Source organism: Hypanus sabinus, chromosome 6 (genome assembly GCF_030144855.1).
Source record: "Hypanus sabinus isolate sHypSab1 chromosome 6, sHypSab1.hap1, whole genome shotgun sequence".
NCBI lineage: Eukaryota > Metazoa > Chordata > Chondrichthyes > Myliobatiformes > Dasyatidae > Hypanus > Hypanus sabinus.
The window spans coordinates 169457526-169601704 of record NC_082711.1 but is presented as its reverse complement, the minus strand read 5'-3'; the positions used below and the strand labels follow the sequence as shown (position 1 = coordinate 169601704).

The window sequence follows — 144179 nt, the reverse complement described above, 5'->3', positions numbered from 1 at the left end:
TGGGACTGCCTGTGCTAGTATAACAGAATACTGCAAATAGTCTAACCTCTAATAACTACAACAAATAAGATTTAAGTTCTTATAAAATACATTTGAAGAAATTTAAGTAGAAACAAGACATCCATACCAAGTGCTGTGTCTGTTATCATTATCACTTCACTTAATTCCAAAACTGAATTACATTTGAGACTAAAAAGTCTGGCTTGTCTGCAGTACTGTTAGAGATCCTGTGAAATTCATGAAGAGATTGCATCATCTCAGAAATGCTTGAATGAGAAGCAAAATCCTTATTTACACAACAATTTTAAGGTCGCAAGATACATGAATATTATCATTATCATCATGTGCCATGTTGTATGGCATGGGCAATCGTGGACTTTCCAAGTCCATGATTGTTCTTGGCAATTTGTTTTACAGAAGTGGTCTACCATTGCCTTCTTCTGGGCAGTGTCTTTACAAGACTGGTGACACCAGCCATTATCAATACTCTTCGGAGATTGTCTGCCTGGTGTCAGTGGTCGCATAACCAGGTCTTGCGATATGCACCACCTGCTCCCATGGCTTCACATGACCCTGATCGGGTGCAACAGATGCTACACCTTGCCCAAGGGTGACCTAAAGGCTAGTGGAGGGAATGAGCATCTTGCATCTCCTTCGGTAGAGACCCATCTCCACCCTGCCACCCATAAATGTTTCAGAATTTAGCTTTGAGGGTGTTTCTCCTGTAATAGTCAACCCAAAACTAATAAAAATGTGTAAAAGTGATTGAAACCAAAGTTCTACATGAGAGAAATATTTTAACATGAATATAAGGTGACACAACAAGGAGTTTCCAAGTCTTTGATCTCTTATTACACAACTTGAGATCATCAGCCATTAATAGTAACAAATATTTTCCTTTCTGTCATGAAGCACACTGCTAGTTCTAGCATATTTCTTGCACTTTCAGAAACGGGAGGTGGTTAAAGGAAATTAGCAGAAATTCTGTTCTAAAATAGAAGAACTATATTAATTTCCTTGAGGGAAATATTAAAATGGAATTAGATATTCGCACACATGAAGTCAGTTGGGTGTAACTGTTCTGTTGGTTGAAACCCTGACTAATACAAATCTGTACATAAACAAGTTTGTTAATTAATCAATCACACAGTGCTTTAGTTCAACTGGAAGTGTGTTTACAGTGTTACGTACCCCGTAACTGGGTCACTTACCAGCAAAGATAGAGAGGTCCATTGAAGACTGATGGTACTACTTTTAACAATATTTATTGATAAAAATACACAAAAATAATATCAATGCAAACATACAGATAATATATGTCGTCAATACTAAAAGCGCGGGTACAATAATAATCAATAAGAACTAGCTCTGTCGTTGTCTAGGGGATAATGTATTGTCCGATGGAAATATAAGTCACTCAAGTTCATTCAAGCTGCAGCTTTTTAGTTGGAGAGAAAGACGGAGGTTTAACTTGCCCATTCCTTTTATGATGTCAATCCTTCGAGAGTCGTTGGGGACTGGTTTCCCCTTTGTGGTTAGCTAAAGCCGTGCTTCCGTGGTAAAGGCCCACCAATTCCGAGGCAAATGGAAAAGGATACACGTGGGCTTTCCACCGGCTTTCGCTATTTCGCTGTTACAGGAGTTCTAGCATTTCTTCTGGTGCGTCTGAAGGGGCTGTTCCCCAGACCCTCTTTTATCCTGACTCACAGGGTCTCAGATGTCAATCAGGTTGGGATGATGCAATCCCTCCACCAACCCCCCTCGGTTCATTGCCTGGGGGCTTCGATGCATCTTACAGTATTCAATACACAATTCCGTCTCCAAGAGACAATAGGCGTTATCAATGGTTCTGCCTTTCGGAGGCCAGGACACATTCCAAACTCTTTGTGGATTCTGCATGTCTTTCTCTCATTTCCTGGGTCTCCTGAACTGACTTAATAGTGATCTTATGATTCTCAAAAAGGAGGGGGCCACGGACATAACAACAGACATTTATTATCTCTCCCGCTCCCAGTGTAGAATGCCCTCCTGCTTCAAAACATTCACCATAGTTCCTGTACATGTCTGAATGATTAGCGGCCTGTCACACTCACCTCAATAATAAGCAAATGCTTTGACGGGCTGGTCAAGGACTACATCTGCAGTATGCTACACCCACACTGGACCCCCTATAATTCGCCAACTGACACAACCAATCGACAGATGATACAATAGCCACAGCTCTACACACCGTCCTTACACATCTGGAGAAGGGAATGCTGGTCTTGGACTACAGTTCAGTCTTCAACACCATAGTTCCCTCCAGACTCGACAAGAATCTCAGAGACTTTGGCCTTCATCCTGCCTTGTGTAGCTGGATCCTGGACTTCCTGCCAGATCGCTGGTATGTGGTAAGAGTGGGCTCCCTCACTGCCCCTCTGACCCTCAACACAGGTCCTAAGCCTACTCCTTTACTCTCTGTATAGCCATGTCTGTGTCGTCACCCACAGCTCCAATCTGCTAATTAAATTTGCTGACAACACTACATTGATTGGCCTTATCTCAAATAATAGTGAGGCCGCCTACAGAGAAGAAGTCATCATCCTAACACAGTGGTGTCAAGAAAACAACCTCTGCCTCAATGTTGCAGAAACAAAGCAGCTGGGTGTGGATTACAGGAGGAATGGAGACAGGCTAACCCCTATTGACATCAATGGATCTGGGGTTGAGAGGGTAAACAGCTTTAAGTTCCTTGGCATACACATCACCGAGGATCTCACGTCATCTGTGCATACAGGCTGTGTGGTGTAAAAGGCACAACAGCGCCTCTTTTACCTCAGGCGGTTGAAGAAGTTTGGTATGAGCCCCTAAATCCTAAGAACTTTCTACAGCGGCACAACTGAGAGCATCCTGACTGGCTGCATCACTGCCTGGTATGGGAACTGTACTTCCCTCAGTTCTGCAGTGAGTGGTACGGACAGCCCAGCGCATCTGTAGATGTGAACTTCCCACTATTCAGGACATTAACAAAAGCAGGTGTGTAAAAAGGGCCCAAAGGATCATTGGGGATCCGAGTCACCCCAACCACAAACTGTTCCAGCTGCTACCATCTGGAAAACAGTACCGCAGCATAAAATCCAGGACCACCTGGCTCTGTGACAGCTTCTTCCACCAGGCCATCAGACTGATTAATTCATGCTGATACAACTGTATTTCTATGTTATATTGACGGTTCTGTTGTACATACTATTTATTATAAATTACTATAAATTGCAGATTGCACATTTAGATGGTGATGTAACATAAAGATTTTTACTCTTCATGTATATGAGGGGTGTAAGTAATAAAGCCAATTCGATTCAATTCAACTCCTGGAAAGACTTTAATCGGATTCTAAACTATTTTGATAAATACTTACCTTTAGGTGAAGACAACCATCCTTTCTACTTCTTAAAGTTCAAAGTAAATTTATTACCAAAATATTACCGTATGCAACTTTGAGATCCATTTTCTTGAAGGCATTTACAGTAGAGCAGACAAATACAACAGAATCAATGAAAACTACACACAAAGACTCCTTTCAATTTTAGTTGTGGTTCACTTATTTACACTCCAGCTTCTGAATTGCAAGATTGTGGGTTCACGTACCATTCCAAAAAGGTCAACTCAGTGATCTAAAGGTTACAAAATTAGCTCAGCATAATTTCTTGCAGTTAAATGCCTGCATTATTCTTTTCTAACTTCATATCCTTCAGAGTTGACCCCATCTTAATTGTTTTGGAGATGCATTTTCCTTTAGTTTTAATTTTACTTATTGTCCTTATTCAACCGTGATCTTTCATAATTAGCTGGCATTCTTCCAACCCATCCATCCTTGTTATCTCTCAGACAAATATATTCCAGCTAAACTCTTATATATTCTTTCAATTCTTTCCCCTTACTGATCTACCACATTGACCTCTTGTATTCTCCATGCAATGAATTTCATTTTGATCATACATCTCACATTGCCTTTCTTGTTTTGCTCTCCCCATCAGTTGGGTTAGCATGACATTCTTACAGCTTGGGGCGCCAGAGTTTAGAGTTCAATCCCAGCGTCCTCTGTAAGGAGTCTCTGTACGTCCTCCCCTATGGAATGTGTGGGTTTGCCCTGAGTCCTTTCGGTTTCTTCCCACAGTCTGAAGACCTGGGTAGGTCCCCAGTTATGGGTCATTGTAAAAGTCCCGTAATTTGGTTTAGGCTAAATCGAGGTTGATGGGGGTTACAAGGCATTGCAGCTTAAATGGCCAGAAGGGCCTCTACCACACTGCATCACTAAATAAAATAAATAATGTCAGTAAGTGATTCCATTTGTAAATCAAAATTTGGTTAACTTCTATTATTTATAGAACATAGAATATTACAGCACATGATGTTGTTCCTATCCTTTCACCTACTCTAAGAACAATCTAATCCTAGTTTGTCCTCCATTTTCTTATCATCCAAGTGCCTATCTAAGAGTTCCTTACTTGTACCTGCTTCTATCACCACTCCAGGCAGTGCACTCTGCCCATTCACCACTCTCTATGTAAAAAAAAAATTACTTCAGACATCTCCACTAAACTTTCCTCCAATCACCTTAAAATGATGCCATCTCCTATCAGCAGTTTCTTCCCTGAGAAAAAAGTCTCTGGCTGTCCACCTGATCTAGGCTTCTTATCATTTTTACACCTCTCTCTCATTACCTCTCATCTTCCTTTGCTCCATAGAGAAAAGTACTAGATTTCTCAACCTATCCTCATAAGACAGCACCCTCTCTAAAGTTTCCACATTCGTCCTATAATGAGATAACCAGAAATGAGTCAGTTGTTTTTTAGTCAGACTATGTGTCAGCATGGACCCTGATAACTGAACCTTCTTCCCGTTCTCATTTTAAATTCAAAGTTCAAAGTAAAATTATTATCAAAGTAAAACCCTGAGATTCATTTTTATTAATAATAGAATTTATTAATGATAATAATAACCATAATAGATTCAATGAAAGAACACATCACTTTAAATTTCAGCCTGTAGGCCTATATTGTTCCCTGTTTCCAATCATTTCCAATCATACAGAGAATTTCAATCATTTCTCTTATTCAACGTTGATTACACATTTTATTTATTTAAACACTCCACCTCTTCTTTCATCTACCTTCTACTGTCATATAATCTGCAGGATTAACTCAGTTTCCTCAAACCAGATATATTTTATTTTTAGTTTAATACCAGACATCACTCAGTTGCTACTACCACAACATTATTATTTCTATTATAGTCCCATCCACCCACCCATTTTTTTCCCATCATTTCCTGATACTTTCTTCCTTGCAATAGTTAACTGCTTGTTTTGTACTTTCTGTAGATAAGTATCAGTTATCCTGACTGCATCTCATTCCTTTCTGTGAATTATTACCTTCAGGTCCCTGTTTCATCTGAATGTTGTGCACAAAAGATGTGATGCATCTAATATGGTAGTGCTTGTCGCTCTCACTTTCAGCTTCCACCACTGGCTAGCAATCTTGCGAAAAGGAGAGCTGAGTGTGTAAGTCTCTCCCTGCCAGTACACGGCCTCTCCAACAGCAAGCCTCATGTAGTGCCTCCTCACTGGCGACACATGGGAACTGAACTCCTTTTGGACTCAGGCTGAACTACAAAGGACAGGGAGGAGGTCTGGCCCCTGCACACGTAGCATGCAGGTCCACCGGCATGTGGACTTGCCCCGGTGTTTGTGAACCAGATCCCCGGTTATGGGGAAATAGCTCCATTGCTCTGTGGGCAGCCTCGGGAGAGATGAAGGCTACGAGAGTAAACCCAGACAGCAAATCTGCAGTGGAGCCCCTGAGGCGGCTGGACATCATTGAAATCCTTCCGTCAATTCCTGTAGCCACTGGAGCCAAACATATGGCTGCATAAGCTTTCTTTTGGACTACACTGGTGAAGTCGAGAGGGGGATCTTGACAACTAGGCATCTCAGGATTTCTATACCTTCTGTCCAAGTTTGTGATGATGATCATGACCCATTGTCCTTTGAGACCGATGGATGCCAATCTGTGCACATTAATATAGTCAAGTTAATACAAGTTCAAGTTTAGGATTGTTGTCATTCGAGTACACAAGCGTAAAGGAGAATTAAATAATTGTTACTTCAGATTGGATGCAGCACAAAAACAGATAATAAGATAAAGGACACAACAATAAAAGGTACAATTAATATAAATACATTGGCTAACTTATATCCATAGGTTGACTGTATGTCCATAAAGTGACGCTAAGCACAGGAGTGTCTGTACATAAGGTGACTGACAGGAAATGATAAAGTAGTGGAGCTGGGGGCTATGCAGGGGTGGGTTTATGGGAGGAGATGCTGATCAGCCTTACTGCTTGGGGAAAGTAACTGTCTTTGAGTCTGGTTGACTTCGAACTCTGTAATAAATTACTTTGATCTTTGGTGGCCCAGGATTGGATGCTAAGTAGTCAGCTCCCTAATGGGAGTAGGACAAAGAGTCCATGTGCAGGGTGGGTCGGATCCTTCATAATATTGCTGGCCTTTTCCCAGCACCTTTCTGTATAAATGTCCCTGATGATGGGTCGGTTTGACTACCTGTCTTTCTGCCCACTGCCTGCCGTTTCCATACCATGCAATACTACAGTATGTTAGGATGCTCTCAACTACGCATTTATAATGATGTGAGTTTAGATGTGTATAGTTCATCTCCCTTCAACCTTCTCAGAAGGTAGTAGCATTGAAGGGCCTTCTTGATTGATTTATTTATTTATTTGTTTGTTTGTTCTATCAATTACAGTGGTGGTCAAAAGTTTGTGAACCCTGTAGAATTTTCTTTATTTCTACATAAATATGACCTAAAGTGTGATCAGATCTTCACATAAGACCTAAAACTTGATGAAGTGGCTCCAATTATTAACATAAAAACATTATGTCTGTTTATTTATTTTATTGAGTAAAATGATCCAATATTACATGTATTTGTTGGAAGAAGTATCTGGACCTCAAGGATAATGCCTTCTACAAAAGTTATTTGGAGTCAGGTATTCCAGTGAAAGAGATGAGATTGGAGGTGTGGGTTGCAGAGCTGCCCTGCCCTATGAAAAAGATACACAAAGTCAGGTTACTGACAGATCCTGCTCTTCTCATGAAAGATCTGTTTATGTGCACTATGCCTCAATCAAAACAACTTTCAGGGGACCTTAGAAGAATTGTAGGGAGCCATCAATCTGGAAAAGGCTGCAAAACCGTTCCTGAAGGCCTGAGTGTTCATCAGCCCACTGTAAGAGAAATTGTCTACAAATGGAGGAAACTCAGTACTGTTGCTACTTTTCCTAGGAGTGCACATTGTGCACAGATCACACCAAGAGCACAACGTGCATTGCTGAAGGAAGTGAAAAAGAACCCAAGATTACAGTAAAAGACCTGCAGAAATCTCTAGAACTTGTTAAATCCCTGTTCATGTGTCTACTATAAGAAAAATACTGAACAAAAACGATGTTCATGGAAGGACACCATGGAGGAAAACCACTGTTCTCCAAAAAAAAAAAACCATTGCTGAACATCTCTTGCTTGCAAAAGAACACCTACAATGCTTCTGGGGCAATGTTCTGTGGACAGATGAGACAAAAGTTGAACTTTCTGGCAGAAATGCACGTGAGTATGTTTGGAAGGAAAAGGTCACTGCACAGCAACATCAAAGCCTCGTCGCAACTGTGAAAGAGCATCATGGTTTGGAGCTGCTTTTTGACAGAAATGCACAGTGCTGTGCTTAGAGGGAAAGAACACAGCACACCAACACTAAAACCTCATCTCAGCTGAGAAGCTTGGTGGAAAGGTCACATGGTTTGAGACTGTTATGCTACTTCAGGGCCTGGACAGCTTGCAATCATTGAGGGAACAATGAATTCAAAACTCTATCAAGGTATTTTACGGGAGAATGTCAGGGTAGCAGTCTATCACCTGAAGATTAATGTAAGTTGGATAATGCAACAAGACAATGATCCAAAAGACAAGAGTAAATCAAAAACCGAATGGTTTAAAAAGAAGAAAAGTCGTGTTTTGGAATGGCCTAGTCAAAGTCCTAAACTTAGTCCTATAGAAATGTTGTGGAAGGACCTGAAGCAAGCGGTTCTTGCAAGGAAGCCCACCCAACAACCCAGAGTTGAAGCAGTTTTGTAAGGAGGAATGGCCTCGAATTCTTCCAAGCTGATGTAAGGAATGATCAACATTTACCGGAAATGTCTGGTTGAAGTTATTGCTGTACAAGGGGGTCACACCAGTTACTGAAAGCAAAGGTTCACATACTTTTTCCAATAAGTATATGTAACATTGAATCATTTTTTCTCAATAAATAACTGAACAAGTAGAATGTTTGTTTGTGTTACTTATTTAATTGGGTTCTCTTTATCTAGTTTTAGGACTTGTGTGAAGATCTAATCACATTTTAGGTTATACTTATGCAGAAATAGAGAAAAGTCTACAGGGTTCATAAACTTTCTAGCACCATTGCATGTCCCCCATGTTTTTTGTCCACTGTTATTACATTTTATCACCGTTTTTGTTGCCAGTGAACCATGACAATGTTCTGTGGTTTACAAGCAATACTTCTAAATATATCTCTTATGAATTACTCTCACTGCAACCTGCAGCATGTAATTTCCCCTTAAGCAATGTACTTTCAAATCAATTTAATAAACTACAGATTTCACGATTTTCTGAAGGACTTGGGACACTTAGCTCAAGCAGGTACGGCATCTTTAAGTGGATGAAGGTTCATCACCATAGCTGAGGCAGGAGAGGTTGGGGGGTGGGGGGGGGGAACTCCAATTCAGGCTGAAAAACTGAGGAACGAGACCGCCACCTCACCCAGGATCTTGTTAACAAATGTGCAGTTTCTGGAGAACAAAACTGAGGATCTGAGGTCAAGATTGCTGCATTGGAGGGAAATGAGAGATTGTTGTGTTCTATGTCTGATCGGGACATGGCTTACTCCCAGCGTGCCAGATACAGCGATCAGACCTGAAGGCTTCTTGATTCACAGGATGGACCAAACTGCTGATTCAGAAAAAGGAAAAGGTGGAGGTGAGTGTTCATGATAAGCTCTCAGTGGTGCTCTGGTGTGGTGGTTTTGTGAAATCTGTGTTCCTTTGACCTTGAACACCTGATGATCAAATGCTGTCCATTCTACTTACCTAGCAAGTTGTCATCGATGATCCTCACCAGAGTTTACTTATCATCAGCAGCCAATTACAATCAAGTGCTTGAGATACTGCATGATACAGTCTCCAAACAAGAAAAATGTCCGTCATGATGCATTTCAAACCGTAGTTGGGGAATTCAGCCAGGCTTGCTTGAAGAAATCCCTGCCCAATTACTATCGGCATATAACCTGTAGCACCAGAGGTCCCAATACACTAGACCATTATTATATTAAGATAAGAAATGTCTACCATCCCATGCCTGGACCTCTCTCAAGTCACCTCTCATCTTCCTTTGCTCCAGAGAGAAAAGTGCTAGATTTATCCACCTATCCTCAGAAGGCATGCTCTCCAATTCAGGCAGCAGTCTGGTAAATCTCCTTTGCACCCCCTCTAAAGCTTCCACGTTTGTTCTATATTGAGATGATCAGAAATGAGTCAGTCATTCTTGAGTCAGACTTCTTGTATCTACGCTCAGTGTCAGCATGGATCCTGACAACTGAACCTTATCTCCTTACCTATATAACCATATAACAATCACAGCACGGAAACAGGCCATCTTGGCCCTCCTAGTCCGTGCCGAACCCTTAATCTCACCTAGTCCCACCTACCTGCACTCAGCCCATAACCCTCCACTCCTTTCCTGTCCATATACCTATCCAATTTTACCTTAAATGACACAACTGAACTGGCCTCTACTACTTCTACAGGAAGCTCATTCCACACAGCTATCACTCTTTGAGTAAAGAAATACCCCCTCGTGTTTCCCTTAAACTTCTGCCCCCTAACTCTCAAATCATGTCCTCTAGTTTGAATCTCCCCTACTCTCAAAGGAAACAGCCTGTTCACGTCAACTCTATCTATACCTGCCAGTCACCCAGTCCAAACGCACAAATGCGTTGGAGCTCATCTTGAAGTTATCTTTTTACGCACGTGCTGGACCCATAGTCTGTGTGAAAACACGCATCATATTCTGAACACTCAAAATCCATCTCAAACCATGGGCTCTCTTCTCAGGAATATTGGCCCTTCCTCCTTGGAACCAATCCTCTGCACAAAGCACCTCATGCAACAGGATGCTCTTTCCCATGGCATCCTCAGCCACCTTTCTTCCTGTCCTCCCCGCAGCTCCTGCTAAAAATAAACCGCAAACCACACTGTCCGTCACAACTCTCTCTCTGCCCAGCTTTCTCTAGCACCTTCTCCCAATTCCACCATCCTGACTGGCTGACACAACATTCCTAAAGTGAATGTTATAGCACTTATTTTGTAGCCAAAACCAAAACATTCTAAAAGCAGAAAACACCACTTTTACAGAACTACTAAAATGAAATACTTACAGCATAGCAGTAAAAATCTTAACCAGGGCTTGTGTTAAAGGCCAGCTGCTCATATGACCCTTCACCACCTGCTCCCATGGCTTCACGTGACCATGGTTGTGGAGCTAAGCTGGTGCTACACCTTATCCAAAGGTGACCTGCAGTCTAGTGGAGGGAAGGAGCACCTTACACCACTTTTGGTAGAGATACATCTCCACCCCACCACCCAAATCCTGTTATAACAGAAAAAAATCCTGGTCTATTCTTTTAAACTATTTTCTAGATGCAAAGAACACAAAGCCATTTTATTTAAGATTTATTATTTGGAAATAAATGCCTACCAGTGGGTTTTTGATGTGAATTGTTTCAACAACAATCAAGGCTAAGCAGGAAACCTCAGAGTAAAACATAAATGCCAAGAGACCCCAGAAAAAATCCTGTATTTTTGGTAGCATAATGTCATCACCTTATGGAAATGCAAGTCTTTTGTTTAGACGTGGATTTCAAATACTGATTAAAGATGAGAGAAAATAAATTTATGAAAGGATTTCTGGAGTTTTTGAGTCATAGGGCCCTACCGAACAGAAACAGGCCCTTTGGCCCATCTAGTCTGGGCCACGCCATTAATCTCCCCAGTCCCATTGTCTTGTATCCGGTCCATACCCGTCATCCACGTAACCATCAAAATTTCTCTTAAGGGTTGAAATCGACCCCGCATCCACTACTTGCGCTGACAGCTCGTTCCACACTCTCTCCATCCCTCTGAGTGAACAAGTTTCCTTTCATGTTTCCCTTAAACATTTCCCCTTTCACCCTCAACATCGAGTTGTCCTCACCCAACTTCAGTGGAAAAAGTCTGTTTGCATTTACCCTATATATAGCCCTCATAATTTTGTATATCCCTGTCAAACCTTCCCTTAATCTTCTATGTTCCAGGAAATAAAGTCCTAACCTATCCAACCTTTCCCTAGAACTCAGGTTATTAAGTCCTGGCAACACCTTTGTAAATTTTCTCTGCACACTTTCAATCATATTGGTATCTTTCCTGTTGGTAGGTGAACAAATCTGCACACAACACTTCAAATCAGGCCTCACCAACATCTTATACCATTTCAACATCATATTCCAACTCGTGTTCTCAATACATGGATTTATGAAGGCCAGTGTACCATAAGCTTTCTTTACAACCTATCTATATGTGATTCCACTTTCAAGGAATTATAGACCTGTATTCCCAGATCCCTCTGTTGTACTGCACTCCTCAGTGCCCTACTGTTCACTGGTTTACCACATTATCATCCTGATTGTTGATAAAGATGACAAACAACAAGGGACCCAGCACTGATCCCTGTGCCACACCATTAGTCATAGGCCTCGAGTCAGAGAGGCAACCATCTTCAACAAATGTCTGGCTTCTTCTGTGAAGCCAATGTTTAATCCAATTTACTACCACATCTTGAATGCCAAGTGACTGACCAACCTTCTTGACCAATCTCCCATGCAGGACCTTGTCAAATGCCTTACTCAAGTCCATGTAGAAAACATCCACAGCCTTGCCTTCATCAGCTTTCTTGGTAACTTCTTCAAAAAACTCTATAAGATGGGTTAGACACGACTTACCACACACAAAACCATGTTGATTATCCCTGTTCAGAGCCTATCTATCCAAATACTTATATATCTAGTCCCTTAGAATACCTTCCAATAGTTTTCCCACTACTGATATAAGACTCACCAGCCTATAACTTCCTGGCTTATTCTTAGAGCTTTTCTTATAGAACAGAACAACATTAGCTATCCTCCAATCCTCTGGCACCTCACCTGTGGCTAAGGATGTTTTAAATATCTCTGTTAGGGCCCCTGCAATTTCTGCAATAATCTCCCACAGGTTCCAAGGGAACACGTTGTCAGGCCCTGCAGATCTATCTAACTTAATTTGCCTCAAAACAGCAAAAACCTCCTATTCTGTAACCTATATCATGCCCATAACCTCACGGCTGCATTTCCTCACATCTGTAGACTCTGTATCCATCTCCAGAGTAAACATAGATGCAAAATAAAAAAAATTAAGATCTCCCCCACCTCTTTCAGATCTCCTCTGTTTCTTTTGGGTTGTGTAACATACAAATTTGTGAGATTAATACTAACACCAAGTGTGTAACAAGAACTACAACATGGAGAGTCAAAGATTGACACTGAAAATGCATACAAAAATAAAATCTGTAATCTATTATAGGAAAATGCCATTTAATTCCAAGTTTGTTCGGTAGTCATTCACTGGCTAAATGCAATGCTTTGCAGCTCCAGTGATCAGCAATCAGGATTCAATTCCTGTCTGTTCTCTCCGTGACTGCATAGGTGTCCTCTCGGAGCTCCATTTTCCTTCCACATACACAAGACATACAGATGAGGGGCTATGCTATACTTGTGCTGGAAGCCTGGCAACATTTGCAGGCTCCCCCCTGCACTTATTTGGACGGTGTTGGTTGTTGACTCAAACAATGCATGTCACCACATGCTTTGATGTACGTGACAAATTTTTTGAACAAATCTTCCTTTGTTAAAATGCGTAAGTATCACCTCGATTTTTTGGAGATCTGCCTAGCCAATTACGTAATATTTCCTGTGATTATACCTCTACGACTTTAAACTCTTTTGGTTTATCTTATGGGTTTTCTGGATAATTGGAGAAAAATGCGGATGTCCACGATCCTCTTTAAACCCTTCATTTCACCACTAAAAGTTCTGTTTTTATTTGGTCTGTGCCCCTTTGTACATGGTACAGAGTTACAAAGGTGGGGCAAAGTATGGATGGAAAATCTTCACAGAATAATGCCTATGTGCAACTGACAGAAACCCAACTTAGTCTTCTCTTAGTCATGTGGTGCCTGTGGAAGAGTTATTTTACCATTAGTACGCTATGCAAACAGGGTTTGACTAAATTGCAAGATAATCATAGGTCACAATTTTTAAAAGACACTAACTTAAACAATTAAACATCCCATTAAAAATCCAGTAAAAACTATTTGTGTACATTAATAGTTCAACTATTCACTACTTTACTGCTTTTTCAGCTTTCAATGAGATGAGTGGGCTTGGTGCAGTGATATCAGCTTCTCAACGTCAGGCTGAATGTCAGTCAGGAGTCTCAGATCCCCGTGTTCAGTAATTTGCAGTCTGTTTTGTTACCTTGAAAGAAGTTGGATGACTGCACCAAAACCACGTTCCACAAAACATGTTGTTGGAAGAGCAGTAAAGAACATCTTGACCTTTTTCCACAGTGCAAGATAGCATTCAGAGATTTCTTCCTGCAACCAAAAGTCTGATATGACTTTTTTTGGAACTCAGCTTCAGCTCAAAGTCATTTCGTAGTAAGATCAGTTCGACCTCCATGTTTTCTGATAATTCCTCATTACAAGTGTTCAGGAAGGGAATTATCATCCAAACTGGAACTTGGATTGAGAGAAGATCCTGAAATCTCTCTGACGTGTCTTTACGCAGCTCATCCAGGTAGACATGGTATACTTGAAGATCATCATCTTGTGTTCTTTCTCTTTCAACTCAAGGAGACTTGGTAGATGGCAAAGATTGTGAAGGCCAGTGTTGCACTTAAATACGGTTAACTTGGATAGAAATATTTGACTCTGGTAAGATTCACATCATTTTCTTGAAATTGAAGACTGATTTCATTAAACTTTGTGAATAATTCTGACAAATAAGCAATGCCATGCATAATATTCTTGAGATGATTACTGAATGAAGAATTTGAGTCTTCGAAGAATTTTATCACTCTCAAAACTCATAAAAGTATCTCAAGCAGCTTCCTTTTGAGAGCTTTCTGACCTCTGTGCAACAACAAGCATTCAAACTGCTTATCATTCTCATACAAAGCTCTCAAAATAGTTGAGAATTGAGAACATGGTTTGTGCAGCTGATCACTTGGGTTTTTTTGCAACAAAATGTTGTCTGTGAATGGCAAATATATTAGATACAGCTTTTGCCAAGAAATTAATGACACATGGTGTCCTGTCACTGTGGTGTCCCCTCTATTGCACAAGCAAGATTGCTGGTAAGCAGAATGTCTTTCTCTTTGAAAAACTGCTTATCAACCCAAAAATATTGACTACCCTTCACATCTGTTTCTAGTTCCTTTGCAAACACAACTCTTGAACCATGCTTTCATCTTTTATGAAGCAACCATAACCAAGCAGCAAAGGTTTGTTGCCTGACAAAGTTGACTCAAGCAACCGCAGAACAAATTTTGTTGTCCTGAGTATGTTGCACAATACATTTTCCACATTCTCAGACATTTTATCTATTCGTCTTTGAACAGAGTGGTCACTGCATGGAATCACATTAGTTATTTGGTCTGGTAATCTATGCAAAACTGCACTCATAACCTCCCTTACTGCTGGCAGAATCAGTCCTTCTCCAATTGTATAGAGAGTTCTGAATTTAGCAATGAGCAATGAAATGTTAAATGAAGCATGCAAACCTTCACTGTTTTGTTGTGAAGTGCTGGCAAACGTTTTGAAGTGTTTTCCATTTCTGAAAGTTTTCACAAAATGAGTGAAAATTAGCTAAATTATTGTTTTCTTTATCAGAGTGTATTCTCTTCAAGATGCTCAAGGAGCTGGACAATTTCCATATAACCATATAACAATTACAGCACGGAAACAGGCCATCTCGGCCCTTCTAGTCCATGCCGACGCTTACACTCACCTAGTCCCACTGGCCCGCACTCAGCCATTAACCCTCCATTCCTTTCCTATCCATATACCTATCCAATTTTACTTTAAATGACAATACCGAACCTGCCTCAATCACTTCTACTGGAAGCTCATTCCACACAGCTACCACTCTCCGAGTAAAGAAATTCCCCCTCGTGTTACCCTTAAACTTTTGCCCCCTAACTCTCAAATCATGTCCTCTTGTTTGAATCTCCCCTACTCTCAATGGAAAAAGCCTATCCACGTCAACTCGATCTATCCCCCTCATTTTAAATACCTCTATCAAGTCCCCCCTCAATCTTCTACTCTCCAAAGAATAAAGACCGAACTTGTTCAGCCTTTCCCTGTAAGTTAGGTGCTGAAACCCAGGTAACATTCTAGTAAATCTTCTCTGTACACTATTTTGTGATACTTTTCCTATAATTCGGTGACCAGAACTGTACACAATACTCCAAATCCGGCCTTAACAATGCCTTGTACAATTTTAACATTACATCCCAACTCCTATACTCAATGCTCTGATTTATAAAGGCCAGCATACCAAAAGCTTTTTTCACCACCCTATCCACATGAGATTCCACCTTCAGGGAACTATGCACCATTATTCCTAGATCACTCTGTTCTACTGCATTCTTCAATGCCCTACCATTTACCATGTATGTCCTATTTGGACTATTCCTACCAAAATGTAGCACCTCACACTTATCAGCATTAATCTCCATCTGCCATCGTTCAGCCCACTCTTCTAACTGGCCTAAATCTCTCTGCAAGCTTTGAAAACCTACTTCATTATCCACAATGCCTCTTACCTTAGTATCATCTGCATACTTACTAATTCAATTTACCACCCCATCATCCAGATCATTAATGTATATGACAAACAACACTGGACCCAATACAGATCCCTGAGGCACACCACTAGTCACCAGCCTCCAACTTGACAAACAGTTATCCACCACTACTCTCTGGCATCTCCTATCTAGCCACTGTTCAATCCATTTTACTACTTCAATATTAATACCTAACGATTGAACCTTCCTAACTAACCTTCCATGCGGAACCTTGTCAAAGGCGAGGTTTTTCAGTGTCTCATTTGAAAAAAAACCTCTTCACACAACAGGCACATTGGCTGCTGTTAGTTGCTTGGTGTTGAAATAAATTCACATTTCAGATACTCCACACTTCACTGTCTGCACTTCTTTTTCATTTGATCTGCATCTGCAATTTTGCTTATGGACCACGGTCAATCACCTATTGTTTAAGTCCAACATCAAATGCTGCAACCAATAAAGGGGTTAAGTTATGATGTCATCATAGCTCAGGCAAAACTTGACTCTCTGCCTGAAGGTACTTAGGCAGGGCAACTATATCTCCGTTGAGCCATGGACTAGAGAAATGCGGTCAAGACCATTTGAAAGGGTAGATTCTGAACTTTACCCTGTTGAATGCCATACATTAATCCACAGGAATTGCGTCATTGTATCATTAGGGCATGGAAATTGTACTAACACTATACTGCAGTACAGAATGACAATAATGCGCAGGCCAGACCCAGAAATAACACGATTTCTTCAGTCCAGATTTCTCATGATATGCCAAATACAGAAGTGTCACATTGCTTTTCAACAACTATAATGTGCTTCAAGCGAAGTCTTGGAGAATATTGAGTGATTTATTTAGAAATACAGCATAGAATAGGCCCTTCCAGCTCTTTGAACCACATTGCCAAGCAACACCCAACATTCTACAACAGCCCTGATTTAACTCTAATCAAATCATGGAACAATTTACAATGGCCATTTGCCCTACCCAGTACATCTTTGGATCAGGGGAGGAAACCGGAGCACCTGGACAAAACCTAAACATTCCATGGGAAGGACATACAAAGATTCCTCACAGAGGATACCGGGATCGAACTTTGAACTCTGACACCCCGAGTTGTAATAGCGCTACACTAACGTGGCGCACAAATAATAACAGGTTGGTAACAGGCCTATCTGGGCCAACAAACCCAATTACACCCATGCAGCCAATTAACCTACTAACCTGTGTGCCTTTGAAATGTGGGAGGAAATCTGAGCACCCAGAGGAAACCCATGAGGTCACACGGAGAATGTCAAATTACATTAACATTATTTATTATTATATTGTAATTTGGCCTTTACTGTGCCTATTGCCTTGCTTATTAATTATTGTACACTCTTGCACTTTATGTAGTCCTGTGTAGGTCTGAAATCTAATGTAGTTTTGTTTTGTTTCATGTAGCACCATGGACCTGAAGGAATGTTGTTTCATTTTTACTGTGTACTGTAAGCAGTTATGGTTGAAATGACAGTAAAAGCGACTTGACTTGAAATCACTTTACAGACAGTGGCAGTAATCAAACCCATTGGTGCTGTAATAGCATTACGCTACCGGATTAGCAATAGATGGGGTGATTATGAGGCACTGAGCACCAATTCCTTATAATAAGTAATCCATTTCTTAAATTAGTCCTGTTATCCCTTAGGTGCTCCCCGCCCTCGGTTGATATCACCCATTTTGGAAACCTCTGATCTAGAGGCACAGCAAAGGGACAGACCATTCAGCTCACAACAACCAGGCTGAGGAGTGAGGACCTAGCCGGATTATTTACATCCTCTTGCACTTGGCCCATAGCCTACTGTGTTGAGGTGATACAAGTGTTTGTCCACACACCTCTCAAATTCTGTCAGTGTCTTTGTGACTCTCTGGCAGTGTATTCCAGAAACTCACCACTTTTAGGGTGAAAGAAAGGTCTCCCTCAGATCCCCTTTAAGTTTCTTACCCGCTGTTGTTGTTGTTTCTCTCCGCACCTTATGGCGCATCGGGTGGAAACCTTGCCGTTTCTATAGCATTTTACTGTTTTTTACAAGGCCAAGATGCTAGCTCAATGCTCAACCCAGCACAGATGGAAAGTGTGCAAGGGACCAGCCAGACTCAAACACATTATTCTACATTTGCGCCCTTTCGTGTTTTCTACCTCTTACATAAGGTAATGTTTCTTGCAGTTTAACCTATAATTTATATATCTCAATCACAAGTCTTTTTGACCTCTTAGAAAACTGGACCTAACCCTCCGTCTCAGGCAATGCCGTGGGGAACTGCCTCTGCACCTTCGCTTTTTCTATCACTTCCTGCCAACCATATTGTGATCACAACCAGAACGCAGCACTCAACTGATGTCCCACCAAAGTTCTGAAGTTGAAGCATCACCTCTCTGCTCTTATATTCAGTGCTGCCTTATGAAGACCAATATCCCATATGCCCTCCTAACTGTGTTATCCACCTGTGCTGCAACCTTCAAGGACTTTAAGCCTGCGCACAAAATCTATTCGAAGTTCGAGACACAAATGATTCCTACAACAGTGCTGATTAAGGATCTTGGCCCAAAACGTCATTTGTTTACTTCCCTCGTAGATGCTGCCTGACCTGCAGAGTTCCTCCAGCATTTTGTGTATGTAGATCTGTTCAAGGTTGCCTGGCAGCTCACTTAATCCATCATAAGCAACTGCAGCTATACGTTACACCTAGTGGTCCCTTTATTAGATACCTCCTGTACCTAATAAAGTGGCCACTGAGTGGATATTCACGGTCTTTGTTGCTGTAGCTCATACTGTGTTGTCTTTATGACAGTTATTTAGTTTATAATATTTTCGCTTAGTAATTCATTTGTTAGTATTTTCTAGTTAGAATTAGAAGTGTTTAAAGTATATTCATTGCCTGTAAAATATATCGGCGTGCGATTACGTCACATCCGGTTTCGCCGCGTCTTGTGGGAAAATACCGGTTTGAGATTAACGCAAGGGTGGGGGCTCACCACGAGGCGGACCCGAGCAGAAGTTGTTTTGCAAGCATTAGAAATCACAGTGAGAGCAAAGCTTTTTCACCATATGTTGATGTGAAGAGTGAACAGTAAATGGTTAATCTTACTGCGACCTTGTTTCATTGACTGTGGTTTATCTCGGCGTTTAATTCGGCGTTATCAGTTACACCCGAAGGAGAACGCTACACATACACTTCAAGGTTTGATGTGTTTTGCATTCATGGTGCTCTTCTGTGACACGTGATTGGCTTACTATCACCTTCCTGTCTGCTTGAAAGAGTTTGGCCATTCCCCTCTTACCTCCCTTATAGGCAAGGCATGTTCACCCTGAGAAATGCCACTCACCAGATGTTTTTTGGGTTTTTTTTGCATCATTCTCCGTAAGCTCTGGAGATTGCTATGTACGAAAATCCCAGGAGATTAGCAGTTTCTGAAATACTGAACCCATCCTGTCTAGCTCCAACAATCATTCCACGGTCAAAGTCAGTTAGAACACATTTCCTCCCCTTTCTGATATCTGGCCCGAACAACAGCTGAATCTCTTGCCCATGTCTGCATGCTTTTATGCACTGAGTTGCTGCCACGTGATTGGCTGATTAGATATTAGCATTAATAAACAGTTGTACCTAATAAAGCGGCCACTGAGTGTACATTTTATGGCCAGTCTCTCCCGAAGGTTGACTACTGGGTGATTATCCTCTCCTACAATGGTTTACCATTCTTCTGTGAGCTTATTGCTGGAGATGAGCACCGCTATAATGAAAGCCCAGCTAATACAAGGAGTTTACAATTGGCGTCTTTAAAGTGAGATCTTACTGTCTGCACAACTCTGGCATTTGAGATGGAGACACTAGGAGCTGCAGATGCTGGAATCTGGAGAAACCCATGAGATGCTGGAGCAACTCAGTGGTTCAGGCTGCATCTGGGAAGAGAAATGGATGGCTAGACGTTTTGGTTCGAGACCCTTCAGCTGGATTGAAAGATGAGGGGAGATAGCCAATATAAAAGGGTAGAGCAAGGGATGAGTTTTAAAAGGAACCTTGTGTGACCACAAGGCACAGTTTTATTGCCTGTGGTTGTAGGAAGCCTTTGATACCTACAAATTCCCAACTCCTACACCGCCTCATTCTGCCCGGCTGAAGGAAAAGTAGGTCTGTCTCGGGTTAGAGAACTGTTTGTGTGTATGTGGGTCGGTGGATGGGAGGGAGCTACGCAGCTTGTTTTACTGTTACCTCTGCTCGAGTGTTCTGTGAACACGATGGGTATGCTATATGTGGCGAAGCTTGCAACCTTAGGTTGTATTGGTTGTTACTCAAATGAAGCATTTCACTGTATGTTTTGGTGAGCTTGTAATAAATAACTGAATCTGAATTTAAATGTGGACAGTCACGGCAGTAATCGCTGACTGACTCACCGTTGTCTTACATATGGTATCTATTTTTTTAAAGAAAGTATTGTCCCCTTGTATGATCTGAGGGAAATCACCAAAATTACTTTCAATTCAGAACTGCAGGGAAAAAAATGAAAATCTTTAATTAACCAATCAAACATTTCTTTTTACTTCTGCATTCACCCAAGAGAGATTGATAAAAGGAGTCTTGCTAAACTTCATCAGACCACAGCAGAATGTTTATCATTGGGGTGGTGGCAAGATGGGTTAAGGCAGCCGTCAATTCTGGGTTTATTGAGGAGTGTGTTCTTAACACTGGGATATTATGAACCAAGAAATCGAGGTCAAGGTCAGCAAAGCTGGTTCTGGTATCTCTGTATGTAAATAGGCAATGAGTAATTAACCAGCAGAGTTTAATACAGATTGTCCAGCTAGGATTGCAGCAGTTAGGGCATTATTTTGCTAGACTGTCTTAAGTATTGATAATTAAGCCCCAATTTCCAGTATAATATACAAAAGAGCTTTTTGGGCTGAGACCCTTCATCCTGACTAGAAAGAAAGGGCCAAGAAGCTAGAATAAGATGGGGGAAAGAGAAGGAGTACAAGGTAGAAAGTGATAGGTAAAGCCAGGTGAAGGGAAAGATAGGTGGTTGGGGTAGGGAGGATGAATTGAGAAGCTGGGTGGTGATTGCAGAACAGGGTGAAGGAGAGGGAATCTGATAGGAGAGGAGAGTGGACCATGGGAGAAAGGGAAAGCAGAGAGCAGCAGAGTGAGTAAATAGGCAACTGAGGGGAGAAGAGGTAAGGGGGAGCCAGAATGGAGAATGGAAAATGAGAGAAAGGAAAGGAGGGAGAAATTAGCAGAAGTTAGAATAATTGATGTTCATGCTACCCAGACAGAATATGAGGTATTACTCCTCCAAGCTGACTCCATGAACCATAATCTCCAGTTATCTCTTCAAGTTTCAATCAATGTATCATACTAATTGATAATCTATCAGAAACTGTGTCCTCCGTCACTACTGATATTCCTTATCACCTGTCAGATTAAAGCATTCCAATATTTCTGATGACTCATCCTTCAACATGACCAGGTACTTCTGGTTCGTACTCTGGTAAACAGCAGAGCTCACCGGTAAATGTGTGGATACATTGCTACCATCTCCTTAATCATTGCACTACACATGATAGTTGTTTATCTGTACCATCTGGTGGAAGTGGGGAGTTGTTTGTGTCTATGCAACCTTATCCAAGTAAGGACTGGACTTGAACGAATTTTTGTATGTCCAATCCCCTGGTAACATCCTCCAGTACCAATCACCCAGGGCAGGCAAGTTCCATCAGCTATGATGAGTCACAACAGGAGGACAAATGGCACAATAGCAACATGCAATCTAGCCTAAAGATTTAAATGTTCATATCTACAGATGCCAAATTTACTCAGTATTATCTGTTTAATCCAAGTTCTTCGGTCATGGTTACTTACAAAAAAAGAAGAAAATCTGAGCTCTCCTTCCATCTACCCTATTGATTTATCTGAGACTTTAGCGCCAAATATCGCAACGGTCTCCGAATATTTCCTCATCTAAAAGTAAATCTATTTACCTCCATTTAATATGAAACTTAAAATAAAATTCTCAGTACTGGCTGGCACATATTCTCCATTACTAATTGTTGCAACACTTATCTCAGGTTGAACCAGTGTCAACAGACTGTACAAATGTAAACAAAAGCCCAAGTTTTAAAAAGGAGGCAGCTCTGCATAAACTACAATGGGCAAGCAGAAAACTTTATCAGCTTTATCCACTTCTATGCACAAAAGCACGTTCATCTAAGTTGCTAAGCACGTTTCTGCACCTCGGGCATCCAAGATAAGAGGGGAGTTCATGGAAAACTGGTAAACCCCATCCCTGAAATTAAATACCATTCCCCTTTACAGTTGGTCAACACTAAAATTCTTTGCAACACACTCATAATGCTGGAAGAACTCAGCAGATCAGGCAGCATCTATGGAAAAGAGTAAACAGTTGCCACTTTGGGCTGAGACCCTGCTTCAGGACTGGAAGGGAAGGGGAGAAGTCAGATTAAAAAGGTGAGGGAAGGGGAGGACGAAGTACAAGGTGGCAGGTGAAATCAGGGGAGAGGGAGGAGTGCACCTGCCACTTTCTACTTCTTCCTCCCCTCACCTTCTTATTCCAGAAGGCATCTGATAAGGTGCCGCATAAAAAAAACTTACCCATCAGATAAGGATGCAGAGAGTTGGGGGTGGTGTATTAGCATGGGTAGAGGATTGGTTAACTGATAGGAAGCAGGGTGTAGGTGTACGTGGGTGTTTCTCTGGTTGGCGGTGTTCTGCAGAATTTGTTGCAGAGCCCACAGCTGTTCACGATATACATTAACAATTTGGAAGAGGGGACCAAGTGTAGTGTATCTAAGTTTGCTGATGACACTAAATTGAGTCGAAAAGCAAATTATGCAGAAGATATGGAGAGTCTGCAGTGAGATATAGATAGGTTAACCGTGTGGGCAGATGGAGTACAATGTTGGTAAATGCGAGGTCATCCACTGGAAGGAAAAATGGAAGAGCTGATTTTTAAATTTTTTTTTTGCTCAACATAACAACTTACAATTTCCAGATACACTTACATTTACATTTCTTCCCCTCACAGATATCAGAACACTTCCATCAAAATATAGACATCACCACAACATCCTATACAAAAGCCCTTATTAGTATAGCATACAGGTTTACATCCACACACTGCAGATAAAGTTGCCATGTTTTGTGAAAACTATTTGTTTTTAAGTGTACCATACATGTCAAAAAGTCCAAAGGAATGTATTTCATGATTAATTTACGCCAACCAAAAAGTTCAGGGGCCTTATCAGATATCCAAAAAAGTAAAATGTTCTTCCTCATACAAAAAGTCAGGATGTTAAAAAGTTTTTTTCTGATGTGCATTAATAATACGACAGCTGGGTAAGCCTAAGAGAAAAGACACTCTGTCCAGTTCAAGCTTCATCTTCAGAGTCTTTTCCATTTCACCCAAAGTATCACTCCAGCATGTGTGAAGTTTGGGACAAGTCCAAAATCAGTGGGTGAAAGTTCCAGTGTTTACTTTACATTTAGAACACATTGGAGAAACCCCCGTCTTAAATTTCGAGAGACGATCTGGAGTCAGATGGGCTCTATGCAGAAATTTGAGTTGCAATGCTTTAGTTCTATTACAAACTGAAATTTTATTTGCATTATCACAGATGTCTTCCCATGTTTCAGCTGTAATTTCTACTCCCAGCTCTTCCATCCCAGACCCTTCCCAGCTGTTCAGCCTCTACAAGAACATTCCCTCAGGATGCTGCAAAAAGTCTTCACCCTTAGAACAAAACACCCTCTTTTCTATGTGGTAGAGATGATTATTGAAACGGTATAAAATTGCAGAAAGCTGCCATGCAGAGGTTGGTTTGCAGGTGCAGCAGGCTGTCAAGAAGGCAAACGGAATGTTGGTCTTCATTGCTAGAGGTATTGAATTTAAGAGCAGGGAGGTTATGCTGCAACTGTACAGGGTGAGGCTGCATCTGGAGTACTGTGTGCAGTTCTGGTCTCCTTCCTTGAGGAAGGATTATATTGGCTTTGGAGACAGTGTAGTGTAGGTTCATCAGGTTGATCCCAGAGATGAGGGGGTTATCATCTCTGGAGTCACTGGGGTCTGCACTCTCTGGAATTCAGAAGAATGAGAGGAATAGAAACATAAAATTATGAAAGGTACAGATAGAGGAAGGAAAATTGTTTCCATTGGCAGGCAAGACTAGAACTAGCGGACATAGCATCAAGATTTAGGGGAGTAGATTCAGGACGGAGATGAAGAGGAGCTGCTTTTCCCAATGAGTGGTGAATCTGTGGCATTCTCTGCCCAATGAAGCAGTGGAGGCTACCTCAGTAAATATATTTAAGACAAGGTTAGATAGATGTTTGCATAGTAGGGGAATTAAGGGCTATGGGGAAGGTAGGTGGAGATGAGTCCATGGTCAGATCAGCCAAAATCTCATTGAGTGGCAGAGCAGGCTCAATGGGCCAGATGGCCTACTCCTGCTTCTATTTCATATGTTCTTATGTAGTCTGACTGCTCCCCTTCCTTTCCAGTCCTGAAGAAGGATCTCAGCCCGAAACGTTGACTGTTTATTCTTTTCCATAGATGCTACCTGACCTGCTGTGTTCCTCCAGTATTTTATGTGTGTTGCAAAGAATTTCCAGCATTTGCAGATTTTCTTGTGTTTGTGATTCTATTAAAATTCTTTCCACTGTATTATTAGAAACTACACCCGAGGCTCATGACTGATAAAACTATCCCTACTTGAATTGCAAACTAATTATTTCCATTTTGAAAACATTTTTAAAAAGGAATCAGAACTTTACCCAATCTCTGGTTATTTATCTTAAGATTTATACCAAATTGAAATTTTATGCTGTATCACAATGGAAGTGAAATGAACAGGCATGATCACATGAAAAATACATAAGTATTAAGAGGAAGTAGCTAACTTATCTGGGTAACAGTTTGAGTTGGTGAGCAGTACCAGGCTTGCCCACACCCACATTGGATCTCATGACATTTTGACACAACTGATATATGATAAATATACACTTTGCAACTCAGCAGAGATTTATAAAAATGCAGAACTAATTAGCTTTTAGCTACCAGAAACAAGGATCATCAAAGAAAAAGACAAAAAAAATCTGTCCAAAAAGTTCATCATAAAATCATTTCACTGCATGGAAAGAGGCCAGACAACTGTAGCTCTAATTGTGCAACTGTATCTCCAGTTGTAGCTGTAGGCTGCGGAGCGTGGCAGACCCAGCCTGCTCCATGGGCACAAGCCATCCCACCATCAAGGACATTTTCAAAAGGCAATGCCTCAAGAAGGTGGCATGCATCATTAAGTACCCTCACCAACTGGGATATTACTACCAGCAAGAAGATGCAAGAGCCTGAATGTTTTCGGAACAGCTTCTTTCCTTCCACCATCAGACTAATCCATAAACACCACCTCGCTATTCCCTTTTTGCATTAATTTTTTTTGCAACTTGTAATTTTTTCATGACAGGTACTATCTTCATCATCATTAGGTGGCATGTTGTATGACGTAGGTGATCATTGTCTTGACCATGATTATTCTTGGCATTTTTTTCTACAGAAGTGCTTTGAAATTGCCTGCTTCTGGGCATTGTCTGCCTGGCGTCAGTGGTAACATAACCAGGACTTTTGATATTCGCCAGCTGCTCATACAACCATCCACCACCTGTTCCCATGGCTTCACGTGACCCTGATCAGGTGGGTTGGGGGCTAAGCAGGGGAGAGAAGGAGCGCCTTACACCTCCTTTGGTAGAGATATATTTCCACACTATCACCCTGTCAGGCACTATACCTCTGCCATAAAACAACAAATTTCACAATGTACAGTACTGTGCAAAAATATTTGGTGCATATACTGTATATAGCTAGGGTGCCCAAGACTTTTGCACAGTACTGTAGTAATTTTATGTATTGCACTGTATTGCTGCTGCAAAAAAGAAACAAAATTTCATGACAGATGCGAGAGATGACAAACCTGATTCTGATGTGGGTCTCTATTGTGGACTGAGAGTGGGAAGGGGGCTGGGAGAGGAGAATCATGGTTGAGAAAAGGGGAAGGGAGAGGGGAGGGTGCAGAAAACACCAGAGAGACATTCTGTAATGATCAATAAACCAATTGTTCAGAATCAAATCACCTTGCCTGGTGTCTCTGGGCTGGGTGTGTCTGCACCCACATGCCCTCCCCCACCCCGGCATTCCTTCTCTGCCAATTGTCCCACACCCTCCCATGGCACTCCACCCTCACCATTCTCAATCTCCTTTGCTCTCGCTAGATTTACAAACTCTCTTCTCCACTCCATGTTGACAAATAGAGTACTGTGCAAAAGCTATATATATATCCCTAAAACTATTGCACAGTACTGTAACAGCTAATATTATCTATAAAATACAGCTGTTCTAATAATATTTATACAATGTGGCAGGAATGGAAGCCCAATCTTATATATCTGGTGCTGTAAATCAATTGTACTAATCGCTACGCTATTGTGTCGTAACTGACAGAGACGCAGAGATTTCAAACCAGGATCTCTGCAGCTCCAACACCAACCGCAACTCACCCTCCGCTATCTCAGACTAAGGAAAAACGGAATCAGGACCTTTGCAGCCTGGTGAAATGCACCCTGCATTACCAGCTGCAGGAAGAGTGGAGGTGAACCCCAGTCGCCTGATTTTAAAAGGATATTGACCCCAAATCAGATAACTTCATGGTTGCACTGCACATTCACACAGAGGAGAGAGGGAGAGTTTAAACAGCAAGGGTTGAAATTTCCCGTTGCAGCAGAATGAAATCCCACAGGAGCCCTTCAGTATTTGTTGCTTTAAATACTCATAGATAATAAGGGACACTATTCCTTTAACTGCCACCCACATGCAAGGAAAGAAATTATTCCACATGACAGAGGCAACCCATAGCAAAATAATTAATTCACTTTTCACTCATCACATTCTATAGGGGTTGTATTGAGAGCGTCTTGAGCAGCTGTATCACTGCCTGCTACAAAAACTGCACCATCTCAGATCACAAGACCCTGCAGCGGATAGTGAGGTCAGCTGAGAAGATCATTGGGGTCTCTCTTCTCACCATCACAGACATTTACACTACACGCTGCATCCGCAAAGGAAACAGCATTATGAAGGACCCCATGCACCCCTCATACGATCTCTTCTCCCTCCTGCCGTCTGGGAAAAGGCTCTGAAGCATTCAGGCTCTCACAACCAGACTATGTAACAGTTTCTTCCCCCAAGCTATCAGACTCCTCAATACACAGAGCCTGGACTGACACCTTGCCCTATTGTCCTGTTTATTATTTATTGTAATGCCTGCACTGTTTTTGTGCACTTTATGCAGTCCTGTGTAGGTCTGTAGTCTAGTGGAGCTTTCTCTGTGTTGTTGTTGTTTTTTTTTTACGTAGTTCAGTACGTATCCCTGGTGGGGTGAGGGCAGACATACATGAAATGGAAGAGATGAAGTTGAAGGCAGCATTGATTGTGGAGGAAGGAAAGCCCCTTTCTTTGAAGGAAAGACATCTCCTTAGTTCTAGAAATTGGAAGCATACAGGTTCAGGAGGATTTATGGGGGTAACTATAACAGAACAATCAAGATACTGCAAATGGGTGTTCAGAAAGCAAACTGATAATCACTAAAATATTTTTGTATCTCTTGTAACATTGATTGAAGAATAGGTATTCGTGCTAGGACACTGGAGAATAACGTCCTAGCGCTTTTTCAAAATCAAGTTTGCCATGGAATCTCTCCATTCACCAGGCACTACTTCAATTTAATGAGCAAACAATGACTGGCACTTCTAATACTATGGCATTCCTTCCAGAATGCAGGACTCCACACAATTGCAGAAAGACACATATAATAAGCAAAGGCACCACAGTATACACAACACACACGTACTCAAATTTAACTCACTGATTAATATTGTTAGTTGCATTTCCAATCTCCCTCCTTATACCAACCCCCATATTACCGTTGATAATTCCCACTGAGTGGGAGTAAAAGGAGCCTTTTCTGGTTGGCTGCCCGTGACTAGTGGTGTTCCACAGGAGTCAGTGTTGGGAGCGATTTTGAGGAAGTGGAGAAGCTACAGAATGACTTGGGTAGATAAGGAGAATGTGCAAAGAAGTGGCAGATGGAATACAGTGTCAGGAGGTGCAAGGTTATGCACTTAGGTAGAAGAAATGAAATGGTTGGCTGTTTTCCAAATGGAGAGAAAATACAAAATTCTGATTTGCAGGTTGAGTCTGTGATGAGGAAGGCAAATGCGATGTTAGCATTCATTTCAAGAGGACTAGAATATAAAAGCAAGGATGTAATGTTGAGACTTTATAAAACACCAGTGAGGCCTCACTTGGGGTACTGTGAGCAGTTTTGGGCCCCTCATCTTAGAAAGGATGTGCTGAAACTGCAGAGGGGTCAAAGGAGATTCATAGAGACAATTCCAGATTTGAACGGCTTGTCATATGACGAGTGTTTGATGGCTCTGGGTCTGTATTCACTGGAATTCAGAAGGATGAGGGGTGACCTCATTGAAACCTATCGAATGGTGAAAGGACTTGATAGAGTGAAGAGCATGTTTTCTATGGTAGGAAAGTCTAAGTCCAGGGAACACTGCCTCAGAATAAAGGGTCGTCCTTTTGGAATGGAGATGAGGAGGAATTTCCTCCTCACCAAAGGGTGGCGAATCTATGGAATTCTTTGCCACAGGCAGCTGTGGAGGCCAAGTTTGTATGTATAGTTAAGGCAGAAGTTGATGGATTCTTGATTGGTCACAGCATGACAGGATATGGGGAGAGTGCAAGAGATTGGGACTGAGAGGAAAAATGGATCAGCCATGATGAAATGGTGGAACAGACTCGACAAGTCAAATGGCCTAATTCTGCTCCTATGTCTTATGGTCTTACATTTCCTATCCCTTACTGCTTCTTAGCTCCAGCCAGAGTGATACTACATCTTGAATTTCTGAGTCAATATCTTTTCACATCAGTTTTCATCCTAAAACCCATCAAACCCAAATCTCCGCAACACACACAAAATACTGGAGGAACTCAGCAGGCCAACAGCATCTATGGAAAAGAGTACAGTTGATGTTTTGGGCCATGATCCTTTATCAGGACTGGAAAAAATAGATGAGGATACCCAACTCTCTTTGCTGTTGGTTAGCCACTCTCCATCCAAGCCCTACCCTCAATTTTGTGTGCTTATCTTGTACTGTGTCTTCTTACATAACATTTTATCAAGTGGATTCTGAAAATCCACACACTGACTCATTCCACTGGTTTTTCTTTAACCAAGCTGTATGTTCCATCCTCAAAAAGCTCCCACAAGTTTCTCAACTATCATTTCTCTTTCGCAAAACTATGCTGACTTTACTTGATTGAATTAAGACATTTCCAAATGTCCTGTGATTACCTCCTAAGTAATATATTCCAGTATTTACCCAATGACAAATGTTAGATTAATTGGTCTACTGCTTGTTGATTTGTCTTGTTCATTTCCTGTGGTGAGCCAGTGTCAATTGCCACCTCGCTGATGGGATGAGGGCTTCGGGCCACTGCTCTACTCTCTCTTCAACCATGGCTAGGCATAGCTCAAGTGCCATCTATAAATTTGCTGATGATACAACCATTGTTGGCAGAATTTCGAACGAAAGGGCATGCAGGAGCAAGATACACCAGTTATTTGAGAGGTGTGGCAACAATAAACCTGCACTCAACATCAGCAAAACCAAAGAACTGATTGTGGACTTCAGGTAGGGAGAGACAAGGGAACAGAAACCAACCCTCAGAGAGATCAGAAGTGGAGAGAGTGAGCAATTTCAAGTTCCTGGGTGTCAATATCACTGAGGACCTAACTCGGTCTTTTTTCTCTATATTTATTTATCATGTATTTCATTGTGCTGCTGCCATAAAGTCAATAAATATCATGACAGAAGCCACTGATATTAAATCTGATTCTGATTGAATAGAGATACAGATTCACACGAACAGTGCAAATGTGTACACGCACACACAAGCAGTCCATCCAAGGACTCAAATTCATGTTAACATCGATATTAGAGGAAAAGAATTTTTAACTCTTAGTCACAACTAATTTGGGAATTTGAACATTAGAAGTTAATATTACACACAGACAACTACTAATTTCCATACAAGCACAATCCTTTAAATATCAATGAAGGATTCCAATTCTGGTGGTATGACTGAATGCTGAATTTTGACTAAGTCAGCAACCAAGCTTGTACATGGCCCTAACTGTGGATGATCCTGGTAAGTATATAATTTTTTTTTAAACTGAGAAAGTGAAGTGCGAAGTTTTAATCTAGGATCAGCTGCTGTCAAGAAACCATGATGGAGATGAGGTGAAGTTTTAAATTAGTCAACTTTTTGGAATCTTCTGGCTCAAAGGGCAGTGTGAGAAAAGATTTTGAATATTCTTAAGGTGGAGGTAACTAGATTCTTGATAAGGAAGAGGGTGAAATATTACCAGAGATAGATAAGACTGTACATCTCATTAAGTCAGCCATAAACTTTTAAGATTGCAGAGCTGGCTCACGGGGCCCCAGCATCTGCAGGTTTTCTCTTGTTTCTCATGGGGTCCCAGAACTTATCACTGCTTTACATTGGTTTATACATCCTGGTAAAGCAAAAGAAAACGACTGCATGCAAACTGTATGAAATAAAACAGGTTATTATTATCATTATGGGAAATTAGCAGAATTTAATTATTTCAAAAAGACTGTACAATTCCCTGCATTGATCCACAAACCAAAACATTCTAAATTTTAAAAATAGAAAAAGAAGGATATGACACCTTCTCAGTACACGGATAACTTTTTTTTCCATTTTAGATCTTTGCTATTTTGTCTCACACAAATATTATGCAAATTACATCATAAATGTGCATACTTTTGAAATGGGGTCAAGGGTACTTGGCCCTCCAGAAATGATAAGACTGCATACAAATACTCTTCAAAGAAAAAGTGAAAAGAACTTCAGTAAGGTAGAGTGTATAACATTTAAAAATATGTGGCACATTGCTTTATACATAAATGGCACACAACGTATTTTGTCAAGAGTTTATCCATTAACTTATCTAATAAATCAACACGATTGACTGCTGTATATCTTGTACCTGTTTTAAATTAAAAATCTTTCGATGAATTCAGCTGAATAGAAATTAACTTAAAGATACCTCTGAATCTCTTGTCTCCCCACTGAGCCTCTTGTCAAGGTTAGAAGAGATCTGAAAACAAACTGTATTTTGATGTGAACATGGCTATCAGTTGTAACACCACAATTCAAAAAAAAAGTTGAAATACAAATATCCTAAATTGAAAATAAAAATTTATAAATAAAATGTGCCTCATTAATGTCTGAAACAGACTACATTCCAAGGATGAATCATCTGTCCTTTCTCAATTTCACATTAGTTCTCCATTTACATTCTTGTATGTTTACAGTGACAGAGTTGCTACTGATCTTGAGTGTTCAATGTTAAATAACTAATTGAATATTTAGGCACTGCATGCTATTAATTTTAAACATTTGGTACCAGCCAACATCTAGTCTTCCTCAGTATTTTGCTTGTAGTGTGGGTCTTAGTCTTATTTTCCTTTGGTCTTCACTACTTCTGTTTCATATTTTTATACTGTAAAAATATAATGTACAAGATTAACCCAAATAAGGATTGAACCAAACAAAAACAATTTCTTCAGAGACAAGAGACTGTAGATACATGGATCTAGAACAGAATAAAACTTCTGGAGGAGCTCAACGAGTCAAACAGCATCAATGGAGGTAAAGGGTTTGCATTTCAGGTTGAGACCCTGTATCAGGACATCCCCTTTTAGAATGGAAATGAAGAGGAATTTCTTTAGCCAGAGAAAGTGATTCTGAGGAATCCTTTGCCACAAGATCTGTGGAGGCCAAGTCTTTATGTATTTTTAAGCCAGAAGTTGATAGATTCTTGATTGGTCAGGGCATGAAGGAATACAGGGAGAAGGCAGGAGATTGGGGCTGAGAGGAATATTGGATTTGCCATGATGAAATGGTGGAGCAGACTCGATGGGCCAAATGGCCTAATTCTGTTCCTATATCTTATGGTCTTATCTCATTTCCTTGATGCATACAGAATTACCAAATTACCAAAAACACCATTTATCTCCATTTGTTGTCTAGATAATACATTGATTTTCATGTCTTCAACTTTAGACAGTAAGCCATCATCAGGATCTTGTGCAGAGGAAGTTATTCATAGTCCTGTTTTTTTTTGACATCACCTCCCAGCTTCTCACTTCATCTTCCCACCCCTACCTTTCCCCTCACCTGCTTTCATCTATCACTTGGCAGCTCATACTCCTTACATTCTCTCCCATCTTCTTCCGCCTTCCTTTCCAGTCCTGATGAAGGGCCCCGGGCTGAAATGTTGACTGTTTATTCTTGTCCATAGATGCTGCCTGACCTGCTGAGTTCCTCCAGTACTGTGTGTGTTGCTCTGAATTTCCAGCATCTGCAGAATCTCATGTGTTTATTGGCTATACATTAGCCCAAATCTCTTAAGTTGTATATTAGTCCAGATTTTGTAGTCTTTAACTTAGATCAATGCTGATTGCACAATGAATTTATAGCATTTATGTACCTCACAGCTCCAGAAATCCTGAATTCAGATGCTGTGTGGAGTTTGCATGTTCTCCTTGTGACTGTGTGCATTTCCTTGGGTGGCTCTAGTTTCATTGTACATCTCAGGTTTGCTGGTGGGTTAACTGGCTGCTGCAAACTGTCCCTGCAGTCAAGGGGTGGTAGGAAAATTGGGAAGGAGTTGATGAGCAAGATGGTTATAGAGTATAGGTTACATGGAAGTGGAGGATAGGATCTAGTGGCTGGCAGACTTGATGGGCCGAATATTCTCCAATGAGAACTATGAACACAAAATGCTGGAAGAACTGAGAAAGCCAGGCAGCATCTATAGAGAGGAATAAACAATTGAAATTCTGGACCAAAACCCTTCATCAGGACTGGAAAGGAGTGGGCCAGGAGCCAAAATAAGGAATTGAATTGAATTTATTTAAATCTTATTTAAATCTTTAAATCCCACAACATGAGGGAGTAAAAATACTTGTGTTATGACTCTGTTGCAATGTACATACAAGTGAGGGGAGGGGAAGAAGTACAAGCTAGCAGCTGATGGGTGAGACCCAGTGAATGGGAGGTGGTATAAATGAGCAAGACATCTCAATAAGCATTTGTTTCTAGCTTACATTTAATATATGTGCTGATAAAGAGACCAACCTTTCTGTGCTGGCACTTTGTCATGGTTATTCACCAACTAAATCATTATGCTACACAAGCTGCAAAGTGGCTGACAGTGGCCAGACATTCCTCCTGTACCACGCCTTCAGTCTAAGCACCAAAATATTGGTACATCCAATCACCTGTTCTGCTGAGAAAACTTACTAAGGTCACTTGCATGGGAGAGCTGATGTTAATATTATGACTTTTTCTATTGAAATGAGGAAACAACCTTGAGTTACAACCTTTGTGATTAATTTCTTGAATTCTATTTCCTTTAATAATTCTATTAGTTTTAAATTAGCTATGGAAAGGGGAAGTACTAGTACAGGAGTTCAAGTTCTAAACTGGGGCAAGGTGAATTTTGATGGTATAAGACAGGAGCTTGCAAGAGCTGATTGGAGTAGTGGCATGGGTCAGGTACAGTCAGTTGGGATCAAGTGAATGTCTGGAGGAGTACCAGGGTTGCATGAGTGTACTCAGGAAGGAAATCAGGAGGGTAATAAAGGGGTCATGAGTGGTAGCTTTGGCTGAGAAGATCTATAAGAACCCAAAGAGATTTTATAAGCATACTAAGGGGAAAAGGGTAATTAGAAAGAGTAAGCAGGATCCTTCAAAGACCAAAAGGGTCATCCTTATGTGGAGCGGCAAGAAATGGTCAAAGTCCTTAATGAATATTTCTGCTGTTTTGTCTTGTCCATACTGCACCAACCGCTGCCACTGGGCTATAAATGTGCAGTGTGTGGTTAGGTGCCTTGGTCAAGGACACACACACTGCCTCCGCTGACGCTCGAACTAACAATCTTCAGATCACCAGCCCAAAGCCATAACTACTTGGCCACTCGCCATTTTAAACATGGATAAAGACATGAAGGCCAGAACTAGGACATGTAGATGAGGAGGTCATGGAGATAGTTCACATTACAGTAGAGGTGATGTTAGATGTCTTAAGAGGTATGCAGGTAGACAATTCTTCACAGCCTAACCAAGTATATTCAAGAAGTCTGTGGGAGACTATAGAAGTTGCAGGAGCCCTGCCTGAGATATTTGCATTATTGTTAGCCACAGCTGAGGTACCGGTAGACTAGAGGGTAGTGAATGTTGAGACTTCATTAAATGAGACAAAACCTGGGAACTGTAGACCAATAAATTCAACATCTATACTAAGTTCCCAGAGAGGATTCTGAAGAAAAATGTGCATCTGGAAATATAGGAGATGATGACTGATAGTCACCAAGACTTGTTCATGGAAGACCACATCTTATGAACTTGATTCAAGTATGTGATTACAAAAGTGGACAGAGGCAGCATAGTAAATATGTTTTATATGAACTTCAGTCAGAGTTCTGATAAGTTTCCACATGGTAGGCTGCTCTGGAAGGTTAGATCACATAGCATCCAAGGAGAGCTGACTAAATACACAATTAGATTGATGGCAGAAAGCAGCGGGTGGTAGTGGAAGGTCATTCCTTGGGCTGGGGGCCCAATACCAGTGGTGTGACTTGGGTACAGTGCTAGGCCTATCGCTGTCATTTATAACAATGATTTGGGTAGGAATGTACAAGACATGATTGGTAAGTTTTTAGGTATCTCCAAAATAGGATAATGAAGAAGGTTATCAAACATTGCAGGAGATCACGATCAGCTGAGTAAGTGAGCTGAGCAAGGACAAAAAGAGGTCAACTCGGATGAGCGTGAGGTATTACATATTGGGAAGTCACATCCGGGTAGAAATTTCACAGTACACAGCAGTGCCTAGGGAGTACTGTCAAACAGAATTAATTTGGAGTACAAATAAAGTCAGGGGTAGACAGGGTGCTGAAGGCTTCTGACATGTTGGATTTCGTAAGTCAGGGCAATAAATATAAAAATCAGGAAGTCATAATGAGGGTGTACAGGACACTGTTGAGATTGCACATGGAATATTTGTTCAGTTTTGGTTGCCCTGCTGTAGGCAATATGTAATTAACTGTAAAAGGGCACAAGGATTTACAAAGATGTTGTCAGGACTTAAGGGTCTGAGTTATAGCCCATTATTCTCCCCTCTAGGGGAGAATGCCACTATGACCGGGTTACAGGCACTGAACATGGGTCTGTGGTGCAGAAGGGAAAGAGGGAGAAGAAGGGAACGGTAGTGATAGGCGATTCAATAGTCAGAGGAACGAACAGACAGGAGATTCTGTGGACATGAATGGGTCACCCAGATGGTATGTTGCCTCCCAGGTGCCAGGTCAGGGATGTCTCAGATCACGTCCACAACATTTTGGAAAGGGAGGGGGTGCAGCCAGATGTCTTGGTACATATTGGTACCAATGACATATGAAGGAAAAGCAATGAGGTCCTGAAAAGAGAATTGAGAGAGCTAGGTAGAAAGCTGCGAAGCAGGACCTCCCAGATAGTAATTTCTGGATTGCTGCCCGTGCCACGCACCAGTGAGGGCAGAAACAGGATGATGTGGCAGATAAATGTGTGGCTGAGGAACTGGTGCAAGGGCCAAGGCTTCAGGTTCTTGGATCATTGGGATCTCTTCTGGGGGAGGTATGACCTGTTCAAAAGTGACGGGTTGCACCTGAACCCGAGGGGGACCGATATTCTCACAGGCAAGATAGTTAGAGCTGTTGGGGACGGTTTAAACTAACTTGGCAGAGGGATAGGAACCAGAGTGAAGGGACTCAGGAAAGGAAGGATGACAAAAAAGTAAAGATAATGTGCAGTCAGATTGTCAGGAAGAGCAGTCAGGTGATGGGAATTAGTTGCAGACAACAGTCTGAGTATCAAATCATTAGGGAAAGGACACCATTTATGGTACAAGGTGTTTTATCTAAATTCAGGTAGTATAAGAAATAAGGTGGATGATCTTGTTGCAATATTACAGATTGCCAGGAATGATGTTGTGGCCATCACTGAATCGTGGTTGAAGGATGGTTGTAGTTGGGAACTGAATATCCAAGGTGACACGTTATATCGGAGGGATGGGAAGATAGGCAGAGGGAGTGGTGTGGCTCTACTGTAAATAATGGCATTAAATCAGTAGAAAGATGTGACATAGGATCGGAAGATGGTGAATCCTTGTGGGTTGAGTTAAGAAACTGCAAGGGTAAAAGGACGTTGATGTCAGTTATATACAGGCCTCCCAACAGTGGCTGGACGGTGGACCACATTACAACGGGAAATTGAAAAGGTGGGTCAATAGGACAATGTTATGGTAGTCATGGGAGATTTTAACATGCAGGTTGATTGGGAAAATCAGGATGGTAATGGATCTTGAGAGTGAGTTTGTTAAATGCTGAAGAGAAGGCTTTTTAGAGCAGTTTGTCATTGAGCCTACCAGGGGATCGGCTATACTGGATTGGGTGTTATGTAAAAAATCAGAGGCGATTAGGGAGCTTAAGGTAAAAGAACCCTTAGGAACCAGTGATCACAATATGATTGTGTTCAGCTTGAAATTTGATAGGGAGAAAGTAAAGCCTGATGTAGCAGTATTTCAGTGCAGTCATGGAAATTAGTGGTATGAGAGAGGAGTTGACCAAAGTAAATTGGAAGGAGCTGCTGACAGGGATGTCAGCAGAGCAGCAATGGCATGTGATTTTGGGAGAAAGAGGAAGGTAAACCACTGAATACATGTTGGGGAGGGTGAACAGATTTGGGCCCCTCGTCTTAGAAAAGATGTGCTGACATTGGAGAGGGTCCAGAGGAGGTTCACAAGGATGATTCCAGGAATGAAAGGGTTATCAAATGAGGAATGTTTGATGGCTCTGGGTCTGTACTCGCTGGAATTCAGAAGGATGAGGCGGGATCTCATTGAAACCTTTCCAATGTTGAAAGGCCTAGACAGTAGATATGGAAAGGATGTTTCCCATGGAGGGAGAGTCTAGGACTAGAGGGCACAACCTCAGGATAGAGGGGCGCCCTTTCAAAGCAGAGATGGGGAGAAATTTCTTCAGCCAAAGGATAGTGAATTTGTGGAATTTGTTGCCACGTGCAGCTGTGGAGGCCAGGTTGCTGGGTGTATTTAAGGCAGAGATTGATAGGTTCTTGATTGGACATGGCATCAAAGGTTATGGGGAGAAGGCCGGGAACTGAGGTTGAGGAGGAGATTTTTAAAAAAAAAGGATCAGCCATGATTGATTGGCAGAGCAGACTCAATGGGCCAAATGGCCTAATTCTGTTCCTATGTATTATAGGGAGAGATTAGACAGGCCTGGACTTTATTCCTTGTATTGTAGGAAACTGAAGAGTTAATCTTATAAAAGCATAAAAAACCATGAGAGGCATAGATAGGATGAATGCAGTCTTTTTTTCCAGGGTTATGGAATTAAGAACTAGGGCACAGACGTTTAATGGGAGAGGAGAAAGATTTAATAGGAATTTGAGGAGCATCTTTTTGTTTTACATCGAAGGTGGTATGTATGCGGAATGAACTGCCTGTGGAAGTGGTTGAGTGAGAAACAAAAACAACTTTAAAAAGACAGTTAGACAGGCACATGGATTATAAATATTTGTAAGGTTACGGGACAAACAGTGGTTAATGAGATTAGCTTGAAGGGGACATCAAGATCAGATGGGACATGCTCCATTCCATGAGTATGAAAATAAAAACAGGAACACTGAATTCTTTACTAACAATCTATAATGCTTTAAACTACCCTTGATAAGACATTTAACAAGTATATAAAAAAAAACATCTTTTGACAGCAGCATGTCGTCAGGTCTAGTTGCTGCTGACAGCTCACTCTGCCTTCTGGGGCAGCCACATCAACCTGCTTAACAGTTAGATATAAACTTTTAAAGAGAGGCTGTCCTGTCCTGGAAGGGTTCAGCTGGTTCCTCTTGGACACAGCCAGGTGTGATAGCATTTAGACTGTGGTGTTTGCTTTGTGAGCTTGGTATCAACAAGTTGGGTCTCATGACCCACCTAACAGAGCTTGTGATTGCAATCAGAGCCTTGATATTGGGTACGTTGGCCTGGGAGTAGATGCTAACATCTGTTCACTACACAGCTAGTGGATATGGAGGATATTATTAAAAATAGTGCCAGTGCTACTTCTCTTGTGCTTTGCAATAACATTATTCTAGATGTAATGATTCTAAAGTATACAAAAATACAGGGATCACTGTTGCTCAGTAGACTGTGAGCTTGGTGCTGGGACTTGTACACCATTTTGGATACTGGCAGAACTGAATGAACACAAGTTTATGCAGTGGAAATGCAAGGCCAGTTTGAAGTGCAATAAAAATGTAATGCCTTAGAAAAAGTGAATAAGACTTGCACATCTGTGACACCTTGCACATCCGAATTCCCCAACAGCGAACTTGCTCTGATTAACATAGGAAAAGGGTCTCGGCTCGAAATGTCGGCTTGTTATTCCTCGCCAAAGATGTTGCCTGATCTGCTGAGTTCCTTCAACACTTTGCCTGTGTTACATAGGGGAAAAAGGCAGCCAATTTATTTCCAGCGAAGTGATAATAACAAAAGGTTCAGTATTGATGTGATAATCACCAAGTGATCATTATCCAGGATTCTCAAAGTTCTTACTATTGTACCTCAGGATCTTTTATATCCACCGAAGTAGTGACATTTATTTATTTATTGAGATACAGTGGAGAACAGGTTCCACTGGCCCTTTGAGTCATGCTGCCTAGCAATTCCCTGATTTAATCCTAGCCTAATCATAGGACCATTTACAATGACCAATTAACCTACCAACCTATACTTCTTTGGACTTACATACAGAAAGTGGGTCGTACAGTAAGTAAAAGCACAGAGGAAACCACGCAGTACCAGAGGGAACACACAAGCTCCTTACAGGCAGAAGCAGGAATTGAACCTGGGCCTCTGGTACTGTAAAGCGTTGTGCTAACTGCTATGCTACCATCACACCCCAATATAAAAGCATATCCACCTCTGACAGTTTAGCAGGCACTTCATAATTGGGAGTATTTCAATAAATGAAGGGGAGAGTATCAATTTACATGGTTTTACGTTCAGAACTTATGTATCAGAACAATTATCTTCAAGCTATTTTGTTTGGGAGAACAGCCTTTCCGAAAAAAAACTTTCAAATAACAGTATGTTTTCCGGATTAGCCCTTGAATTGCTTCAAATAAAGGTAATTTATGCTATTTATTTATATCAAGGAACAAGAAATGATAAAAGCTCAGGTAGCGAAACTCCACCAGACATACAAAAAAAAATGTTTAATGTAAATATGCTAGTGAGAAAATTGCCTGTGAATTCTGATGGCTAAAGGATTCAAGTTCAAATGGCTGTATTGATCCAGAATCATAATCAAGTTTAATATCACCGGCATGGCCTGGATGATGGACGTTGCCTTTTGAGGCACTGAACCTTCAAGAATGTCTTCAATACTGCAAAGGTTAATACCCATGATTCAGCTGACTTATTTTACAGATTCATGTTGTCGTTATAACAACCAATTACATCTTGACCAGACAATGAAGTAAATATAATGATAAATATTGACAAAAGTGCAACAATAGAAATACTTAGGTCATATGATTACATAATTTACTAATGGACTCCCTATTTCACTTGTAAATATTTTCTTTATCTGTAACATAGAAACATAGAAAACCTACAGCACAATACAGGCCATTTGGTCCACAAAGTTGTGCCGAATAAGTTCCCACCTTAGAAATTATGGGCTTACCTATCGCCCTCTATTCCACTTCACACATATCTGGGTTGAACTCCATTTGCCACTTCTCAGCCCAGTTTTGCATCCTATCAATGTCCCGCTGAAACCTCTGACAGTCCTCCACACTATCCACAACTCCCCCAACCTTTGTGTCATCAGCAAATTTACTAACCTATCCCTCCACTTCCTCATCCAGGTCATTTATAAAAATCACGAAGAGTAAGGGCCCCAGAACAGATCCCCGAGGCACTCCACTGGTGACCGACCTTCATGCAAAATATGACCCATCTACAACCACCCTTTGCCTTCTGTAGGCAATCCAGTCTGGATCCACAAAGTAATGTCCCCTTGGATCCCATGCCTCTTTACTTTCTCAATAAGCCTTACATGGGGTACCTTATCAAATGTCTTGCTGAAATCCATATACACTACATCTACTACTCTTCCTTCATCAATGTGTTTATTCACATCCTCAAAAAATTCAATCAGGCTTGTAAGGCATGACCTGCCCTTGAGAAAGCCATGCTGACTGCTCCTAATCATATTATGCCTCTCCAAATGTTCATAAATCCTGCCTCTCAGGATCTTCTCCATCAACTTACCAACCACTGAGGTAAGATTCACTGGTCTATAATTTCCTGGGCTATCTATACACCCTTTCTTAAATAAAGGAACAACATTCACAACCCTCTAATCCTCTGGAACCTCTCCCATCCCATTGATGATGCAAAGATCATCGCCAGAGGCTCAGCAATCTCCTCCCTCACCTCCCACAGTAGCCTGGGGTACATCTCATCCGGTCCCAGCGACTTATCCAACTTGATGCTTTCCAAAAGCTCCAGCACATCCTCTTTCTTAATATCTACATGCTCAAGCTTTTCAGTTTGCTGCAAGTCATCACTACAATCACCAAGATCCTTTCCCATAGGGAATATTGAAGTATTCATTAAGTACCTCTGCTATTTCCTCTGGTTCCATACACACTTTCTACTGTCACACTTGATTGGTCCTATTCTTTCACATCTTATCCTCTTGCTCATCACATAATTGTAGAATGCCTTGGGGTTTTCCTTAATCCTGCCCGCCAAAGCCTTCTCATGACTCCCTCTGACGCATGGATTAATTATTTGATAGTGGGATATATTGGGTGATGGGCAGGAAGGGAGAGCTGAGGCTTTACAAGGCATTGGTCAGACCACAACTGGAATTTGGTGAACAGTTTTGGGCCCCTTTTCCAGGAAAAGAGGTGCTTGCACTGGAGAAGGTCCAGAAGAGCTTTATGGGAGCATTTCCAGGAATGAAAAGAGTTAATGTACAAGGAGCATTTGATAACTCTGGGCCTGTACTTGCTGGAATTTAGTCTCACTGAAACCTATCGAATATTGAAGGGCCAATATAGAATAAATATGGAGAGGATGTTTCCTGTAGTGGAGGAGTCTAGGACCAGAGGGCATGGCCTCAGAATACAAGAAAATACCTTTAGAACAGAGATGAGGAGGAATTTCCTTAACCAGATAGTCATGGATCTGTGGAATTCATTGCCATAGACAGCTGTACAGACAAAATCATAGGGTATATTTCAAGCAGAGGTTGATGGGTTCTTGATTAGTAAGGGTATCAAAGGTGATGGGGAGAAGGCAGGAAAATAGGGTTAAGAGGGATAATAAATCAGCCATGATGGAATGACGGAGCAGATTTAATGAGTCAAAAGGCCCAATTCTGCTCCTACGTCTCATGGTCCTGTAGAGGTCAGGGGTTGGAGTGAAAAAATAATGCTTCTCAATTCTGATGGCACATGAGCTGGGAATCGTACAATCCAACAACACTCACTTTTGACAGAATCCAGTCAGCATCTTCAATTGCCCTTCTGATTATCTGCTGAATTCGTTCTGGATCATCTTCATCTGAATGAACCTTAAAATTCTGCAAGGTACAAAATGTCTGAAGTCATCCAACATTAACACCATTTTCAGAACTCACAACAGTTACATAAATTCTGTGACTGAAAGGACAGTTTGGCAGGTTTACGAATGGGAAAGGTCCAGAAGAATATAAAAGATTTTTCTCTTTTACTTTCTTTTTACAATATTTTTATTCAGAAGAAAAAAAGATTTACAGAGTGCAACACATAGATACATCTCAACATAACTTGGGTACATTCATATATTGTAATAAAATTGATCAAAATGTTATAGCATAACACATAAAGGTATACCACTCTGTAATCAAAAATTTAAAGATAGGTCATACATCATAAAAGAAATTTTTTATATATAAGTCAACCCCCCCCTACCAACTACCAAAGAAAAAAGCTGATGGATGACAATGGATAATTAGGGAAAAAAACATATTCACTTAAGAAGAGAAAATAAAAATATACATAAAAGTCTGTGCACTGTTAAACTTTATAAAATGGAAAAGTAATTTAGGAAAGGTCCCCAAATATCATAAAAAGATTGTTTTGAATTTAAGACTGAGCAGCGGATCTTTTCTAGATTTAAATACGACATAATATCACGTAGCCATTGAAGATGTGTAGGAGGGGTAGACTCCTTCCACTTAAGCAAGATTGCTCTTCTTGCTAATAGAGAGGTAAAAACTAAAACCTGTAGGTTAGGAGTATTTAAAGTTATATCTTCATTTGCAATAATACCAAACAAGGCAGTAAGGGGATTTGGGTCAAATTGGAACCTAAAAAGTTGTGAAAAGGTATGGAATACTTCCCGCTAAAACTTTTCAATTGTAGGGCAAAACCAAAACATATGAATTAAAGAGGCATCAGCAGAGTTGCATTTATTACAAAGTGGAGAAATATTCAGGTAAAAACTGGAGAGCTTCTGTTTAGAAATGTAAGCTTTATGAACCACTTTAAGTTGTAGAAGAGAATGACGAGCACAGAAAGATGATTTATTAACCCGTTTAAGAATTTTATTCTGTCGTCAGAAATCTAACAATTTAGGTCATCCTCCCAAGCTTTTTTATTTTATCTAAAAAGTCTTGTCTAGAATCAATCAACAAGTTATAGATACCAGTAATAGAACCATTAACAAAAGGTTTTAAATTTAAAAGATCATCCAGTAAATTTTTATCAGGACCTATAGGAAAAGTAGCAAATTGGAAACGTAGAAAATCTCTAATTTGAAGATATCTGTAAAAATGTGATTTTGGGAGTGCAAATTTATTTGACAATTGGTCAAATGAAGCAAGAGATCCTGAGATAAACAGGTCCCAAGAACACTTAATACCCAATTCAACCCAATCTTTAAAGACTTTATCAGTCATGGAAGGGATAAAAAATTAAGGAGAATGGAAGATGATAATGAAAAATTCGCTAAACCAAAAAATTTTCTAAGTTGAGACCAGATCTTTAAAGTTTGCTTAACAATTATGTTATCTGTTGTTTTATTTGCTGAAAAAGAGTATGATCCAAGAAGAGAGACAATAGAGGATTTTTTTTTTAATAAACAGAATTAACTTCTAAGGAGACCCATGATGGGCAATCTTTACAATAAATATAATAGGACCAGAAAGTAATATTCCTTATATTGACAGCCCAATAGTAAAACCTAAAATTGGGTAGGGCTAGTTCACCCATCTCTTTATTTCTTTGTAAGTAAACTTTACTTAAACAAGCTTGTTTATTATTCCAAATATAAGAGGTTAAAATTGAATCTAAAGAATCAAAGTACGTCTTAGGAATAAAAATAGGTAAGGCCTGAAAAAGATAAAAATTTAGGAAGAATCTTCATTTTAATCGAATTAATTCAGCCAATTAGGGATAAAGAAAGAGGGGACCATTTAGAAAGCATCTTTTTCACATAATTCAATAAGGGGTTTAAGTTTTCTTTGAATAAATTCTTGAAGTTTTTAGTAATTGTTACACCTAGATATGTAAATTGACTTGTAACAAGTTTGAACGGAAATTTGGCATTTGATGATATTAGGTCATTTAAAGGAAATAACTCACTTTTATGTAGGTTCAGCTTATATCCTGAAAAACAACTAAACTGGGAGATTAAAGAAAGAACCAAAGGTAAAGAAGTTTCAGTGTTAGAGATAAAAAGTAAAATATCAGCGTATAATGAAATTTTTTGAGACATACCTTCCCTTAGTATACCAGAAATGTCCTTAGATTCTCGAAGTGCTATTGCTAAAGCAAAGAGGACTAAGAGGACATTCTTGTCTAGTTCCCCACTGTAATTTAAAGGGCTTAGAAATTTGGGAGTTAGTAATAACCTGAGCAGTAGGAGACACGTAGATTAATTTAACCCAATGAATAAAATTAGGCCCAAATTTAACTTTTCTAAGGTCTTAAAAAGATAATTCCACTCAATCCTATCAAAGGCTTTTTCTGCATCTAAGGATTATATACACTGATTTTTTTGGATGGTGAATATATCACATTCAATAACTGACGTATATTAAAATGTGAGTAACAATTTTTAATAAATCCTGTCTGGTCATGTGATATAATAGATGGTAGAATATTTTCAAGTCTTCGAGCTAAGATTTTGGATAAAATTTTTGCATCAACATTTAATAAAGAAATCGGTCTGTATGAAGAATATTCAGCTGGATATTTTTTTTTAAGAATAAGAAATAAAAGCTTCATAAAAAGATTGAGGGAGTTTACCTGATTTAAAGGACTCTGATAAAACAGAGGATAAATAAGGTGTAAGTAACGTAGTGAAAGTTTTATAAAACTCCCCAGGAAAGCCATCAGGTCCTGGGGTCTTACCAGTATGTAAAGCACGTATAGCCTCAGCCACTTCTTCAATGGAAATAGGCTGATCTAACTGTGTTAGACTATCAGCAGACAATGTAGGAATGTCAACAAGGGACAGCTGACTAATTCATTTAGGGAGAGGCAGGGGCATACTGAGCCATTTTCCAATACAACTATGCACATTCTTGGGCTAGAAACAAACAAAAAAACATTTAACTTTCCCCTCAGCTGCTCAGGAATGTTGAAACACCACACTTTATTTCCATGTAATTATATTTCTTCCAGCAGGCACCTTGCCCAAAATTTAGCTTTATTACATCAAGATTGTAGGAGATAAAGTGTGTGGCTGCCAACTTCCTTCCATGAAAGGATGAATTTAAAGCTTATCAATAAAATGCTTTGGGAAACAAATCTGAAAGTCGATTAAAATTAAAATTCAACGTACAAAATAATGAAGCAGTCTTAAACAGATACAGACAGGATTGCTGAAACTCTGGAGGAACACTCCGGGAGATTATTAACATCTGATGCAAGAAATTTTCTTAAATGTAAGCACTTCCAGTAATTTAAGATAGTATCTATAACTCAATCATTGAAAAGCTTATCCTTCGAAGTGACAAAACCTTACATGCTAATAGGGTTTCATTGCTGAAGTTGGAACAATTACTTAGGCCAATTCTGAGTCATCCAAGTTTCATAGCCTACTGTGAAACTTGTTCAATATATTAATAATTTCACTGCCTGTTTAGTTAATTCTGAGGCAATCATACTTACAAATTCGGCCAATCTGATTCATTGCAATCAACTTAGTTATCTGCATTGTTATACACTCAATGATCACTTTATTAGGTACTTCCTGTAACTAATAAAGTGGCCACTGAGTGTATGTCCATGGTCTTCTGCTGCTGTAGCCCATTCATTTCAGGCTTCAGTTCAGAGACGCTCTTTGCACACCATCTTGACTGTCACCTTCCTGTCAACTGGAACCAGTCTGGCCATTCTCCTCTCATCTCTCTCATTAACCAGGCCTTTTCACCCACAGAACTGCAGCTCACTGAATGTTTTTTTTTGTTTTTGCACCATTCTCTGTGAACACTAGCAACTGTTATATGTGAAAATCCCAGGAGATCAGCAGTTCCCAAGATGCTCAAACCTCCCCATCTGGCACCAACAATCATTCCACAGTCAAAGTCACTCAGATCACATTTCTTCACCATTCTGATATTTGAACTGAACATCTTGGCTACGTCTGCATGGTTTTATACACTGAGTTGCTGCCACGATTGGCTGATTAGATATTTGCATTAACGAGCAGGTGTACCTAATAAAGTAGCCACTGAGTGTAGTTATATGTCCACTCTGTCTGAATGCCCTGTCACCCACCCCACCACTCTCAACTTACAGATGCACTCTCATCCTGCACGGTCACTCTTCATCTTTCAATGCTGCTTTTTCACATACCTATACAAACTGCTTGTTTTATTATGGCAGCGCCAGTGACAGTGTGCGTGTGTGAGCGCACACAAATTTGAACTTGAATATCCAGACCAATCCATGCAACCTCCTTATGATTAAATCTTAAATCAGAACAGCTTAAGACAAACTTAAGTTAATAGCAGATGTGATCTTTATGCTGCTTCACCCCATTGTGAAAAAATCCTAAAGTATTTGAATTCTGTCACTAAGTACTTTCTGATTTTTTCCATTACAACATTGTTCTATTTGTTTTCTAAACAGAATGCTGTTCCTTGGTCTAACTTCCTCAGTCTATCAGATCCTTGTATTATACCAATTCCAAACCTACAATTATTCTGTCACCTCTGGTCTTACTGGATATGGTCATTAGTCATACCCATGCAAATATTTCAAATTAAAATGCGAACATTAATGTGATTTAGTCTGTTATGGTGTTCCTATTAATGGGGATTAAAAAAACAATTTCAACAGGAACCAGCAACTCAAAAGTCACCTTTAAAAGGGGAAGGTTAAAAATAAATAAAATGATTGATGGACAAGAAACTTAGAATCTGCCAATTAAAAAAATACTTTCTGTACAGTCCATCCTACAATTAACCCAGGTGCTAACAAGGTTGAACATTCCTTCTCCGAGGCTATTTGAAAGAGAATGAAAACAGTGTATTCTGCCAAATTTAATTTGAACAATCTCCAAAACTGAGGTGCAAGCAATATAGCTTTCAAATATTGACAGCTACCCAGTTATCAGGTATTTAATTAAAAGAACATTGTATAATAAATTTCTTTCTTCCTGGGGAAATTCTTCAAATTCTATGATGACTTGCTTCCACTCTGGTTCAATAGGTTCCGAGACAGACTCTGCTACCATTATGCAGGAGTGCTGGTTGGGGCATTTGAGCCAGTTTGGAAGACAGTGGTTGGGGGAGGGTCTTAATTCAAGTCAAATTCTTTGCTTACATAAAGCATACCATTGGAACAATAGTGGAGACAATCTTTATCAGTCCATTAAAATAGCCACCACATTTAAGTCAATCCTATTAGCATAAAATGATTTTATGTAGCTCACTTAGCAAGAACATCAGAGTGAGAACACCATGGGCTAAGAATTTCCTGTACCAAGAAAACAGAAATAAATTTTGATTTTAAATCCACCAAAGTTGATAGCACAATGTCAAAAATGGAAAAGTAAGGCTCTTGATTCATGGCCCAATTACTGCTACAGGTCTCGATTAGGTTATTGCAGTTGGTTCTGAGTGTGCAATATTGCAAAAGATGTCAAAAAGGAAAAGATTTACTGAGTTAAAGTTCTTCAGATTTAGGTAGGTACAGGATCCTTCACTTGAGTGGATAACTAGAAAAACTGTAGACTTCTGATGTAGATTGTTAAAAGTCAAATTGTGGGTAAAAAGAAGCAAAACGTTTCATTAATGTCAATCAGCATCAAGGGTTAAGAACAACTGTTTGGAGTACCCACAATTTGACAATGGTTCTAATGAAAACTCATTAATATAAACATTATCTGTTTTATTTTAATTAACGTTGGTACATGTGACAATAATAAACAGATACCAATACTAAGTTACTCAAATCCCTGACTACTTCCAACATTTCTAACTTCGATTCTACAGCATCCAGACATTAACTTCCATAATATGGCTCAAGATCACCAAAAATTTGGAATACAATTTTTAAAAAAGGTAATTTAGAATATAGAATGCCAGAAAGAGCTATGGAAGCAAAAGCAATTACAGTGTTTTTGTAGCTAACTATGCCACATGTAGGAAAATAAACATAAGGAGTTCTACAGATACTGTATATCTTGAGCAACACACACAAAATACTGGAGGAACCAGCAAGTCCGGCAGCATTTATGGTGCAGCATAAAACAATCGATGTTTTGGGCAGAAACCCTTCTTCCAGTATTTTCTGAATGGACGAAAGGATGTTTATTTTTAGTGGGAAAATGTAGTAGTGGTGGACACTGGTTATAAAAGGGTGGTCCGTTTAAAATCAAAGACGTAGCTTTTTCTTTGAAAGTGTCGTAGTCTTTGAAACTATTTCTTGAAGAGCTTGAAATATATAAGGCAGAGATATAAAGGATAAATATTTGAAAGAGAACGGAGGAGAAAGCTTATTATGGGTTATTGGGAATGTGGGGATGAAATTGCAATCAGATTATTAATGGTCTTATGAAACAGTGCAGCAGGCTTGAAAAACCAAATAGCCAACTCCTCATTAGTATTTTATTTGTGCTGAAGTATTCTATGTACCAAGATGAGGCCACCCTCGAGGTGGAGGAGCAACACCTTATATTCCATCTAAGTGACCTCCAACCTGAAGGCATGAATATCAATTTCTCCTTCCAGAAAACAAACTACCCCCCACAACTCTTCTTCTATACCCACTCTGATCTATTATCTCTTCTCACCTGCCTGGGTTCCCTCCTCCTTCCATTTCTCTAATAATCCACTCTCCTCTCTTATCAAATTCCTCCTTCTCAAGACTCTGACTTTCCCCACCCACCTGGCTTGACCCGTCACCTTCCACCTATCCTCCTTCCCCTCCCCCCACCTTTTTCTTCTGGCATCTTCCACCTTCCCTCCCAGTCCTGAAGAAGGGACTCGGCCTGAAACATCCACTGCTTATTCATTTCCAGAGATACTGCCTGATCTACTGAGTTTCTCCAGCATCTTGTGTGTGGTGGTGCTTTGGATTTCCAGCATCTGCAGACTTTCTCATGTTTAATATTCCATGATCCTCTTCCAATATCTTAATGGATTAATTTAGTATTTTAAAACATGCAGGAAAAACAGTAACAAGCTCAAAGACTTAACAGTAATAAGGAATTGCTGCAAAATATTTAAGCATCTTGGTTTTCGACATGACACAAACCTGTCTTATTGCATGCATGTAATGCTGCTGAATGCTTTCTGTGGGAAGAAGTTTACAACACCGAAAGAGATATCGGTACAGCTGGAGAGGTGTCCGCACTAGTTCTGCACCTGGCAAAGGGGCCATTCCATATGCGTACAATCTCCTTCATCAGCCAATAACCAAACCTGAAATACACATTTACATGTATTAACTTAGGAACCCAACGATACCGAGCCAAATGTCTATCAGCCAATTATTTTTAGATCAGAGAGCTTGTACAAGCTTAGTCATAGGTACAGTACATTATTGTAGTCCAACTTCTTTGAAGTTCAAGAATATCTATGTAATATATAATATACACTCAGTGGCCACTTTATTAGTACCTTGTGGTCCGCTGCTGCTGTGACCCAACCACTTCAAGATTCAATTGGTTCAGAGATTCTCTTCTGCACACCACCGTTGTTACATATGGTTATTTGTGTTACTGTCACCTTCCTGCCAGCTTGAACAAATCTGGCCATTCTCCTCGCCTTCTCTCATTAACGAGGCACTTTTCCTACAAAAATGTAACTCACCTGATGTTCTTGTTTCTCACACCTTTCTCCGTAAACTCCAGAGACTGTTGTGGGTGAAAATCCCAGGGCATCAGCAGTTTCTGAGATACTCAAACCACCCCATCTGGCACCAAGAATCTTTCCACAGCCAAAGTCACTTAGATCACATTTCTTCCCTGTTCTGATGTTTGGTCTGAACAACTGAACCTCTTGATCATGTAGGCATGCTTTTATGTATTGAATTGATGCGACATGATTGGCTGATTAAATATTTACACTAACAAGCAGGTATGCAGGTATACCTAATAAAGTGGCCACTGAGTGTATATAAATGTAACTATAACAATGTAAAAGAATCTTGCTGCACAAGTCGGTTAAGGCCAGCGAATGGTACATTGGCCTTCATTAGTCATGGAACTGAGTTCAAGAGCTAGGAGGTAATGTTGCAGCTTTGGTTAGACCACATTTGGAATATTGTATTCAGTTCAGATCATGTCATTATAGGATGTAGAAGCATTAGAGGGTGCAGAGATTTACCAGGATGCTACTTGGATTAGAGAGCATGTTTAATGAGGATAGGTTGAGTGAGCTAGGGCTTTTTTCTTTGGAGCGAAGGAAGGTGAATTGATACAGGTGTACAAGATGTTAAGCGGTATAGATTGAGTGAATAAACAGACCTTGCCCCCAGGCAGAAATGGCCACTATCAGGGGGACATAATTTTAAGGAGATTGGAAGAAAGTATAGAGGGGATATCAGTTAAGTTTCTCTTACAGCGTGATGAGTATGTAGAACATGCTGTCATGGGTGGCAGTAGAAGTAGATACTTTATGGACGTTTAATTCTTAGGTAGGCTGCCGGAGAAATTAGGTCCTATGTAGGAGGGAAGGATTTGATTGACCTTAGAGTAGGTCAGCCCCACATCATAGGCCAAAGGAACCATATTGTGCTGTAGTGTTCTATGTTCTAAAATCTTAGTTTCTGCAACACTAAGCGAGTTTTGCAATTTCTATACTCCCCCACCCATTACTATCACTTAACCTGAATGTACTGAAATCATATACCAGATGGTCAATGATACTTTCATTTTCAGATTCCATTTCAGTAATCAACCTTCCACTTTTAGAAAGCAAGGGAATGATTTACCATCAATGCTTCCAATTTTAAAAACTAATGCTGGAACCACAGATTCTTGTTTGAATAGGATAAGACACTACTAGCTGGGATCTGATGACAGATCATGGACCAGCAAAATGAACCACTTCTCTTATCACACGTGGATGCTTCCTAGCCTGACGGGTATTTAGAATAATTTTTGCCATGCGTCAGCATCCAGAATATTCACATTTGATAGCAACAACTGTAGCAAACACATTGCTACTTAATCTCATTAACATGCAGAAGTGTTAAAGGTCCAAATAGTAACTTATTTACAGAGCACTTTTCATACAGATAATGTAGTTCAAAGTGTTTTAAAATGGAATAAAGAGCAAATGTGTAAATAAAATAAAAAATAAATAAAACAAACATGAAAAGACAAAAAAGTTAGTTAAAAGCAGGGTTAAATAAATAGGTTTTGAGTTGGTGTTTAAAAGTGTCAATTGAGTTTGCATCTCTTGTAGTTTTAGACATTGAGTTCAACAATTTTTAGGAGCATAACTCAAAAGCTGACCTGTCAAATATTTTTTGAGGGAGGATCATTTAAATTTAAGAGACCAGCAGAAGACCCGAGAGCTTGAGCAAGATAATAAACCAAAAAAGTTTTAAAACCAACGACAGATCCAAACTTTTCTAACAGATTTATCTTTTTGGTGGCAAAAACAGAATATGTTTCTTTCAAGATCAATGGCGGGCTATGTAGGAGGAAGTGGCAGATTGACCTTTGAGTAGGTCAAAAGCCCAGCACAACATCAGGGGCTGAAGGGCCATTATGTTCTATGTAAGAATTTACTTCAGATACTAGAACAAAAATTAAACCAAAGCTACAGTGATGTAGTATGAGAGAAGTCAGAATTCCAGTCAGATATTAAATCCAAGATACGTTCTCTCATGACATTATTATGAAGTGTTGAGAAGTTGTCCTAATGGCCTGGCATTTTGTTTTTGTCTAAATTAATACATTAAGAGATTACCACCATTAATGCTTGAGAAATGTGGGTATACATTAACGAACTGTAGTTCTGCTGACTTCCAATACCAACGATACTGTTAAAACAAGTCGCAGAATTATAGAAGACTGCAGAGAGGGCATTCACACCAGTGTCCACAAAGGAAATTATCCCCGCTTCCCTGCTCTTGACCCAAGTCCTTGGAGGTTACATCTCTAAGTACTCATTCCAATACATTTTAACTGTGATAAAGGCTTCTGGCTCTATCACCAAGGAGTTTGAGATTCTGGCTTTATCAGCAAAGTTTGAGATTCTTTAAACTGCAAAAAAAAATCCTCAATTTCCTCTGATCCTTTCACCAATTAACTAGGCCCCATGTCCCCGAGTTAAAGACTTGTCTCCCAAGAGAAAGCAGTCTTTTCATCCTGCATAGGACTTCCATCATTTTATAAAGCTCTGCCTGATCAATCCTCAATATTCTTGGTTACAAAGAAAACAATCACAACATGATCAGATTCTCCTCATAAATGCAGTTCCCCCTCCAAGGCAACATTCAATTAACACCTACAGCCCATTAAAAATTTCATTGCCTGTAAACAACTTGGTTTTAATGGCACCTTTGAACATTTGATGTTGTAGAAATGCAATAAAAATATATTCATGAATATTGAATTGAAAAATCTCTAAGACTTAATGAGTGGAACATGCAACTCAGAGCCCACAGCTAATACAAAAAAAACACCTATTGTTCCTTGCAAGAGATTGTTGTTTGGCCCATTGAATCCAGGCTGCATTTCAGAGGGAACCCCCCCCCCCAACCCTCCCCATCATGTTACCCCACTCATTTCTCTGTACCTCTTTCTCTCTCATGTGTCCATCCTCTCTCCCCCCCTCCCCCAATTCTACTTTCCAGGTGGCCAACTTGCCCACCAAACAGCACATTTTTGGGATGTGAGAAGAATCTCACAGTCAAAGGGGGTACTAAACTGCACCAGATATACAGATCAAAGCTGCCAAGTGCTAATATTTTCTGTGCCACCTCTAATACCAACAAATTGCACTTACATAAGCGATATAAGGAAGCTTTGGCGAGGTTTATCAAGGTGCTTCCTGGGTTAGAGGTAATTTACTATCAGGAAGGGTCCGCAGCTGAGGCTGAGGAGAGATCTGAAAACAAGTTTATAAGATTATGGGAGGCATAGTATACAAACAACCAATATCTTTTTCCCAGGGTTCAAATGCCCAGTGTGTTTCAGATGAGAGATAAACTATGGCAAGTTTATTTATAAGTGCTGGGTGTCTGGAATGTACTGCCACGAGTAATGAGTTAATTTACTAGTTTACTAATTTACTAGCCACACTTAATTACTAGTTTGACGCAACATCATGGTCTGTCGGGCCTGTTCCTGTGCTATATAGAGTTCTATGTTCCAGCACCGATATTGAGACATTCCAACAATTAGCAGCAATATTGGCCAAAGAATTCACAAAGTGCAGACCAAGCTATTGGAAGTCATGGGTCCGATGCTCAAAGAAAACCAGGGGTAGGTTTAAGGAGCATCTTAACGAAGATGGTTAGGAAGGGTTTCCCCATGGACGTTGCACCCGGGCAAACATCCCCCATGGTTAATGCCGCTGCAGGCAGCCTTCGTTGTTCCTCCGCAGCGGGCTGGCCGGGCCTCGGCCACCGGGAGAACCCAATCCCGGGGGCACAGTCAGCACACACAGACCTGCCCCCCCCCCCCCCAGCAGGCCTACGGTGGCGCTGAACCCTCGCTTCCCCGGGCTCAGGCCCAGGCCCAGCCTCGGCCTCTCCTCACCTTTCCGCGGCGGCCGCGCAGTTGCTGCGGATTTAAAGGAGCCGCGCCTTCACCGCCACTCGCGAGTTCAAAGCTGCACATGCGCCTGCAGCATCGTCCCTCCTTTCCGATAACGGAGGGCGCTTACTTGTAGCCAGTTCGTTTTATAACTTTGAGGATTTGAAATAAAAGTCCTCACTGGAGAGGGATAAAAAGTTGATGTTTCGGGCTGAGACCCTTCATCAGAACCTGGATCAAAATCCCGATGAGGGGTTGTGGTGAACTATGTGTATACCTGTCGGGACACGCCCCTGCTGACTGCTCCTGTGGCTCCTCCCACAGGCCCCTGTATAAAGGAGACCTGCGGCCTGAAGATCGGCCTCAGTCTCCAGGACCTTGTATGATAGACACTCACTCCTGGTTCCTTCTTCCAGTCAATAAAAGCCGATATCTCGCCTACGTCTCAGTGTGAGTTATTGATGGTGCATCAGGGGTCTGGGCCGGAAACATCGACTCTTTAATCCCTCTCCACACTTGCTGCCTGACCTGCTGAGTTCCTCCAGCATTTTGTTTGTGTTACTCTGTATTTACAGCATCTGTAGAGTCTCTATTTTTAATCTACCTCCCATGGTCACTTCCAGTGCTGCAGGCTTATTCTCCCCCTAGGCCAGGGGTCGGCAACGTTTACCACTAAAAGAGCCAATATGGACCCATTTCCCACAGAAAAGAAAACACTGGGAGCCACAAAACGAAATAACACTGCATACAACGGGTTTTTTTTGCCTTTATGCTATGTATAAACAAACTATAATGTGTTGCATTTTTGAAATTGATGAACTCCTGCAGAAAAAACGAAATTACATTTCTGCATGCAACAAAAACATTTTGAACTCCGAAAAAAAGACGTTGGGTTGAAGGTTACTACATAGGTAGCCTACCTTGGATCGAAGAATTAAAAGAAAGCGCGCACTGGCGGGTGTCAGGCATTGGCAGTTGTGATGTATATTAATAGCGATAAAAAACACGTTGTAGCGATGTAGCGCTACACGCAGCGCTAAAATAAAGACTGCAGTCAAAGGTAACTTTATTCGAACAGCCTTGCTTTAAAGCCTCCCTCAACCCGTCCCCATGGGCGCGGATGCTCCAAAAGACACGTACTCACAAACCCCCGTAGGCTATCTCCCTTAGTCGGAACGGTGGCTAATTGTTCGGATGTGCCAGGAAACGGTGTCTCCGCAAAGTACAAGATCACCATAATCTTCAAATTTCGAATTACATTTCAAAAGCTAACAAACCACGGGGAGCCGCATCACAGAGATCAAAGAGCCGCATGTGGCTCTGGAGCCACAGGTTGCCGACCTCTGCCCTAGGCACTGTGCAATAATCAGATCTGTAGGTACAGCATGTGAGACCAGCTTTGTACTGTACCTCGGTACATGTGACAATTCCAATTCCTATTTCAAAAATGTTCGTTCTCTCGCTTCTACCTACCTATCACAGCTCCATGCCCTGAAACTCAGGCAAATACAGTACACTATGAAAACTAGCTCTCCAGTCCAATGACTTTGCAAAGACCTCCGAGCATCTATTTACACTAATTCCATTTTTATACTCCCCACTTCCTCAGCAAATGTCCAGATTCCATACTTCTCTACACACTAGGCGTAATTAAACTAAGAACCTGCACGTCTTTGGCTGTGAGAGGAACACAGAGCACCGGGAGGAAAACTATGCAGTCACATGGAGAACCTGCAGATTCCACACAAGCACCATTTCGGGTCAGGACTGAACTTGGGTCTGGAATGACTGTGGAGGAGATTTACCAGGATGTTGCCAGAACTGTGTTCTGAAATGTTCAGGAGGTTGGGAATTCATTCATTGGAGTATCGGGGGATGAGAGGTGTATAAAGTCATGAAGGGCTAGATAGGGTGAATGTGTGGGTTGGGAAAACAAGAACTAGAGGATGTAGATTTAGAGTGAGAGGGCAGAGATTTTAAAGGAATCTGAAGGATACCTTCTCACCCAGAAGATGGTCCGTATTTGGAAGGAGCTGTCAGAAGAATTGAGGCGGGTACATTAACAAAGTTTAATAGGCAATAGGATAGGCACATGGATAGAAAATATTTAGTGGGATATGGAACTGCAGCACCTCTAGTTCCTTAGGAGCTTGCAAAGATTCGGCATGACATCTAAAACTTTGACAAACTTCTATGGATGTGTGATGGAGAGTATATTGACTGGCTGCATCACAACCTGGCATGGAAACACCAATGCCCTTGAATGGAAAAACCTACAAAAAGTGGATATGGCCCAGTCTATCATGGGTAAAGGCTTTCCCAACATTGAGCGTTTCTACTCAAAGCATTGTTGCAGAAAAGTATCATCCATCATCAGGGACACCCACCATCCAGGACATGCTCTCTTCTCACTGCTGACATAGGAAGAAGGTACAGGAGCCTCAGGACTCACACCACCAGGTTCAAGAACAGTTCTTACCCCTCAATAATCAGGCTTTTTAACCAAAAGGGATAACTTCACTCAACTTCATTTGCCCCATTACTGAAATATTCCACAACCTATGGACTCAGTCAAGGGCACTTCATCTCATGTTTTTGATATTTATTGCTTATTTATTATTATTTCTTTCTTTTTCTACTTGCATAGTTTGTTGTCTTTTGCACATTGGTTGGAAGCCCAAGTTGGTGTGGTCTCTCATTAGTCCTGATGAAGGGTCTCAGCCCGAAATGTCAACAGTGCTTCTCCCTATAGATGCTACCTGGCCTGCTGTGTTCCACCAGCATTTGTGTGTGTTGCTTGAATTTCCAGCATCTATAGATTTCCTCTTGTGTGGTCTCTCATTGATTCTATTGCGGTTATTATTCTATTATGGATTTATTGATTATGCCCACAAGAAAATGAATATCAGGGATGAACATATATGGTGGCATATATTACTTTGAACCTTGAAGCACTGCCAAATGGGTCTAGCTAAGATGAAAATCTTGGTTGGAATGGACTAATTGGGCTAAAGGGTTAATTTCTAAGTTGTATGGCACGATGACCCTGTGACTCTGGCACAAAGAGAGAGTGCAGCTCCATCAGCTGTGCCACTGGGCCAGCCAAAGTACCTTTGCAATCCAGTTTGAGAGAACTCCACTCCTGTGCAGCAATACCTGCAGGAGCGTAGTGCTTAGCACAATGTTATTTCTGCTTGGGGTGTTGGAGTCCAGAGTTCAATTCTGGTGTCGTCTGTAAGGGTTTTGTATGTTCTCCGCATGACTGTGTGGGTTTCCTCTCATGGTCCACATATGTACCAATCAGGAGATTAATTGGTCATTGTAAATTGTCCTGTGTTTACGCTAGGGTTAATTGGGTGGGTGTGGTAGAAATGGTTAAAACTAGTATATGATGGGATTCTTGACCATTCTGGAGCAGCTGGACTTAAGACTGCTCATGAGAGTCAAGAATAACTTTGGATGGTAAGTGCAGTACCAGGGACTCCAATAAACAAGATACTAGGCCCCTGGAACTAGGAGGATGCATCTGGTGGTAAATTATGAGTCCTGATAACAGGGAGCAGAAAGAACTGTTAGACTCACATTCTGAGGTAAATCATGAGTCTTGAGAACAGAGAACAAAGACTCACACTGAGAGATAATTGACATGTCTTTTAAATGATTGATCAAGTTCTGACTGTGGGATGCTAAACAAAGTTACGTGAAGTTGTTTGTCTTGCTATGTAAATATGAGCTCTGTTTAACCTAAAAATCAGGGTTCTGGTGGTGGTGGAGACTGCTGCAGATTCTGCATGATGTTATGTTAATAAACCCTTGAAATGAAACTCAAAGTCACTCTGGTGTTCTTAGTGTTTCCATGACAGTGGGTAACTGGGTGGTGTGGCTCATTGAACCAGAAGGTTTCTTTACATCGTGATCACCCACGATGTATTACTAAATAAACAAACAAACAAATGAAATGTGACAATTAAATGCAGGAATGAGGAAATCTTATTACAATAATACAGGGTCTTTGTGAGACCAGACCCAGAATACTGTGTACAGTTTTCTTTCCTTATCTTCGAAAGAATGCACTGCTCCTAGCATGACTGCAGGGAAGATTCATATGCCAAGTCCAAGAATGGTGGGTTTCCTGTTGGAAAAGAAATTGAGCAGACAGGAACAGAATTTTTCTAAAATTTAACAAGAATCAGCTGAGATTATGGTGAAACAAAGGAAATTGTTAAACGCCTTCACAGGCTAACTTCAAGGAGGCTGTTACTCTTGGCTGAGGAATGTAGGACCTGGGGTAAGGGGAACTTTATCACAGAGTGGGTGTTCAGTCTTTAGAATTCTTTACTTCAGGAGGCTTTGGAGGGTCAGTAATAGTACTTTTTCAAAATACAGATTGCTAGATTTCTGGATGTGAAGGAAATCTAAAGGTATGGAGATAGTGCTGAGAAATGACAGTCAGATGGAAATCAACACGATCTTACTGAATGATGGTGATGTCTCAAAGGGTCATTGGCCAACTCCAATCATATTTTATCATATTTTTATGTAGAATTGTCTTCAGAAGTACAACAGTAGCATGTTAAATACACAAAAGGGATTTCTCAGACTATTGCATTCATGATCCTTTTCTGAAAATTAGGTGGAACATTGTGGGATATCTTTTTACATCCACATTGCTCAAGCATTCAGTCATTTACTCTGTTGACAGTTTCCAGTAATCTCCTTAGAAATATTATTAATCTGAGAAATTTGTAGTTACCTGTGCAGGAATTTTGTGTGTAATACCCAATGGAACATTAAAGTTCTGGGAGTGCTACTCAAAAATCTTCATTTCTGAGAGACACCAGTAAAAGAGTAGATAATTGCCTTTAAGCATTGAGTTCAGGTGTTGGTGGACAAGGGTGGGTCAATCATTGAGAAGCACTTGTGCGGAAGTGATCACCAACTACAGAAAGAGCCAGAGGTCTGGGCACTGGACTCTTATGCACTGAAAGGTAATAGATTTTGTATTCTGGAGGGTGAAGTCAAATGGACTAATGGGCTTTCTCTACATATTGATATTGAGATTTTAAGTTCAATATTCAAAGTAAATTTATTATTCAAGTAAATATATGCCACCATATACAACCCTGAGATTAATTTTCTTGCAGGCAAACTCAATAAGTCCAATAACCATAATAGAATCAATGAAAGACCACACCAACAGGGCAGACAACCAATGGGCAAAAGACAACAAACTACAAATATAAAAATAAAGAACAAAACAAATAATAATGATAAAAACAACAACAATAATAAAGCAATAAATATCTCAAGCATGACATGAAGACTCATTGAAAGTGAGTCCATAGGTTGTGAGAACAGTTTAGTGAAGGGGCAAGTGAAGCTGGTTGACGTTATCCTTTTGGTTCAAGAGCCTGATGAAATGAAAGTAAGCAACACTGAAGACTCTAAGACTCTATAAGCATAACTTATTTTGCTAATCTTTTAATTGAGATGGTAGAAAGCCAATATTCCACATTGATTGCCTTCAATAATCGCATTAATACAGAAAACAGAAAGGTTTCAGATCTATGAACACAAAAATTCTGCAGATGCCTGAAATCCAAGGAACATACATACACAAGGCCACTCCCATATTGGAGGCGCAACATCTTATATTCCATCTGTGTAGTCTCCAAGGTGATGGCATGAACATTAACTTCTCTAACATCTTGTAATTCCTCCCCTCTTCCTTCTCTCTTTTTCCATTCCCCATTCTGACTCCCACCTACCCCTTCCCTCATCTTCAGCTGCCTGCCACAACCCTCCTCCTCACCTTTCTCCCACAGTCCAGTCTCCTCTCTTATCAGGTTCTTTCATCTGCGGCCCTTTACATTTTTCACCTATCACCTCTCAGCTTCTCACTTCATTCCCCACCTCCTCCAGCCAAACTACCTTCCCCCTTTCATCTTTCTTCACCTAACACCTTCTAATCTTGCACTCTTTCTGCTCCCCCACCTTCTTACTCTGTCTTCAGCCCCTTACCTTTTCAGTCCTGATGAAGGGTCTTGGCCCAAAACGTAGACTTTTTATTTCTTTACATAGATGCTGAACTGCTGAGTTCCTCCAGCATTTTGTGCGTGTTGCTCTCAAAGCTTCAGAGTTGCATTTACAAATTTGATGATGTCTGATTGGGTCCAAATGAGTTTTCTGTCCTTTTCAGAAAATAATACACACTTTCTATGTCATGTGGATAGGGTGGGGTGCCATTAAAGGGTATGGTTATCGTTAGCAGATGGCAACCTGAAGAAATCAGAACAATATGTATCAGATTTTCATATCAAATACCAAATGTCAGTCATCTCATGAGATTTTTGGCATTAAGGGGAAATTCATTCTACTCTGGGATGCCTCTGACACAGTGACTACTTCCTGATAGCTTAGACAAATGCTTACTGTTTAGTTTTCAGCCTTAACAGAATGGTAAGGACATTCCATGTTTCCTGACCCTGCTGTCATAGGATCTCTGATTAACTCTTCTCTCCCATTTCTTAGTATGAAAGGGTTTGGGTACAAGTTATAAAGCCCTGTCTGTGGTTCCAGAGCAAGTGTTTAATCAGTTTGCTAGCTCTTTGATAATGCTATTAGTTCATTATTATCACATGTATCAAGATACAGTGAATAGCACGTCTTACATACTCTTTACACAAATTACACAATGCATTGAGCTAGTACAAGGACACAACAATGACAAAGCAGAACAAAATGTAAAAGCCATCGAAAAAGAGCAATGCAGGTAAACAAAAAAGTGCAAAATCATAATGAGGTAAATCGTGGGTTCAAGGGTTCATCTTATCGTACAAGAAGTTTGGTCAAGCGTCTAATAATTGGTTTGGTGATGCTGGTTGCTTTACTGAGGTAGTAGGAAATATAGACAGAGTCCACAGAGGAGAGGGTGGATCTTGTGATGTGCTGGGCACCTGGGAGCTTGAAGCTCTTGTGTGTTTCTGCCAGTAAAAGCAGGATATCCCGGCGGCCACCCACTTAAATTCCACTTCACGTTCCCATTCCAACATGTCATGCCACGACCTCCTCTACTGCCGCAAGGAGACCACACTCAAGACAGAGGAGCTTGTATTATATCTGAGTAGCCTCCAACATGATGGCTACATTGATTTCTCGAAATTCCGGTAACTGCCGCTTCTTCACCATTCCCGTTTCCCTCTCTCATCTCATCTCCTTACCTGCCCTTCTTCTGCCCCTACTTCTTCCTCCCCTCCCCCCACCTTCTTGCTCTAACTCCTTGTCTTTTTTCTCATCCTGATGTAGGATCTCGACCTTCATTTTAGGGGTTTTTCGAGGATAATCGAGTATATATGGGGTGGGGGTTCCAAAAAAATTTTATGTTTTTTTTTCTTCACCCGTAAAACTTCCAGGTTATTGAGTATTACAAATTCATTTACTTCCCAATTTATCAAAGGTTGTCCTTATAATGCTATGAATAAAATTTTTATGTCTTTCTTAAATTAATATTCAATTAATTAGAGGATTGAAGTTACAACTATTTACCTAACACTGTGATATTTACATATATAGCTTCTCTTGACCGAGAAGAGACCAGTAAATGAGAGAAGGTTAGATAACATCGTATTCGAGGGTGGTACCAGCTTGACTACGAGGCCTGGTCACAACCCTCCCGGGTTAGTGGAAGCATGATAACCCTATAAAATCCTTACAGGGCTGGAAATCTTGATACGATCAAGGGTTCATATGTCATTAAAGGGAGCTAGAGGGAGAGGAGTTCTGGTGCAATTAAGGATGAAATACGTGTCAAAAGAGCAAAGTGTCATGTTTGAGCAATTAGTGGGGATAAACCAATGACTGTGCCCAAACCAAACAAAGGTGTCCTATTTTAGGGTGATGGTGATTTCTTACCAACCCAGGAATCTTTGGATTATAAGTTGAGTGTTGAATAGTTGAATGGGATGTAATGGCATAGGGGAATCTACTAATGAGGATTAAGTATAGATATGTAATGAAATAGGGGAATGAAACATCGACTGTTCATTCTTTTCATAGACGCTGCCCAGCCTGCCTGGTTCCTCCAGCATTTTGTGTGGGTTGTTTTGGATTTCCAGTAACTACAGACTTTGTCTTTGTGCCTTACAGCTGCTGCCTGTGCCATGCAACAGCAAGGATAGGAATAGGATGAGGTGGCAGATAAATGTGTGGCTGAAGAGTTAGAGTGGGGACAGGGGATTCAGATTTCTGGATAATTGTGACCTCTTCAGGGGCAAATGGGACCTGTATGAAAGGGATGGTTTGCACTTGAATATGAGGGGGACCAATATTCTTGCTCGCAGATTTACTAGAGCTGATGAGAGTGGTTTAAACTAATATGGCGGGGGGATAGGAACCCCCTGATAGAGCCGAGGATGAGCTAGCGGGTTTACAGGTAGATGATGGATGTAACATGAATGTAAGGAAGGAAAAGCTGATGATTGGGTACAAATGCAGACAGGGAAAAGAGTTAAGTTGTATCACAGAGGCAAAATTCAAAAGGTTGAAGAATGTAGAGTGAAGGTGCTGTATTTAAATGCACATCGCATTCGGAATAGTGTGCACGAACTCTTGGTGCAGTTACAGATTGATCAGTTTGACGTTGTGGGCATCACTGAGTCGTGGCTGAAAGAAGGCCATAATTGGGAGCTTAACATAATAATAATTGGGAGCTTAACATCAAAGCGGTGGTGTGGCTCTGTTGGTAAGAGATGGAATTACATCTTTAGAAAGAGGTGACATAGGGTCAGAGAATGCTGAATTTTTGTGGGTGGAGTTAAGAAATTGCAAGGGTAAAAAAATCATTAAGGGAATCACTTATAGGCCTCCAAATAGTAGTCAACTTGTGAGGTTGAGATTGCAAAGGGAGCTGGAAAAGGCATGCAATAAAGGTAATGACACAATTGTAATGTGAGACTTCAATATGCAAGGGGATTGGGATTGGGAAAATCAGGTTGGTGTTGGATCACAAGAGTGGGAAATTGTTGAGTTCCTATGAGATGACTTTTTAGAGCAGCTTGTGCTCGAGTCTACTTGGTGAAAGGCTATCTTAGATTGGATGTTGTGTAATAACCTAGAACTTATTAGGGAGCTCAACATAAAGAAACCCTTAGGAGGCAGTGATCATAATATGATAGTTCTTAATGCAATTTGGGAAGGAGAAGCATAACTCACATGTATCAGTATTGCAATGGAATAAAGGGAAATACAGAACTATGAGAGCGGAGCTTGCCCAGGTGGACTGGAGGTGGATACTGGGAGGATGACAGCAGAGATGGCTGAAGTTTCTGGGAATAGTTCACACCACACAGGATGGGTATATCCCACAGAGGAAGAAGTTCTTAAATGGCAGGGATAGGCAACTGAGGTTGACAAAGGAAGTTAAGGACTGCGATGAAAGGGCATATAAGGTAGCAAAAGTGAATGGGAAGTAGAGTGATTGAGAAGCTTTTAAAATCCAACAAAAGGCAATTATACGCTATAAGAAGGGAGAAGATTAAATATGAAGGCAGGCTAGCCAATAATATAAAGCAGGTTACCAGAAGTTTTTTTTCAGTTATATAAAGAGTAAAAGGGAGGTGAGAGTTGATATTGGACCACTGGAAAATGATGATGGTGAGGTAGTAATGCTGGTGATGCTAGTGAGGGACAAAGAAATGGCCGATGAACTTAATGGGTACTTTGCATCTGTCTTCATTGTGGAAGACACTAGCAGTGTTCCAGAGGTCTTTGAGTGTCTGGGAGCAGGACTGAGTGCCATTGCTATTCCAAAGGAAAAAGTGCTAGGCAAACTCGAAGGTCTTAAGGTGGATAAGTCACTCGGACCAGATGGACGACATCCCAGAGACCTGAGACAGGTTGCTGAAGAGGTAATGGATGCATTAGTCATGATTCTTTCAAGAATCACTTAATTCTGGCATGGTCCCTGAGGACTGGAAGATTTCAAATGTCACTCCACTCTGTAAGAAGGGAGGAAGCCAAAAGAAAGGAAATGATAGGCCAGCTAGTCTAACCTCAGTGGTTGGGAAAGTGTTGGAGTCTATTATTAAGGATGAGGCTTTAAGGTACTTGGAGATTAATAATAAAATAAGTCAAAGTCAGCATGGTTTCTGTGAAGGGAAACCTTACCTTACCTGACAAATTTGCTAGGTTCTTCGACAAAGTAGCAAGCAGGGTGGACAAAGGAGAGCATTTACTTGGATTTTCAGAAGGCATTTGATAAGGTGCCACACACGAGGGTGCTTATCAACATAAAATCCTATGGCATGATGGGAAAGATACTGGCATAGGTAGTGGAATGGCTGACAGGCTGGAGACAACGAGTAGGAATAAAAAGGGCCTTTTCTGATTGGCTGCTGGTAATTACTTGCATTCCTCAGGGGAGAGTATTGGGACCACTACATTTCACATTGTTTGCCAAAGATTTAGATAATGGAATTGATGGCTTCGTGGCAAAGCTTGCAGATGAAACAAAGATAGGTGAAGGGGTAGATCGTGCTGAGGAAGCAATGTGAAGAATGGGCAAAAAGGTGGCAGATGGAATACAGTGTTGGGAAATGTATGATAATGCATTTTGGTAAAAGGAATGATAGTGCAGACTATTATTAAAATGGGAAGAAAATTCAAACATCAGATGTGCAGAGGGACTAAGGAGCCCTTATGCAAGACTTGCAGGTTAATTTAAAGGTTAATTTACCGGATGAATCTGTGGTGAAGAAGGCAAAAGCACTGTTGGCATTTATTTCAAGGAGACTAGAATATAAAAACAAGGAGATAATGCTGAGCCTTTATATGACACTAGCTGGGCCTCACTTGGAGTAGTGTCAGCAGTTTTGGGTCCCTGTATCTCAGTAAGGATGTGTTGTCAATGGAGAGAATCCAGAGGAGGTTCATGAGGATGATTTCAGGAATGAAGGTGTTAATGTATGAGGAGTGTTTGGCAGCTTTGGGCCTGTACTCACTGGAATTTAGAAGAATGCAGGGGTATCCCACTGAAATCCACCAGACGTTGATAGGTCTAGATAGGTGGATGTGGAGAGGATGTTTCCTATGGTAGGGGTATCCAGGATTAGAGGGCACAGCCTCAAAATTGAGGGGTGGCCCTTCAGAAAAGAGGCAAGGAGGAATTTTTATTAGCCAGAGAGTAGTGAATCTGTGGAATGCTCTGCCACAGACTGCAGTGCAGGCCAAGTCCATGGGCATATTTAAGGCAGAAGTCGATCATTTCCTGATCAGTCAGGGCATCAAAGGATATGGTGAGAAGGCAGCTGTATGGGGTTGAGTGGGAATCAGGATCGGCCATGATGGAATGGCAGAGTAGACTCGATGGGCTGAATGGCCTGGTTCTGCTCCTATGTCTTATGGCCTTGTTTGCTTACATTAGCAATTTTAAAACAATACCCTTCCTTACCTTCTAATGCTGTTTCACTTGAATCAGATTGAATTTAATGGAATCAAATTTCCTTCCACAGGTGAAGTGAGCCACATACTGTCAGTGCATAAGCCCATAAGTCACCATTTTGAAGAAGGTCAGAGGACTTATCTTTAGTAAGTTCAGCTGATATTTTTTCCCTAAATGAGCACGGCCTGTTGTGTAGTGACATCAGCACTGGACTATGAGGCAGACGGTCCTGAGTTTCTCCGAGGAGGTGAGGTGAGAGAGGGAAACGGGAATGGGAATGGTGAAGAGAGGGCAATTACTGGAAGTTCGGCCAGGTCCCAACCTGGGCAGCAGGAGTATCCGCACGGAAGAAAGACTGCCAAGCTATTTCTGTACCTTGCCACAAAAGCCCTATGGATGATGACTCAAAGGCACTCAACAGCAAAATAAACTGCGCTATCTGACTGTTATCACAAGTGAAAACAAAAGAGAAAAGACAGGCACAGGATACTCATTTGATTATCCTTATCTCTTTATCCACAATTTTTATAATATGAAGGTGTCAACACCAATGGGTTAAACTGAGTTCAAACGTATCTAAATAACACTCTAAAATATTGCACACTATCACTTGGTGTCAAAGTGGCACACCCATTGTCAAGTTTTAAAATGGTCTGAACTGGAAAGTCAGATCTGCTTAATCAGAGCAGTTGTTAAACTAATTCTGGCTCCCACCAACACCCTCCTTCCCATCTTGTCTACTCCCCTCCCCTCATGTATACTCCAACTTCAAGGGCTGGGCAGGAAATTTCTTTCCCAGCCTCTTCATAGTGGTTAGCGTCACACTTTATGGCGCCAACGGTCAGAGTTCAATTCTCGCCACTGTCTTTAAGGAGTTCGTAGGTCTCCCCGCGACTGCGTGGGTTTCCTTTGGGTGCTTCCGCTTCCCCCCACATTCCACAAGGCGTATGGGTTTAGTAAGGGTTAGTAAGTTGTGGGCATGCCACGTTGGCACCGTAAGCATGACAACACTTGCAGGCTGCCCCTAGCACATCTTCAGACTATACTGGTCATTGACTCATTTCAATGTATGTTTCGATGTTTTAATGTATATGTGACAAATAAAGCTAACCTTTATCTTAGCCCAAAGCATGCAAGCGTCCGTTCTATACGGTGGCTAACTGAATTAGATTCCATGAGATCAAATCACAGCTATAATAGTTACTGATAACAACAACCGTTTCTAGCACAAAGATAGAGTCATACAATAAGGTAGCACGGAAACAGGCCCTTTGGCCCAACATATCTGTTGTGATGGAAAATAACTGGTTCTTTGAGTCTCAACAGTGGAGGCCTGGACACACACAGTTTTAATAATAAGGAATTTATTTACAAGGGGAAGTCGGGTCAACACAAGCAACTACAATACACAGGAAGTGGTGTGGGGACAGGGTACGGTTACACAAACAAAGAACAAGGGAAAAGCACTACAACAGCTATCCCCCTTGACCTTGGATAGCCGCAGCTCCCTTACCAGGACAAACGATAGACCTTCCCAAACATAAATCAATGCACTTACCTTCAATGTGGTGGTCTGTAAGAGAGGGCTAGCCAAGGGCAAGTCTCACCTTTTAAAGCATGGGGCTGGGTGCGATAATCCATTTAAGGTGACCAATAATTTAGGTGTGTATTGATTAGTTGGAAGGGACCAAATGTTGATTGGCATGTGGTGTGTCCTCCGACCAGCCAGGTGGCAGTGCGTCTGTCATGTGGTCAGTATCTCTGGATACAATATCCATGCCAGCCAAGGTGCTCTCCTCAACTGGTCCCTTTGCCTGTGTTTGGCACATATCCATACAAACCTTTCCTTTCTGTCCATGTATTCCTAGCACTGAACATCCTAGATCTCTGTTTTCAATGAAAATTGTGAGACTGAGCAAAAGGTTTTGCTGGTGTAATTCCATCCTTAGTTCTCCAGCATTAGAGCAAATCACGGAACCTATTCAGCAGTAGAATATCGGGAAAACTAAAGCCATCTGCTTTGTTACCTGTGATGAACTACATTTCAGAGCCATCATCTCTCCTTCTCTCTCCAACTTTTCCTAGCTTCTGTCTGGAGCCGAAGAAAGTTTAGCGCCATTTGTGTTGAGCTTTTCTTTCTTGTTCCATTCTGTTACTAATTTCTCTCGGCAGAATTTTCATGCAGACATTCATGCCTTTGTGACATGCACACTTGGGTTTCCAACATACTCCTGCCTAATGACACACAATATTAATAAAGTTATCCAGAATTCTGCTGCCTGTGCTAACCTATTCGCCTACCACATCAGAAATCACTGATTTACCAGGTTTCCTCCTAGGTTTCAGATTCATCTATGCCATCAGAAAGTCCTAACCCTAAAACATAGTTGTCAGAGGTGATGATTTTAACTTTCCACAAATTGACTGGGGCTCCTACAATGAAGGAGGTCTAGGTGAGACGGAGTTTGTCAAATATGCTTTGGAAAGTTTCCTTCATCAGTACACAGAGGTCCCAATGACGGCGTGTGTGATACTTCATCTGCTGTTAGGGAATGAGACAGGGCAGGTGGCAGAAGTTTGTGTAGGAGAACACTTTGTATCCAGTGACCACAAAGCCATTAGTTTCAAAGTAAATGTGCAAGAAGATAGGTCTAGTTCACAGGTTGAAATTCTGTATCGGAGACGGGCCAATTTTAATGATTTCAGAAAGGATCTGCCAAGTGTGGACTAGGACAGTCTGTTTTCTAGCCAAGGTTTTACTTTGTAAGTAGGAGGCCTTCAAAAGTGAATTTTTTAGAATACAAAGCTTGTATGTGCCTATCAAAATAAAAGCTAAAAATAACAGGTTTAGGGAACCTTTGTTTTTAAAGGATATTGAGGCTCTGGTTAAGAAAGAAAAAGAAGTACATAACTGGTAGGAACAAATGAGGTACCTATGGAGTATAAGAAATGCAAGAGAGCCCTTGGGAAAGAAATCAAGAGGGCTAAACAGAAGGCATGACGTTGCCATAGCAGACAAAGTGAAGGAGAATCTGAGGAATTCTACAGATATGCTAAGGGCTAAAGGATTGCGAGGGACAAAACTAGTCCTCTGGAAGATCAGAATGGTAACCTAAGCATGGAGCCAAAAGAGATGGAGGAGATCTTAAAGAGATTTTGCATCAGTATTTACTCAGGAGACAGACCCAGAGTCCATAGAAGTGAGGCAAAGTAGCATGGACTTTATGGACTCTATGCGCATTACAGTTTGCTGTCGAGGCAAATTAGGGTGGATAAATCCCCAGGGCCTGACGAGGTGTTCCCTTGGACCCTGTGGGAGGCAGAAATTGCAGGGGCCCTAGCAGAGATATTTAAATCATTCTTAGCAACAGGTGAGGTACCAGTGAATTGGTGATAGATAGTGTTGTCCCGTTGTTTGAAAAAGGCTCTAAAAATAAACTAGGAAATTACAGGCCAGTGAGCCTGATATCAGATGTGGGAAAGTTATTGGAAAGTATAAGTATTTGGATAGACATGGACTGATAAGGTATAGTTAGCAAGGCTTTGTGCATGGTAGGTTATGTCTAACCAATCTTACAGAGTATTTTCAGGAAGTTGATGAAGGCAAGGCATTGGATATTGCCTACATGGACTTTAGCAAGGCATTTGGCTAGGTCCCGCACTGGACATTGGTCAAGAAGGTTAAATTGCTTGGATGAGGTAGTAAATTGGATAAGACATTGGCTTTGTGGGAGAATCCAGAAAGAGGCAGCAGAAGGTTGCCTCTCTGACTGGAGGCTCGTGTCTAGCGGAGAGTCACAGGGATTGTTCCTGGTTCCATTGTTGTTTGTCGTTTATATCGATGATCTGGATGGCAATATGGTTAATTGGATCAGCAGATTTGCAGATGATGCCAAGATTAGGGGTGTAGGTGTAGTGGGCAGCGAGGAAGGCAGCTTGTGGCAGGATCTGGACCATCTGGAAATTGGGCTGAAATATGGCAGATGGAACTTTATGCAGACAAGTGCAAAGTTTTGCACTTTGGTATGACCAACCTGGGTAGAGCTAATATCAACTGAAAGGTAGGGCTGTGGACAAAGGGATCTGAGACCATAATTCATTGAAAGTGGCAGCATAGGTAGATATGGTTGTAAAGAAAGCTTTTGTCACATTGACCTTTATTAATTATAGTACTGAGTAGAGGAGTCCTTACCTACCACCCCACCAGCCTCCAGGTCCAACGTATAATTCTCCGTAACTTCCGCCACCTCCAACGGGATCCCACTACCAAGCACATTTTTCCCTCCCCCACTCTTTCTGCTTTTCGCAGTGATCGCTCCCTACGCGACTCCCTTGTCCACTCGTCCCCCCCCCATCCCTTCCCACCGATCTCCCTCCTGGCTCTTATCCTTGTAAACGGAACAAGTGCTACACCTGCCCTTACACTTCCTCCCTCACCACCATTCAGGGCCCCAGACAGTCCTTCCAGGTGAGGCGACACTTCACCTGTGAGTCGGCTGGTGTGGTATACTGCGTCCGATGCTCCCGGTGCGGCCTTTTATGTATTGGTGAGACCCGACACAGACTGGGAGACCGTTTCGCCGAACACCTAGGCTCGGTCCGTCAGAAAAAGCAGGATCTCCCAGTGCCCACACGTTTTAATTCCCCGTCCCATTCCCATTCTGGTATGCCTATCCATGGCCTCCTCTATTGTCAAAGTGAATCCAAACTCAGGTTGGAGGAACAACACCTTAACGGCTGGGTAGCCTCCAACCTGATGGCATGAACATTGACTTCTCTAACTTCTGTTAATGCCCCTCCTCCCCTTCTTACCCCATCCCTGACATATTTAGTTGTTTGCCTGTTCTCTATCTCCCTCTGGTGTTCCCCCCCCCCACCTCCTTTCTTTCTCCCGAGGCCTCCTGTCCCATGATCCTTTCCCTTCTCCAGCTCTGTATCACTTTCGTCAATCACCTTTCCAGCTCTTAGCTTCATCCCACCCCCTCCGGTCTTCTCCTATCATTTTGCATTACCCCCTCCCCCCACTACTTTCAAATCTCTTACTATCTTTCCTTTCGGTTAGTCCTGGCGAAGGGTCTCGGCCCGAAACGTCGACAGTGCTTCTCCCTACAGATGCTGCCTGGCCTGCTGTGTTCCACCAGCATTTTGTGTGTGTTGTTGTTTGAATTTCCAGCATCTGCAGATTTCCTCGTGAGCACAGGAGATGGTGTATTGTGTGCTATTTTGGTCACCTGCCTATAGGAAAGATGTAAATAAGGTTGAAAGAGTACAAAGAAAATTTACAAGGATGTTGCCAGGACTGGATACCTGCGTTATAAGGAAGATCAAATAGGGTAGGACTTTATTCTTTGAAATGTAGAAGATTGAGAGGAGATTTGATAGAGGTATACAAAACTTTGAGAGGTATAAATAGGGTAAATGCAAGCAGGTTTTTTCCACCGAGGTTGAGTCGGACTACAACTAGAGGTCAGGGGGTTAAGATGAAACATGAAATGTTTGAGGGGAACATGAGGGGAAACTTCTTCACTCAGAGGGTGGTGAGAGTGTGGAATGAACTGCCAGTGCAAGTGGTGCATGCAAGCTCAATTTCAATGTTTAGGAGAAGTTTGGATAGGTACTGTACATGAATGGGAGGGGTATGGAGGTCTATGATCCTGTTTGGGTCAATGGGAGAAGGCATTTTAAATGGGTTGGTATGGACTAGATGGGTCAAATGGCCTGTTTTGTTGCTGTATTTTTCTCTGATTCTATGAATCTATGACCCCACCCCTCATCCTAGAACTTCCTCACCCAAACCCCACTTTGGGGTTTCAATGCTCCACCAATTCTGTCCTCCCTTCCCGATCAACATGGCCCAGTTAATAGGGACTTGTTAATCACAACAAACAAATAAATGAAACATAAATGGTTTAAGAGGAACCACAATTTACTAAGTGGATAATGGAAAAATAGTTGGGTGATCACGCATCTAACAAATTGCACATTAATGATGTCAGCAATGTTTGCATAAACTTATTATCTGTTCCACTTTAAAATAGCAGTAATTTCCCAGCACCAAACAAGATGGCATTGTCTATAAACTACATTTAAAAATATGGTTTAATGTACAAACTAAATAATGTGAAACTAAATAAGTCAGTGCACTAATGACATTTGAAATCATTTGTTCAAAAGTGAAACTGACCTACTGCATAAGCTCTAAATTAGCCAACTCCAAGCAAACACAGTATCCTGAAATGCTGTGGTTATATCAAAACCACAGCTTCCAACTACGATAAATTGGCACATGGGTGATAGAATAGGGAAGGGCAACATGGGAGGGAAGAAGTAGAATGATCTTAGATTGGGGCAGCATGGTAGTGTAGTGGTTGGCACAATACTTTACAGTAGCAGTGACCTGGGCTCGATTCCTGTCACTGCCTGTAAGGAGGTTGTACGTTCTCTCCGTGACTGTGTGAGTTTCCTCCAGGTGTTCTGGTTTCCTCCCACAGAACAAAGAAGTACCAGTTGGTAGGCTAATTGGTCATGGTAAATTGTCCCATGATTAGGCTAGGGTTAAATTAGGGGAATGCAGAAAGGTGCATTTCAAAGGGTCGGGAAGGTTTATTCTACACAGTATCTCAATAAATAAATAAAATAAAAAGACTAGCACAACACTGTGGGCTGAAGGGCCCGTACTACGTTCTCCATTCTATGTTAAATATATTGCAGAGTATTAGACTACAGAATACCTTAAAAATAGCTTGCGCTTTGTAAAGACAAGTAGAACTCAGGTCTCATTTTTATTTTATTCAGACATATTCCACCTGAATTCAGAAGGTGCTAAATACACAGGAACACAACTACAAACAAGAAAATGAACCAACATGAAGGAAAAACCTCTTCTATGCTCTGATGCTCAGAAATGATTTCTGTTTGTAGAATCAAAAGCACAAAAAAAAGGGTATTCTGCTTCAACTATCTGTGTTCCACAACTATTTAAAATCAAAACTTACCTGCAAATCTAGTCCTTCACCTCAGATTGATTACCTACCTCTCTTCATGTGGAAGTTGGTTCCACATTTGAACTTATGTCTGGATAAACAAGTTTTCTTTAAATTCCTTTTGAAGTTAATGGTGATAATCTCATATTTATGGTCTCTATTTTCATATCCCCCTAAAATGGAAACATTTTCATCATATGTTGCCGTTCCTTTCCGTGGCACATCAGGCAGCAACCTTGCCGTTTATTAAGCATTTGTTTGTTTTTTTACGAGGCTGAATTGTTACTCGATGCTCAACCCAGCATGGATGGAAAGCATACAAAGAGCCAGCCGGATTCGAACCCAGGACCGCACTCGACAGTGTGGATGCCACTACACCACCGGTCAGCTTTTCACCATGTATACACCAATCAATTCAACGGTCCCTATTATATCGCCCCATTAATTCTTTGAACCTAAAATTTTGCCAAACTTCCATCGATGCACAGTGGAGAGCATCTTGACTGTCTGCATCACGGCCAATGCCCAAGAACAGAAAACCCTACAAAAATAAATTCTGCATATGCTGCATTTTGAAAGGACAAGTGAAAATAGACCAATGAGTCTGTCATATCTCTCCAATTGATTTAATGGAGAGCAAAATCAGAAACAAACATCCACCTCACATTGTTGTGCAGGAGTACTTCATAACATGCCAGTGATGCTAAATATTTTATGAGGTAAGTGAACAAGTTACTCCATAACTTTGTGTTCACTCTTCCAAAGCATGACAGGTGGGATGGCAAAGCAAATTATTTTTGTCTGAGCAAATCTCTTGCAATTATCTGTTGTAAAATACTTCGAAGTATTAGGTCATAATCTGTTCCACCCCCTGCACCTATTTTTGGAAAATACATTTTACTTTCCTGCATTTATATCTTATGAAGTGTATCTTTGTTTTGATCACAGTGCCTCCGGGTCAATATTGCAACAAATATTTTGCCATCTGTTGTAGGAGGCAAGTAGAAGAGAAAAGGAGAACAAATGGGAAGATATTAATACAAGAGATTTGGCAGAAGCTAGGAATCCAGAGTAACACACACAAAATGCTGGAGAAACTCAGCAGTTTCTATGTCAAGGAATAAAGAGTCAAAGTTTCAAGCTGAGACCCTACATCAGGAGATCAGAAAAGGGAGGAGAGAGGTGAGGAGGAAGAGACAATGGGAGGGAGTAGGGTTAATGGGAGGGAGAGTTAAAACAGGTGGACGGTGGGACAGGGAAATGATGAAGGGACAGAGAATGCAGATAAAAAGATATTAAGGGGAAGGTATATTTCGTTGTTGAGGGACTGGTGAGAATGTGAAGGAGCAGTGGGAAGAAGTAGGGAGAACTGTGATGGGAGGAGGAGAATGGTGGTTTACTATGTTGTATGTAGATGAAGATGTGGAGGTTTCAGCATCTTGGAAACTGCTGATCTCCTGGGACCTGCACACTCAACAGTCACTAGAGTAAACAGAAAATTGTGCAAAAACATGGTGTTACACAAAAACATGGCAACTCGAGTGACTGGAAGCGGACCCAGGTGCAGGACACAGGCACAGAGACTTGAGACGGAGACAGACTTGGACATGACTTGAACTCAAGAGCCCTGACCGGACCGGAACTCAAGAGCCCTGACCGGACCGGAACTCAAGAGCCCTGACCGGACCGGAACTCAAGAGCCCTGACCGGACCGGAACTCAAGAGCCCTGACCGGACCGGAACTCAAGAGCCCTGACCGGACCGGAACTCAAGAGCCCTGACCGGACCGGAACTCAAGAGCCCTGACCGGACCGGAACTCAAGAGCCCTGACCGGACCGGAACTCAAGAGCCCTGACCGGACCGGAACTCAAGAGCCCTGACCGGACCGGAACTCAAGAGCCCTGACCGGACCGGAACTCAAGAGCCCTGACCGGACCGGAACTCAAGAGCCCTGACCGGACCGGAACTCAAGAGCCCTGACCGGACCGGAACTCAAGAGCCCTGACCGGACCGGAACTCAAGAGCCCTGACCGGACCGGAACTCAAGAGCCCTGACCGGACCGGAACTCAAGAGCCCTGACCGGACCGGAACTCAAGAGCCCTGACCGGACCGGAACTCAAGAGCCCTGACCGGACCGGAACTCAAGAGCCCTGACCGGACCGGAACTCAAGAGCCCTGACCGGACCGGAACTCAAGAGCCCTGACCGGACCGGAACTCAAGAGCCCTGACCGGACCGGAACTCAAGAGCCCTGACCGGACCGGAACTCAAGAGCCCTGACCGGACCGGAACTCAAGAGCCCTGACCGGACCGGAACTCAAGAGCCCTGACCGGACCGGAACTCAAGAGCCCTGACCGGACCGGAACTCAAGAGCCCTGACCGGACCGGAACTCAAGAGCCCTGACCGGACCGGAACTCAAGAGCCCTGACCGGACCGGAACTCAAGAGCCCTGACCGGACCGGAACTCAAGAGCCCTGACCGGACCGGAACTCAAGAGCCCTGACCGGACCGGAACTCAAGAGCCCTGACCGGACCGGAACTCAAGAGCCCTGACCGGACCGGAACTCAAGAGCCCTGACCGGACCGGAACACAGAGCCCTGACCAGACTGGAACTTGGGACACAGAACACGGAGCCAACAACACCAAACAAAGGCAGACAATTCATACCTTGGCTCGGAGGAGTGGCAAACGGCCGGACCTATTCAGCTGGGAACGAGATGACTAAACCAGCCAACCACTGACAATATGAATCTACACACGGAGAAGCTCATGAGGACAGTCCCTTATTCGTGGCGGCTCGGAACTTGAACTTGACTCAGGCTTGGAACTTGCATAGAGACTCTGCTGAGGTGACGAACCAGCAGTGAGTAGATGTGAGCCGGAGTTTTTATGCTGCTGGTTCAAATGAGGATCAGGTGCCCTAATCAAGGAGCCCAGTGGGACACGGGGAAAAGGAAATTAACTGAAATGATGGAATGCCATCACCGAGCTCATCTTCCTCTCCCCGCCCCCCCCCCCCCCACCTCACTTTCTGCTTTCTGGGATTGCAAAAAGCTCAACAAATAATAAGGTGCATTTACGACACACGTTTAAAAGTAAACAGTATAACTCTACTGGTGTTTCATAGGTGATGAGACCTGGATGGTAACAGAGAGTTCCGTATTCTTACGTCCTGGGACAAGAAGCTATTTTCCATCCTAACAGTCCTTGTCCTAATATTGTGTTGGCGTGTGGCCAAGTGGTTAAGGCGTTGGTCTAGTGATCTGAAGGTCGCTAGTTCGAGCCTTGGCTGAGACTGTGTGTGTGTGTCCTCGAGCAAGGCACTTAACCACACATTGCTCTGTGACGACACCGGTGCCAGGCTGTATGGGTCCTAATGCCCTTCCCTCGGTGGCATGGAGAGGGGAGACTTGCAGCTTGGGCAACTGCTGGTCTTCCATAAAAAAACCTTGCCCAGGTGCAAACTATTGAGACTAACAGAGGCCTACACTCTGTCCTAATGCTGTGGTGGGGAGGTGGGGGGCCAAAGAGAGTTTTGGATGGTTGGGAGGGATCTTTGACAATGCTGAGTGCCCTGCATATGCAGTGCTCCTGAGGGAAGAGAGACCCCAGTGATCCTCTCAGCAGTCCTTGTAGGGATTTGTGATCGGATACTTTGCAATTTCCGTCCCAGATGCTGCTGCATCCGGTCAGGACACTCTTGATGTTGCTCTTGTAATCTGCTATCTCCTGACTGCTCTGCCATGTGCGCCTCACATCCCTGGTGTTGCAGGAATGGCTGTACATTCTCTGTGAATAATCCCGTTCTGCCTCTCCGATGGCGTGGGGACGCGGCGCTCGCTGACCTGAGAGCTGTCTTATCCCTTGATCTGAAGGCAGCATCCCGGTTTCTCTGCTGTCAGCCATGGCTTCACGTACTGTAGGTGTGTTTAATGACGGTGATGTTTTCAATGTGCTTCTATACATAGCCAGTCACAGATATTGCATATTCATCAATGTTAATGCAATGGTGGTGGGAAGCTGCCTCCCTTAACATGTTCCAGACTCTGCTTTCAAAGCATAGATAGATAGATAGATACTTTATTCATCCCCAAGGGGAAATTCAACATTTTTCCAGTGTCCCATACACTTATTGTAGCAAAACTAATTACATAAGTATTTAACTCAATATAAATATGATATGCATCTAAAATCACCCTCCCAAAAGCTTTAATAAATAGCTTTTTAAAAGTTCTTAAATAGTTCCTGTAAAGCATCCCTGTAACACTGTGATTGCTCCCTCTTGTCAGGTCTTTATCTCCCTTAGAGCTGGGTTGACATTCAATTGGTGGTCAATTTGCAGGAATTTAGCATAAGGAGAATCTGAAATGTGGGAGCAGCCCTCGTGTGCACCAGGGATGTTGGTATAAACCATTTCTAATGTGTTCTCTCCTCTGGTAGCAAAGTCAACCTGCTGATAGAATCTAGGCAGGACTGTTTTTTTTGTAGCACAAAGAAAGCATCAGGGTGTGTGGTTTGCAAGTCACTGGTAGTATGGTGGAGCTCACACAGAGCTTACCCAGTGTTAGCACAAAAGGTGTTATGCCATCTCATTGCCTTGCCAGTTTTCACCTTCTTATTTTCAGGTATTCAATAGGATTCTCCACTCAGTGGTGCAGCATCTACAGCAGGTACCTAATAAAGTGGCCAGCGAGTGACTGTTCCTGGTTTTCTGCTGCTGTAGCCCGTCCACTTCAAGGTTCAACGTCAAGCAAGAGAAAATCTGCAGGCGCTGGAAATCCAATCAACACACACAAAATGCTGGAGGAACCCAGCAGGCCAGGCAGCGTCTCTGGAAAAGAGGAAACGGTCGTTGTTTCGGGCCGGGACCCTTCGTCAGGACTGGAGAAAAAAGATGAGAAGTCAGAGTAGGAAAGGTTGAACGTGTTGTGTGTTCAGAGATGCTCTTTCTGCTCACCACTGTTTAATGTATAGTTATTTCAGTTACTGATTCCTTCCTGTCAACTTGAAACATAGAAAATAAGTGCAGGAGTAGGCCATTCGGCCCTTCGAGTCTGCACCGCCATTCAGTATGATCATGGCTGATCATCCAACTCAGAACCCTGTACCTGCTTTCTCTCCATACCTCCCCAATCCCTTTAGCAACAAGGGCCATATCTAACTTCCTCTTAAATATAGCCAATGAACCGGCCTCAACTGTTTCCTGTGGCAGAGAATTCCACAGATTCACCACTCTCTGTGTGAAGAAGTTTTTCCTCATCTCGGTCCTAAAAGGCTTCCCCCTTTATCCTTAAACTGTGACCCCTTGTTCTGGACTTCCCCAACATCGGAAACAATCTTCCTGCATCTAGCCTGTCCAATCCCTTTAGAATTTTATGCATTTCAATAAGATCCCCCCTCAATTTTCTAAACGGTAGCACCATTGAGCCTTCAGGAGCCGCCCCAAAGTGGGCTCTTCATTGTTAATATTGGTGGATTATCCCCAGAAAATAAAAGAAATGGCTTCTAAACTTGCAAGCAATATTGGAACAGTCTATTTTTAATACCTGTAAAATGATTAATTGCAGTTGATACTTGTTAAATAATGACACGTGCATGTTATTTAGTTATCCAATTTAGCATCTGATAAGCTATCAGAAGAGTGAGTATATCATTAGTATTGTTCAGACTGATGCATTTACGACCAGTCTATTGAAGAAGATGGGGGTGAGGGGTTATTCACTCCAACAAGCAATCAATGTAGCAGAAGAAAGCAGTAATTGGATCTGGATTTAAAGGAAAGACAACGACAGGGCTGCATGAAGACAGGATGGTGTGGAACTGAGGGGGGTGTATCTGGGACGCCTGGTAGCACCATTGAGCCCTCTGGAGACGTTGTGGGCTTATCAACGAAACGTCAAAGAAGGGGGGTGCCCACCTGATGACCCCGATGAGGTACCTACCCTCCTCGTCACCACTCCAAGCCCACTGCCAACATTGAGAGTGCCGACTTATCATAGGGATTGAAACATCAAGTCCTATTAGCTCTAACATGGATTTTTTTTTCATTCCCTTCTGTGGTTTTTAAAAGGTTCTCAATCCTTTACCTTCCCATGAATTTTTGTGGTATTATATGTCCTCTTTTCCTTTTATGCAGTCCTGACTTTTCTTGTCAGCCATGGTTGCCTCATGCTCTCTTTAGAATACTTTATCTTGGGGATGTATCTATCCTGCACCTTTTGAACTGCCCCCCAAAAGTCTGGTCACTGCTGTTCTGCCATCATCAATGCAAGAGTTCCCTTCCATTCAGCTTTGGCCAGCTCTTCTCTCATGCCTCTGTAATTCCCTTTAGTCAACCACTATACTAATACATCTGACCATCTACTCCCTCTCAAACTGCAGCGTGATCACTTTCTCCTAAGGGTTCGTTTACCTTCAGTTCCCTAATCAAATCTGGTTCATTGCAGAAAACCCAATTCAGGATTGCTCTTCCCCTACTGGGCTCAACCACAAGCTGTTCTAAAAAGCCATCTCACAGGTGTTCTATAAATGCCATCTTTTGAGATTCCAGCACCAAGATGATTTTCTCAATCTACCTGAATATTGAAATCATCTATGACTATCATAACACTGCCCGTTTTACATGCCTTTTCTGCCTCCTATTGTAATTTGTATCCCACATCTAGGATTTGTCTCATCAGGGTCATTTCACCCCTGCAGTTCCTTAACTCTAACAACAAGGAATCCACATCTTCCAATCCAATGTTACCTCATTCTAAAGATTTGATCTAATGTCTATCAACAGTGCCATCCCACCCATTCCCCTTACCTGCTTGTCCTTTCAATACAATATGTATCTTTGGATGCTAAGGTCCCAGCTATGATCATTCAGTCATGACTCTGATGTCCAGAACATTATATAGTACCTGTCAATCACTAAGTGCACTGCAAAACTATCTACCTTATTCCATGTTCTGTGTGCATTCAAATGTAACACTTTCAGAGCTGTATTCAACATGCTTTTTCAATTATCCCCCCTTGTTGCACTGCAACTCCTCCAAATGACTGCAATTTTGCCCTATTATCTGCCCAACCTTCCTCAGTCTCTCTACACACTGCAGCTACTTGTACACCAATTGCCCCATCCTCAGCCCCTTTGTTTCCTTTCTCATCTTCCTGTCAAATTAATTTACACCCTCCCCCAGCAGCTCTAGAAAACCTGCCCACAAGGATATTGGACCCCCTTGGGTTCAGGTGTAACCTGTCCTTTTTGTATAGGCCATACCTTCCCAAGAAGACAGAGAAATTTGCCCATGCATCAATTCCTCAGCCACATATTCATCTGCCAAATCATCCTATTATTACCCTCAATGTTGCATGGCACAGGCAACAATCCAGAGGTAACTAACCTGGAGTTCCTGCATTTCAACTTCTCCACCTAACTCCCCATATTTTCTTTGCAAGTGCTACTGAGCAACAGTCATTGAGGCAGCTTAGCACACTCCTCTTAGGTACCAGTAGAAGTGAAGTCTTCTTGAAGCAGGTGAGTACCTCAGACTGCTGAAGTGAGAGGTTAAAGATCTCTGTGAACCCTCCAGCCAGTTGATCAGCGAAGGTCGTTAGTATCTGGCCGGCTACCCCACCTGCACCCTCCTGAAGGCTGCTGACACGTCGGCCTCAGAGACTGAAATCACAGGATCATCGGGAGCTAAGGGAGTTTGCAATGGTTCCTTTTCTTTAAAAAAATGTTCACAGGCAGCATAACTCTGCACTGAGCTTATCTAGAAGTGAAGAACTGTTGTCACCTAAGTTGCTTGATTTAACTCAAAAAGGTACCTGAAGAGATTGTGCAGGCGTTAGTAATGATCTTTCAATAGATTTGGGCATCATTCAGGAGAACAAGAAAATTGCAAATGTCACACCACTCATCAAGGGAGGGAGGCAGAAGAAAGCAAATGATAGGCCAGTTAGCCTAACCTCAGCAGCTGGGAAGACGTTGGATTCCATTATTAAGGATGAGGTTTTGGGGTACTTGAAGGCACATGATAATAAACCAAAATCAGCCACATTTTCTTAATGGGAAATCTTGCCTGACAAATCTGTTGTAATTCTTTGAGGTAATAACATGCAGAGTAGACGAGGATAATCAGTGGATGGTGTGTACTTGAATTTTTAGAAAGCCTTTGCTAAACAAGGTAAGAGCCCAGGGTATTACAGGAAAGATACTTGGATGGATAGGGCATTGGCTGATAGGCAGGAGGCAAGGAATGAGAATAAAGGAATCCTTTTCAGATTGGCTGCCAGTAACTAGTGGTGTTCCAACAGGGGATTGTGTTGGAACAGCTTTTTTTTTACATTGTATGCCAACAATTTGGATGACTGAATTGATGCTTTGTGGCCAGGTCTGTGGACAATATGAAAATAGGTGGAGGGGTAGGTAGTGTTGCGGAAACAGAGAGGCTGCAGAAGGATTTAAGACAGATTAGAAAAATAAGTTGATAGGTTCTTGATTGGTTGGAGTGTGAAAGGTTATGGGGAGAAGGCAGGAGAATGGGATTGAGTGGTAAATAGAACAGCCATAATGAAATGGCAGAGCAGACTTGATGGGCCAAATAGCCTTATTCAGCTGCTATGTCACATAGTCTTATATCTTTAAAAATGGTGATATCATTCATGTCCTGCTACAACAGTCAGGCATCTGTTGTTGATTCAAGTTTAATCACGATTTGGCCCTTTGGCCATGAAATGGCTTTCTGGAGATTGTAGCTTGGCCTCTGGTAACTTGCTTGGTCACCGGGTTTGAATACCTCTAACCTGGCCTTCAGCAAATTGCAGATCTCATGGTTCATCCAGGGCTTTTGGTTGGGGAAATCTCTGGATGACTTTGTGGGTACACACTCATCTATAACTGATTAAATAAAGTCCGTGACAACCACGGTGTATTCATTCAGATCCACAGATGTGTTCATGAACATGGCGCAGTCCACTGACTCAAAGCAGTCCTGTAGCTGTTCCTGTCTTCTGCGACCACCTCATTATTGTCCTAATCTCTACCATTCTGATTCTCCCAGTCTACCTGCATGTTCAAATCCCCCATGACAACTGTATCATTACATTTGCAACATGCCAATTTTAACTCTTCATTCAACTTACACCCTACATCCAGACAGCTGTTTGGGGGCCTGTAGATAACTCCCATTAGGGTCTTTCTACCCTTAGAATTTCTCAGTTCTATCCATACTGACTCTACATCCCCTGATTCTATGTCCCCCCCTCACAAGGGACTGAATATCATTCCTCACCAACAGAGCCACCTCTGCCAGTCAGTCTGTCCTTTCGATAAGATGTATATCCTTGAATAGTCATTTCCCAGGCCCTGTCCACTTGAAGCCATGTCTCTGTTATTCCCACAACATTGTACTTGCCAATTATTCCCACAACATCGTACTTGCCAATTATTCCCAGGTACACAAAGGTGGACTCAAGCTCACCGTCTACCTCATTATTGTCTATCTGCGCTGCACTTTCTCGGTAGCTGTTACACTTTATACTGTGCTCTGTAATTGTTTTACCTTGATCTATCTCGATGCAGTGTAATGAGATTATCTGAATGAACAATATACAAGACAAGCTTTTCACTTACTACAAATTACCAATTGCATTTCCAATTCCAGTTCCAAATGTGATCTGGCAATTGTCTGGAATTGAAATCATGTCATGGAATTTAATTCACATCAGCAGCAGTTACACTTTCTGGACTTTCCTTACTGTGGCACCACCCTTGAACACAGGCGGTGACAAACATGAAGTGTTGGAGGAACTCAATGGGTCAGGCAGCATCTACAGAGACTAATGGTTGAGTAATGTGGAGAGAATTCACCACATTTTATGTCTGGCACTCAATATTTCCAGCGTCAGCAGAACCACTTGTGCCTTGTACATAGGGAAGACACTCATTCACTCTGTCTGTCAATATTTGAGAGCAATAACCAACAAGGCCACGAACAATGAGCTGTGTGCTGAAACTAACCAAGTCCACTTTGTGTCATAAATCTCTTATGTTTCTGTCAGCCTTCTATTTCCCCAGTTTGAAGGATGACACTTGTTGTTGAAGAAGCATTACAGAAGGTACAGAAGCATTAAGTCCCTCACCACCAGGTTCAGGAACAGTTATTAACCTTCAACCATCAAGATCCTGAACCAGTGTGGATAACTTCACTCACCTCAACACTGAACTGATTCCACAACCTATGAACTCACTTTCAAGAACTCATGCTATCAGTATTATTTAATTATTTGGTTGTTTGTCCTTTTATCAACAGTTTTCATCATATTTCTTTATTTTTCTGAAAATGCCCACAAGAAAAATGAATCTCAGGATACTATATGGTGACATATACATACTTTAATAATAAATTTACTTTGACTGTTTGTTTAAGAGCCTATATTCTCATCTCTAACCATTTCTAAACTAATAAATGAAAACATTCCTAAGATATGTCTTCTGGGCACTCTGTAGTGGCTGTTTCACTTCTCAGAATTTCCAGAACTAATCCCAGAGAGTTGGCAACCATTTTCAAACCTATTTTTGAGGGCTATGTTTTTTTCCCTTTGGCATTACAGCTGGTATTAGTTGGGGACTTCCACTCCATCAATGTCTGCCTGGCTGCATGGAGCAAGGTACTGCAGGGTGGACTTACTGAACCATAAACTGAAAGAAAGTTTGTAATCTGTGGTTGAAATGACTCAGTTCCTGGTATCAACACATCCATAACATGAGCTAAGTGGAAAGAACTGATGCCAGGTGGGAATTTTGGTCATCTAAGTAATGGACTGCCTGCCTATGGGTCTCTAGTAATAGCTAGCACTTTAGGATTAACTAATTTCAGGATAATCTATGGCTGGAGAACATGATATATATTAACCATCTGGAAGAGGGGACCAAGTGGAGTGTATCTAAGTTTGCTGATGACACTAAATTGAGTGGAAAAGCAAATTGTGCAGAAGATATGGAGAGTCTGCAGAGAGATATAGATAGGTTAAGTGAGTGGGCAAAGGTCCGGCAGATGGAATACAATGTTGGTAAATGTGAGGTCACCCACTTCGGAAGGAAAAATGAAAGGGCAGATTATTATTTAAATAGTGAAAAATTGCAGCATGCTACTGTGCAGAGGGACTTGGGAGTGTTGGTGCATGTATCACAAAAGGTTGGCTATCAAGAAGGCAAATGATACAGTTGACGTTTTGGGCCGAGACTCTTCAGCATATCCTGCCGAAGGGTCTTAACTCAAAATGTTGACCGTACTCTTTTCCACAGATGCTGCCTGGCCTGCTGAGTTCCTCCAGTGTTTTGTGTCTGTGTTGCTCAGATTTCTAGCACCTGCACATTTTCTCTTGCTTGTGATTGGATGATTTACTTGATCAGTATTTAATCTTTCACTCTGAACAGATCAGAGGCTTATTTGAGTTTTCTGATGATAGATGAGTCAGGTCAGGTGTGGGGGAGAAAATGGAATGTATTCATATTAATGGATGATTGTATAGAATACAGATATAGCAGCATAAATGCATGGGAGACAGAGGGTGACACTTGTCCTTGCTCTATAAGTCACATCACAGCTGATCATTAACCTTTCAATATCTAAAACTCTATCAATCATTCTCTTTAATGTGCTCAGGAACTGGGTCAACGGGTTGCTGGAGTGGGGAATTCCAAAGATTGATTGCCTTCTGAAGGAAGAAATTTCCCCTTTATCTTATCCTAAATAATAGGATTGTTCTGAGACTCTAAACACATCACTGGTCCGAAATATCATCCTTGCACCTAGTCTCAAGTCTCTCAGTATTTCCTTTGTTTTGATGGAGATCATCTTTCATTGTTCAAATAGGATGGCCCAGTTTGCTCTTTACCTCCTCAATCACATTCATTGCACTCTCTCTGGCACCAGTATATCCTTTCTTTAGGAAAGACTGGACAGGTATATAATATTCCAGGTGTGGTCTCACCAGAACCTTGTATAATTGACGCAAGGACCATTATCTTGAATTCATATCCTATTGTAACTAAAGCCAGCATCCCAGTTGCCTTTCCAATTGCTTTCAGTGATCTCCAGTAGAAATCCACCCCACATTTTAGCAGAGTGTCTTTGTGCGATACGTGTAATGAGAAGCACAGAGAGGGTGGCTGGTTGGGAGGGGGTTGGATGGAGGGGTAAGTAAGGTGGAGGGAAGCGGTCAGGAGAAGTGGCAGTAAGGCAGATCAGATTATTGCACAGAGCACTGAGGTAGAATAAGGCGAAAGAATAACAATGCAGAATGAAGTGTAACAGCTACAGAGAAAGTGCAGTGCGGATAAACAACAGAGTGCAAGATCATAGCAAGGTAGATTGTGAGGTCCAAGTGTCCATCAAATTGCATAGGAGGTCCATTCAAGAATCTGATAACAGTGCATAGAAGCTATCCTTCTGCCTGGTGGTGTGTGCTTTCAGACTTTTCTGCAAATGGGAGCGAGGAGAAGAGAGAATGTCCAGGATAGATGGGGTCTTCGATTCTGTTGTCTTCTTTACTAAGGGAGCAAGAATGTTGGGAATTGTACCGTCATGCACTTTGGTAGAAGAAATAAACAGGCAGACTGTTATTTAGATGGGGAGAGAGTTCAAAGTTCTGAGATGCAATGTGACTTGAGAGTCCTCGTGCAGGATACCCTTAAGGTTAACCTCCAGGTTGAGTCGGTGGTGAAGAAGGCGAATGCAATGTTGGCATTCATTTCTAGAGGAATAGAGTATAGGAACAGGGATGTGATGTTGAGGCTCTATAAGACACTGGTAAGACCTCACTTGGAGTACTGTGTGCAGTTTTGGGCTCCTTATTTAAGAAAGGATGTGCTGACATTGGAGAGGGTTCAGAGAAGATTCACTAGAATGATTCCGGGAATGAGAGGGTTAACATATGAGGAACGTTTGACCACTCTTGGACTGTACTCCTTGGAGTTTAGAAGAATGAGGGGGGACCTCACAGAAACATTTTGAATGTTGAAAGGCATGGACAGAGTGGATGTGGAAAAGTTGTTCCCCATGGTGGGGGGAGTCTAGTACGAGAGGACATGTCTTGAGGATTGCAGGGAATTTTTAGCCAGAGGGTGGTGAATCTATGGAATTTGTTGCAATGGGCAGCAGTGGAGGCCAAGTGATTGGGTGTATTTAAGGCAGAGATTGATAGGTATCTGAGTAATCAGGGCATCAAAGGTTATGGTGAGAAGGTGGGGGAATGGGACTAAAGGGGAGATTGGATCAGCTCGTGATGAAATGGCAGAGCAGACTCGATGGGCCGAATGGTGGACTTCTGCTCCTTTGTCTTATGTGTTGTCTTATAAGAAACACAGACACAGTCCAAGGGGGATACTCTCCTCTTGAGAAGACTCCACCCTGACAGCATAAACATTGATTTCTCTAACCTCCTGTAATTTCTCCTTCCTTCTGCTTCTCTTTTTTCATACCCCATTCTGACTCCCCTCCTACCCCTTCTCTTCTCCCCACCTGTTCATAACCTCTCTCTGGTGCCCTTCCTCCTAGCCTTTTTCCCATGGTACTCACACCTCTCCTATCGGAATCCTTATTCTTCAACCCTTTACCTTTCACCTCCCAGCTTCTCTCCCTCTCTCTCTCTAGAGAGAGTTACTGTAAAAAGTTTAAAAAGTTAAATTAATCAAAAAGAGAAAAAAGTTAATGAGGTAATTTCTTTCCAAAGTAGCAGAATTTTACAGTACAGAAGTAAGGCTGTTTGGCCCATCAGATATGTGCCAGCCCAATGGAGGAGACATACAGTTAAGTCTTTTTTTCCTTTTCCCTCATTATTCTCTCTACTCCTCAACCTCTCGGGCCCCTGCTTGGCTTATTTGGCAGGCTGCATAGAGACAGCTTTTCCTAAATTCTGCTTCAAGTCAAATCGCTCTGGCAACTGTTCCAAAAATCAGGCGCCATTCATATTTTTTTTCTTTGTTTTGACATGTTTTAAGACTTGTATCCAGATTCTGGCAGGAGCTTGGGCACTTTTCCGTAGGTCTCTACCTGCTACCGCCGACAGAAGCTGTCGACGCAGCATCTGTCAGGTTGCAGAGTTCGTCTGTAAACTTAACAGGGCATTGCTGAATTCCTGAGGCCTGGGGCTTACCAGAGACCAGAGGAAACAAAATGCGCAGCAAATTAAAAAAGTAGCGAGAATTACAAGGGAAAAAAAAGTTTTAAGTATATAGCTCCTCCACTGGGCTAGCACATGCCTGATGGCCAAATAACCTTCCTTCTGCACTGTAAAATTCTACTACGTTGGAAAGAAATTACCTCACTGTTGTATTTCTCTTTAAGTTAACTTTTAAAATTAATTTATAGTTTTTATTATTAGGTATTGCAATGTGCTGCTGTCGCATAACAGCGAATTTCATGACATATGCCGGTGATTATTAACATGATTCTGAGGACCCTTTATGCTCTGGTAAGTTTGAGCATCAGAAGAGATACTGCAAGTGCTGGAAGTCCTAAGCAATGTGTACAAAATGAAGGCGGAACACGGTAAAACAGCCAGCATCTATGGAGGGGAATAAACAGTTGACGTTTAGGGTGTTTATTTCCCTCCACAGATGTTGTGTGATCCGCTGAGACCCCTTGAGCGACTGCCCCGTTACCTAGCCACTATTTCTTTCCTCTCTGACTCTCTCTCGCTCCGAGGGGTTCCTGGGCTCACTGCTTCAATCATCAAGACACTTCATCGCCGCGAAGTAACGACCGCAGCCGGCTCTGGTTCATCCCTCCTGCGCTCACTTCCCGTTGCGAGGTCCCGAGTCCGGCAGGAAGCCGGAGAAATCGGGCTGCAGCTGCCTTTACGGGAAAGTTAACCCGGAACAGAGGACCGTGGTGGCATCGGGAAAACACCGAGAATGTATAAACGTCAGGACTATCCTCAGGGCTCCTATGACGTGTATAATTTCTTCATATCTAAACATTTTCAAATACACGTCTCACACACAAAATGCTGGAGGAACTCAGCAGGACAAGACACGAAGGATCTCGTTGATTGTTTATACTCTTTTCCATCGATGCTGCCTGGCCTGCTGAGTTCCTCCAGCATTTTGTGTGTGTTGTTTGGATTTCCAGCAACTGCAGATTTTTTCTTGTTTGTTAAAGTATACAACGTGTTTGGGCTTTCAATGGGGCAATGCTAAACTACATCCCAACGGCTTTGTTTGCACCTTATCTGTGATATACCTCACCTTAAAGATAAATCTGTTTGATTATTAAACGCCCGTAAAATTGCAGCATTTCTATGAAAAGGGAGTTCAGAATGCAACAACGTTTCCGGGTTTGGCTCCACCACTGCTGAGTGACAAGAGTCGGTTTATGCCAAAATGTCTGGGAGTCACTGAAACTCACCAGCAAGGTCATGGCGATGGCCCAGTTTTTGTTTCTGTCGTTACTGGCACAGTGGGTGGACGGACATTTACTCGAACATCCAGGCTGTTACCATGTAGGGCTTATACCAAAGGACAGGCCCTTTGGCACGTGATGTCTGCGGCCAGCACAATGTCCAATTAAACTAAGTGGTCCATACCCCAGCACATTATGTGTTTGACACTCCATTAAATGCCACTTATTGTATCTGTTTCCACTACTAACCCCACCCAGCTGTACATTCCAGTCACCTACCACTGTAAAACAGAACTTGCCCCGCATATTTATTAAGACACAGCCTGTGTGCCACCCAGCAAACCCTGGTTTAACTGGTACATCTTTGGACTATGGAGGAAACCCACATGGTCACAGTCAGGACATGCAAACTCTTTTCAGACAGCAGTAGGATTTGAACCCAGGTCGCTGGTACTGTAAAGCATCACAGCACACACAAAATACTGAAGGAACTCAGCAGGCCAGGCAGCATCCATGCAAAAAAAAGTACAGTCAATGTTTTGGGCCGAGACCCTTTGGCAGGACTAACCACTATGCTTTTTCCCCTTGCAGCTTAAGTGCCTGCCCCTCAAGTATTTGACACTGGTGGGGGGGAGGGGAAGAAGATTCTGATTGTCTGCCTTATCTATGTGTTTCATAACCTTATAAAACTTCTTTTTTTTCGGGAACACAAGAGATTAGGCAGATGCTGGAAATCCAGAGCAACACACACAAAAATGCTGGAGGAACTCAGCAGGTCAGGCAGCATCTACGAAGAGGAATAAGCACTCGACGTTTCGGGCTGCGACTCTTCATCGGGACTTTTGAGACGTTTCCCCTCAGCCCGTGACTCGTGAGAGAAAATAACCCAGCTTTGTTCAACCCCTCTTTATGGCTATAATCCAGGCAAAATGCGAGTCGACCTCTTCAAGTTTCAGCCGCAAACCCAACAGCCTTTCCTTCCAGATTGCCTGGAGGAGTTTATAATTCTCTCCTTTCCACGTCGAAATGTGCTCCAGCATTAAGTTTATGCCTCTCCATTGTCATTGCTCCCGCCCAGTTCCCCTGGCTCTCACCTGGTGAATAGAAGATTGAGGAAGTATCTCAGTTCCCCCGACTGCTGCAGGTCCCTAAGTCAGAGCACAAGAAAAGGAAATTCATTAAAGGGGAAATAAAATCTATGCAGTACACAAAGACAATCGTCACAGAGGATTCAGTATCAGGAGTGGTTTACAAATATTCTTAAAACACAAACAAGCTAACTGAGATGCCTTTGTTTTCTGGGGCGAAGGGGGAGGATTGTTGCTGTAGGTATCATATTTTGTAGGCTTTTTACTATTGGTCTATACAACCTTGTTAGGCAAAGCAACTTGTGGTGAGCTATCTAGGACCCTGGTCAGATCCCACTTGGAGTACTGTGCTCAGTTCTGGTCACCTCACTACAGGAAGGATGTAAAAACCATAGAAAGGGTGCAGAGGAGATTTACAAAGATGTTGCCTGGATTGGGGAGCATGCCTTATGAGAATAGGTTGAGTGAACTCGGCCTTTTCTCCCTGGAGCGACGGAGGATGAGAGGTGACCTGACAGAGGTGTACAAGATGATGAGAGGCATTGATCATGTGGATAGTCTGAGGCTTTGAAATGGTTGCCACAAGAGGGCATCGGTTTAAGGTGCTGGGGAGTAGGTACAGAGGAGATGTCAGGGCTAAGTTTTTTTCTTAGAGTGGTGAGTGCATGGACTGGGCTGCTGGCAGTGGTGGTGGAGGCAGATATGATAGGGTCTTTTAAGAGGCTTTTGGATAAGTACACATGGAGCTTATAAAAATAGAGGGCTATGGGTAAGCCTAGGAATTTCTAAGGTTGGGACATGTTCAGCACAGCTTTGTGGGCTGAAGGGCTGTAGGGTTTCTATGTTTTAAAGAGCGATGTACGGTGTTGAGGTGACTTGACTTTTTATAGCAGTTAACAACTAAAGAAAAACAAGAGTAGACCACTTGGCCTCCCTCTGGTTTCTCTCATTCCTGCTTGGAAGGGGTGATTTATGCCCGAGCGAAGGAACTATGGGAAGAACTCAGTGGGTCGAGCAGCATCTGTGGAGATTTTGACATATCGACAGGGTAGGAGGTGACTACAGTTGATGAAGGGGGCTCCATTCAGTAGGAGCATCTCCCTACCCCTTAGTTGGCTGTGTCAGTCTGTTGGGAAGCTTCCTTTCCTAAGTTCAGCTTCCACAGATGCTGCTTGGGCCAATGAGATCTTCCAGCAGTTTATGTTATGCTCCAGGTCCTAGCATCTGTGGCCTCCCACATTACTGGATTATGCCTGGTGTGCGACATCTCATTGGCAGTTTTGTCAGTATGATACTCTCTGAAACTGAGGATCAGGGCTTTCCATTGCTATAAACTGCGAGGCCCATTGGGTTAGGAAAGACCGCTGATGGAGGACATAGTGGGTTGACACCACAAAGCCTGGATCCAGACCACACAGTGAGAAGATCTTGAATGACTCAGGCCTTCGTCTGTCTGCACTTCTCGCTGCCTCAGTAAAGCAGCCGACATAATCAAGGACCACACCCACCCTGGACATTCTCCCTTCTCCGTTCTCCCATTTGGCAGACTCAGAATTGTTTATTTTTTTGTTTATTTATTTACGTACGTTTATTTCAAGATGCGTGGAACAGGCCTATACAGCACAACGAGCTGGACCCCCCCCCCCCCCCACCATTTATTGCTCGTTACCCCACTGGCATTTAGGGCAGCAATGAAGGTCCTACATCACGGGCTGTCCGTACAGTATTCTTCATTGCTGTTTCTGCAACAATTCTTTTTGACTAGTCTGGGGTGTTAGCCCTGAGCTGAACCCCCTGGAGGACCAGTGGACCACTCTTAGTCTGGCCTCTACCCTTTGACCTGTTTGGCTTGGGTGACCCCACCAAGAGCCAAAGCATAAAGTTCTGACTCTAGGCAGCTTAGCTCTTGAGGTTACTGAGTCACGCAAGCCTCCAAACCCTATGACAAGGCTGTGGTTGTCATGGAGGAAACCAATGTGGTCACAGGGAGAACAACAAATTCCTTACCTCTTCGTTGACTAAATGGAACAGTGCACGTTCCAAGCGTTCACTGGTGTTGCTCCCCTACTCATCCTCCGCTACATTGATGACTGCATTGGTGCTGCCTCCTGTACCCAAGCAGAGCTCATCGATTTCATCAACTTTGCCTCCGACCTCCATCCTGTCCTCAGATTTACTTGTTCCACTTCTGACACCTCTCTCTCCTTTTTCAATCCCTCCATCTCTGCCTCTGGAGACAGCTATCCTTAATAAACCCACTGACTCTCACAGCTATCTGGGCTACACCTCTTCCCACCCCGTCACTTGCAAAAATGCCAAACTTGTAGCCTTCAACCTGATGGCATGCACATCAATTTCTCGAACTTCCTGCAATTAACCCCTCCCCCAACTTTGCCATTCCCCATTCCCATTTCCCTCTCTCAACTTATCTCCTTACCTGCCCATCACCTCGTTCTGGTGCCTGTCCCCCTTCCCTTTCTTCTATGGCCTTCTGTCCTCCCCTATCAGATTCCCCCTTCTCCAGCCCTTTATCTCTTCCATCAATCAAACTCCCAGTTATTAACTTCACCCCCTCCCCCTCTCCGGTTTCACCTCTCACCTGCTACCCTTCCCCCCACTTTCGAAATCTGACTTCTTCCCCCTTTCTTTCTAGTCCTGATGAAGGGCCTTGGCCTGAAACGTCAAAGACTTTCTCACTTCCATAGATGCTGCCTGACCTGCTGAGTTCCTGCAATATTTTGTGTGGGTTGCTTTGGATTTCCAGCATATGCAGATTTTCTCATGTCTGTGGCTTATTGCTAAATTCAGCTTTCCACCACAGTTAAATGACCTTTCCAAAAAGTCAAGAGTTTTGATGATAATTTTAAACTTTTAACTTTGCTCAGTTTTGTTTTGCAAGCTGCAATCATTTTGAAATTAGAGGCACAGTTTTGTAAAGTGAAGTGAGCAGAACACTTGTCTCCATTAGCCGAACGCAATTCAATGGGTTATGTCACTTTGCACGTCAAACACAGTTCAAGTTGGGATCATAAACATTAGAAAATTTGCAGATATGGAAATCCAGAGCAACACACACAAAGTGCTGGAGGAACTCAGCAGGTCAGGCAGCATCTGTGGAAAAAGGAGTATACAGTTGACGTTTCGGGCTGAGAAACCTTCATCAGGACTAAGAGGAAAGGGGGGGAGATGTCTGAGTTAAAAGGTGATTGGAGGGGAAGGAAACTAGCTCGAAGGTGAAGCCAGGTGGGTGGGATCGGTCAGGGGTTGGAGAAGAAGAAAATCTGATAGGAGAGAAGAGTGGACAATAGGCAAAAGGGAAGAGGAGGGGACACAGGGGGAAGTAATTAGGCAGGTGAGAAGAAGTCAAAGGACAGAATGGGGAATGGAGCAAGGGGGTTGAAATTTTGTGCATAGGAAGGAGAAATCGATGTTCATGCCATCAGGTTGGCGGGGACCCAGATGGAATATGAGGTGTTGCTCCTCCATCCTGAGGGTGGCCTCATCTTAGAGCACAAGAAGAGGCCATGGGTCGACATGTTGGAACAGGAACGGGAATGGGGATTAAAGCGTTTGGCCACCAGTAGGTCCTGCTTGTGGCGGATGGTGCAGAGATGCACGATAAAGTGGTCCTCCAATTTAAGACGGGTCTCATCTATGTACAGGAGGCCACATCACCAGACACAGTAGATGACCCCAGCAGATTCTCAGGTGAAGCATTACTTCACCTGCAAGGACCATTTGGGGCCCTGAATGGAGATGAGGGAGGATGTTTGTGTCCTCACGGCGTCAGTCCTCACAGCATTAACTGTGGATGGTTAGGATCTCTGTTACCAGAAGCTTTTAAGATCATCTGTGTGAGGTACTTTGCCTCAGCAAAGGTATCTGGAGAACATCACAGGTTGCCCCTGGCTCTCCGCTCACGACCCTCACTACAGAGCAACTTCCTACAAGCATACCTGTCCCCAGCTGGTGATAAAATCGCCTACTCTCCTCAAGCTAACTGATGTTGTTGCCCAGACAGACAATTTGAGATCTGCCCCTGCGCACCGACTCCCGTAAGCTCGTGCCCCACTTCATTGGTGCCTTTAAGATTACCAATCGCATCGCGTAAGTCACTTACTGTCTCCAGCTGCTTCCATCCCTCAGGATACCATTTACCTTCTACATGTCCTACCTCAAGCCTATTGTCAATGGACCACTTAACCCACCAGAGTGTACATGGTTGGCTGACTGATGGAGTCACGTTGCTGTGGACAGGTTGTGCAATAGCTTGTCAACTGGGAAGGGTAAGGACGGGAGGAGAGAGCTTATAGGGCTGAGAGCGTCCTAATAGTCTGGTGTGGAGGGGCTACTGCATTGTTTTGGAGAAAGCTGCAGAGCAATGCAATCTCAGCCAACTCCATCATTGGCCCTAGCCTCCCAGAATTGAGAACACATTCAAAAGGTGATGCTTCGAAAAGGAGGCATCGGCCATTGACAACCCCTCTCACGCAGGACATGCCCTCTTCTCATTGTTACCATCAGGGAGGAGGCACAAGAGCTTGAAGGCACACACTCAGGAATTCAGGAATAGCTTCTTACATTTTGCCATCAGATTTCTCAATGGACTTTGAACTTGTGTGGTTTTTTCTGCTCCCTTTTTGCACTACTTATTTAATTAAATTTTTTAATATATGCTTATTATAACCAACAAGGTTTTTATGATTATGTATTGCATTGTACTGCTGCTCAGAGCAACACATTTCACAACATATTGCAGTGATATTAAACCTGATCCTGTTACAACAGTGGTCAGACCTGGCTTCCCATCTCAATACCAGGAACGTACACTCAATGGCCACTTTATTAGGTACAGGAGGTACCTTATAAAGTGGCCACTGAGTGTATACACACTTCAATATTAAATTTAGTTTGAACTTTGAAGAATCAAAACGTTCCTCTTGCTGAATAAGAATTAACTGCTTTGCATCAGTTTTCCTCCTCTCGCATTGCCAGTCTCACTCTCAGTAAGTTAAAGATTTTGTTATTACGTTTTGCACTGTACTGCTCTGCGAAACAAAAGCATGTCACAACATAGGCCAGTGATATTAAACCTCATTCCGAGCCCTGCTGAGCAGACTGCATTGTCCACGTGCCCGATATTAAAATCCTGAAATTGTTGAACAGACCTTTTACACAATAAAGACGAACGCTTGATACTCTACCTCACCGTCTTTACGCACTAAAAGATGAACGTTTAATGCTCTACCTCACCGCAGCCCTCTCACTTTATTTGTCAAAGTCAAAATTGAGTTTATTGTCATACGGTCAGCTGCAATGAGAAACTTACTTGTGGCAGCATCACAGGCACACTGTATCATATACAGTCAGCAGCTTTCACAAAAAAAAATGTGAAGGTACACATTTTTGCGAGAAAGAACACAATTAGATCAAAACGAAACAAAATCCATTTTAGAGCAAAGCAGTCATAGTGTTGTTCTACTGAGCTGGTGATTAGGGTTGTGCTAGTTGGTTCAAGGGAAGAATGGTTGAACGGGATGCAGCTGTTCTTGAACCTGGAGGTGTGGGACATCAGCTTCTGTCGCTCCTGCTTGATGGCAGCTGTGAGAAGATGGTTTGGCCTGGATGCTGGGCATCTTTGGTGAGCTCCTGGGGGCAGCGCCTCCTGTAGATGCTAGTGCTGGTGGGGAGGAGTGAACCTGTGATATATTGCTCTGAGTCCGCTGCTTTCAGTCGACACAAATTTGCCCACTTGCACAGCACTTTCTCTGCAACCATATCAAGATTCTCAGAAGTGACTCATCAACCACCCAACCCAGAAAGTTGATTGGCATCCAAGCAATAGGACCCTGAGACACTTTCTAAGAAGGAAAGAAATGACTAAGATTTGAACTTCTGTATGAACTGCAATAATGACTGGAGTGTTGTCAGCCCTGGACTATGTAAGCACAAAGCAATCTGTCTCCAATATCAGATTCAGATTCATTTATTTATCACAATTACATCAAAACTTAATAACTAACACAACCTAGGGATGGGGTGGGGGTGTGCATGCGTTGTCACACATTCAGCTGCATACATTACATGCCCACAATGCTCGACAAATTAACACTGAGCACAACAAAACAGAACACAACAAGCAACAAAACAACAACAGGGAAATGAGTCTCTTTTCCTCCCTCCCACTCACTTTCCATCTTCCACCCACTCACTCACACACATACAAACTGACAGGCCTCCACTCTCCAGAACAGGCCCCTTGTCTCCTGGACAGGCCTTCAGTCTCCAGAACAGTCCTCCAGTCTCCAGAACAGGCCCCTTGTCTCCTGGACAGGCCTTCAGTCTCCAGAACAGTCCTCCACTCTCCAGAACAGGCCCCTTGTCTCCTGGACAGGCCTTCAGTCTCCAGAACAGTCCTCCACTCTCCAGAACAGGCCCCTTGTCTCCTGGACAGGCCTTCAGTCTCCAGAACAGTCCTCCACTCTCCAGAACAGGCCCCTTGTCTCCTGGACAGGCCTTCAGTCTCCAGAACAGTCCTCCACTCTCCAGAACAGGCCCCTTGTCTCCTGGACAGGCCTTCAGTCTCCAGAACAGTCCTCCACTCTCCAGAACAGGCCCCTTGTCTCCTGGACAGGCCTTCAGTCTCCAAGCTTCAGCCATTGAGCGTGGCCTTCAGCATCTGATGCAGATTCAGATTCACTTATTGATCACCTCTACCTCGATTTGCATCAACAACCATCACAGCCTGAGGGTATGCTGGGGGCAGCCCGCAAGATTCGCGACACATTCCGGTGCCAACGTCAGCAAAACAATACAGAGTGAAACAACAACATATCAGCAACAAAACAAAAACAGCAATAGGAAAACAAGCCCCTCTCCTCCCTCCCTCCCACCCACCCACTCACTTACAGGCCGCCTCTGAGCCTCACACATACAGTCTCCACCCCAGTCGCAGACTTGGAGACACGTGACTTTTAGATATACTACCGGGCCTCGGATTCACAGACATTGGGCCTCCACCTTCCGACTCATTGACCTCAATTCTTGGCTTCAACCTTTGGCACTAATCCCAGGACACTCGCAGACCATGGGGATTTGAACTCCAGGCCACAAACTTGCCATCTGGGCATCAAATTCATGGCTGATCTTGCTTGGCACTTTCAAATCAAGGTCAGTTGACCAACGGTACACAGTGAAGTCTTACATTAACACAATAATTTGGGGAACCAGCAACTAGGCATAAATGCAACTATATCAAGCCCAGCAGAAACATGCCAGAGCATGAATTAGGGTAATCAGATTAAAGGCCATAATTTAATTCAATAATTAATCAGAACTTAATTCAATTTAATTCACTGATTTTCTGGCACCTTAGTACTGGACCTGATATTGCTGCAAAGATGCAGACTACCCATATTATAGCATTAATGTAAGACTTTACTCCAGTCTAAGGGTGACTTATGCACGGCAGGGTGGAGATACGTCTCTACTAAAGGAGGTGTAAGGCATTTCTTCCCTCCGCTAGCCTGCGGGTCACCCTTGGGCAAGGTGAGGCATCTGCTCAGCATCCCTCCCCCCCAATCAGGGTCCTGTGAAGCCACGTGAGTAGGTGGTGGATAGTCGTATGAGCTGGTGCACATCACAAGTCCTGGTTATGCGACCACTGACACCAGGCAGACAACCTCCGGAGTGCGTTGATAATGGCCGGGGTCGCCCGTCTTGCCCAGAAGAAAGCAATGGCAGGCCACTTCTGTAGAAGAAAATTGCCAAGAACACTCATGGTTGCCCACCTCATATGGCACGGCACGTGACGATCATGAGTGACTGTGGATGCTGGAAATCTGAAACTAATCTGGAAATGCTCAGCTGGTCGGGTAGCACCTGTGGAGAGAGAAGACAGGACAATGCCCTTCCTACCCAGTCCCTAATCTACCCCCCCGCTCCAGATGGCTAATTCCGGTCTTTGGTGGTCCAGAGAGGGCTGAGAGGGGAGGATGAGCTATAGAAACCAAATCCGAGATTAGGAACGGATGTGGTAAGTGACACCAGAACGCGTGAAGAACAAAACAAAAGCCCTTCTGAAAAGGGTGCTGAATCTCTCGAGCCGCAGACAATGCTGTACGTTCAATGACTCTTTTAGATGGTGTAATCAGTAGATACAGGCTGTGTGACATTCTGCAGCTCACCAGATGACAGATGAGAATATTGAGTGTTTATTCTTCTCCATAGATGCAACCTGACCTGCTGAGTTCCTCCGGCACTTATTTACTAATCTATTTATTGACATATAGTGTGAAACAGACCCTTCTGACCCTTCAAGCCAGGCCGCCCAGCAATCCTCTTGATTTAATCACAGGGCAATTTACAATGACCAATTAACCCACCAACCGGTACGTCTTTGGACTGTGGGAGGAAACCGGAGCACCCGCAAGAAACCCACGCGGTCACAGGGGAGAACGTACAAACTCCTTACAGGCAGCAGCGGGAATCGAACCCGGGTTGCCGGTACTGTAAAGCGATGTGCCGCATGTTTCTCCATCTCTCGGTCCCGTGAACCTGGAGCCCGTTTCCTTGTTTTACCCTGCACCATGGAGCGTACAGCAGTACTGCGCAGGCACAGGCCCTCCAGCCCGCAGTGTTGTGCTGAACCAATTAAATTAGTCCTCATATAACCAACTAAGCTAATCCCTTCTGCCTACGCGGTGTCCATGTTCTTCCATTTCCCTCTCATGCATGTGCCTCTCTAAATGCCCTTAAAAGCTCCTAATGCATTTTCCCCTACCATCACCCCAGGCAGCACACGGCAGGCACCCTCTCTCTGTGTAAAAATCTTGCCCCTCACACCTTGTACCCTTGCCTCTCATCTTATTGCATCACCTTCATACTCCCCCTCCCTACATTATTACCTCCGATGCTCACCCTACAAACCCCCCTCTCTCTCTGGCCCTTTGTTCTCCAAAACCCCTATCTTCTGCCCTTCTTTCTGCGCTTCTACTTGAGTAAGTGAAGCTCACTTACTGCAGGGCTTCCGTTCCAAATTCAGATCGAAGTACAGGGAGTCCAAAGATCCCGCTCCCCGCCAAGGGTTCACTTTCCACTTATTTGGAGCTTTGTGAGCAGTTTTGGGCCCCGTTTCGAAGAAAGGGTGCGCCGACATTGGAGAGGGTCCGGAGGACGTTCATGAGAATGATGCTGGGAATGAAAGGGTTAATGTATTGAGGAGCGTTTGGAGCCTCTGGGCCTGTAGTCACTGGAGTGCAGAAGAGTGAGGGGATTCTCATTGTAACCAACACGTACAAACAAGCTGGATGAACTCAGCAGGCCGGGCAGCATCCGTTGAAACGAGCAGTCAACGTTTCGGGCCGAGACCCTTCGTTAGGACTGCTCGTTTCAACGGACTCTGCTCGACCTGCTGAGTTCATTCAGCTTGTTTGTACGTGTTGATTTGATCACAGCATCTGCAGTGTACTTTGTGACCTACTGGCTACTGAAAGGCCTGGATAGGGTGGATGTGCAGAGGATATTTCCTGTAGAGGGGGAGTCCAGGACCAGAGGGCACGGCCTCAGAATACAATGATGTCCCTTTACAGCAGAGATGATGAGGAATTTTTTCAGCCAGTACGGTGAACTTGTGAAATTCATTGCCACAGACAGCTGTGGAGGCCAGATCATTGGATATATTTAAAGCAGAGGTTGATGGGTTCTTGATTAGTCAGGGTGTCAAAGGTTACGGGGGAGAAGGCAGGAAATTGAGGTTGAGAGGGCAAATAATTCAGCCATGATGGAATGGCGGAGCCAACTAAACGGGCTATATGACCTAATTCTGCTTCTATGTCTCACAAACTTTTTACATTATTTATTGTGCCTTAGTGGTGAGTGTAATGTTAGTGAATCTTGTGGTATGACCATGATTCACTGTTGCACCTTACACTGCTGCCTTGGTGATGGTTCCATCCTTCAATAAGCAATGTCTTGTCGCTAGTTTTACTAGTTATATGTCTTTGCAAGCAGCAACGCCAACACCAAAGCTCATCTCGGGCTTTGTCTCCCCTCAGTCGCTCGGTCACATCAACCAGCGTTTCAACAAAGCGACAGCGGGAGTCAGTGCATGAGCAGAAAACTCCCACGTACAACTGTCTGACGAGCTCATTTGGTGATTTGGGGTACAATAAATGCTGGACGGATCCCAGGCATAACGCACACGAAATGCTGGAGGAAATCCGTCATCAGGAATCTCTACGATCTGAGTCATACAGTACTCTGTCACTGCCATCATCGTGGGTCCCACACCACCAGGTTCAGGAACAGTTATTACCCTTCAACCGTCGGGCTCCTGACCAGCATGGATCACTTCAATTCTGAACCGAGGGGGATCAGTGCTTGCTGCCGCTGGAGGGAGGAGAGCTGGGGTGGGGGGGGGGGGGGGGGGACTTTGGGATTCCAACATTTAACTGTCGTTCATTCTTTGGGACACCTCTCTGTTTTTGTGGATGGTTGCAAAGAAAAAGAATTTCAGGATGTATATTGTATACATTTCTCTGACATTAAATGTACCTATTGAAACCTTTGAAACTCTGCAACCTGCAGACACTTCAAGTAATGTTCTCAGGTTCCCTTATTTACTTATTTTAATTATTATCATGCGTTTACCTGGTTATCATTGGCTGTTTGTCAGTCTGTGTCTTCATTGATTCTTTTGTGTTTCTTTGTTCCACTGTGAGTGCCTGCAAGAAAATTAATTTCAAGATTATATTTGGTGACATATCCCAACTTTGAAATTAAGTTTACTTTGAACTTTTGAACTCAGCAAATGAGGCAGCATCTATTGAGGGGAATATCTCCGAGGATCTAACCTGGATTCAGCATATGTTTTTCTTTCACATGGAAGGGGAATTAAAGGTTATGAGGAAAAGGCAGTTAGGAGGAGATGTGTCCATGGCCAGATCAGCTATGATCTTATTGAACAGTGGAGTAGGCTCGGCTGGCCAGATGGCCGACTCCAGCTCCTGTTTCTTATCAATACAGCTACAAAGAAGGCACAACAGCAGCTATATTTCATTAGGAGTTTGAGAAAATGTGGCATGCCAGCAAAAGCACTTGGAAGTTTCCGCAGATGTTCTGTGGAGAGCATTCTAACTGGCTGCGTCACTGTCTGGCATGGGGGGGGGTGGTGGGGGGGGTTGCTATTGCACAGGATCGAAATAAGCTGCACAGAGTGGTTAACTTAGTCAGCTCCATCATGGGCACCAGCCTCCGTAGATTCCAGGACATCTTCAAGTCAAGTCAAGTCACTTTTTATTGTCAATTCGACCATAACTGCTGGTACAGTACACCGTAAAAACGTTTTTTCAGGACCATGGTGCTACATGAAACAATACAAAAACTGCACTGAAACTACATAAAACAACACTAAAACTACAGTAGACTACAGACCTACACAGGACTGCATCAAGTGCACAAAACTGTGCAGGCATTACAATAAATAATAAACAAGACAATAGGCACAGTAGAGGGCAGTAAGCTGGTGTCAGTCCAGGCTCTGGGTATTGAGGAGTCTGATAGCTTGGGGGAAGAAACTTTTACACAGTCTCGTTGTGAGAGCCTGAATGCTTCGGTGCCTTTTCCCAGACGATAGGAGGGAGAAGAGTTTGTATGAGGGGTGCGTGGGATCCTTCATATTGCTGTTTGCTTTGCGGATGCAGCGTGTGGTGTAAATGTCTGTAATGGCGGGAAGAGAGACCCTGATGATCTTCTCAGCTGATCTTCAAGGAGCGATGCCTCAAAATGGCGGTATCCATCATTAACGCCCCCATCACCCAGGTTGTGCCTCATTCTCATTGTTACCATCAGGTAGGAGGTACAGAAGCCTGAAGGCACACACTCAGTGATTCAGGAACAGCTTCTTCCCCTCTGCCATCCGATTTCTGAATAGATGTTGAACCCTTGAACACTACCTCACTACTTGTTTATTTCTATTTTATGCACTACTTATTTAATTCATATATATATATTTAATATATATTTATACTCACCGTAATTCACAGTTTTTGTCTCTATTATTATGCATTGCATTGCATGGCTGCCAATGTATGCCGGCGATATTAAGCCAGATTTGATTCTGAATAGACAGTCGACGTTTCGGGCCGAGTCCCCTCATCAGAGCTGGAAATGGAGCAGGCAGAAGCCAGAATAAGAAGGTGTGAGCTGAGCCCAGCTTCGATTCTGAGCAACACACACAAAACGCTGGGGGAGCTCAGCAGGCCAGGCAGCACCTTTGTAAAAAAGTACAGTTGATGCTTCAATTCCCATTGCTGTCTGGAAGAGGTTTGTACGTTCTCCTCGTGACCATGTGGCTTTGCTCTGGGTGCTCTGGTTTCCTCCCACAGTCCAAAAACGCACTGGTTGGTAGATTGGTCCATCATTGTCCCACGATTAGGCTAGGATGAAAATCAGGGGATTGCTAGTTAGCCCAGCTTGAAGGCCCAGAAGTGCCTATTCTGTACTGTATTTCAAAATAAATAAATACCATCCCTGCTAATCTCTGAAATGCTGATATGGAGCACTATATCCCTCCCGGAAGGGTAGGTAAGATTTGCTCTAATGCAGTGGTTCCCAACGTGGGGCATATGCCCCACAGGGGGGTAATTTGATTTTTAAGGGGGGGCAATTCGAGAATGAGTTATTAACAGTGAATTTTTTCTAGTAAGTCTGTGTGAGTATGAGTGTGTGTGCGAGTTAATACATATGTGTATATACAGTATGCATACATAAAAATACTTGTGTGTATGTACATGTGTAATTGCATATGTACTGTATATATAGTGTATCGCCATCATTACAACCATCAAATGGCTTTCATAATTAAATTAATGAATTGACTGATGTAGGAAGGAACGAATGAACAAGTCCAAGCGCGTAAGAAACTCGTACGAGGTCGCGCCAATGCTGCTTTTTGCAGTAGCTTTCGGTTCTTGGTGGTGTGAAGGTGTGTACATTGCGTCATCTCTTTTAAACGGTGTATCTGTCTCTGTATGCTGTAGAAACGAATCGGCATTGTTTTATTTATTTATTATTATTATTATTTTATTATCACATGATGTTCTTTTTTTTACAATTTCTTAGTAATTTCTTCCTCAGAACTTTAACAGTCCTTTGGTTCTTTTATTTTTCTCTTTCATGAATGCCATGTTCTTTGGAAGCTTGTTTAAACCAAGTTAATGGTCTTTTAGGCTTCCTCCAGGAGAATAGGAGTTCACTTTTTGAATAATAAGGATTATATATCACCACAGGGGGCATCAGGATTTTAGAGGTGATTAGGTGGGGCATGGCCAAAAAAAGGTTGGGAACCCCTGCTTTAATGATTCTTTTAAAAATTAGCTCTTCTGATATTGCAGCACTCCCTCAGAGGAGATAGGTTCTGTGCTCGAATGCTTGGAGTTGAACTTGAATCCCTAATCTTATAGATTAGAGAATTCAGTACAACCGTCATGAATCACTTGAATTCCGGGAAATACCACGCACAATGTTTTTGCCCCTTTGCACAGTCCTTGCCTAGCCACCTGCAGGATTTGGGATGACGCACATGCCTGATGGCAAGTTAAAGACGTGCTCTGATAAGGAAGGTCAAGGTGCTACCAGGAGAACAATGCCTCTGGATGTAAGAGATGATCATCAGCTCTTGGGACAGCTGTGAAAAACTTGGTGTTGAAATCACACACCTCTGATCCCAAGCTTAAAGGAACCGAAAGAAAGCCCAGGCCAATACTATCCCCCACTGTAGAGCGGGGCTGCCATCTAGTGTCCTTCTTTAGTATTACATGCTGAAACAGAACTTGATTTTCACAAGGGTTTTGGATCGAGTATCTCATGACAGACTAATGTGTAGAATCTGAGAATGCAGAGTCCAGGAACAAGTGGAGGAACGGATTCCCAATTGTCTTCATGGCAGAAAGCAGCGGTAAAAGATAGCTATTTAATGTGGAAAGAAGTTCAACGAGAATCAGACCCTCTGAGGACCCCGGGAATTCACAGTCAACTGCTTCTCCCACCACATTCTACATATCATAATTTCCGTCATGAGGAGGTACCTGGTGTCCCTGGCCCAGTCGCTGCCACGGCTCCGAGATTCTCTCTCATCCGCATACAATGGACTTCTCTTTGCCCTCCACCTCAACAAGGATCAGAGCTGGGACCACTACTGTTCACAATATTCATCAAACATCCAGACCAGGGGCTGGGAACCAACACCATCAAGCAATGGGTCTGTGGACCCCAGGTTGGGAATCCCTGCTCTAGAAACTGCAATCAAGAACACAATTTCTAAGTTTGCAGATGTTAGCAATAGTTAGAGAGGGCTGGTTAATGCAGAGAAAAACTTAAGTCAATTACAGCTGGGAGTAAACACACTTGCAAAATAGGTAAATAAATTTTAATATTTTAATAGGTTTCAATAGGTACATTTAATGCCAGAGAAATGTGTACAATATACATCCTGAAATTATTTTTCTTCACAAACATCCACGAAAACAGAGGAGTGTCCCAAAGAATGAATGACAATTAAATGTTAGATCCCCAAAGAACACCTAGCTCCCCCCTCCCATACACAAGCAGCAACAAGGCAACGACCCAACCCCACCCCCACAAGCAATAAAAGCATCAGCGCCCCCCACCGAGCACCCAAGTGTGCAGCAAAGCATCAATGAAGACACAGACTCGCAGTACCCCATAGACTACTCGTTCATCTGATAATTCAACATACCACAGGCTCTCTCTCCCCCTAATCAGGGAAAATGGGGGGTCCCTGTTTCATAGTGAGAGGGGAGACATAACAAACAACACACTGATTTATGATGTTTAAAGTCTGTTGCGTCACTTTTTCTGTGCTCTGTGCTCAGGAAGGTGCAGCTCTCTGGACACACAGCCCCCAGCAGCCAACCCACTGCTCCCGACGTTCCGTGTTCTCCCGCGACACCTCAGTCAGGGGCACCGGCTTAGAATCAGCACGTCTCCAGAGCCGGGAAAATCCGGAAATCCGAAGGTGCGCTCGCCTTCCAGGCTGCGTCCTTGGGATATCACAAAGCGGCCGGTCGCGAGGCCCTGAGAGCGGGTCCCATTCCTGCAAAGAACCGAAGTCGGAGAGTAACTCCAGGTCAGGGTCTTCAAAGGAACCTTGAAAAGGAAAAGAAAGAGATATAAAAGGGAGAAATAGAGCTGTTTCTGAAGATGCAATCAAAGGAGTCGCCGTTTATCGATCAGTATGCAATGTGGTAAACTTCAGCTGGAAGGTCACATTATTGAAAGATTCAAGGTAGATTTATTACCAAAGTATGTACACAGGAAATAACCGTGAGATCCGCCCTCCTGCAGACAGCCATGAAGTAAAGGCTCATCATGAAAGAAAGCATTTAACACCCAAAACGTGAAAAAAGAACAAGTTCCACAAATGGCAGAAAGCGAGCGAATAACATACAGAATATTAAACATCAGACTGCAGAGTCCTGGAACTGGACTAGGAGTGTTCAGCTTAACTGAGTCACTAAGCGACTGAGCCAATCCACACTGGAGCGCCATGATCAAATTGTGCAAAATAGCCAGAAGAAAAGAGTAAGCAGCATCCAGAGACACGTGCAACATGAAGCACAGAGTCCACGGCCACCATCTGAGCCGGTCAAAGCTTTCGGCATGGGACCCAAGTCTCCTGCTCTTCCCTCCGGCAGCAGCGAGCGAGGGGGAGAGAGAGAGAGACCCATCAAATGCTGGCAGCTGGTGCTGGACACACTCGCTTTCCGCTCTTGTCCTCGCCAATTTCAATCTTGCTCGACACTTCCGTTATCCAGAATTAATGGAGCCGTCCGTGGCTGCACACTCCACTCCATCGAATTCCACTGGAGACTGTAATTTCATCAAAATGTTAAGATACAGGCTCCAATCGTGTGCAGTTTAGTTGTAGAAACATATTTGAAAGGAGATGAAGCAGTTTCATGAACCGTCTGAAGGGCGTCGCCATTGATAGAGTTTGTTGCTGGCGCCATCTTGAAGAAGTGTGTATTAGTCAGATGGTAGGAGTCAAAGTGGGATAAAGGTCAATAATATTCAGCATGAATCAATAGGCGAGGTGTTGCACTTTAGGAGGGAGGTATGAGTCAAAGAGGGGTAATGGAACAGTACAAATAGACCCATCAGTAAGGGTTGGATCAAAGAGGTCAAAGTCATAAAAAGCAAATAATGGTTTATTTCTAACAGAACACTAGGAACTTACACTAAACCACACTTAGGAGTAGAGTTCTGGCTGCCTGATTATAAGAAAGTGTACAGAGATTTACAAGGATAGTCCCAGAAATGCATGAGTATACAGTGGTGCTAGGAAGTTTTGTGAATCCTTTTCTATTTCTGCAGAAGTATGACCTAAAATATGATTAGAACATCGCGTGTGTTCCTAAAATCAGATAAAGAGAACCCAATTAAATAAATAACACAAGAAGTCACTATATTTGTCCATTTATTAAGAAAAATGATCCAATATTACATATGTTTGTTGGAAAAAGTATTTGAACCTTTGCTTTCAGGAACTGGTGTGACCCCCCCCCCCCCCCGTACAACAATAACTTTAGCCAAACTTTTCCAGTAACTTGATCAGTCCTGCACATCAGCATAGAGAAATTCGAGGCCATTCCTCCTTACAAAACTGCTTCAACTCTGGGATGTTGGGTGGGCTTCCTTGCATGAACCGCTTGCTTCAGGTCCCTCCGCAACATTTCTGTAGGATTAAGGTCAGGACTTTGACTCAGCCATTCCAAAACATGAATTTTCTTCTTTTTGAATCATTCGGTTTCTGATTTACTCTTGCCCTTCAGATCATTGTCTTGTTGCATTATCCAACTTCTATTAATCTTCAGGTAATAGACTGCTACCTTGACATTTTCCTGTAAAATGTCTTGATAAGATTTTGAGTTCATTGTTCCCTTAATGAGTGCAAGCTGCCCAGGCCCTAAGGCAGCAAAGCAGCCCCAAACCATGATGCTCCTTCGCAGTTGGCACGAGGTTTTGATGTTGCTGTGCAGTGACCTTTTCCTTCCAAGCATAGTAACATGCATTTCTGCCAAGAGGTTCAACTTTTGTCTCACCTGTCCACAGAACAATGTCCCAGAAGCATTGTGGAGCATCCAGACGGTCTTTTGCAAACTTGAAACATGTAGCAATGTTTTTTGGAGAGCAGTGGTTTCCTCTGTGGTGCCCTTCCATGAACATCATTCGTGTTCAGTGTTTTTCTTATAGTGGACACATGAACAGAGACTTTAACGAGTTCTAGAGATTTTTGCAGGTCCTTGGCTGTTACCCTTGGGTTCTGTTTCACTTCCTTCAGTATTGCACATTGTGCTGTTGGTGTGATTTGCAGGATGCCCACTCCTAGAGAGAGTAGGAACAATACTGAGCTTCCTCCACTTGTAGACAAGTTCTCTTACTGGGGACTTCAGAAATGGTTTTGCAGCCCTTTCCAGATTGATTCATCTGTGCAATTCTTCTTCTAAAGTCCTCTGAAAGTTGTTTCGATTGAGTCATAGTGCACATAAACAGATCTTTCTTGAGAAGGGCAGGCTCTGTCAGTAACCTGACTTTGTGTGTCTTTTTTATAAGGCAGGGCACCTCTACAACTCCAATCTCATCGCATTGATTGGAACACCTGACTCCAAATAGCTTTTGTAGAAGGCATTACTCCTGAGTAATGCTTTTCCCAACAAATACATGTAATATTGGATACCTTTTCTAAATAAATAAACGAACAAGTATAATGTTCTTGCGTTATTAATTTAATTGGGTTCTCTTTATCTAGTTTTAGGTCTTATGTGAAGATCTGTCACATTTTAGGTCATATCTGTCTTCTCTTCTTTTAAGTAGAGTGACTGAATGGAAGTTTGTGTTGTAAATTACAAAGAACATAGAACAGTACTGTACACCACAGTGCAAACTATTCGGCCCACAATGTTGCACCAATTCTTTAACCTACTAATTCTTTCCCTCCATTTTTCTTTTATCCACGTGGCTATGTCAGCGTTCCTAATTTATCTTCCTCTACCGCCACCCTGACGTTGTGTTCCATGTACCTGTGTCTGATGCCCTTATACACTTTCTTCAAAACAATTTAAAGATATACCTCTATCATATTTGCCGTTTTTGACCTGGGAAGGAAGTTGCTGGCTGTCCACTCGATCTATGCCTCGTAACATCCTGTGCACCTTTCTCAAGTAACCATATAACAATCACAGCACGGAAACAGGCCATCTCGGCCCTCCTAGTCCATGCTGAACTCTTAACCTCTCACCTTCTTTCTCATCAAAGTGAAAATCCATAGTTCGCTCAACCTATTGAATTGCACTGGACAACAAAGATTTTGCTTCCTGAATACTTTTGACTGTACCTTACAATTTATACCTTACAATATATAGGCTGCAGATCATGAAAATCACCTTGAAAATTCCCTATCATGCTTTTTTTTTAAAAAATCACCTATTTTTGTTATTTCAATTCACAATTCAAGTCAGAACAACTGATGCCAAGATTAAGGAAAGCATTTTTGTTGCTCCACAAATCAAACAGGTTATCAATGCCAGGCAATTTAAAAAAACTTCTGTGGGACCAGAGAAAAATCACATGGAATGCAAGCAAGGACGTTGTTGAAAATTTTCTTGGCAACTACAGAATTCCAAACTATGTTGTGGTGAACTACATATACCTGTCTGGACACGCCCTCTGCTGACTGCTCCTGTGGCCCCTCCCATTGACCGTGGCTCCTCCCACAGACCCCTGTATAAAGGCGATTGAGGCCTGAGCCCGGCCTCTCAGTCTCCAGGATGTAGTATGGTGGTCAACTACTGCTTGTTCCTTCTTCCAGTCAATAAAAGCCGATATCTCGCCTTACGTCTCAGAGTGAGTTATTGATGGTGCATCATATGTGCAGTTGGTTGACAACATTTCAAGCATTCAAAACAATGAAGTGAAACTTGTCATTAAAGATTAATTTTCTGCATTTCTGTTTAAATGACTTCCCTGCCAGTTTTGGCACTGTCAATGAAGAGCATGGTGAGAAGCTTCACCAGGACATTGAGCTCATGGAGAAACTATCAGGGCAACCGGAATCCATAAATGTTGGCTGATTATTGTTGGACACTTAACCGAGAAGCCTCAGGCATTGAGTATAAATGAAGATCATCAACAACAATATTTTTAGCTTAGTTGAGCTACTGAAAAATGTCAGCACCATTATGCAATTAAACACATTATATTCAATAAAAGTTAATTTCTTGTTTCTCCAAATTCCTACATGATATAAGTAGTCTGAAACTATATTTATGTCCAGCTTCTAATCAGAAACAAAAAAAAATTCTGAGGAAGCAACACTTTTGGAAAAAATTGTTGTCTGGTAGTATTAATCTATTGAACATTGTTTGGTAGGGGGTGGTCCTTTGTGTTAGAAAGTCATGGGTTCAAGCCCCACTCTAAGATTTCAGGACATAATACATAGAAAAACTATGTTTGAGAAATTAAACTGAAGACTCTGTCAGTTCCTTCAGGGGGACAAAAACCCTTGGCAATTTATAAAATGATGAGGGATGTTTTTTCCAGTGTTCCTGATTACCTCTTTGTGATTTGTGGGAGCTTGCTGTGCCAAGATCCTGACTGCAATGTAAGACACTTTGAGATGCCGTGTAGTTGTGTAAAGTCAAGATGTATCTGAGCCTGGGTTGAATTAACCTTCATTCCCATTTGATCTGCAGACTTGGTCTTAACTCCACCAAAATATGGCAGGGGATTGACAAGCACATGAAGCCATGGGAAATCCCTTAAGATTCCCATTGTGAAGAACACATTGAAGAAGAGACCACAGTCAAAGTCAAGTTAAGTCAATGGTAAACACTAGAGATTCTGCAGATGTTGGAAATGCAGAAGCACACACACACAAAATGCTGGAGAAACTCAAATAATTCGGCATCTATGGAGCGGAAAAAGCAGTTGATGTTTTGGGACGAGACCCTTCATCTGGACTCAAGTAAAATTTATATGTTACTATACACTGCCTTGCGATTGATTGATTTATTTTACAGTAAACAAATACAACAGAATTTATGAAAAATAACTATACGTCACTTAAGAATGATAAACAACCGATGTGCAAAAGATAGCAAATTGTGCAAATTAAATAACATTGAGAACATGAGTTGTTATGAGTCCTTGAAAGTGAGTCTGGAGGCTGTAGAATCAGTTTAGGGTTGTGGTGAATAAAGTTATCCACGCCAGTTCACGAGCCTGATGGTTGTAATGTATGGCTGTGGAGAGAGTGCGTCTAACAGGAATGGCCTCAGTCGCGGAACAGAACATCTGCCTGGATCAGCGAAAACTGGGATGATGGCCAAGCAACAGACAGGAGACAATTATCTCCAGCGGCTCATGGTTATTAATGTAGCAGATGAAGAGGTTGCTCTGTGCTCCCATTTTACGTTTACTGCAGTCACTCAATGCCCCTTTTATTTCAACATAATTATTATTTTGTGGATATCAGTGTGAGGGACAGTGGCGCAGTGACAGCCAAGCACTTTAGTGTTGTTTCTGCCTTCTGTGTCAGGATCAGGCAGACACAGGGGCTGGAACGCGTAGTGAAGCTGCCATCCACGTTTGGATAGGCCGGGTATCACAGCAGCTCAAACACGCTTTAATATCAGATCCAGGCTGACAAAAGGCTGCCTTAAAGGGGCAAAGAATTTCATACAGCTAGGTATTCAATAGGATAATCTGGCTGAAGGTGAAACATATGCTCCTGAAACATGAATGTAAATATGTTAATGTATAATATATATATATATATAAGGTATATTTACCGTCAGTAAGGCAAGGCGCCACTTTGTTTGTAGTTCAGGAAAGCACCATTAGATGGCAGACAAACCAGGGAGCAAATTTAAAGCGATGGGTACAAATTTCCTTATACCTGCGGAAGTTCACTTCCATCCATGAGTGATAGAGCACTACAACAGAGAAACAGACTCTTTGGCCCATCTAGTCTATGCCAACCTGGTCTTCTGCCTAGTCCCACCTAACTGTACCCAGATCACAGCCCTCCGAATCTCCCTCATCAAGTCTGGAGCGAATTGGAGTCGTTGTAGCTGTGGCTCTCGGCCCTTTGATTGTGAAGGTTTTGGACCATCTGAGGGGATGGGGAAGTTGCAATCGCGAAGGAACTTACTTTTGAATTCTTGGTGCAAGACTATTTCTGAGCCATTGATATGTCCTGTGAACCAGTGCCCACGTCTGTGGTCATGGGTCATAGAGTTCTACAGCACAGAACAGGCCATTCGGCCCATCTAATCCATGTCAGCCCGGTCTACCTAGTCCTGCACACGGATCATAACCCTCCATACCTTTCCTATCCGCACCTCTCTTAAATGTTACAATTGAACCCACGTCGACCACTTCTGCTGGCAGCTCGTTCCGTGACACAGTCCTCCCTCTACGGACAGAGTAATTATTGAACCCAGACCAGCTCCTGTCGCTGGCATTCAGAGCGCCTTAACCAGCATTATTATGCAAAGTTAATGTGATGATCAGTGAATAAACCGTCTCTGTTTCACCCTGGAGGACGGATTGAGTGCACGGGTCCTTCATTCAGTCCATTCACCTGCCATTCAATTAGATCACGGTTATAATTCCCCTCAAGTCAGTTTCCCTGCTGTGCTTCCTAAATACTTGCCATTTGCGATCTTCCAAATTTCCTGTATGACCTCCCCCAGCTTTAGCAGCTTCTTGGGGTGGGGTGGAGGTGAGGGAGCTCCAAATTTCTACCGCCCTTTCTAATGAAGCTCCCAGCATTAACTCAAACCTCTTGCCTCTCATTTTGACATCTCTTTAAGTTCATTAGAATCAGGATCAGGATTATCATCACTGACATAGTTTGTGAAATTTGTTGCTTTTTGGCAGCAATACAGCGTAATAAATTTTAAAACTGCTCTGATTTACAATAAGAAATATAAAAAAGTAATTGGTGTGGTGGTAATGTTCACAGGTTCATGGTCTGTTCAAAAATCTGATGGCAGGTGGGAAGCTGCCGTTTCTAAAACATTGAGTGTGTGTCTTCGGCTCCTGTACCCCTCCCTGGCGGTGGTAATAAAAAGAGGGCATGTCCTGGATGGCGATGGCCCTTGATGAAGGTTGCCGCCTTCTTGAGGCATCACCGTTTGAAGATGTCCTCAATGGAGGGCAGGCTGGCACCCACGATGGAGCTCGCTGAGTCCACAACCTTCGGCAGCTTCTTCCAATCCTGTGCAAGGGAGCCCCCACACCAGACAGTCAGGATGCTCTTCAGGGTACATCTAGAGTCTTTGGTGACAAATCAAATCTCCTCATACTGCTAATGAGACGTAGGCAGCAACGTGCTTTGCTCATGATTGTATTGATATGTTGGGCCGAGGATAGATCTTCAGGGATGTTGACCCCCAAGAACATGAAGCTAATTACTAGAGACAATAAATTCACTCTCTCCGTCCTGCTGTATCATTAACATCAGAATTAAATTACCTTTAGTTGTCCATACTCAGGAAAGGAAATCTAGTCTTGATGTCAGATGCGGTATTAGTGAAAATATCCCACTGAGCCTGACTGGAGGAGGGTCAGAAAACCAAATCCCATTTCACCGGCCAGATTCAAATTCAGATTCATTTATCACATGTACATCGAGACATAGAGTGAAACTTGCCGTTTGAACTAGCTACCAACACAACCTAACGATGTGCTGGGGACAGCCTGCAAGTGTCACCACACATTTCAGCACACCCACAATGCCCCGCTGTAGAACACAACGATGACAGCAGAACAAGCTCCGTGCCCCCCCTCTCTCTCCCTCTCTCTCTCTCTCACACACACACACACACACACACACACACACACACACACACACACACACACACACACACACACACACACACACACACACACACACACACACACACCTCCAACCCCAGCACAGGCCATCCTCAGTCTCCTGCGGACCCGCCATTGGGTTTCGACCTCCCCACCAGTCTCACGGACTCATGCACCTCCCATCGGCCTGCGTTATATCCCACCTATCTCCCCCCTCCGGACGCGTGCTGCCGCAGCTCCTGAGCCGCTGCAGTCCGGGGCCGGGCACTCTTCTCCCAGTCAGCCAGCTGCAGATCCCCTCTGGCTGAACCTGTGCCCCGTTAATACCGTCACCCCTTTGACAGCCACGATAAATCAGCCTCCTTGACCGGCGGCCTTGCGGTTTATTCACACAGCCTCCTTTTCTTCGCAAGTCTCTCCTCGTCATCAGAATCCACCTGCCACACAAAACCCCCAAGTGAAGCTGCTGAATCTTGGTGACACTTGTAATGGCGTGTATTATAAATACCTCCCATAAACACACAGAATAAATAATAAGTGTGTTAATTAAACATCTCTGCGCTGTACATTGTGGGGGAGTGAATAACTGAGGTGCTTTCAGGCAAGGCCCCTCTTGCCTGAAATGCTAATGAGATTTTATGTTGGGGACATGTTTAATATATTTTCTTTTCTTCTTAATGGCCCTGCTGAAGAGGATTAGTTACTCTGCACACTTGAGACCGGAGGGAGGATTTACATTTTAAAACAGGGGTCCAGGCTGGGAAATGCTCCGCCGATAATGGGTCTCCGACAAATCTTTTTAATTTAGCAGAGGAGGAGAAGCGAGCCTCAGTGCAGATTACACAGAATGAAGGCACCTCGGTACTGAATTAATCATAACACAGGAAAGGGGGCTGAGGGAGGTGAGAGAGAGAGAGAAGGAGGTAAACAGAAGCTAAGAGGGGCTGGGAGGTGGGGAGACCGATAAAAATGAGGCAAGAGAGAGGAAGGTATGGTAGAGGGAGGTGAGGAAAGCTGAATGTGAGGAGAGATGGAGGGAAGTGTTTATACACTACAGCCCATCAGGCTCTTGAACCAACATGGATAATTTCAATCATCACTACTCCGAAATGGTTCTATAATATACAGGCTTGTTTTCAAGGACTCTTTACAACTCTTGCTTTCAGTATTATTTTCTATTTGCACAGCTCGTTTTCTTTTGCATATTAGTTGTTTGTCAGTCATTGCTATATATAGTTTTATTGTTAATACTATTGTATTTCTTTGTTTTCCTATAAAGACCTACAAGAAAATGAATTTCAAGGTAGTAAATGGCAACATACTTTTACTTTGATAATAACTTTGAACTTTTATTGTTTGTCAGTTTTTTTGTAAATTTTATTGTATTTCTTTTTTTCTCTGTGAATGCCTGCAAGAAAATAGTAGCATATTGTGACATACTTTATTCATAAATTTATTTTGAACTTTGAGGTTAAGGCAGAGAGAGGGATGGGGGTAGGAGGAAAGGGTACTTGATGAAAAAGATGATGAGAGGAGATGGAGGAAAGAGAAGGGAGAGAGGGAGGGGAGGAGAGACAGAGGACGGAGAAAGTGAATGGAGAGTGCAGCCATCGGGACAAAGCAAGAATGAATGAGGTGAGAGGGCGTTGTAAGGGTGATGGAGATACTTCAATCTTTCAGCTGAAAGTGAAATTTAGTAGATCAGCCTTCAGTCACTGTGAATCAGAACACGAACTCCGGGCACTGACAGACAGCAAGCCTGAAAGTCAAAGTCAACGTTGAAGTAAATTTGTTAACAAAGTAATGTACATGTATGTCACTATATATAGCCCTGAGGTTCATTTGCTTGCAAGCATTTACTGGGGAAAAAAGACATACTAAAGAGTTTATGCAAACTATATGTAAACAAAAACAAGCAAACAACCAATGTGCAAAAGGAGATAAATTGTGCAAATGAAAAATGATAAATAACGAACCCTGAGAACTTGAGTTGTACAGTTCCTGACGGAGTGCCTGTAGATTTCAGTGTTCGGCTGAGTGAAGTTATCCACAGTGGTTCAGGGGCCTGTTGTAGGATAATAACTGTTCCTGAGCTTAGCGGTGTGGGCCCAAGGCTCGTGTACCTCCTATCTGATGACAGTAGCGAGAAAGGAGCATGTCCCGGATAGCGGGAGTCCTTGAAGATGGATGCTGCTTTCTTGTGGCAGCGCTCCTTGTCCGTATGCTTAACGGTGGGGAGGGCTTTGCCTGTGATGGACTGGGCTGAATCCATTACTTGTTGTAGGCATTTCCATTGCTGGGCTTTGGTGTTGTCATCCCAGGCTGTGATGCAGCCTGCCAGGTTACTGTGCACGCTCCACTCTGCACTGATCGAATTTTGCCAACGTTTTAGGTGGCGTGCTGAATCCTTGCTGACATACAGAGTGGTTGCACGTGCTACTAACACACACCCTTGATCTCTCCTGCACTGACAGGCTGCAAAAGGTATTAACAAATAAACTTTATTAAGAAACAAAGTTTATAGAAAGGAAGCTATCTGGAAAAAAATATATACAGTAAGCTCAGAGGGAGAACAAGATGGAAAGGAAATTCAGCCTGAAACGGTTGAATTGCCCAGTGTGAGCTACGTCTAGTGCTGAGCGCACTGGTGTCGTATTCTGATCAGCTACTTGGATAGATATTACTCGCCCAATGGCCTTTCATGCTGTATCCTACTTATGATCTGTTTTGTGTTTAATCGGAAATTCTGTATTTCCCAGTGGGAGTTACGTTCACAAGGAACTGAGGTCAGAGGAACTCCGAACTGCAGAGTTATCTGGAAAATCTGTTGTGTGCAGCAAAACACATTGATGAAGGTAGTCCAGTGGATGTAGTGTATATGGATTTCAGTATGGCATTTGATAAGGTTCCCCGTGCCAGGCTCATTCAGACAGTAATGAGGCATGTGATCCAAGGAGACCTTGCTTTGTGGGTCCAAAATTGGCCTGACAATAGAAGAAAATGTGTGATTGTGGATGGTTCGTATTCCGCATGCAGGATGGTGGCCAGTGGTGTTCTGCAGGGATCTGGTCTGAGACCCCTCCCTTTGTGATTTTTATAAATGACCTGGATGAGGAAGTGGAAGGGTGGGTTAGTAAGTCTGCTGATGACACAAAAGATGGGGGTGTTGTGGATAGTCTGGAGGGTTTCAGAGGCTACGGCAGGATATTGATAGGATGCGGAACAGGGCTGAAAATTAGCAGATGGAATTCAACCCAGGTAAGTGTGAAGTGGTTCATTTTGGTAGGTCAAATTTGAAGACAGAATATAGTATCAATCTTGGCAGTGTGGAGGATCAGCAAGATCTTGGAGTCTGTGTCCATAGGACACTGAAAACTGCTGTGAAGGCGTATGGTGTGTTGGCATTCATCAACCGTGGGATTGAGTTCAAGAGCTGCAAGGTCATGTTACAGCTATACAAGACCTTAGCTGGACCCCACTTGGAGTACTGTGTTCAGTTCTGGTCACCTCATTACAGAAAGGATGTGAATGCTATAGAGAGAGTGCAGAGGAGATTTACAAGGATGTTGCCTGGATTGGGGAGCATGCCTTATGAGAATAGGTCAAGCGAACGTGGCCTTTTCTCCTTGGAGTGACGGAGGATGAGAGGTGACCTGATAGAGGTGTATAAGATGATGCGAGGCATTGATCGTGTGGATAGCCGGAGGCTTTTTCCCAGGGCTGAAATGGCTAACATGAGGGGACATAGTTTTAAGGTGCTTGGAAGTAGGTAAAAGGGGGATGTCAGGGGTGAGTTTTTCACACAGGAAGTGGTGGGTGCATGGAATACACTGTTGGAAGAGTCTTTTAGACGGGTACATGGAGCTTAGAAAAATAGAGGGCAATGCGATAGGGGAATTCCAGAGTAGGTTACATGGTCCGCCCAACATTGTGGGCCGAAGGGCCTGTATTGTGCTGTAGATTTCTATGTTCTATGTTTACTCCTAGAAGTCTGAGACCAACAATATGCCAGGGAGTGACCTACTGTAGCATCGCCGTTATCACAACGCGATTACAGCTCCGGGCACCAGAGTTTGGAGTTCAATTCCAGCGCCATCTGTCTCCCCGTGAACGTGTGGGTTTCCTCCGGGTGCTCCAGTTTCCTCCATGGTCCAAAGATGGTAGGCCAATTGGTCATTGTAAATTGTCCTGCGATTAGGCTAGGGTTAGATAAGTGGGTTGCTGGGCATCTCGGCTTGTTGGGTCGGAAGAATCTATTCCATGCCGGATCTTTAAAATTAATAAGCATAGCCTAAATGAAGCATCCTCAACAATTAATAATATATAGAACCAGAATTAGGCCATTTGGCCCATCAAGTCTGCTCTGCCATTTCATCATGGCTGATTTAATTTTTCCCTCAGCTCCAATCTCCTGTCTACTTCCTGTATCCCTTCATGCCCTGACCAATCAAGAATCTATCAACCTCTGCCTTAAATATACATAAAGACTTGACCTCCACAGCTGCCTGTGGAAAAGAATTCCACAGATTCACCACTCTCTGGCTAAAGAAATTCTTCTTCATCTTCTCTCTATTCTGAGGCTGCGTCCTCCGGTCTTCGATTCTCTCACCACAGAAAACGTCCTCTCCACATCCACTCTATCAGGGCCTTTCATCATTCAGTAGGTAAATTAACACAACAGTGCTGAGTTCTACAAGCTACTAAAGGCTTGGCAAGGTTGTCATCTATGAAGCATACCTTATTAACTGGGATGGCATGGTAACGTAACGGTTAGCACATTGCTGTACAGTACCAGTGACCACTGATTGGGGTTCAATTCCTACCACTGTCTGTAAGGAGTCTGTATGTTCCCCATGGTCGGGTGCTCTGGTTTCCTCCCACATTATAAAGGTGTACAGTGCAGTTTGGGTTAGTAAGTTGTGAGCATGCTGTGTTGGCACTGGAAGCTTGGGGACACTTGTGGGCTGTCCTTGGCACTACACTGACTGATTTGATTTGACACAAATAATTTATTTCACTGTAGGATTCAATGTACATGTGACAAATAAAGCTAATCTTTCTCTTAAGGTGAGAAAGCGAGACAGACAGACACAAGGGAATGAATTCCAAACTTGGACACGTGGCAGCTGAGAGGGCAGTGATGAAACGGGAGTACAGATCAGAAAGAGCACAGGGACTTCTAGGAGTTTCAGGACCGGAGGAGATTGTAGAGATCTGGAGGGGCAAGACTAGAGATTTTAGCCAGTGGGCAAGATATACTTTGGCAGGAAAATTGAGCAGAAGCTGTTTACAGCTGTGATAAAAATGTTATAGATCTCTTCTCACTAATCCTAACCATCCACATACTACTAGATGGGTCCATGCCATGGCTGTACTTAGTGCTTCCTGATCTTACACCTGCCACATGCCACCACTTAACATAGACCAAGTCTCAATCCACCGTCTTAACCCAAAACATCGACTCTTCCTCTGCTTCCACAGATACTGCCTGACCCATTGAGTTCCTCCGGCAGTTTGGTTGTTGCTTCATGTCCTAGCATCTGAGGTCTCCTGTGCCACCATTCTAAGATCACATCTGCTTCAACTGAAACATGAAGGACTTTCTAACTTTACCAAAAGTTTCTGCAGGGGGAGAACAATTTGTGATTTTGCAGTGAGGTCACCACAACAATTCCTCTGGCAGCACATTCCAGACATCAGACAAAAAGATATAAGAGCATAATTAAGCTATTTGGCACACGCTCTCAACATTTAAACATGGCTGATTTTTAAACTGCATTTTCCCGTCTTCTCCCATAACCTCACACATATTGAGCATGCCCTGTGTAAAAAACTCATCTCCGATGAACCCCTAATAAAACTTCTACCTCACACTTTAAGCCTATCTGCTGTTGCCTTGTTACCCCTATCATGGGGAAAGATTTTTACTACCTACCCTATCTCATACGTTCGTTATGTGTTATGCCACATGACGTGGATCATGGTCACACAACCATGATTGTTTTGGGCAAATTTTTCTACAGAACTGGTTTGCCATCGCCTTCTTCTGAGCAGTGTCTTTACAAGATGGGTGACCCCAGATATCATCAATACTCTTCAGAGATTGTCAGCCTGCGTCAGTGGTCGCATAATCAGGACTTCGGTTATGCAAGAACAGGAAAACAGATTATTATCTGAACTGTGGCCGATTAGGAAAAGGGGAGGTGCAACGAGACCTGAGTGTCATTGTACACCAGTCATTGAAGGTGGGCATGCAGGTACAGCAGGTGGTGAAAAAGGCAAATGGTATGTTGGCATTCATAGCAAAAGGATTTGAGTACAGGAGCAGGGAGGTTCTACTGCAGTTGTACAAGGCCTTGGTGAGACCGCACCTAGAATATTGTGTGCAGTTTTGGTCCCCTAATCTGAGGAAAGACATTCTTGCCATAGAGGGAGTACAAAGAAGGTTCACCAGATTGATTCCTGGGATGGCAGGACTTTCATATGAAGAAAGACTGGATCGACTAGGCTTATACTCACTGGAATTTAGAAGATTGAGGGGGTTCTTATTGAAATTTATAAAATTCTAAAGGGATTGGACAGGCTAGATGCAGGAAGATGGTTTCCGATGTTGGGGAAGTCCAGAATGAGGGGTCACAGTTTAAGGGTAAGGGGGAAGCCTTTTAGGACCGAGATGAGGAAAAACTTATTCACACAGAGAGTGGTGAATCTGTAGAGTTCTCTGCCACAGGAAACAGTTGAGGCCAGTTCATTGGCTATATTTAAGAGGAAGTTAGATATGGCCCTTGTGGCTAAAGGGATCAGGGGGTATGGAGAGAAGGCAGGTACAGGGTTCTGAGTTGGATGATCAGCCATGATCATACTGAATGGCGGTGCAGGCTCGAAGGGCCGAATGGCCTACTCCTGCACCTATTTTCTATGCTTCTATGACTTGTGATATGCACCAGCTGCTCTGACAACCATCCACCACCTGCTCCCATGGCTTCATGTGACCCTGATCAGGGTCTAAGCGGCTGCTGCTTCTTGCCCGAGGGTAAACTGCAGGCTAGCGGAGCCTTTCACCTCATTTGGTAGAGACGCATCACTACCCTATCTGTGCCTCTCATAATGTTGTATACTTCCAATAGATCACCCCTCAGCCTCTTTCATTCCTGAAAAATCAAGCCCAGCCTATCCATTATCTCCCCATAACTGGTTTCCTGTGACCAAGGCAACATCCTGACGAATCTCCTCTGCATGCTCCCCAATGCAATCACATCCTTCCGTTAGTGTGGTGACCAGAACTGCACAATGGCGTTACTTAAAAGTTTTGCGGTGACACACACAAAATACTGAAGGAAATAAGCAGCTCAGCCAGTATCTATGTAGTGAAATGAACGGCTGGCGTTTTGAATTCATCAGGACCAGATTATGGTTCAAAGTGAAAAAGGAACACTAAGAAACTTGGACCTGTTCGTCAAGAGCAAGAAGAAGCCTTGTCAAAAAAACTTCCAATGGAAGGCACCACCTGACACATTGCCAGTCACTCACCCATCAACGGGGCCGTCTACCGGGCGCCATTCACCTCAGAACTGGTGGCAGCAAGCCCTCCTCAATCCCGAGAGACTGCCGATGAAGGGCGGTACTATAGCACAACGCTTTACAGTACAGGAGACCTGGGTTCAGCTCCTTCTGCTGACCGTGAGGAGTTTGTACCTTTTCCCTGCGACTCTGTGGGTTTCCTCCCACAGTCCAGTGCAGGCTGACTGGGCATTGTAAATTGCGATTTGGCTAGAGTTAAATTGAAGGGATTGCTGGGTGGTGCGGGCCGAAGGGCCTACTCCAGGCTGTATCCCAATCAAGAAGATAAGAAGTGAGGACTTCAGCACAGAGGTGAGGGCTCACCTTCTGAATCAGCTACCATCGATTGCTCATAACCCCAGCCAGGCAAAGCCTCACATTCTCAGCCAAACACTGGCCAGATTTGCTGCAAGGTCTGTGCTGTGAGTCGTGTCCAACCCTTTCTCGACTTGAATCGTCAGCAACCATCAGAGCGGGAGAAAGGAGTCCTGCAAGCAAGCAGGGTGCTGGTCTCACGTCAATTCCCCGACCCGTCTCTTCGCCCCACTGTCTCGCTGCTCTGGCTCACTTCCCCTTCACAGCAGCTTTCCCCACCCCCTTGGGAATGACTGCCGGGAGCAGGACGATCCTGGTGGCTCCCGGCAAATGCTGTAAAGCAAACTGATTCTAAGGTCACCTTTAAATACCGGAAGGAGGATGAAAACAATTCACTTTTATTAGATAAATAAAACAAAGCCAGCTGTTGGAAGATGAAATTTCTTTTTTAATCGTGAAACTTTTCTGTTTCTTCCTTTGGGAAAACACAGGTAACAGCTTCAGACCAACTTTCCAACCACGTCACAAAGAAACAGGCCATTCAACCCACCAGGTTCATGCTGACCCTTTTGGCCATCTACACTAGTCCCATTTGTGTAGATATATCCTTTTATTCCTTGCCTACAAAAGTATCTGTCTAAATGCCTCTTAAACGTGGTGATTGTGTGTGATTCCACAACCCCCTCCAGCATTCCAAATATCAACCATTCTTTGTCTTCAAGAAATTTACCCCTCAGATCCCCCTATAAAACTCCTTCCTCTCATCTTTAAGCCTAAGATCTCTTGTTTTTAATACCTGGTATAATTATGCCTGGGTGATGGGGTGGAGATACAACCCTACCATAGGAGGTGTCCCTCTGCTAGCCCGCAGGTCACCCTTGGACAAGGTGTAGCACCCCTCCCCCACTGATCAGGGTTATGTGAAGCCATGGGAGCAGGTGGTGGATGGTTGTATGAGCAGCCAGTGCAGATCACAAGTCCTGATCACGCGACCACTGACGACAGGCAGACAACTTTCAAAGAGTATTGATAACGGCTGGGCTCACCTGTTTTGGAAAGACACTGCCCAGAAGAAGGCAATGGCAAACCACTTCTGCAGAAAAAACTTTGCCAAGAACAATTATGTTCAACGACCATGATCGCCCACATCATACAACATAGCACATAATGATGATGATGAAAATACTGCTTGTATCATCAAATGAGGACAAGCTACAGCTTTATAAGCTCACACTGTCAAAAGTTGAAGTTCAAGATTATTGTCATAGGAATGCATACAGAGAGTATGACAGTGAACTTCTGTTACTACAGCACAGTAGATTACAAATGTGACAAGCATAACTAACATAAGCTTAAAATAAATTATGCTTCCCTTGTGACCAGGGTCACAAGTTGGTCGGGGTCAACCATGGACGTTTCCTCTTAGCTGTCTGCATTGAAGATGATACGCACGCAAGCCTGGGCAGTACGATATAGAGAACAAGCTGTTGCTCATGTAGCATGCTCTCCCTCTTCACGCAGCTGATGAACCCTCAAGATCAGCAAAGAGCGATACTGTCTGGCACATTTATACAAGGTGACACTTGCAGGCTGTCCCCAGCATATATTCTGACTGTCGGTCGTTGTCACAAAACGACGCATTTCACTGTGCTGGAACTTTATTGTTTTCTTTGGATCTCTGGACTTTGAATTTTCCCTAGAGCATAGGAGAATTACATTTGAGAGAGGTACACCAAAGGTTTGAGGCATATAGACAGCATAAATGCAAGCAAGCTTCCTCCCACTGAGATTGGGTGAGACTAGAACTAGAGGTCATTGGTTAAGGGTGAAAAGTGAAATGCTTAAGGGGAACATGAGGAATAACTTCTTCATTCTTCATTCTATAGTCTTATAGAATAGTAAGACTATAAGACCATAGGAGATAAGAGCAGAAATAGACCATTTGGCCTATTGAGTCTGCTCTGCCACTTCATCATGGCTGATCCATTTTCCTGCTTTCTTCCCTTACCCTTTCACACCCTGATTAATCAAGAACCGATTAACCTCCATCTTGAACACTCCTAATGGCTTGGCCTCCGGGGCTGCTTCTGGCAATGAATTCCACAGATTCACCACGCTCTGGCTAAAGAAATTCATAGAGTTGTGGAGAAGTACAGCATAGAACTGGGCCCTTCAGCCCATCTAGTCCATGCTAAAACCATTTAAACTGCCTACTCCCAATGACCTGAACTGGGACCATAGTCCTCCATAGATTACAAAAGTAACATTAGCAAATTTGCTGATGACACAAAGCTGGGTGCCAGTGTGAAATGTCAGGAGGATGTTATGAGAATGCAGGGTGACTTGGACAGGTTGGGTGAGTGGGCAAATGTATGGCAGATGCAATTTAATGTGGATAAATGTGAGGTTATCCACTTTGGTGGCAAGAACAGGAAGGCAGATTACTATCCAAATGGAGTCAAGTTAGGAAAAGGGGAAGTACAACGAGACCTAGGTGTTCTTGTACATCAGTCAATGAAAGCAAGCATGCAGGTACAGCAGGCAGTGAAGAAAGCTAATGGCATGCTGGCTTTTATAACAAGAGGAATTGAGTATAGGAGTAAAGAGGTCCTTCTGCAGCTGTACAGGGCCCTGGTGAGACCCCACCCGGAGTATTGTGTGCAGTTTTGGTCTCCAAATTTGAGGAAGGACATTCTTCCTATTGAGGGAGTGCAGCGTAGGTTCACAAGGTTAATTCCCGGAATGGCGGGACTGTCATATGTTGAAAGATTGGAGCGACTGGGCTTGTATACACTGGAATTTAGAAGGATGAGAGGGGATCTGATTGAAACATATAAGATTATTAAGGGATTGGACACACTGGAGGCAGGAAGCATGTTCCCGCTGATGGGTGAGTCCAGAACTAGAGGCCACAGTTTAAGAATAAGGGGTAGGCCATTTAGAACAGAGATGCGGAAAAACTTTTTCACCCAGAGTGTGGTGGATATGTGGAATGCTCTGCCCCAGAAGGCAGTGGAGGCCAGGTCTCTGGATGCATTCAAGAGAGAGTTAGATAGAGCTCTTATAGATAGCGGGGTCAAGGGATATGGGGAGAAGGCAGGAATGGGGTACTGATTGTGTATGATCAGCCATGATCACAGTGAATGGCGGTGCTGGCTAGAAGGGCCAAATGGCCTACTCCTGCGCCTACTGTCTATTGTCTATTGTCATACTATCCACATGCCTACGCAAACTTTTAACTGTTGAGATCGAGCTCACATGCAACACTTGTGCTGGCAGTTCGTTCCACACTCTCACAACCCTTTGAGTGAAGTCGTTGCCCCTCATGCTTCCCTTAAACTTCTCACCTTTCACCCTTTAGCCAATTTCTCCTTATCTCCATTCTAAATGGATGCTCCATTCTGAGATTGTGCCCTCTGGTCCTAGACTCCCTCACTATAGGAAGCATCCTCTCCACATCCACTCTATCTAGGCCTTCCAACGTTCAATAGATTTCATCGGGATCTCCCTCCCCTCACTCATGCCTCTAAATTCCAGTGACTACAGGTCTAGTGCTCCTCAAACAATAACCCTTCCACTTCCAGGATCATTTGCTTGAACCCCCTTTGACCTCTCTGAAATGTAAGAACATCCTTTCTAAGATAAGGGGCCCAAAACTGCTCACAACACTCCAAGTGAGGCTTCACCAATGCCTCTTAAAGGCTTGGCATTACATCCTTGTTTTTATATTCTAGTCCTCTCAAAATGAATGCTAACATTCTGCAAGTTAACCTTTAGGACATCCTGCACAAGGATTCCTTTGCACCTTGGATTATTGAATTTCCTGTTTAGAAAATAGTGCATGCTTTTATTCCTTCTACCAAAGTGCAAGACTATAGACTTCTCGACACTGTATTCCATCTGCCACCTCTTTGCCTATTCTCCCAATCTGTCAAAATCCTTCTGCAGACTCTCTGCTTATTCAACACTATCTACTTCTCCAACTATCTTTGTGTCATTCACAAACCTGTCCATAAAGACATCAATTTCATTGTCCAAGACATTGACATATAACGTAAAAAGAAGCAATCCCGCACCAATCCCTGTGGAACACCACTAGTCACCAGCGGCCAACCAGAAAAGCCTCCCTTATTCCCACTCTGCCTCCTGCTAATCAGCCATTCCTCCATCCAAGCTTCCTAGTATGACACAAGTGTACTGTCAGCAAAAGTGGTGGATGTGGGCTTGATTTCAACATTTAAGAGAAATTTGGATAGATTTATGGACGGGTGGGGTATGTAAGGCTATGATCCAGGTGAAGGTTGAAAAGACTAGGCAGAATATTAGTTTGTCACGGACTATCCGGGCCTAAGAGACTACATCTGTGCTGTCGAGTTTTATGACTCTATTCTATTCTATCAAGGGGTAACAATGTTGTTTGAACTCTCACCTGACAGCAGAGCAACGTCTCCAGGCATCAATCAAATGTCAGCCTAGATGTTTCTACTGAAGTCCTTGGCGTGGGTTTGAACCCAGAACCCACTGACTCAGAGATAAAGTGCTGCCCCCGGACCACAAACTCTCACTTTAATGGTATATGCCTGTTGTCCCAAATAGATTAACAGACTCCTGGAAATTATTCCAGGTGAGTGGCCAGAGAATTGTGGTGGGGGGGGGGTGGTAGGTGGTTGTGGGGAGAGCTGATAATAATTGGCGTATTGGCTCAATGAGTCAGCATAGGCTCAGTGGGCCGAATAGCCTCTTTCTGTGTCCTGGGGAAATATGAGCTCTAGGACAACACCATCAAGAAGGATCAAAGAACAGCAACATCATAGCAACGCCAAAAGACGTGGCTTTCTTACAACATTATTTTGTCAATACTGGATCAAACTCTTGGTAAGTTCCCGTCAGCCACTCTCCCCAGGGACCAGAGTTTATTTTTTTTTCATTATTCAGAGATAACTGGCCCTTCCAACCTTATGTGCCCACACTGTTCAATTACACCCATGTGACCAATTAACCTGCTAACCTGGACGTCCTCATTGAGGGGGGAGCGGAGTTCCTGGAGCCCAAAGGTTGATCCAAAGTCCGGAACTCTGCATAAGTCTGGGTCTGCAAAGCGCTGTGGTGAAATTAAAGCCTGATGTCTGTGAATCCGTGAGCGTGCAGGAGGCCAAAGATGGCCTATCTTGGGTTTGGAGAGCTGTGCAAGTGTGTATGGGAGGGACGGATCTTGTTTTTGCTGACATCGCTTTGTTGCTCGTTGCGTTCCATTTTGCTGTGCCGTTCTGCTGAGCGTGGCGGGCATGCCGCGCGGGCATCCGAACCTGCAGCGACACTTGGTTGCGAGCAGAAACAGCACAGTTCAACAAATGTTTCAATGTACACGTGATAAGTAAATGAATCTATATCGAGCTCTACCTCTGAAACTGGAGCACACAGAGGAACCCACACCATCATGACAATGTACAAACCCTTGCAAGGGTCCTTATCCTGGGGCCCACCAGCCCCTTGCTTAATAGAATTGGTCCACAGCATAAAAAAGGTTGGGAAATCCTTCTTTAGAGAGAATGGCAGATTTGATCCCGGATTGCTGATGCTGTAATAGCTTTACACTAACTGCTGTGTGCAGAGGCACCCTGTGCTAGCGTACAAGGAATATGGCCATCCCCAACGGCTTTCCAGCAGTTGGGAAGAAGAACTGGTGGGCTTATGAACATGGTCCCACAGTGCTTTGGCATGTGGAGATAAAATCCCAGGTGAGTGCAATTTCTTCCTTTAACACTCCAAATGGATCAGATAAATAAGCCAACAGTATGAGATCAGGTGGTTTTTTTCTATCACAGGAATAGCCCATCCCACCATTGAGCACATCTACAAGGAGCCCTGCCACAAGAGAAGGAGGGAGGTGGCCAGTGAGTTGGAGGGGCTGGCTGGTGTATCGAAGGAGCCAGATTGGGTTCGGAGCAGCTGACCTGTGTGCGGCCTGCGACTCGAAGGCATCAGAGTCGGTGCCTGAAGGCAGCATTCAGTGAAACCGTGGGTGATTGTCTTGTGGTCACAAGATCCTGTTGGACATTGATAACGTAAGATGCTGTTTCCCTCCTTTGGTGGTAAGACAGGTGAATGATGATTCAACCAGATTTCATTTGATCTGGGACCCCCCCCCCCGCCCCCACCACCCAGATAATGCTCACAGCTACCATCGGCAAGGAGATACAGGAGCCTTAGGTCCTACACTACCAGGTTCAGGAACAGCTATTACCATTCACTCAGGAACACAGGGATAAGGAGAGAACATGTTCTTGAGGCACAGGATGATCTGAATGGCAGTGTATTCACAAGGAGTAGACTAGCCACTTCTTCTCCATGCTGTTAGCTGGGTACATCCCATTCTAAAATGGGGCAAGCCATTCTGCCACCAACTCCTTTCAGAAGGTGAATTCCTCTCTGGGCAAAATGTTTTTCCTCACTGTCCCTTGTAATCCTTCCATCTGGTATCTTAAATCTAAATGTACTCAATCAGAACAGGCTTTAAACCCTCTGGGTCGACTTCTCCTTGTCTATCCCCAGTACTGCTGCACAATGCTTTTTATATATAGATTTGCAGCAGTTGCAATCTTGTCCTTTTATTTTAAGGTTCATGATAAATGACTTTTTTTTCTGTTATTGTTATTTCCACTCCGGTTCCCATAAGTAATGTTTTGACCCGGGGCTGGGTGATCAAAATAAAACAAAAAAAGTCACTCTAAAAGCACGCTGCACCTTTTGTCTTGTCCACACTGCCGAGTTTCACCAGTCCTTTCCAATGTGATCGGCTTTTGTTGCGGGCTCTCAGCATTCACAGAGCTCTGACCCAGGCTCAGCCTGATCCCTCGGGTCCGTGCTAATGGGCTGCCCTGGCTCCGTTCACCGGTCACATGCTATTCAAATGCTTTGTCAGCTGCGCACATTGAGGGCCTGACTTCCAGCTGAAATCAGCAGGGGGTTCAAACGTTCAGAGGTTACGGCAGTCTAATGCGTCACTCCCGGCCACAGAGCCACGGCAAGCCATTGTGCGCTGAGGAAATAAGTCTGAGTTCCCCGCCTGCAAAGACTGAGCAGCCTGGACCTGTCCTCTGGAGTTCGGCAATCTCACTGAAACAGAGGAGGTTTTGCAGGAGACTGACGGAGTAGATGCTGGGATGGTGGAAGAGGTTAGAACTACAGGGCATAGTCTCAGGATAAGGAATTGGCTCTGAGAGATACTCCTCCTCTCAAAGGGTTGTGAACCTCCAGGGCCCTTTACCCCAAAGTGCCCTGGTGATTGATTTACTCTTTTCAAAGGTGAGATAGACTTAAAGACAGGGGTTCAGGCAAGAAAGCTGATGAGAGGCCCCACACACAAATCCTGTGTTACTCCTCCGACTTGAGTTTGGCCTCAGTAGGGGGAGCCGTGGAAAGGTATGTTGGAAGGGGGATGGGAAGTCAAATTGAAATGGGTAGCCATCGGGAGAACCTCCCTTTTGCGGCGGACGCTTCCCACACCCGCCCTCCCACTTCCCCCTCACCCGGTCTCACCTATCACCTGCCAGCAAGCACTCCTTACCCTTCCCATCCTTCTTACACTGGCTTCTGGCCCATTCCTGATGAGGGGTCTCGGCCTGAAACTTCAACTGTTTATTCCCCTCCATAGATGCTGCACGACTTTCCGAGTTCCTCCAGTGTTTTGTGCGTGATGCTCAAGATTTCCAGCCTTAGCAGAATCTGCGGCTACGAGATGATCCACAGCCGCCACTCCACCTGCTGAGCTGCTCCAGCGGTTTGGTTTCCTTTGCTTCAGACTTTGGCAGCTGCAGTATCTCCTAGAAGCAGAGCTGAGGCCGCAGGTCATATCAGCCACGTTTACTTAGTGGTGGGGCAGAGGAGAGGTTTGAGAAAGTAACACTCACCCAAAGTAAGCAGCCATGCCTACTATCACGTTTGCTGTTGTGTGCTGGGGCAGCAGGCTGAGGGTACCAGACACCAACAGAATCAACAAACTCATTCGTAAGGCCAGTGATGTTGTGGGGGTGGAACTGGACTCTCTGACGGTGGTGTCTGAAAAGAGGATGCTGTCCAAGTTGCATGCCATCTTGGACAATGACTCCCATCCACTCCATAATGTACTGGTTAGGCACAGGAATACATTCAGCCAGAGACTCATTCCACCGAGATGTAACACTGAGCATCATAGGAAATCATTCCTGCCTGTAGCCATCAAACTTTACAACTCCTCCCTCGGAGTGTTAGACACCCTGAGCCAATAGGCTGGTTCTGGACTTATTTTTCCACTTGGCATGATTAACTTGTTATTATTTGACTATTTATGGTTTTATATTGCTATATTTCTTCACTATTCTTGGTGGTGCGGCTGTAATGAAACCCAATTTCCCTCGGGATCAATAAAGTATGTCTGTCCGTCTGCACCCGAACTGACTGCTGGAAATGGCCGCCCGGCTCTGCTGTCAGCTCTCCTGCCTTCGGTTCAGTGAGTTGAGAGTTCAAACCCGATCAGAGATAAATATTTCAATAAATGCTACAGTACCCCGCCAAGCGAGTGCAGCGCAGGGAGTGGTGCTGTCTTCAGGATGAAGCTCCTCTGCTTTCTCAAGGGCTGTAGAATGTCCCAGGGTTCATTACTGGAAGAACAAAGGACTTCTCCTTGATGAACATCATAGAACCGTACAGGCCCTTCAGCCAACTATGTTGTGCCAACCCTTTAACACACTCCAAGATCAATCTGACCCGTTCCTTCCCCCATTTTCTTTCAACCATGTGCTATCCAAGGGTCTCTTAGATGCCCCTTATGTATCTGCCTCTTCCCCCACCCCTGGCAGCATGGGTCAGGCACCAACCACCATCTAAATGGCAATTAGTTTATTATTTTCTCGTGTACTGAGATACAGTGACAAAATTTGTTCTGCATGCCATCAAGACACATCATTTCAAAACACAGACACATCAAGGTGCAAAGGGAGAGACAAGCAGAGATGTGAAATATCTTGTTACAGTTCCTGAGAAAGTGCAGTGCAGGCTGATGATGAGGTACAAGGGCCATGATACAGTCATTGGAGGAATCAATGATTCATCTTTCATTCAAAGGTTCAAAGAGATTCAAAGTACATTTATTTATTTCTTGAGATTCAGTGTGGAATAGACCCTTTCAGCACTTAGAGCCACGCTGCCCAGCAACTCCTGATTTAACCCTAGCCTAATCGCAGGGCAATTTACAAAGACCAGTTAACCTACCGACTGGTATGTCTTCGTACGGTGGAAGGAAACTGGAGCACCTGGAGGAATCCCAGGTGGTCACGGGGAGAACGTACAAACCCCCTACATTCAGTAGCAGCAGGATTTGAATCTGAGTTGCTGACAGTAAAGCTTTGTTCTAACTACAGCGCCACCGTGTCGCATCGTCAAAGTACGGACACAGTATGCACCCTTGAGATTTGTCTTGCCCTACAGACAGCTACGAAACCAAGTAAACCACGGAACCCGTGCAAAGAAAAACCGGCAAACCCCACCCCCCCCCACCGCATAAAAAAAAAAGTTGTGCAAAGGGCAACAAAAAATCTGAAAAACACAGAACATAAAAAAACTAAAATGAAGAATCCAGGCCTATTCAGTTCAGCTCAGTGTTTGCTGAAGAATCTTATTACAGAGGGATAGAAGCTGTCCTTGAGCCTGTTGCTGTTCCCGCCCGAGCTTTGCATCTTCTAGCCAATGAAGTGAAGAAGGCTCAGATGTTGCCATTGAAGTCTGCAACACCTTCCTCTTCTGTATTGTTTATTCGTAGCACCATTTGCATGATGATCTACAAGAACATTATCAGACCCAGAGCCACAGAAGGAGGTTCTAGAACAGGGATTGTGGTGAACTACATATACCTGTCTGGACACACCCCCCCCCCACCCACTGACCCTGTGGCTCCTCCCACGGACCCCGGTATAAAGGCAATTGGGGACTCCGCCCCGGCCTCAGTCTCCAGGATGTTGTGTGGTGGTCACTTGCTGCTTGTTCTTACTTCCAGCCAATAAAAGCCGATATCTCGCCTCACGTCTCTGAGAGTTATTGATGGTGCATCAGGGATTTTATGGCATGGTAGCGTGTTGGGCTGGTGCAATGCTTCATGGTGCCAGTGATTGGAGGTTCAGTTCCCGCCGCTGTCTGTGAGGAGTTTGTATGGTCTCCCCGGGATCTTATGGGCCTTCCTCCGGGCGCTCCGGTGCCCTCTCACATTGCAAAGACGTATGAGTTAGGGTTAGTAGGTTGTGGGCACGCTATGTTGGTGCCGGAAGTGTGATGCATAAAGCTAATCTATCATTTTAAATCTTTATCTTCATTGGGATGGGGGGTGGGGGGGTCATCATCACCATTCATCAGGCTGGTGCTCGTGCTGGTTTCCATGGTGTGAAGCCACTGAGAGTACGAGACTACCCCCCCCCCCCCGGACAAGACGCCAGTCTATCACGAGGTTAACCCCCAGCATCTTGCCAGTACCCATTTTCAGCTGGGTGGACTGGGGCTCGAACTGCCTCGGCTGGGGCTCGAACTCGCGACCTTCAGATTGCCAGTCCAACACCTTAACCACTTGGCCACGCGCCACACAGGGTGGGTGGGGGGAGGATGGTCCAAATCACTGATGGTTGAGGTAGACATCGGAAGGTATCAGGATACAGAGCTGCCTGTTGGCCACTCAGCCAACCAGCCTGCATATTTAGTGGAACCTCCCAGCTTCAACGTCGCTGTGAAACCCTAACTTTCAGAAGCCCCACTGTACCAGAGCTTTTGCCACATCCTCACAGCTGATGGTTGAGGGGCCTCTAGATATGCAAGATCTCAGCCTTTCCCAGGGTTTCTGGATCATAACGCCATAAGACATACAAGCAAAATTAGGTCATTCAGCCCATTGAGTCTGCTCTTCCAGTCCATCATGGCTGGTTTATCTTCCTTCTCAACCCCATTCTCCTCCCTTCTCTTTGTAGCCTTTGATGCCCTAACTGATCAAGACCCTACCAGCCTCCGCTTTAAATACACCCAATGACTTCGCTTCCATAGCCATCTGTGGGCATGAATTCTACAGATTCACCACCCTCTGGCTAAAGGAATTTCTCCTCATCTCTGTTCTAAAGGGACGTCTTGTATTCTGAGGCTATGCCCTCAGGTCTCAGACTCCCCCACTCTCTTCACATCCACTCTGTCTGGGCAGGTCTAGGTCTACAATCAGGGTTAGGATGGCTGGGGTGGGGGTAGGGGGACGTAGACATTCGGAAGAGGAAGTCAAGTGTGTGTTGGTGAACAATGATAACATTACCGGGTCCTAAAAAAACCAACATTAAACTCTAACATTAAACTCCCGCTTGTGGATGATCATGCACTTCTCATGACTTGTACCATTATCAAAATTAGTAACCAAAGCTATCATCAAATTAATGGGTTAACTAATTTCATTCAGAAACGTTACTGTAACTCCTGTTGTAAGCTCCAATGTAAATCCTATACATTTGTTTCCGGTTGCTCTTTGTAAGAAAACTTACTAATGCGAAAATTGGTAGCAGCCCCTCCATTACCTTAATGAACATGGTGACCTGGGAAATCTCACAACACTTTAGTGTGCTTCGTTATCATGACTTGCCATAAAGCTCCACACCATTTCTTTCAACGTGAACCTGGTGTTCAGCCCCACTACTTTGTGCAGACCAAGTTCTGTCCGGCCTGTCTGCCTGCATTTAACCCGTCCCCCTCTCCTCTCGCTACTATTATCGCGCGGGGGAGTGCAGGAGCCTTGGGTCCCACAGTGCCAGGTTCTGGTCCAGTTGTTGCTCCGCAGCCATCAGGCTCCTGGACCGGCTTCACTCTCATCAGTGCTGAACTGAGCCTATGGAACATCCATCATTAAAGACCCGCATCACCCAGGACATTCCCTGTTCTCGTTACTACCGTCAGGGAGGAGGTGCAGGAGCCTGAAGGCACACACTCAATGATTCAGGAACAGCTTCTTCCCCTCAGCCATCCGATTTCTGAATGGACATTGAACCCACTACTTTAATTTTGCTCTTACTTCATTTAACTATTTTACTGTAAAAACACCAAATTTCCTGACAAATGCCGGTGATGCTAAACATGATTCTGATTCTGATTCACTTTCAGGGACTCTGTTCTATGTATTATTTCTGTATTTTTTTATTATTTGCACAATTTTTCGTATTTTGCACATTGGATGTTTGTCGATCTTTGTTATGTGCGGTTGGTCATGGATTCAAGGTTCAAATGCATTTATTATCAAAGAATATATAAGTTATACAACCTTGAGATTTGCTAGCTCACATGTAGCCACAAAGCAAGAAACCCGAAAGCACCCAGTTAAAGAAAAAAAAATAAAAGACCAACACTCGATGCACAAGAGAAAGAAAAAGAATACAAAACATTTGAAGCAAACAACGGCAGCAGTCCAAAACTGAGACCTCAGATCCAAACCCCAGAGCAGCCTGGAGTAGGCCCAGAGCCCGCTTATCAGTTCATCACATTAGCTGGCATGGAGCACAGCAGCTGGGGCAGCCTTCATAGCCTCAGAGCCATGGAGTTGACCATCACAGAGAACAAGCGAAATTGGCTCTCATCCTGACTGACACCCTGTCTTTTCAGTCTATTTGAGCTGGCATTTAAACTGACCAAACAACGGAACAGTGAAAGGCTCCAGCACCCTGGAGAGAGGAATGAAGATCGCGAAGAGTGAGTGAAATCAGTTCTCGCCTCAGATCTGGGCCAGCATTTAAATTGTCTAAACAGCAAATTGTAGCTCGCACTAGGACCTAGCAGCTGCGAAAGGCTCCAGGCCTAGACCGCGCCACCCAGTGACTCGCTCCGGGCCCAGATTTTGTCAGCTAGCTCGAAGCCAATCTCAAGCTCTTCAGATCAGCTTGGTGCCCAGAGCAATCCAACCTTGCTTCCGGGCCAGCTGTATGGGCATCAGAACTCCATCTACAACCATCTCAACTCATCTCCCAAGCTCACCTCACCATCATTCACCCCTTCGCTGTTTGCGGTGATTATTTAACACAATTTACCTCAGAAAAGGTATTTTTAGACATGTTTTATGTCAACCTTCTTAGCTTTTAGACTACCAGAAAGCTGTTGCATACTTTCAATAGTGCCATCTTAACCGGAAGCTGCTGCATTCTATCGTAACCAGAAGCTATTCTGTTGTAGCTGTTTATTTTCCTGTGGGTGTCTGCAAGGAAAAGAGTCTTAAGATTGTGTATGGTATATATATTTTGATAATAAATTTACTTTGAACTTTTTATTGCATAAATGCAACAAATTTGGGAAAGCAATTATGCTCCTATCCAGAATGATGAGTTGCAATTCAAATATTCATGATTATGTAAGTGCTGGTAACACCCTGAAGCACAGGATGGGAGGTAGAATGGATCTGAGCAGACAGAGAATTGAATAATTACCCTTGATTGACATGAGACAATACAAACCAGCCCTGAAACAAATGGCAAAATGGGTATTCACTCGCCACCCTAACTCAGTTTAGCTCTTCTGGCAATTTCTATCACTACCCACTGTTTAGATAAAATGTTTTAAAGAATAAGAAAAGTGAGAACATCGAATTTAAGTTTTGGGAATAGTTTAATTTGAAATGGTGGAATAATTAGACAACTTGTAAAAGAATTACAAGAGAAAAAACCAGCACTTGTGCCTCCGCATTAGTGCACAAATGTCAGCTTTGTCATATGACCTTTATTGCTTCTCTTCCTACTGCATTGCCATGCAGGCTCCCAATGTATTTCACCTCAAGGACCCCCACAGTGTGCTGGCTGGAGTCCTTCCCTGAGACTGCAAGTACCCAGCGATCTCTCCCTGCAGAGAAGGGAATAATTATGCAATTTGAGCGAATGAGACAGGAAGACAGAGACACAAGAGCCCAGAACATGAAGGCAGCGATTGATTCTTTGCCGGAACATGATCTGTACTGACACACTGAAATAGCAGCCAGGAGAACTCAGTGAATCCCAGAATAATGGTTAACTAAAGTGAAAGGGCACCACCTTCACAGAAAAATGATTGTCAGATCCTTTTTGTTTATGATTTTATGATAAAAAAAACACAAGTCTTACTGAAGCACATAACTTGGGCATAACAATGAATGTCAGGTCAGTTCTGGGTTATTCTCCAAACCCAACAAAGTGAAACTTATTCCCAGAACGGCAAAACTTCCTGATGCAAAATTTTATGTTACCATGGTTCTGTGTTCTATGTTTACCCGAAAGTTCAAAGTTCAAAGCAAATTTGTTATCAAGGTACATAAATGCTACCATATACAACCCTGAGATTCTTTTTCTTGCGGGAGATAATATTAATAGATGAATAATAGATATGCTACCAGGTGGCATGGTAGTGAAGTACAGGCAACTGGGGTTCAATTCCCAACATTGCCTGTAAGGAGATTGTACATTCTCCCCATTTCCTCCGGGCGCCCCAATTTCCTCAAACAGTCCAAAGACGTACTGGTTGGTCGGTTATTTGGTCATTGTAAACTGTCCCCTGATTTGGCTAGGATTAAGTTATGACATAGCTCAAAGGGTTAGAATGATCTACTCCACACTGTTATCAGTGAATAAATAAATAAATAATACTGAGAACTAGTTGTAGAGTCCTTGAAATAGAGTCCATAGGTCCATAGGTTTGGATTAGTGAATTAATCCACTCTGGTTCAGAACCCTGATGGTTGAAGGGTAATAACTGTTTCTGAACCTGGTGGTGTGGGACCTGAGGCTCCTGTACCTTCTTCCTGAAGGTTGAAGGGTAATAACTGTCTCTGAACCTGGTGGTGTGGGACCTGAGGCTCCTGCACTTCTTACCTGAAGGCAACAGAAGATGTTACACTGGGACTTGGTTTTGGCATCTTACTCAGAAAGCAACAGTTCCAGCATTGCTTCCTCAGTACTGTCAAGAAGGGACAGCATGGGTTTTTTACGCTCCCCCCCCCCCCCCCCCCGGAGCAGGACTGCACAGCTTGTGACGTAGAGTTGACAATGCATGCAGTTGAAGTTGATGCAGGAGCAATCTCCAGGCTTGGACCTTGAGATCTGAGGTCTATTACATATTGGATGGCTTGGTTTTCTTAGGTAATGCTTGAAATGCTTAATGTGAGGATTTATAAGACATTGGTTCAACAACATTTGGGGTATCATAAGCAGTTTTGCACCCCTTATCTAAGAAAGGATGTACTGGCATTGGAGAGGGCCCAAAGGAGGTTAATGAGAATGATTCTGGGAATGAAAGGGTTAATATGCGAGGAGCATTTGATGGCTTTGGGCCTGTACTCAGTGGAGATTAGAAGAATGTGGGGGAATCCTATTGAATATTGAAAGCCCTCCATAGATCGGACATGGAGAGGATGTTTCCTTCAGTGGGGGAGTCTAGGAGCAGAGACGACAGCCTCAGAAGGACGTCCCTTTAGAAAAGAGATTAAGAAGAATTTCTTCACCCAGTGGGTGGTGAATCTGTGGAATTCGTTGCCAGAGAAGGGTGTGGATGCCAAGTCGTTGGGTATTTTTAAAGCGGAGGTTGAAAAATTCTTGATGAGTGAGAGCTTAAAATGGTACAGGGAGAAGTCAGAAGAATGGGGTCAAGAGGGATGGAATGGTGGAGCAGACTTAATTGGCCAAATGGATAATTCTGCTCCTATGCCTTACGGTCTTAGTGACATGGAGGCATTAAGGGCAGTCGAATACACTTGTATGCCAAGTAGTATATCTTCTGATTGATCTCAGCGAAGCTGTTGGCTTGAATTGCAGATTGCACAAGTTATAAAACACAACCTGTTGGTTTGCTTCTCCTTGTCTTTACCAAAAGAAAAGACATTAAAGTTTATGCAAGCTTTATTTAAAGCTAAAATTAAACTGAAGCAGTCTACAATCTAATTTCCTCTTGCCATTTGACAAGATTTAGTAGGTAAGTTATTATTTGTAAGTTAGACACTGGAAGTGTGTGATTCCTTGTGTTACTCACTGATTTTTATCTGTCCATCTATTAGTCTAACAAGGTCAAACCTGACATGGGGAAAGAACACAGACTGCCCTTAGAGCAGCGCGGGTGTGCCCAGCGAGATTGCCTCTCCTACAGTGCTAATGCCATGATGTAGCCGTGCCTTTTCACAATCTGTCACTTCCCAAGGACAGTAATGTTCTCTGATAAACTCAATATGACAATCATTAACAAAGAGCGATGGTAAACTGTAGATAATGCTTGCATTGCTGTCGCTGCAGTTTATGCACACTGACTGCATTTGGAGATAGGCGGTGTTGATGAATGAGCTGCGTGAGAACCAGGGCTTTTATTTTATTGACGTTTCCTATCAGAGCTGGTCTCAGCTGTGCATTAATAAATAACACAAAATGGCACCTCATGCTCATTTCTAGACAAAGAAAAAGACCCGGGTGCAATGTAATCTGACACAATATTGTATTCCTCGAATTGACTGCTGCAAATCATTTGGCTCCTAATATCAAACCAGGCATTGTCCTCACCTCGAATGGTGTAGATTTATTGTAGAAAGGTTGCAACATGAGCCTGATTTGAATGAATGCTCCCCAAATATAGCATGTTCTTACCTTGCCCTGGGAAGTATTTAATCCTCAGAAAACTTTTCAAAAAGAGATTCAGCCTTCTTGTAAGAGGAGCAGAATTAGGCCATTCAGCCCATCAAACCTGTTCTACCATTCCACCGCAGTTGATTTATTTTCCCTCTCAACCCCATTCTCCTGCCTTCTCCCCATAATCTTTGATGCCCTGACTAATCAAGAACCTAGCAACCTCTGCTTTAAATATACCTGGCCTGAGGATGAATTCTACAGATTCACCATCCTCTGGCTAAAGAAATTCCTCCTGATCTCTGTTCTAAGGGGATGTCCTTCTATTCTGATGCTGTGCCCTCTGGTCCTGAACTCCTACACTATAGGAGTACACCAACTGTACTGTCTACAGGATCTTGCTCTGCATCAACCAGCTACTGTAGTTACTCCATTGTAACAATAACACTTACTGCAGAGCTGTGCACTGGAACTAATTATGGGGAGACATGTTATACAACCACCAGTTATACAAACCCACGTATGTTACACATACACTACTTACACGTATTCACATACAGATGCAATATATGTTGCATGAACATAAATGATACACACCCATATTGAGAGACATGTAATGTAGACACAAATAATACGCACACATATGGAGGAATCAGAATTTGGTTTCTTCTCTAACTTCTTCCTTCCTTTCCAGCCCTGACGAAGGGTCTCGGATCAAAATGTTGACTGTTTACTCTTTTCCATAAATGTTGCCTGACCTGCTGAGTTCCTCCAGCGTTTTGTGTGTGTTGCTTTTGGACTATAATCACTGCCTAATATAACATGCAATTTGTTGTTTTATGGCAACTGTACAGGGCAAAGACATGAAATTACTATAAATTACAAAAAAAGTGCCAAATAAGGATAAATGAAGACTGTTCAGAAATCTGATAGTGGTGGGGAAAAGATGTTTCTGGACACGTAGATGCATGATACAAGACCAGATGGACAGCATATTATACACGAGTTATTCGCACCCTCTCATCCAGGGCACTTCTCACGTACACAGATTATGCACGTTCTCATGTGAACGGTCCTGTTGCACACTGTATCTGCCCCCTATCTAACAGTTCTAGCGATCACTCAAGTTGGTACGATGTTCTCCTCGGGGGTTGTCTATTGGTGGGTCCTCAGGTGTCTGTAGAGGCCAGTCCAGGATCCACCTACTCTGGTGCGGTGAGGGCAAGAGTAAGTGCTGACTGTGGTTCGTGGTCGGGTCTTTTGATTGTTCAGTCTCTCCTTTCACAACTACCACTTGTTCTCAGTGGCACAGCGTGATCGCTGTCATGTAACGCAGCTCCCTCTTGAATAGGTGTATCCACTGGGTGCGATGTCCTCCCAGTTTTTAGATGCAACGTTGAATTCCTTCAGGCTGATTTTGATGTTACCTTTAAAGTGTTCCCTTTGCCCACCAGGGGCTTGCTGACCTCCCTTCAACTGGGAGTAAGGGATCTGTTTGGGGAGACGCGAGTTACGCATCTGAAAGGCGTGACCTGTCTAAGAGTACATTACACACACACTAATTATATATGCTTTCACATATGGGTGCATATAACCTGCAGCATGTGTAACATGTCACTACATATGGGGCATGCACAACTTGTGTATGCTAATCATACACAGATTTTACACACACACACACACACACACACACACACACACACACACACACACACACACTCTCACACACACACACACACACACACACACACACACACACACACACACACACACACACACACACACACACACACACACAATGAATTTAATGATTGTCAGATGGCAAGTTTGTGCCGTTCCCCAGTAGGAGGAATGGCTGGTCGGAGGCTATTGGTGGGTTTACTGGTCAAAGAGTCAGCTTCCCCCTCACCATCAAAAGCATACCCTTTCGATAAAGTCTCATATATTAAAGGTTAACATGCATACTCCAGATTCTGAAAATACACTCAGTGGCCACTTTATTAGATACTTCTTGTATGTTCGTGGTCTTCTACCCCTGTAGCCCATCCACTTCAAAGTTGGATGTGCTGTGCATTCTGAGATGCTCCTCTGTTGTAATGTGTGGTTATTTGAGTTACTGTCACCTTCCCGTCAGCTTCAACCAGTCTGATCAACCTCCTGTGGCCTCTCTGAATGACAAAATGTTTTCACTCACAGAACTGCTACTCACTGGATTTTTTTTTGTTTCTCACACCATTCTCTGTAAACTATTGAGATACTCAAACCACCCTGTCTGGCACCAAAAATCTTTCCACGGTCAAAGGCATTTAGATCACATTTCTTGCCCATTCTGAAGTTTGATCTGAACAACAACTGAACCTCTTGATCATGCCAGCATGCTTTTATACATTGAGTTGCTGCCACATGATTGGTTGATTACATAGATATCTACATTATCGAGCAGGTGTACCTAATAAAGTGACCACTGTGTGTAATTCATTGTCCACAATGCAATCCACAGGGTATGAAAGGAATAAATGCTCTTCTTTTTTTTAACTTGCAAGTGGGAAGTACAGCTTCCTTCGCACAAGCTTGCATTGACTCTTACAGATTACCACCAAGTTAAAGAAAAAAGTTGTTTGCCAAACTCAGCAAGTTTTGAATATCAGTCCAACACAGGGGATATCTGCATTTTGTCTCCCTGGTCCAAACCAGTGTTGTACAAGGAACCCAGAGATGTGTATTTATAGTCTATGCCATGTTCCCGTTGATTTGTACATGTTGTGGGTGGCTAACATGAGCAGATTTTGATCCTCTGATTCATGATGAGAGACAATAGTCCTTTCCATTGTTACTCCCCCATCCAGCATGACGTCCACCACTTCCTGTGAAAAAACTCACATTCAGACAGAATAAAGCAACAAATTAAAGCTCCAACTACAGTGAATACCAGAACTGAATCAGCCAGGCTTTCAGAGTCAGAGTACCCTGATACACTGTGTGTTTTATTTTTTAGAACAAATATACCAAAGAATATAGGGAGAATGTAACTACAGCTGTGAAGATCCCTGCTACACCCAGTCACCCTGTGATCTCTGTCTCAGAGGCCAATGTCAGGCTGTCTTTCAGGAGGGTGAACCCTTGTAAGGTGGAGGCCCTGATGGTCCCTGGTAGGGCTCTGAAAACGTGTGCCAACGAACTGGCAGGTGTATTCAAAGACATTTTCAACTTCCCATTGCTACATTCAGAAGTTCCCACCTACTTCAAAAGAGCAACAAGTACACCAGTGCCCAAGAAGAGTAGTGTGAGCTGCCTTGATGACTATCGTCCAGTAGCGCTCACATCGACTATGATGAAATGCTTTGAGAGGTTGGTTATGACTAGACTGAACTCCTGCCTCAGCAAGGACCTGGACCCATTGCAATTTGCCTATTGCCGCAATAGGTCTATGACAGATGCGATCTCAATGGCTCTTCACATGGCCTTAGATCACCCGGACAGTACAAACGCCTCTATCAGGATGCTGGTCATTGACTATAGCTCAGCGTTTAACACCATCACTCTCACAGTCCTGATCAGTAAGCTGCAGACCCTGGGTCTCTGAAATTGGATCCTCAGCTTCCTAAATGGAAGACTACAATTTGTGCGGATTGATATTAATAACTCCTCCTCGCTGACGATCAACACTGGCACGCCTCAGGGGTGTGTGCTTAGCCCACTGCTCTACTGTCTCTACACCCATGACTGTATGGCTTGGCACAGCTCAAGTGCCATTTATAAATTTGCTGATGATACAACCATTGCTGGCAGAATCTTAGATGAAGACAGGAGGGAGTACAGGAGCGAGATATATCAGTTAGTTGAGTGGTGTCGCAGCAACAACCTTACGCTCAACGTCAGTCAGACCAAAGAGTTGATTGTGGACTTCAGAAAGGGTAGGACAAGGGACCGCAAATCAATCCCTCATAGAGCGATCAGTGAGCTATTTCAGAGTGAGCTGTTACTGGAGGAGCTTAGGAGGACGATGGTGCTTGCAGAGATGATCCAAGGCAGAAACAGAAAAGACCCCACGCTCTCTCACGTCTACATGGCCACCCAAAATGGTTGGAAGGTGCAGCAGAAATACCAGTTCCTGCATTTGACGAGATTTGCTTTATGTGGGGATTGGGAGTTGTCGGACCATCCAAGCTGAGAGCTAAAGAGTTGGAGGAGCCACACACCGTTCATCCAGGCATGGTCAAAATGAAAGCTTTGATTCCAAGCTTTATCTGGAGGCCTGGAACAGATCAGCAGATTAAGCAGCTTGCCAAGCACTATTTGGGATGCCAACATGTCCGGAAGATGCAGAGTGGCACCTCTCCATCCCTGGAATTGCCAGCGTTGCCCTGACAGGGGATTCGCGTGGATCCTGCCAGACCAGTCATGGTCACAAATTTCTTAACAGTAGTGGTTGCAGCTACAAGGTGGCCAGAGATGTTCCCAATAACCTTCACTGCAGCCTTGCACACTGTTGCTGTGTTGAGATGCCACTTCTCAAGGACTGGTGTTCCAGAACACTTAGTCAGTGACAACAGATCGCAGTTTGTCGTGGGACAGTTTCAGTCATTCCTGGAAGTGGATGGAATAAGGAACTTTACATCTGCCCTGTACCACCCAGCTACAAGTGGCTTGGCAGAAAGGTTCATCCAGAGTCTAAAGAACGCAGTATGAGCAACGGCAGCGGAACAGACTACACTGACACTGAACCAGAAGCTCGCCAATTTCCTGCTCGTATTTCACAATGCAGCACACTCCACAGCCAACAACGCACCAGCTCTGCTGCCCCCGGGTTGTCCCTTACACTCACACTTGGACCTCCTCAAGCCCAATCTCAGAAGGAGTTTGCAGGACAAGCAGCTGAGACAAACTGAGAGCTCCTCAAACAAGGAGGCTGGATGCTTCACTGAAGACCTAGTGAGGGACTGCAGAGATGATCAAAAGTGGGTTCTTGGATAGGTTAAGGGCAGAACTGGACCACTCCCCTACACAGTGGGGATTGCGTCTGATGTCATCTGGGGTTGACGCATTGATCTGCTGAGGAGGGCAGAGTCAATTATTAGAGAAGAAGGGTGTCCAGAGCTGTCAGAACCACTTCCTGCAGACCCAGAGTCAACTCCTACAACCACCGTGGAGGAGGCCCCAAAACCTGAGATTGTTTCACTGACACAAGTCTCGAGTGTCAAGCAAAGTGATCCTGCTTGTCAAGAAAGGCATAATTCCCAAGAGTAAGACATCCTCCACAGTGATTAAATGATTAAATCTTTAGGCCTGAATGGGACTATTTAAAATTTGTTTTTCATATAATATGAGGGGTGATTGATAAGTTTGTGGCCCAAGGTAGAAGGAGATGAGTTATACAGCTCTCCTTACATGCACGTGCAGTTCAACCCTTTGAGTGATTATGCAGAACATTTGAAGTTAATAACTCATCAATCACCCCTTGCACACTCTGTACCACACACACACATATATATACTTAGCAAGGGGAGTGTTGTGTATTTAATATTTCAGTAATGTTTGAGTAATATTGTAACTATATTGTTTGATTAAGCACTCTTTACTGTTTACTTAACTTATTTTGGGTTATATATTTGAAGTATGTAAATACCATGTGCCAATATGCCACACATATTATATGTGAGCAATTTACTAAAGTAAAATGAAGTAGAAACGCATCTCCCAGCTCCCATGTTTTTTATTTGATTAGTTTCTGCAGTTACAAAGCAAAACAGATGAGTGAGCATCTTCTGGCTCCTGTGTCTGCTCCCTGCGGGTAACCTTATGAGAGGAGGGCTCGCCCCAGATGGTGATGGTCCTTAATGATGGATGCTGACGTCCTGAAGCACTGTCTTTTGGAGGCGTCCTCCCAGACATCCTCTACCCAGGGAGAGCAGTGCACCAGCTTGCCAGGTCAATCTCTGAGGAGGTTAAGTGAGGAGAAGAGATGAAGAGAGACTGAAATTTCAGGAGTCTATTAAAAAGAAAGCCTCAAGGTTCCATGACACATCTACCTCATTGATAACAGTGTTTTTAGATTAACATCAACATGAAGCTCAGCCTTGTTCTGTACTTCCAGGTCACTGACTCTCAGCAGAATGCCATTCATTTCCCAGAGATCCAGTGCTTCAGCTGCATATACAGAAAGGAGCAAACTACTGTCAGAATTAATGGAAGCAATAAAATGCACACTTCATCTACTGGGAGAAAGCACAAGCCGTTAGTTGGTGTTTAATAGACCTATGTTTCATACGGCACTGCTTAATAATTGAAGGGACTTGGTTGGAGTGTTAGCATTTGCCAAAACAAGGCTTTTATTGCAGGATTTAGGACATTCCACAAGCCTTTCTCTTTATACATGTGAAACTGAGTGAGCTGCTGGTAGCTGCACTTGTCTCCCACCCTGTCCACTTAAAGCCGGAGCCCACCAGCAATGCCCTCTCACGCCATTACATCGGGCATTTCTGTATGGAGGGGCACACAGACGAAGGAGTGGGGACTCGGCTGGGTTGGGGTACATTCGTGAGTTGATGGGGGGGGTGGTTGGGTGAGTCAGTGAGCTGCTGAGTTAATAATTTGTGAACTTGGAACCTGGAGCCTCCAATCGGTCACTGGGTGCTGGGTTCGGGGATGGTGGACGGGACATCAGAGGGTGGGTGGATGGACTTCAGGTAAATGTTAGGATGGGAGCGAGGTACAGTGGAAGGGGTGGTAACAGGTATTGAATGCCTAACGGAGAGAAAATAACCAAATTACTTAAAGAAATCACAAAGTCCAACAAATCTTTAAACACTGGGTGTCCCTGCACAAGGAGGCCCCTTCAAATTGTACTGCTGTAAGAGCTGACTTTTTTATAGTTTTCTCTTCCAGCCCTACAAATGCCTCAGCGTCAAAAGACTGTAAATAAGCGACGTGGTGATGCAGTTGTTGAAGGAAAACAGAATTCATCAATAAACAGAAACTCTTTATAAAGAGATTGGTTTTATGTGTCGCGCTTATATCGAAACACGAAAGCATGCAGTGAAATGTGTTGTGTGCTTAATATTTCAATGATATTTGAGTAACCTTGCAAATATATTAACAAGGCATTCTTGCTCATTTAAAATAATTCATTATGGGTTATATGTAAAGTACGTTAATCGCATATATCGTCTCGTGATAGGTGCACACCTCGCTGAAGGTAAAAGACGAAGTTATACCCGTATTTCGGGCTCCCTGAATTTTCTTTGAATTAATTTAATGTTCAGAAGTTACAAAACAGAACAAAGTGCGTCGTTTTGAGTCGGATCAGATCAGTGAGGATACAGCTAGCCACAGCCTACAAGTGTCACCATGCTTCTGGCACAGACATAGCATATCCACCTCTTACTAACCCCGAGCATCTGGAATGTGAGAAAACCCACGAGGTCACCGGGAGAACGTACAAAATCCCTATAGACAGCGACGGAAATTGAACCGCGATTGATGATCATTGGCACTGTAACACGATTGTGCGAACTGCAATACCACCATGCCACCTGTTCTGATGAGAATCAGAACCGAGTTCTGATTTTTGAATAAGTAATTCTTTCCCGTATGAATCAACAAAGCCAGATGAGTCAGTCTCTGGTCATCCTTCATTCATAAATTGAATTTCATCTGACAAAATGATATCTCACGGAAAGTGACCTGCTGATTGATCACGCAACAAGAAACTGTTCTGCTGAAGTGATGGTGATAAATATTGTTCAGGGTGACAAATATTGAGGTAGGCCAGTAAAAGAGGTTATCAGAGCATCATTCTCGGAAAGAGAATCGTGTACATCGCTAGGGTGGGTTATGTTTGTCATTTCAGTGTAACAGATCACTGGAGGAGTGGGGTTGAATGGTGCCACAACTCAAATTCAGCAAAACCAAAGAGCTAATTACGGACTACAGGAGGAAGAAACCGGAGGTCCATGAGCCAGTCCTCACCAGGGGAACAGAGGTGGAGAGGGTCATCAACTTTAAATTCCCTGGCATTAACAAATCAGAGGATCTGACCTGAGGGCAGCCCGTAAGTGCCATCGAAAGGAAGGCACAAGAGTGCCCTTGCTTTTTCAGAGATTTGCACTGCTCAGGATGCCAACACTTCCAGACGAAAGGTATTCAGCGCTGTCAGAACCACTTCCTGCAGTTGCAGAGTCAATGACTACAACCATCGAGGAGACCTCAGAATCCAAAATGGTTTCACAGCAGAGTGACCCCCACCCCCATGTCAGCAAAA

At 43.2% G+C, this 144179-nt stretch overlaps 1 protein-coding gene across 12 annotated transcripts; it reads right to left on the bottom strand.

Moving 5' to 3' along the window:
* Positions 1–30803: 30803 nt before the first annotated feature.
* On the bottom strand, positions 30804–126688 carry lyrm9 (LYR motif containing 9). 12 transcript variants are annotated; one of them, XR_009512845.1, is made up of 5 exons: positions 53635–54060; positions 49173–49339; positions 41909–42001; positions 38703–38834; positions 30804–31779 (listed from the first exon to the last, which is right to left on the bottom strand). XR_009512845.1 is itself a non-coding variant. In XM_059973480.1 (5 exons), the coding sequence occupies exons 3-5, from the start codon at positions 49296–49298 to the stop codon at positions 31756–31758; spliced, it is 243 nt and encodes an 80-aa protein (XP_059829463.1). In that variant the 5' UTR covers positions 49299–49339; positions 52880–52981; positions 53635–54058; the 3' UTR covers positions 30804–31755. The 12 variants fall into 12 exon arrangements, 9 of the variants coding, with proteins under 9 accessions (XP_059829463.1, XP_059829465.1, XP_059829464.1 ...); XR_009512844.1 differs by lacking the exon at positions 38703–38834 and adding an exon at positions 32770–32913; XM_059973480.1 differs by lacking the exon at positions 38703–38834 and adding an exon at positions 52880–52981 and having other exon boundaries at positions 53635–54058.
* Between the last annotated feature and the right edge of the window lie 17491 nt (positions 126689–144179).

Coding starts and splice junctions, on each gene's coding strand:
- lyrm9 (XM_059973473.1), bottom strand. CDS start 124,602: ATGCCCGCCACGCTCAGCAGAACGGCACAGCAAAATGGAACGCAACGA. Junction 99,263..124,323: donor CCCTCAATGAGGACGTCCAG/GTTAGCAGGTTA, acceptor ATTTTCTTGCAG/GCACTCACAGTGGAACAAAG. Junction 88,599..99,188: donor AAACAGCCAATGATAACCAG/GTAAACGCATGA, acceptor GCTCTGACTTAG/GGACCTGCAGCAGTCGGGGG.